At 38.0% G+C, this 144,179-nt stretch overlaps 5 protein-coding genes, 1 long non-coding RNA gene and 3 pseudogenes across 20 annotated transcripts; 6 read left to right on the top strand and 3 right to left on the bottom strand.

The window, feature by feature from the left end:
* The window catches only part of LOC104592002 (5-amino-6-(5-phospho-D-ribitylamino)uracil phosphatase, chloroplastic pseudogene), a 471-nt pseudogene extending 390 nt beyond the window's left edge, over positions 1-81 (top strand).
* Positions 82-9,583: 9,502 nt separating this feature from the next.
* Positions 9,584-12,668, top strand: LOC104591777 (ACT domain-containing protein ACR4-like). The gene is made up of 7 exons (XM_010250794.3): positions 9,584-9,864; positions 10,071-10,116; positions 10,250-10,364; positions 10,463-10,530; positions 11,299-11,904; positions 12,091-12,195; positions 12,310-12,668. The coding sequence occupies exons 1-7, from the start codon at positions 9,791-9,793 to the stop codon at positions 12,655-12,657; spliced, it is 1,362 nt and encodes a 453-aa protein (XP_010249096.1). The 5' UTR covers positions 9,584-9,790; the 3' UTR covers positions 12,658-12,668.
* A 5,127-nt stretch (positions 12,669-17,795) lies between these two features.
* LOC104591778 (ACT domain-containing protein ACR6-like) lies at positions 17,796-20,813 on the top strand. Its single transcript, XM_010250795.3, has 7 exons — positions 17,796-18,007; positions 18,548-18,593; positions 18,734-18,848; positions 18,952-19,019; positions 19,222-19,836; positions 20,090-20,194; positions 20,292-20,813. The coding sequence occupies exons 1-7, from the start codon at positions 17,961-17,963 to the stop codon at positions 20,625-20,627; spliced, it is 1,332 nt and encodes a 443-aa protein (XP_010249097.1). The 5' UTR covers positions 17,796-17,960; the 3' UTR covers positions 20,628-20,813.
* A 2,954-nt stretch (positions 20,814-23,767) lies between these two features.
* Positions 23,768-25,397, top strand: LOC104592003 (1-aminocyclopropane-1-carboxylate synthase pseudogene; annotated as a pseudogene).
* Positions 25,398-26,751: 1,354 nt separating this feature from the next.
* On the top strand, positions 26,752-30,245 carry LOC104591779 (pentatricopeptide repeat-containing protein At4g21065 pseudogene; annotated as a pseudogene). The gene is made up of 2 exons (XR_016085283.1): positions 26,752-28,902; positions 29,920-30,245. The product of XR_016085283.1 is annotated as a pentatricopeptide repeat-containing protein At4g21065 pseudogene (transcript).
* A 986-nt stretch (positions 30,246-31,231) lies between these two features.
* LOC104591780 (uncharacterized) lies at positions 31,232-59,207 on the bottom strand. Of its 3 annotated transcripts, XM_088904022.1 has the most exons (12): positions 58,638-59,198; positions 56,836-56,943; positions 56,650-56,715; positions 56,372-56,466; positions 54,373-55,242; positions 54,156-54,255; positions 53,901-54,071; positions 52,968-53,777; positions 50,577-52,874; positions 50,419-50,491; positions 32,300-32,451; positions 31,232-31,852 (listed from the first exon to the last, which is right to left on the bottom strand). In XM_088904022.1, the coding sequence occupies exons 3-12, from the start codon at positions 56,705-56,707 to the stop codon at positions 31,518-31,520; spliced, it is 4,962 nt and encodes a 1,653-aa protein (XP_088760148.1). In that variant the 5' UTR covers positions 56,708-56,715; positions 56,836-56,943; positions 58,638-59,198; the 3' UTR covers positions 31,232-31,517. The 3 variants fall into 3 exon arrangements, with proteins under 3 accessions (XP_088760148.1, XP_010249099.1, XP_010249103.1); XM_010250797.3 differs by lacking the exon at positions 56,836-56,943; XM_010250801.3 differs by lacking the exons at positions 32,300-32,451; positions 56,836-56,943 and having other exon boundaries at positions 31,710-31,852; positions 58,638-59,207.
* An 8,580-nt stretch (positions 59,208-67,787) lies between these two features.
* On the bottom strand, positions 67,788-73,416 carry LOC104591781 (large ribosomal subunit protein eL8y-like). The gene is made up of 7 exons (XM_010250802.3): positions 73,253-73,416; positions 72,754-72,804; positions 72,461-72,662; positions 68,578-68,747; positions 68,355-68,483; positions 68,177-68,269; positions 67,788-68,088 (listed from the first exon to the last, which is right to left on the bottom strand). Exons 1-7 carry the CDS (start codon positions 73,253-73,255, stop codon positions 67,957-67,959), a joined length of 780 nt encoding a protein of 259 aa, XP_010249104.1. The 5' UTR covers positions 73,256-73,416; the 3' UTR covers positions 67,788-67,956.
* A 5,248-nt stretch (positions 73,417-78,664) lies between these two features.
* LOC104591782 (uncharacterized) lies at positions 78,665-129,654 on the bottom strand. 11 transcript variants are annotated; one of them, XR_016085499.1, is made up of 12 exons: positions 129,521-129,654; positions 129,174-129,394; positions 128,785-128,981; positions 128,332-128,490; positions 114,985-115,134; positions 100,487-100,630; positions 97,407-97,563; positions 96,238-96,410; positions 84,119-84,174; positions 83,862-83,925; positions 81,626-81,728; positions 78,665-79,410 (listed from the first exon to the last, which is right to left on the bottom strand). XR_016085499.1 is itself a non-coding variant. In XM_088903115.1 (11 exons), exons 1-11 carry the CDS (start codon positions 129,535-129,537, stop codon positions 79,321-79,323), a joined length of 1,458 nt encoding a protein of 485 aa, XP_088759241.1. In that variant the 5' UTR covers positions 129,538-129,652; the 3' UTR covers positions 78,665-79,320. The 11 variants fall into 11 exon arrangements, 7 of the variants coding, with proteins under 7 accessions (XP_088759241.1, XP_088759240.1, XP_088759243.1 ...); XR_016085500.1 differs by having other exon boundaries at positions 81,635-81,728; XR_016085502.1 differs by lacking the exon at positions 83,862-83,925 and adding an exon at positions 83,314-83,435 and having other exon boundaries at positions 129,521-129,653.
* A 1,155-nt stretch (positions 129,655-130,809) lies between these two features.
* LOC148791975 (uncharacterized) lies at positions 130,810-137,469 on the top strand. 2 transcript variants are annotated; one of them, XR_016085340.1, is made up of 3 exons: positions 130,819-131,064; positions 131,150-131,198; positions 131,285-137,469. It is a non-coding gene; the product is annotated as an uncharacterized LOC148791975 (long non-coding RNA). The 2 variants fall into 2 exon arrangements; XR_016085339.1 differs by having other exon boundaries at positions 130,810-131,064; positions 131,150-137,469.
* Positions 137,470-144,179: the final 6,710 nt, after the last annotated feature.

The following is a 144,179-nucleotide window of genomic DNA, read 5'->3' as shown; positions in this document are numbered from 1 at the left end:
GAAGAAGAAGAGGCTGAGATGAAGGAAGAAGGTGATGATCCTTATCCTTCTACATCAGTGGCAATTGATGATTTATGGTAAATCTTGCAAATGTGTACAGTTAGGTCTTCGTGCTTCATCTATTTCTTTATGATGATCACAACTTGGGCCTTAAGTCTCTCTCAGCTATGTATATTGGCTTTATAGTGGATAAAGTTAGGAAAAAAGAAAAATAAAGAAAAATGGAAAGTGGGTGGTCTGCATTGGACTACCCTTACTATTGTTATGCATGTAACATATGTGCAATGTGTTTGTTTCAACTCAAACTCTAAATGTGTTATTACCATATGTTCTGTACTAGATGAAATTTATATTATAATATTGCTCATAACTTGGATATTTGCTTGGCTAGGAGGGCAAACGATGATGTGTTTCCCCAAGGACTGAACAGATGAAATTGTTCATAGTGGAAATATCTTCATTTGATTTTTCATTATTTCTCTCTAAATGTTTGTCTGGTTGTTGCAAAACAGGCATTCTTCCTCTTCATGCCACTATTGAGTTTGCAAACCTTACAAACCAATCATAATGTTTCATGTTAGTCAAAAATTAAAATCCAAAGATTGATCCTAATTAGAATGAAAATGATAATTTTTGGTAGTGATCTTTTCATTTAAGTGTTAGCATTTCCATATTTCTTCATTCAAAGTGAACTCAATATTCATAAAGACATTATAGAATTGATACTAAAATTAATTACTTGGCATAAAAAGGTGGTTTGACTAACTAATCATAGTTGAGAAGAATTACTTAGTCAAACGGAGATGTAGAATCATTTACCTGTGAAAGCATAACTTTGGCATCATAGATGCTGATATGAGAATCTACTACGTTGTGAGTTTCATCTAGAATTTCATTCCTTTTGCCAAGGTAGAGAAATTGCTTTTATAGTAGTTTGAAACATCATGTATAAGTTGGAAGCTTTCTTGCTTCTCAACTTAACAACCTTATTCCGAACCTGATTTGCTACACAAGAACACCAACAACAACTACGAATTCTTCCTAGACATAATAGTTTAATGTCTTGCAATAAAGAGGATATCATTAACAAGAGGGGAACGATGAAGACCAAAAAGAAAAGGTTTTAAAATGATATAAGATATTTACATCTAGGCTGTGAAGTTTGTTTTTATGTGCATCCAAAAGACTTTAAGAATTTACATAATTTGTAAAAAATGGTAGTTATTTTGATGTATACATCAAAATGCTATAAGATATTTACATGAATATACAAAAACAAAACCAAAATAGTCTAACCTCGCGCCCCTCTGCGACCTTTTTCAGAAATGGAAGAATTACCTGGAAGTCATTCCAGTGGGTGCACGAAGGGGTTCGATGGCCACCAAACCCTCTCCTTCCAACTCCCACTCACCCACCGACCCGACGGTAGGAAACGGTGGTTCTACAAAAGCACTGCTCCCCACCGTTGGCCTTCCCCGTTGGCCCAGGGAGTCTCTGCCTCTTCTGGGAACGTCCAGGAAACCTCTTCCCACCCCGTTGAGGTGGTTCTGCCGCCCGTCTACCCCCACACCCCCTCTAGGACCGCTTCTCGGAAATGAAAAAATCACCCAAAGGCCACTCCGGTGGGTGCGAAGGGGTTCGATGGCCACCAAACCCACTCCCTACTACTACCACTCACCCACCGAGCATCCTGACACCTTCCGGTCGCCCATCGGCCCGACGGCCCAGGCCAACGGTGGGAAACGGTGGTTTTGCAAAAGCACTGTTTTCCACTACCGGCCTTCCTTGTGAAGGGATGGGAGATCCATCATATGGATAGCTGAACCCTATAGGAAGGTTGGGCGAAATTTCAAAAATTTCCAAATTTAGAAAACTGCATTTTCAAGGTCCGTTCTTGAATCCAAAACCAAACCATATCTGAAATCAAAAGAGAGTGAGGGATATATCTGATAAGAAGTAACAGTAACTCCCAAAACAGGTGTTTACGCCCAAAGAGAATACCAAAACCCGCTTCCACTAAAGATAACATAGTGTGTAGTGAAGAAGGATCAGTAGGATGGTTCTTCAGCAAGAACCTGAATTCTTCAGCAAAAATGGAGCAAGGGCTGGTGAGCACGACTTCAAATTACTTCTTCTACCAAGAAACAATATCGAGAGTCTTTCTTGATCAAATCCACAAGTGGAGATCGAACTGGGTAGGGGCGGCAAGAACTGGGGAAGAATTCTGCAATTTGTTGTTGTGAAAATTTGAGGAATTCACCCCCTATTTATAGCCTTATTGGATCATCCTCCTAATCTAATTAGGAGAGAGTTTCCTAATCCAAATCTTATATTTGGATCTGGACTCTTAAATGGATAAGACTTATCTTATCCTTTAGTTAATCCTAATCAATTTAAAATTGAATTTGCCCCCTTTTAATTAACTAACTTAAGCCCAGTTCGAATTGGGCCTTAGGCCCATTAAGCTTATGTGCTCACTTACTCTTTAATCTGCTGTCAATTTGACTCTCTTTGTATGGCGTGGGACCCTAACATTGATCTACACATCAGCTACATGGGTTCAGCTCTGTCTCTGTTACAAGGCTTAGCCAAATTCACTATAAGAGACAGTGAACCCTTGAGTCCATCACCATGGTCTCTTAATGGGCCCAACATTTACACTAAATGGTTCTTGGATCCAACTACCTTATGAAAACCCAAGAACTGTGGGCATATGCAAGATTAGCCCATCAGATATTACCCTCAATGGTCTTACACTTAACCTCTCAGCCCTTAATGATCAAACACTGCCCAACAAGAGAGGACATCTCCCTCGGCTACAAGGTACAGTGTTGCACTCTCTCCTCACATGGATCCTAGGAATTAGAACCTTTTGCAAACAATTTGAAACCATAATATATAAGTACATCTTTATATAAATATATTTTGCAAAACCAAATTTGAAACATATTTGAAATCCACTACCAGCAGTTTAGGTTTCCATCAGAGAGAGTGCATTCCCTGATCATTTACTTTGTCAGACAAAGGGGTTGATCCTGTCACTATGATCACCCACTCAGGTGAATTCTCGGACTGTCCCAACATACCCAAGTTTTAACCCTCTCTAAGGATCTCACTGATTGGCATATCAAAGACAGTTCAATCCAACACCTAGTGCAGTACCATAATCGAGTCTAGGGGTCAGGTGTAACATTCCAGTTTTGCCCATCTATCTCTAAGGTTTAGGGCAATACTGAAATTTGGTCCAGTTTAGGATTTCAAGAAAACCCACACTGCATGTATCCAACAGTTGTGAAGATTCTAAACTAACACGAGTCTCATTAGTGTCCAGTTTAAGGGTATTACACAGAAACACACAAAATCACATGAATCAATTATGCACTTTATTCATGACATAATGTACATCAATCTGATTGGAGCTAAGGGCATACATTGTGTAACACCCCGTTGGCCAAGGGCGTCTCCTCCTCCTCTGGAGATGTCTAGGAGACCTCTCCCCACCCCGTGGAGGTGGTTCCGCCGCCTGTTAAACCTCGTGCCCTCCCCTCTGGAACCGCTTCTCGAAAATGGCAGAATCACCCAAAGGCCGCTCTAGCGGGTGTGGAGGGCTTCAATGGCCACCAAACGCACTCCCTCCAATTGCCACTCACCCACCAAGCATCTTGGCACCTTCCGGTCGCCCATCGGCCTGACAGCATGGGCCGACGATGGGAAACGGTGGTTTTACAAAAGCATTGTTTCCCACCATTGGCCTTACCCGTTGACCCAGGGCATCTCCACCTCCTTTGGGAACGTCCAGGAGACCTCTCCCCACCCCGTGGAGGTGGTTCCGCCGCCCATCTACCCCCATGCCCCCCCTCTAGGACCGCTTCTCGGAAATGGCAGAATCACCCAGAGGCCGCTACGGCAAGTGCAGAAGGGTTCGTTGGCCACCAAACCCACTCCCTCCAATTTCCACTCACCCATCGAGCATCCTAACACCTTCCGGTCGCCCATTAGCTCGACGACCCAGGTCGATGATGGGAAATGGTGGTTCTACAAAAGCATAATTTCCCACTATCGACCTTCCCCGTTGACCCAAGGCATCTTCGCCTCCTCTGGGAACTTCTAGGAGACCTCTCTCCACCTTGTGGAGGTGGTTCCGCCACCCGTCTACCCCCACGCCCCCCCTCTGGGACCGCTTTAGAGCCTAGGATTCTCTGCCTCCTACCGGAAGGTATCTTCGATGAATTTACAAATATTTCTTAGTCAACAAAAAAATATCTTCTAAGCAATTTATGTTTATATACTTATATTTAAAAGTTCAACATAACTACAATAAGACACCAAAATAGTTCACCAACATGAAAACGAGAGGGGGGAGTCTTTTAACATAATCGTAAAAACACTAAACCTATGTATTCACCAATAATGATAAACTATTTCCATAAGACCAGTGTAAATAGAATAATAACAAAAAGAAGAAAAATAAGTCGCCTAACTGTAGCCATCCCCTCAGTAGCTAACTCATGGACTGATTTCATGGACTCAATCTGCCTTATGCAAACATCGACTTCTCTTTCCACATTTCCAAGGCGTTCCAGAACATCACCATGACTATTTCCCGATGTAACCTCATCCAACCAACCTTGAGGAATCGCCCACTCAAAAAATTTGCAACATCCAATAGAATCGCTTTCAGTCGTTTGGCTATCCAGCACCTGCTCTTGCAAGTGCAACACATGTCACTAGCAATATACATGCCTTATATCAATGCTAACAAATAATATCGTCCCACTAAAAATATTACCTCATATTTTAATTAATAGCTATAAAACAACTTCTGTGGGTTATTCCAAGTTATTGAAATTCGAAGGATGCATCTCCGTTTGCAATAGCAATACTTAGTATCATACTACAAACTACTCAGAGATTGATTCACGACACTTCGTTGGCTATTCATACCTACAAATGTTCAGTAACCCACGGTAACTGCATCCATATCTTAATTAACATTAAACACGTGAGAAAAAGATTCAAAGAAAAGAGCAGAAGTCATATTTTAGGAAGAAGAATTCTTCACTAAACAATTAAGAGAAAATTAATAACAAGAAAACTGCCTTAGCCTTCCCCTAGTTACTCTTTATATAGGCATACACCCTTATGTCTCCTATTCCTAATATGAAAAATACTCCATAATAGAATCCTACTAAAGCTCCTTAAAAAAAGAAAATCATAATCTAAGAAAACACTCCAAAATAGAATCCTACTAAATTCCTTCACAAGGAAAGTCCTAGTTGAATATAAATTCGAAATAATGTTATCTTGTTAAAAATGAACTAAGATGGAAACTCTTTGATGGTGCCAACTTGGTAAAAACGTACTAAGATAGAATTCCTGTGATGGTGTTATATCGGTAATATTTACTAAGATGGGCCAGTGGCATCATTTTTGCTTCTTATGTGTCTTGGAATGGTCCCAACTTGCATAGAACTTATCGGCCTTCTCCTGTCCTGCATTAGTATCATACTGCAAACTACTCGGAGATTGATTCCCGACACTTTGTTGGCTATTCATACCTACAAATGTTCAATAACCCACGGTAACGACATCCATATCTTAATCAACATTAAACACTTCATTTTCATTAGCACTGAACTAAGCAACATTCAAATATTCATTTACAGAGGTCCTTATGGCAATCAACCAAGGAAAAAAAATGTAACAAAGTAAATTGCCTGTGGTCGAGCAGTGTCAACAAATGCACGGGTGGCCAACGGAATGCTAAACCATCAGAATGAATTGGAAACACAGGTGGTGTACCAGAAACACAGGGGAACCACCTCCACGACGGTTGAATGGAGGGGCTTGAGAAACATTCCAACAGACGCTAAAACCATCTTCGAGCGTCCTTTCAACGGTCAACGCAGGGTGCCTCCAACGGATGGTGAATAGTAAACCGACGCTCCAGCTTCCTCCGAATGGTGAACGTTGAGTGCTGTCCGTGGCCGATGGTGAGAGATGAAGCTCTGGCGATGAAACAACTCTAAGAAATTAGCTCTAGTAATCCAGTGATTAACGGCTCTGAAAAAATGGAGAAGATGTTGTAGTTTCGAAATGTTGTAGGTTCGAAAAGGGGAAGAAGACGATTAACATTTAACGTTTCGTAGAGGGGTATAATGAGTATAACACTAAAGTTATGCTGACATAGAAGGGAGGAGCCGAAACAAATTTCGAATTTGTTGGGCGGGGGTGGCATGGGTTTCAATTTCCATACATCCTCAATTGAATTTCCTGGGATTTTTATAATTCAATCCACCCCTTGAGTGTAGCTAAGATTTCTAAAAATGGATTGAATCATGTCCGTGGATTGATGCAAAATTCATGAAAATGATACGATTTATAGAGGGGCTACTAATAGATTAGGAGGGGGTTGTAATTCAGATTTTTGAAGTGTATTGCAGTCCACTTATCCCTTCCCATTTATGAGGGGGAGCTCACTGAAGATTCCCCAGTATGTTAAACCATCCCATCAGATATACATCAAGTGGTTAGAGTATAGACAGCTTAGCACATTGAAAGCAAAGCAAACCCTATTCTTGAAATACGAGTGGAATATTGTGAAGCAGTTGGGTTCTGTAAGTAGTTTCTTGCGGGTACATTACAAGCTAAGCTGCGGGGTATAGGTATAGCAGTTTCTGGTTTTACCGTACGTACGTACGTACGCATCCACGGGCAAGTTTGAAAGATCATTCGCCCCCCGTTCAATTCTTTGGCTATGACTTTGCCACATCAACCATTCTTGGCATACCCCAAAACCCTTATTTTGTCAAAAACCGGTGATTTAATCAGCAAATTGTTAATTTGGGCGATCAAACCATTTGAACCTTTCAATAATTTTGATCGTTTTTTATTTTATATTTATTAAAATGGGCCATTCATTCGATTCAAACAATCAAATTGTTTGACCCAAAAACCAGACCCTGACAGATTAATTGTCCGCTTTGATTTTAAAAACCTTGATCTAATACAAAATTACAATTACAAATAGTGCATGCATTGTGCCTCACCACTTCTCTTGAATTTAATTAATCACCATTTTTTTTGAAAGGTAAAAATTAATATATTAAGCAAAAGATACAAAAACATAGTTCTGAGAAATCAGATACATCAGAAGGATAAGTATCTAGCAAAAAATATTCCTATATGGTAGTTTTGCTTCTACATGCAATCTGATAGGCTGTAGGATTATATTTTCTGCTAATGTGAATACAAGCGACTGATTGAAATTCTTGAAGTAGGTTGATAGTTCGCTGAAGAAGATGCAACAGTGACCAATGAAGAGATGTCTTTCTTTGTAAAGCTTGAATAAATGCCTGAGAATGTGAGTAAACCAAAATGTTCCGTTTACTGAACCGTTGTGCTTGGATGAGGCCTTGATATATAGTAAAAAGTTCCGTAGCTTCAACTGAATTTAAAGATTTTCGACCTCCTGATATTTGAATACAGTCCAAATGCCGATTGAGGAGGATGGTACCAAAGCAAAATTCATTAGAAGAAATCTTCCCCGCATCTGTAAAAAGGATTCCATCTATATATGGTTGCACAGACAGAGTTAAGGTGGGAGATGATTCGACATGGGTTCTTAAAGAGTGGGTAAAAGTGGAATACTATATAATATCAGTTTTGTGTAAAATCCAATGATTAGAAATAGTAATATGTTTAAATGATTTTTCATTTCATGCAAACCAGATGTAATATAGTGCAATTGCATACCAACTAAGAGTTTTTAGAAAAGTAGTTTTTTTAGGGAAAATAGTAAGTAGATGCATAATACAATTAAGCCAGTTGGTACAATGAGCAGTAGAAAAATTAATATTCCTGGGTGAAGCAAAAAAAATGGATCACATGCATATGCCCATGCAAGTGTATCTCTCATCCACCATTACACTTTTATTTTTTTCTTTAGGCTGTGTTTGATTGCAGTGCAATTTTATTTGCATTAATACAAATGCATGGGAATGCAAATTCCCATTTAATTTTGTTTTGGGTTTTACTTTATTCTGCTACATGTCTTAATCTACTTCATTTATAATGCAATCAAACAAAATAAGCTAAAATTTAAAACTAAAATAGGTCAAAATTTATACTCAAATCATTTTCACTACTACAATTTTACATCAGTGCAAATTTATTTGCATTGCAAGCAAACACAGCCTTAGGCTCGGTTTGAAAGGAATACAAATACAAATATATAGAGTGCAAAAAACCTTATATTTTGTATGTATTTACACCGTACATAATTGCATTTATACTCTTTCCGAATTGAGTGTTAATATTTCATTTACTTTATTGTTATATATATATACTTTATAAGTTAATTTGTAGAATATAATGATTTATTTAATTGACAGTGAATAAGCGCATCATGGGATGGATGTGGAATTGTGGATCATCTTCCGCTCATTTATATCAAGACAAGGATGGGTTTGGAGCTGACATTATTTAACACTTTGAAACATTTCTCCTGTCAGGAAATATTCGTGACCACAAAGTGCAAATTAAAGCCAAGCAACAGTATAATCCCAAGTGCAGTAGCAGTTTCAAGTTTCAACTGACATGTCTCTTCCCTTCAAGAATCGAGTTAAGTGGTTAATGGAATCACATCCTCATGGATCCCTAACTCACCCTTTCACAATTCTATCAAGAAGACAAGAACCTATAGCCTATAGGTGATTGAGTAAAAAAATGAGACCCCTGAAACGATGACCAGCAATACAAACTACTTATGAGGTGGGCTATTATTCAATCATGGAAAGTAGGGTTAATGTGAAAGCGGAGGATAGCTAGGGAGGCAATTCTCCTTCACAATTAAGAAGGAATCAAAGTAGGAGATAGCACAGGTTCATGAATTATGATTTGATTTGGGTCACTTGGGGAGGTCAAAGAAAGACAAGTAGATCCATTGAGCAAGTAAAAGTTAATTTTACAGTCCATTTGGTTCATGGGAATAGGGGTTTTGAATAAGAATCAGAATCCCATTTTGGTTCCATGGCATTCTTCCCTTTTTGAGGGAATCTCCTCTATTGAGAATGAGAATCCATTTTATCTAATTCCAATTGCAGTTCCCATCTGAATCAAATTGGTAAGAAGAATAGACCATTCTGATTCCGATTTTGTTAGATTTTGATTTCCATTCTAATTGCAAACCAAGCAGACCCTTACTAAATTTGAAACTAATTAATAAAAATAATAAGTCACACCCTAAAAATGATAAGACACAACCTCCCCTCTTTAATTACCAACTCAACAGCCCATTTAACGTTGTGGAACTGATTAATAAATAGAAGCGAAAGCAGAATGGGAACTTGGGAAGGTGAGGAAGTGCAGGTACCAACCAGGGAGGTGAAGCCACTCACAACCCAATCAAAATCACAGCCTCATATGACCCATAAACCCTAAAAATAATAAGACACACCAACATATTGTTCTTCATTGAAATAAGAGTGTTTAATGTGGTCTGTGATGGGACCCACACTCACAAGTCCGGAAAGTTCTATTCTCTCTCTCTCTCACAATTTCTTATGTCCCTCCAAAACTCTTCGTCCCATTCAAGAGGCACGCACGGTTATACACTTACACCGTTACACTACACCAACATCAATATTACAGCAGTACACCACCACTCATTGTGAGAAAGCACAAGACACAGAAAGAAACAGAGAGCAAAACAGAACACGAGAAACACGAAAACTAAAACTCTGTCATTCCACTGCTCTCCTTTGGTTTTCGATCTCGTCTTCTGTTTCCAATGGATCATTGTTCTTCCTCTGTCGACGTTGACGATGAATTTGAGAAGCTTGTCATTCGAATGAATCCTCCGAGGTACTCATTCTGCTCTTTCAATTGGGTGTCGATTTTTTGTTATAATTGTTTCCCTTGTTTTCTGATTTTGCTGCTTCTTTTTTTCGGTTTCTTATGGGAGTACATCTGTTCTCTTCTTGAGGTGAGGAAGTCAAAGGTTGAATGGGTCTAATAATAATTAATAATTGAGTATTTTTCTTCTCTTGTGGTTGATGTGGAATTTGCAGGGTTACTGTAGATAATATTTCAAGCAGTAAAGCAACTTTGATCAAGGTATGAGGAGATCTATTACTTAGATGTTCTAGTGATATGTTTTCTGGATTAGATTTTTTATTTTTCCTTTGCGGCCTGCAATTAAAGAGGAGTCTCTTTTCTCACGTTTTCCTTTATTCTTATCTCCTTGTAGGTTGATAGCGCTAATAAGCATGGGAGTCTGTTAGAGGTCGTTCAGGTTCTGACTGATTTGAATCTTACCATTAGCAGGGCATACATATCTTCAGATGGTGAATGGTTTATGGACGGTAAGCTTTTGATTTTTCTTTTCTCCATTTTTTTTCTGTTAATTGGGCGTTCTTGTTTTTCTGTTACCTAATTATACTGTGTGGGCTGTTTGTTATAGTATTCCATGTTATAGACCAAAATGGGAATAAGCTATCGGATGAGAAAGTCATCGACCGCATTCAACAGGTAATTAATAATCTGTAAAATCAGTCTGCGTATTCGTTTGGTGTGATTAGATAAGGAAGCTCCCAACCAAAGATAGCACAATGAGAGTTCGGAATATCAATGTAATAGTAGAAGTGATTAATCGACTAGTATCGTTTTCTCATTTAGGAGTCTAGTGAAAAAGAAGCAGTTTTCACAATGTGGATTCCCCTGATTCTGAGCCTGCATAGGGGCCAAGAATCGCCCCAACCATAGTTAAGTCCTTACCATACTAGGCCGGTGCCCCAATTGGAAATTCTTCTTGTTATTGCTTGAGAGTTTCATATAGGTTGGGTGAGTTGGTGTCTGCGATATTCATTCCAAGTTGAAGTCAATGGGTTATAGATCTTCACTCTGCATACTTGAGGTCTTAAACCATCCTTTCCTGACCATCTACCATGCCTACCACCATTTGTTTGTAATAAAAACAACACCAGAATCGGCACTTTCTTCTTTGGCCAAGAAACTACTTTACTGAACCCAGAAAAGAAGAAAGGTCGCAAATACTGGGTTCCACTCATGCTCAATTTTTTTTCAAACCTTCTTACTCAAAACGATTAAATCCTCCCACAATTTAATTTGAAAAAAAAAAAAAAGGCGTGTATCGTACAAAGGGGAAAATGGTTAATTACAAGACAGACAAACAAATAATAAGCTTCTGTTGTCACTTGAATTGTTGGTAATAGAATGCTTTAACAACAATTTGTGTGAGTTAACGTGTTATGATGATTTATTTGACAAATATGTCAGTCACTGGGACCAAGTAGAGTACAAAACCTCCGGTCCTTGAGAAGGTCAGTGGGTGTTCAGGCTGCTGCTGAACACACAACCGTTGAATTGACTGGAAGAGATCGTCCTGGGTTGCTTTCAGAGATCTTTGCTGTTCTTATGGACCTCAAATGCAATGTGGTAGCTGCTGAAATCTGGACCCACAATTCAAGGATGGCATCAGTTGTGTACATCAACGATGAAGCCACCGGATCATCAATTGACGATGGGGACCGGCTCGCCAGGATCAAACAACTCCTCCTTTATGTGCTTAAAGGGGATAGAGATATGCGCACTGCCAACACTGCTGTTTCTGTTGGTGCCACCCATACCCAAAGGAGGCTGCATCAAATGATGTATGCTGATCGTGATTATGACAAGGATTATTATGTGGATGGTGTGCCCACAACTGATCGCAGCAAACCATGTGTGATGGTTGAGAATTGTGTAGACAAGGGTTATACCGTAGTGAATTTGAGGTGTCAGGACAGGCCCAAACTTCTCTTTGATACCGTCTGCACATTAACAGACATGCAGTATGTGGTCTTCCATGCCACTGTCAATACAGAAGGACCCGAAGCTTGTCAGGTTTCCTATATAATTCATTCCCTTACTACTCCAGTTCAGTTTGTTAATTAATTTTCTTCTGTGAGAATGCAGTGAGGTATAATACTGTATTATGATCAAGATAGATAAATGAACGAGTGATCCAACTCTGAATGCTTTGTGTTCTTTTTGGCTGAGTTTAACTATATATTGTTCATTTGCCAATAGGAGTATTATATCAGACATAAAGATGGGTGTCCCATTAGTTCCGAAGCAGAGAGACAACGGTTGATCCATTGCTTGGTAGCTGCTATTCAGAGGCGAAGTACAGAGGTATTGATACTGGTGAATGGAGAAGAAATTTTTTTTCTTTAGCCCCATTGAAATATTGATGCTGATGTTCTGTTTTTTTTCTTTTTTTTTTTTTTTTTTTTTTTTGCAATCCAGGGAATAAGACTTGAACTGTGTAGTGAAGACCGCGTGGGGCTTCTATCTGATGTAACCCGCATATTCAGAGAGAATGGGCTTGTAGTCACTCGGGCCGAAGTAACAACCTGTGGGTCCCAGGCTGTGAATGTGTTCTATGTGATGGATTCATCAGGGAATCCTGTAAAGAGTGAAACAATTGAGGCTGTACGGAGTGAGATTGGGCAGACGATTCTCCATGTGAAAGAAGAGATGTACACTAATAAAACTCCTGCACAGGAGAACGGGAGGTTTTCTCTTGGTAATCTGTTCCGATCAAGATCGGAGAAGATTCTATACAACTTGGGATTGATAAGATCATGCTCATAATCATAAGAAAAGCATCTTTAATTAGTTAGGTCAATTAGGTTTAGGTGGCTGCTTTACGATGTAAATATATGAGTAGCTGGGTCTGGCCGGTGTGCTATCACCTAGTCTAGCACTAGCAGTTGCAGGTTTTCTAATTAACCATTAAATATTTTTATACAAATATTACAAAAATAAAACTATTTAAATTGAAGTCCAAACTCAAACCTCCCCCCTCCAGCCCCAGGCTCCAACTCCTTGTTGATGTTGGCTAAGGCCTAAGTTGTTGTCCAATCAGCTTCAGCTTGGAATATCGTAGATGTTCTATTCAGTCAAATGTTCATTCTGTTCTGGTTTTTCTCCATTTGCCTTTTAATTTCCTTGAGGCATGGTTCTAACTTTTTTTTTGGTTGCATGGGGCTACACAACAGGGGTAGCCGTCCCCCATACTCATAACCCACACAACCCTGGTATTTGATCCCAAGCCTCTGCGACAAAGAACCAGAAACCTTACCAATTAAGCTGGTTGGCACTGATTATATATCAAGAATGATGACGACTGGATGAGCTCTCCACTGAAAGCAAACATCACGTAAACATCCTGAGAGCACGGAATAACCCAGCTGTACATTTAATTTTAATATGGGTCTCTCTCAATTCGATCGATCCTAACCTGAAGTCATTCTAACCTTAATCACCTCAATCCATTCCACAAATGATGCTCCTATTCTCAGCTAATTTGACTTATATACTTACATTACAAATGTTCTGTTGCTACTATATTAACAATGGATCAGGTTTAGTGCAGGTTAGCCTCAACCTTAATCCAACCTAAAACCAGATAAAAATTGACTTGACCCTAACATAACAGGAGCGAGTCAAGGTGGATTTACAAGTTTACACACTTGATCAAACAAGCTTGGGAATTCAATATAGGCAATTTGAGTAATAAAATGATGAAATATTTATGGGTATTTGGGGCATTTCAAGTGCTAACTTTATGTAACTCAGACTCAGAATTAGGGTGAGAGGGAGGAATCCATTCTTCAATCCCCAATGGAAGCTAGAGTTGTATTCCCAGATGGATGAGAAGTGATAAAGTGGATTTCGCACTGACATTATTAAACCATGTAAAGGTTGTCTTCTCAGTAATTTTGACGTTAATTAATGGGACTTGGGAAGTACTAACGAATACTGGTCAGGGAAGTATAGTCTATATAGAGAGAAGAGAACACAACTTGGACTTTAAATCAACAGCCATACCCGTGCAGTAATATTCAAAAATAACTCTAAAAAGACAACAATCGGGGTAATATTCCGACATGATAGTCGAGACTCGAGAGTAAATTGATGATACCGGAAAGATGTGATTGACATTTGAATGGTGTTTGCGTCTTTTCAAATGCCACACAACAGTTGGTTAAAGGATTGATTAACGGCATGTACTGGATTAACACATTTTGAAAGTATGGGTACTAAATTATCATGTTTTAAAGTTTGATGACCAAAATGACACTAAACCTAAAATATTGGATACTAATTGAAATTTTTTCCTAAAAAAAAATAACTTCTGGCCAAGCTAGTTCAGATGCATTATAACCTAGCCTTAAAATTTATGAAAATAATATGGGCCCAGGCCCAAACCAGGCCGGACTGAAATAATCACCCCTAAAAGTGACAGACAACATCCTCAATTAATAACATTGCTGCCCAAACCAGGGGGAATTCTCTCACTACAAAGAAGAAAAAATATACATGTCTTGTCATGAATCATGATGAAGGAAATGGGATGATAATGGGTTTATCCAATAGAATGATGCTTCTATTCACCTTAAAGAGTTATGTGGAATTGTAGATGAAGACCACGGTGAGTAATAACTTGATGGTGGAACTGGACCATCGAGTGAGTTGGTCTCTACCCTTGTAGGAAAAGTTGGACGAGTGTTAATGATGAATGTTCCTTTATTTTTATTTTGTTCATAGCACATGCTCTCTTTTAACTTTGGTACAATTCTTGGAATGACAGGTCAAAGCGAAGATAATTACTATTAAAAACATCATCATTATCAGGATTCATATACATGAGAGTTTGGTAAAATATTTAGTGCACTTTGCTAACTTTGAAGTAATCTTTCTCCTTTATTCGGGCTTGAGACCAGTGATGTAAGACACGTTCACATCGAGGGAGTTTTACTCTTAAAGACATCTAGTCTCAAATGATTTGATGAGGGTTTCATTAATATAAACCCCAATGTATTGCGTTAATCTCCGGATCATCATTAAGGCTTAATCCCAATCATATAGGGTTGGCCACATGAATCACGTTTGGCTATTTCATTCTATTTAATGCTATATACATTGGTAAATTATTATAACTTAAATGATTTTTTTACTACTTATACCCATCTTATTTTTGGTCTACCTCTAGCCTTTGCCCTTCTAGTCCCTTTAACTTGTAAAAAGAAAGAAAAAAATCACTCCTTATGGATGCTGTTTGCTGATCTTATATACACATGAATAGACCATCTTGGTCTTTTTCTCATTTCATCGCCCATTGAAGCTATTCCTAAGTTCCTTCAAATGAATTCATTTCTAATCATATTTTTTCTAGTTTTCCACTCATTCATTTCAGTATATTTATTTCTACCACACTCATTTTTTTTGTCAAATTGTTTCTTAACTACCTAACACACACACACACATATATAGCTGGTTTAATAACTATTTTATAAAATTTTCCATGCGGTACTCACCTATCACAAAACTCCTAATTCTCCCTTCTATTTTGCTTATCTTGCTCTAATTATATGGCAGACATCCTCCCTGTTATGAATCATTTAATCAAGGTACTGGAAATGTTGCATTGAGTTATATATTGGTTTCTAATTTTAAATATACCTTGTTTTATGAAGGCACCAAGTGTTACCTAATTAACACTCTTATCATTATTAAATTCACGTATCATATATTCTATTTTAATCCTACTTATTTTAAAACTTCTTGCTTCTAAGGCATTTGTCTATAAGCCAAATTGTGCATTTAATCTTTCAGTAGTTTCATCAATTAAAACATGATCATCAACAAACAACATGCACCATAGGACTTGGTGAAGACCCATTACAACTATAAAATTTGATGTCTCTCCCACAAGTATCTAACATTAGTCATTACACCCTCATACATACATACATACATATACATATATATAGCATTAATTAGGTCTATATACCTATTTAAAATCCCTTTCTTTTCCAATATCCCACCGTACTATCTTTAATTGATACCCTTTTTTATTTGAACTTATTGAATCTCTTATACATTGCTTCATCTATAATTAAGACGAACGTTATGCTTATAAGATGTTATAAACGGGATTGCTCCAACTATGGAAATTTAGGAATTGATTCATCTTTGGATCAAAATTCAATATATAAGTCATTAAGAATTTAATTATAAACTTTGAGCCAACAATAATGATAGAAACACCCCATGAAGGGATTCGCTGTGATTCCCACTCTATGGAAATTGCTCTAAAATCCAAAGGGACTCTGTGTTGCATCAAATTAAAGAATTCCCTACTGTAGTAGGTATATGCAGAAGTTTCATAGCCAACGCACTAGCTTTACAAAATTACACAAGTGTAATGTTGAAGCTGAATACATCCAATAAAAAGAAGAAGAAGAAATGAGAAAGAACAAAGAAGGAGCTGGTTTTGGTTTTTTTTTTGTTTTTTTTTCACTCTTGCATGCACATACGAAGGCAACCATTGTTGTTGTGTACTGCACAACTCTCCAGAGTGTGGATAAAACATCTTTCTGTTTTGGACAACTTCGATTGTTGCACTTTCCAGGAAAAGAATTTGGACGTCATGACATTGCTTTTATGAGCAGGGTACAGGGTAGGGACGAAATTACCAAGCAGATGAAAGAGGTTTGGATTATTTGGGTTTTTGTCTTTGTTCTACAGTGTCCCACGTTTTTTATTTTTCTATCTTTATTGCAGTTATCAAAGATGCATCCAACTGAAAAAATAAAATGAAAAGAGAGAATAAAACAAAATAAACACGTCGGCTCTAGTCAATATTTGAAACCCTAGCTAATAATCCCACGTTTAGCCTTTAAGACTTGAGATTCTCCTATTTCTATTTCTATTAATTCAATATAGTTATAAAGTTACTACATTATTATTCATTAAAGTTTTGGAAATTAAATAAAGTGATCTAACAAAATTCGATGGCCTAATTAAGTATTCATCATTATGAGTTAATATTTTATTATCATCACCTCTACCAGGTAGGATTTTGGATGGCCTATATATTATGAAAAATCTTTTAGGAATTCAAACAAGACCAACCGGACTGTGCCACATACTTCCTTGTAACAATTTCCTTTTTTTTTTTTTTGCATATTAAGAATGCGCGCATGGTTTAATTTCAGAATGGTTGTAAGAATGAACAGTTAATGGAGAAAATTATTTTTTGAAAAACATATAACCAAATACCAAAAACAATTTCGGAATGTATATGTTATTTCGTTTTAGCTACTTGTATTTTCTTTTTTTTTTTGATTCTTTTTTGGTAAACATGAATTGGTTGCTCAATGTTCATCGGCTAAAAAAGTAGTAACTATAAATAAATGATGGCCTTGGTCAGTGTGGTCACCAGTATTATGGTGTTTAGGTTCTCCGTTCTACTTTATAGATTTGTAATAATAACCTTGTTCTGTATTTTCATGCAAACAGTTATGGCTCTTAATAGAGATCTGTATCAACGATTATATATATATATATATATATATATATATATATATATATATATATATATATATATATATGTTTATGGCACACGCATTTGCATTTACACGTGTGTATTTTTAGTATTTATTATAAATTATATTTTGCAAATTTAATTAATGTGGGGCTGGGCTGGAAACCAAAAGGGAATGACAAATGTCCTCCAACCGAATCCTACGCCAAAGGTGGCCTTTCTACCTCACTTCCCAATTCTCTTCGTGCCATTTGAATTCTTCAATTGTCGCGCTACGTGACGACTTTGTTGAGAGAGAGAGATTGAGTCGTTGACACACTAAACATTTTCACCTCCAGCTTTTATTTTTAAATCTGATCTTCTTTGTTATTTATATACTCTCTCTCTCTCTCTCTCTCTCTCTCTCGTCTTATCTCATCTTATAATTTATAACAGCTATTCTGTTCTTACTTCCTCAGTGTTAGGACTTGGGAGACATCCTCAAATTCTCTCTGGGGAACAATATTTCTTATTTTGGGGCTTTAATTATATTGGGTTGCCTGCTAATCTGAGAAATTAAGAAATGGATGATGAGTATGCCAAGTTTATCAGGCGGATGAACCCCCCAAGGTATTGGCCCTCTTACTTCCTTTTTCAACTCGAATTTCTCCTCTTTTTTTCAGTCTGGGTTTTCACGGTATCGGTGTGGATTTTGGTTTAATTTTTAAGTAGCTACAGGAGATATGGTTGCAACTTATGCAGAAACTAGTGCAAAGGATCTGTCTCTTTGTAAAACCAGCCATTTGGTCTTTAGCCCTTCTGATAGTTTTCTGTAACCTACTTACAAGGTGGAAGTAAGCCAATTTTTGTTTTTTGCTTTTCTGTTGAAAATTATGTTTGATATGAAGCATGATTTCCTGCAGAACTCTGCACACGATTGACAACTAAATCTTTTCCCCTGTTTCTTTTCTAAAGACTCACATTTTCCTATTTAATTTTGCAATCCTAGAACCACCCTCTGACACGTAAAGAAACTACCATATTTCAAGAATTAGAAGGGATCCACTCTGTTCTTATTTTTTCTTTGGATGCGTACTTTACTGTTTTTTGAATTTTTGTAGTGGGCGTAGGGACGATTTCCTTGGCTAATTTCCCTGTTTTTGTACGCAGAGTTGTGATTGACAATGATGCATGTGAGCATGCTACTGTAATTAAGGTTAGCTTGTAATCTCTCCACTTTATTCCCCCTCAATGTGCATTACAGACATGCTGAATTTTGTGGTGGTTTTATTTTACCTTGCCTCCGTGAAGCAATTATCTTTAGAAATTATTGCTTACTTCTGTTTTCATATTTAGGTTGACAGTGTGAACAAGCATGGAGTTCTCCTGGATGTTGTCCAAGCTCTTACAGATCTCAACCTCATTATAACAAAAGCGTATATGTCTTCTGACGGGGGATGGTTCATGGATGGTATTTTTACTCCTCTGTCTATCCAAATCATATTTGACAGAACTCGGTGCTTCTTCTTTTTATCCCACATCTTCTCTTCTCACTTAGAAATTTGATGTTTCAGTGTTCAACGTGACTGATTATGGTGGCAACAAAATCAGAGATGAACGAATCCTCAACTACATACAGAAGGTAAGTACTTGTTTACAGCAGCTGATCTTCGTCTTTGCCTCCAGATACCACCTTTAGGTTTGCATGCACGTTTGAATCTTTCTCTGCTCCCTCTAATTAAAAACATTTGGAAATGAGAATGAAATTTTTGTAGTATTTCTGAGAATGAACTGAAATCGTTAACTCCCTAACGCATTTATATATGTTATTGCTCATGTTGCAGACTCTTGAAACTGATGCCTGCTTCTTACCTTCATTGAGAGACTCTGTTGGAGTGATGCCCTCGTCTAAAGAGCATACCTCAATTGAACTAATGGGTACTGAAAGACCTGGTTTACTGTCCGAACTATGTGCAGTGCTCACAGATCTCAGATGTAACGTTGTGAATGCTGAGATCTGGACGCACAATGAAAGAGCAGCAGCTGTGGTTCATGTGACTGATGAGTCGACAGGGTCTCCAATTGAAGAAGATTCTGAGCGACTATCCAAAATCAAGCAACTTTTGTGCTATTTACTCAAAGGAAACAATGGCCTGAGAACAGCAAAAATGGCACTTTCACCCCCCGGATTGATTCACACAGAGAGAAGGTTACACCAGATGATGTTTGCTGACAGAGACTATGAAAGGGTTGAAGGAAAAGGGATGACCAGAGCCAAGGATTGGAGTTCAAGACCTGATGTTACTGTATTGGACTGTATTGAGAAGGACTACACTGTGATTACTATGAGGTCTAAAGACAGGCCAAAGCTCTTGTTTGACACCATATGCACTCTAACAGACATGCAATATGTGGTGTTTCATGGAACGGTGAACACAGCAAGGATGGAAGCTTATCAGGTATATATGATCAAGTTCAGTAGTAAATGTATTCATACATGACTAAGGTCACTAAACTCATGCGAGAACTAGGAAAATATATCCAACTAATGACAGTGTTTTTTGGTTGAAAAGCATTCCATTACTGAGGGAAAAAAGCTAATGACAAATTTTTAGGCTTAATTTGCTGAACTTGCTTAGTTTCCCAACCTTTGACATAAGCATTTGAGCTTATGCTATCATATAAAGGTATTTATTTCATGTTTGGTTGTAGGAATACTATATCCGACATGTTGATGGGTTCCCTATAAGGTCAGAAGCTGAGCAACAACGTCTGAGACAGTGTCTTGAAGCAGCGATTGAGAGGCGCAGTTCAGAGGTTTGACATATATCACTAATGGACAAAAGAAACCTGAAAAAGTTAAGACACCCTTACACAATCTCTTAAAATCTATTTTACTGGTATTGCATTGCAGGGAGTGGAGCTAGAACTGTGCACAGAAGACAGAGTTGGACTTCTGTCAGATATTACCAGGATATTCAGGGAGAATAGTTTGTACATCAAAAGAGCAAAGATCTCAACAAAGGGTGGAAAAGCAAAAGATACATTCTATGTTACAGATGCATCTGGTGACCCAGTTGATCCCAAGGCCATCGACTCCATCTGCAGACAGATTGGACAAACCATACTGCAGGTGAAGCAGAGCTGGAGGAGCTTCTCCCCCAAACCTCCCAAGGAGACAAGAACTGCAGGCTTCCTTCTCGGGAACTTGTTTAAAACTAATTTCAGATTAATTAGGTCGTGCTCCTAACATCTTTGTACATTAATTATTGTATCAACTATATATCAAGAAGAGCCTATGTAGAAATACCAAAAGGAGGCCGCCATACACTGTTAAAAATACTGCAGTCTGGTATTTTCTCTCTTTTTCTTTTTGTAAATAATTTTTGTACAAATTATTACATTTATTTTGAATGATGTTATATGAGCAAAGTCCAAACCAAAGTGGAGTGAGAATTGCTTTTGTATACCGACTTGTTTTAGGGATTCACGATTTAATCTGTCGGACTATTGGAGAGTAGCAACATAGTGATGTTATTAAGTCAATTTTTAAGAGATTAAACAAAACTTAGAAAAGAAACCACCTAGCTAGGGCATTGCATGTCCAAGTCCCACGAGGCACGGGCCATGGATCTTTTTAGTTCGCGAGCCAGTCAGCTACTCAGCTATTTGATTTCGTTCTCTGTGTGGAGATGGCTGTTGTTTACGCTTAATATCGGTTTCCCCTTTAATTAAGTCATTTTTTATCCAACTGGACTTCTTTCAGCCATTCATCCTAGGTTGGCTGAAGTCCAGGATGGGTTTATCATGGATAATTCTCAACTTTGAAACTTGACAGATTTAGACATGGAAATTAATTAACAATTAATCAAATGCCTGCCATGCCAAGCCTTTTGCAAATTATTCACACACAATTTCTTACCTCGTTACATCGACTGTGGATTTGTTGTTGGGCACCGTTAACTTTTAGGTTATTTATCGGGGGTAAATGCAATAGTTATTTGGATAAGTTTTTATTGGGAAACATTTACTTGGATAAGTGCATTTATCCATGTTTTTTTTATTTCTTAGATAAATTAATAAGGTAATGACCATTTTAGTCATAAAAATCTATTATTAAAATGACTATTTTTGTCATATTCAAGTGTTAGCAACTTTCATTTTAGGTGGAAAAGTTTTACCTTATAATTGATACTTAAGAAAATAAACTTTTCTTAATCCCCACATAAATCTGAAAAATGAATATGAGATTCTTGATCAATGAGAACCACCCCTTTCAAAATCCAAAAAAGAAGGCTACTTTGGTTCTACACAAAACAAGCTTGACACCATTTCTGGTTCTGCCCCCTAAACATATCATATCTTTCTTCCACTCTTCCACTTGCTAGGCACTAGTAGGCCTGTCCCCCGCCTCTTCCCAACCAATAATCAATCAATCACCAACATCTATCTATATTTCTTCCAACCGCTAGTGGCATTGTTAACTCATGTTAATGTCTTCAATCACCCGCAAATCATGTTTCATCCAAAAGATATTTGCCAATGTAGGACTGAGCTTGATTGATTTTTAAAGGCTATATCTTCTTCTTTATACCAAGTTAGAACATAGCTTTGTTTTAAAAACCAGAACGGATAAGGAACCATTTTGGTTACCAGTTTTCAGGTAAAATGGTTTGATCATCTGGTTCAAATAGATGGCCTGTTTTGATTAAAAAATAATTAAAATAAGCAATGGCCAAAAATGTTATTCGTGTTGATAATTAAACTGTCTGGGTCAGCGGATCATTGACCAAATCAACGGTTTTTTGCCTAAAAACAGTTTTAGGATGAAACAAAACCATTTGCCTGATCGATTTCTGGGTCAACCAATCCGATTTTCAAAACCATGGAACAAAGGGGCATTACGGGAAATAAATAAGATGTTCCATCTGCCTTTTTACATTTACAAATTTGTGTGACATTTCTTCTGGGTTTCAATTAGGCTCAGTTTAGAAAGAGTATACAAACTAAGCCTTATGAACCATAATATGCTGCCAAGGCTCTTCTTATTTTATTGCTACTAAAATCAGCTAGATGACAAGATAGAATAAGTGCTGTAAGTAAGAATTATGTGTAAATAGCATCCAGCCACATGTTGGGAATATCTTCCTTCCATACATGTAAATATATTAAATTTGTGAGGAGACGTTTCTATGTATTCACACGACACACATATAGACGTGATCAAATAAGACCGATTACCAATAGAAGCTAATTTCAAAATAGGCTCCTAATCCCCTGAAATCAATTCTCGCTCTTGATTTAGGAATTAGGATAGATCGACTTCTTTTCTTATTCTCCTTTTTCATCGTTTTTCTTATTCTTTGTTTCCATATATGTATTATTCTAATAAATTATATTAGTTGTAGTCTGGTAGAAGAGAGGTATAGTGTTCTCGTGGGCAAGAGATCTGAACTCGTGTTTATGACGCTGAATTGTTAAAATTTGAACACCCGCCGAGGTTTAAGTTCCTATTTTGTTTGTGTTCGACCTTCTGCACTCCCTTTTTTTTCTCTCTCTGCCCCCTCCGCTCTCCCCTGTTCCATCAACCACCGGCGACGGATCCATCGACGGTACAGGTCGTCTCCTGTATCTGGCAACATAGACAGAATTGTTGTCGCTGGAGGACTTGCAATTGGTGCCGGGCTTGGTGAGTTTTACCGATGATAATGGAACGGCCAATGGTACGCCGGAGTGGATGAGACAATCCCGCTAGAGTCGGTGGCAGAGCTGCTAGTGGTAGAGAATCCGGCGCTAGAGCCAAGTTACCCGGCGGAGTTGGCAATACCCTTATGGCGAGATTCTCAGCCTCTGAAGAGGCTTTTCAGTGAGCCATTGTTGAAAGAAAAATAGGCATAGCCAGGGAGTAATGGTCCCCTCTGAGCTAAGCAAAATGACATAGAAATTCGGAAGTTCATCCATTGTAAAGCAAGGAACCCATATTTAAATTTCAGCGCAAAAGGAAAGAGAGATGCCACCATGAAGGAGGTGGAGTTGGATTGATTGAGAAGTGTGGATTCAGTGGAGTTGCAAAGTTTGAATTAATGCTCTTCTATTGTGGAAAATGTAGATGTTGTGGTGGCGTTCATATTTGAAAACTGTCAACAGAAGGGTAGAAGGTTAAACATCTTAGCTTCAGCTGCAACTAAAACATCTAATAAATGGCCCTAATTTAACTTACCTTGGCTCTCTATTCACTAACGATTATCTGTGTGCATTGTTAGTTGAATACTTACCAATTTATCTCCTGCGTGAACTGTTGATTTCCTCCACTCTGCAATTTCATTTACAGCAATGGTCTTGGCATGGGAGGATTAGAAGACTGGTGTGAACAGAAAATAAAGTATGGGCATGGAGAAAGCCTCCATGGGCTGTTCTTGGTTTTTTAGTTTTGGAATCAGAAAAGCAGATAGATGGGGAGGGGCTCGGTGAGTTTGTCTGCAGTGGGTTTGTCTCAGTTTAGGAAAAAGGTCCATTGGATTTTGGATTTGGATGCGTGAAGCTGTTCATGTTTTCATTGCAATAAGCTTTCACCATAAAGGAGGAATTATTTTCTTTTACAGTGAATTTTCTTTATTAAAAACAAAAGAGAAAGGAAGAAGAACAAAGAGTTAGTTAGGCTTCAGTCCAGGCACCCTCAGTCAGGGCACCCTCTTTAGTTTGTCATAGTCCTTCATTAATTTTGTCATACACTTGTGCTGCAGTTTTGATTGAGATTTGAGATGGAGAACAGGAGTTCAACTTGTTCCAGTCATTTGCAACAGCTCTAACAACTTCAATATCACTAGAGGTGCACTGGAAGAGGCGTACAAGAAAGTCCAAGAGGCCAACATCAAAGTAAAGGGCTTGATCGTCACAAATCCATCAAACCCACTAGGGACAATCTTAGATCAAGACACATCATCTACCAAAAGAACATCCACCTAGTTTCCAATGAGATATACGCAGGAACTGTCTTCAGCCATCCTACCAATTTCATAAGCATCTCTGAGATAAGAGGAAGACACCTAGTGCAATCGTGATCTCATTCACATCGTCTATAGTCTCTCTAACGACATGGGACTACCAAGCTTCAAGGTCGGCATAGTGTACTCATATAATGATGTCGTGGTGAATAGCGGTCGCAAGATGTCCAGCTTTGGACTCGTCTCCACGCAGGCGCAACACCTAATCGCATCCATCTTGTCAGATAACGAGTTTGTTGAGAGCTTCATCCAGGAGAGTGCAATAAGGCTAGCGACGAGACATAAGATCTTCATGACGAAGCTTGCCCAAGTGGGAATTGATTGTTTGAAGAGCAACACCAGTCTGTTCTGTTGGATGGACTTGAGGGGTCTCCTCAAAGAACCAACTGTCGAAGCAGAGATGGAGCTGTGGTTCATCTTTCCATTGCACGGAACCTGGTTGGTTCAGAGTATGCTTTGCAAATATGGACAGTGAAACTATGGAAGTGGTTCTACGAAGAATTCAGAACTTCATGCTTCATCCCAAGGAAGCTAACGTGCCTGTAAAGAACAAGAGTTGGTAAAATATAACCTCCGATTAAGCTTATCATCTAGGAGATTTGAAGAGGTAGTCATGTCACCACACTTGATATCGCCTCACTCATCTCTTGTTAGTGCCAGGGCTTGACTAGCTTAGGTTGATCCCGTCGTCGGTGATGGTTATTTTTTGCTGGTAGTGATGGTTGTTAAGTCGCCACCGAGTGGATGGGGGAGAGAAAGAGGGAGAAGAGAGATGTCTCGTCTACGACACTCAAGGGAGAGGAGAGGAGAAGAGCAAAACAAGACACTCGTTTTGCTTAACTAACGACGTAAAGCATCCTCGCATGCTTCAGCCATTTACATGATTTGGAGGACGTTTACATGATTTGGCGCGTCCTCTAAATGCGCAAACGGTGCCCTAACTGAGGGTGCCTGAACTGAAGTCGAACTCAAGAGAAAAGCAAAGGAAATGAATAACAGAGGATGTAAAAATAATGGTTGAGACTTGAGAAGAAGAAATTATTATTCAGTTGTTAATGGTTGATTAATCAAAGTCTAAATTCACGACTCAGCACCCATTGTCTTTTTATTAGATTATTTTAGTAGATATGCAGTTATTGAAGAGGAAGTATAGGTCCAACGTGAGGAGCCAGAAATTTTTTGTGAGGGAAGCCAAAACCTAAACTGGAACGGTGGAGGGGGGAATAAGTATGGATGGGCCCATAGGGGGGCAACCATTGGGGTGGAGAGTTTGGGAGGAGGGAATTTTACATGGAAAGCTCTATTCCAAGTGGAGAATTCTAGACCCATGGCTCCTTTGGGTCCCCTAGCTTCGCCCCTAAGCGTGAGAGATGTGTACCATCACTGGTAGACGGTGAAACATGGGAGAGCACAGGAGGCGAGGGGCATGGTTTTTAAAACCGAATCGGACCGAGCGGTTGGACTAGAAAAACCAGAAACTGATCAGTTCTGTTTTCCCTAAAAATCGGATTTCCCCCAAAAACTGTTGATTTTGGTCAACAAACCGCTGAACAGGGTGGTTAACCGTTCAAACGTTTAACCTTTTTTTTAATTTTTTTTTCTGTTAGAACAGGCCAAGCGTTCGGTTCGAACGATCGAACCGTTCAACCTGGTAATCGGACCTCTGACCGGTTCGGTCACCGAGTTAGTTTTAAAAACCATGGCGGGGAGAGAGCTAGAGAAAGAAAGGAAGTATAGATAAAATAAGATTGGACCTAGGCAGGTGTTCAAATTTTAATAATTAAGAAATTATTTACATCGTCAGAAATGCCGTTAAAATTTAATTGGACTAGGTTTTGTTACATTATGTGGCATGGTGGAATATTATTGGGGGATGCAAAAGTTTTTCTACATCCTAGATGTCGATGATGTGAACTCAATTTTTGGGGTGTGATGTAGCACGATCTGGTTGCTCCCTACTGGAAGGTAATTCAGACGTCAGACTATTACGTGGTCGGGTCGAACTACAAGACAAGAATGCTTAGAGGTTTTGGGGTACTTTATCCGGTGTGGGCACTCCGATGCTTAAGTTAGCGTAGGAGATTTGTGAAGAGTTGATACCTTGAGAATTCTAGTAAGAGAGAGCTAAATCGTGCGTACCTTATGAGGCTAGAGGCAATGCCTTTATATAAACGAGCTATCGTAGGCCCTATGTAACGTGTCAAGGTCACCGGCTTGTCTAACCCGAAATCTGTTCCGCACCCGAAGATGAATTTCGTATAAGCTGATATGGCTTATCCAAGTCTGTCCAATTTGAGTGGATAACGTGATCTCAAAGAGATCGGAGACAACTGATTCACTTTATATGGAGGCTACATGGCACCTAAGTAGGTGGTGAATGTGGCGAGCTGCTCGGACCCCGGTGCTAGCCAAGTGACACGAGGTGTTCGAGGTAACTTGGACTGATGAGGTGTACGAGGATGCTGAGATTTCACGAAGTCGATGGGTCGCACTCTGTGGGGGCGCATATGTGAATTGTGCAATCCGACGGTCCGACCAACGATTGGAAGAAACGCACTTTATTAGATAGCTGAGTAGCTGACAGGCCTTTGCTTCGTCGTCCAGCCGAACTAGGATAATTCATTCTGAGGAAAGACGAAGAGACGGGGAAGGTAGAGTATTTACGCAGGAAATGAACGGCTTTGCTCTTAATTGCAAAATCCAAATCCCCGATTACGTTAAACCGTCGGAAACTCTGCATATTAGGTCACATCATCGACCTGAATTGAGATGCCTTCCGCTGCTCAACAAATGCACCCACTTGATCCAATTGAAGCAAGTCCACGCCCAAATCATCAAACTCCCACATGATGACACTGATAATCTACTTGCCAGGCTTGTTGAGTCACTGGTGGCTTCAGGTGAAATGAGTTACGCTTACCAAGTATTCAAGAAGATGAGGAGACCAACTACCTTCGTATTCAACACAATGGTGAGAGGCTATGCACTCATTGGCGCTCTTAAACAAGGAATCGAGCTTTATATAAAAATGCTACATTGGGGACTTCAACCCGACGAGTTTACTTATACATTTCTTCTGAAAACTTGCACGTCTCTCAGTCAAGGAAAAGGAGTGCACTCTCTCGTACTCAAAAGGCAAGGTTCTGGGTCGGAGTCGGACATATACTCTCAGACCGCTTTGGTCAGTTTCTATGCTAACCACGGTGATCTTGAATCTGCGCGTTCTTTGTTCGACAGAATGCCCGAGAAAAATGTGGTCTCGTGGACTGCAATGATCACGGGCTATGTGAAGCTGAAGAGGTATAATGAGGGACTTGCTCTGTTTCACCAGATGCAAATTTCCGGAGTTGACATTAATGAATTGACTTTGGTTAATGTACTCTGTGCTTGCGCCCATCTCGGAGCTCTCGAGATGGGGAAATGGGTTCATGCCTATATCAATAGGCGCCAAATTTTCTTGAATCCTACTCTTGCTACTGCCCTTATAGACATGTACGTGAAATGTGGGTACATCCAAACATCTTCCCAAATTTTTGAAGAGCTGCTACACAGTCAGAGGGGTGTCTGCGCGTGGAATGCTATCATTGGGGGACTTGCCATGCATGGTTATGCAGAGGAAGCACTTGATAGATTTGAACAAATGCAAATGTGTGGAACAAGACCCGACGAAATCACATTTATTGCAGTTCTATCTGCTTGCTCGCATTCTGGACTGGTAGACAAGGGCAAGGAGCTTTTCCACTCGATGAGAAAGGATTGTGGGATTGAACCTAGCATTAAACATTATGGGTGTTTGGCAGATCTCCTGGGAAGGGCTGGCCACCTGGACGAAGCATACCAGATGGTGAAAAACATGCCATTGGAGCCGAATGGAGTTGTGTGGGGGACGTTGCTCAAAGCCTGCGCGGTCCATGCTAACGTTGAATTGGCGGAGACTGCAATGGAGCGGCTAGTTGAATTAGAACCACTTAACGACGGGAACTATGTTGTCATGTCAAACATCTATGCTGCCAGGGGGCGGTGGGGTGATGTAGCGAGGCTGAGGAGGTTCATGAAAGACAGAGGGATTCTAAAGATCCCAGGTTGTAGTACCATTGAAATCGATAATGTTATACATGAATTCATGGTTGGGGATAGCAGACACCCTCGGTCAAAGGATATTTACTCCATGCTGGATGATGTTGCGATGAGATTGAAGGCAGAGGGATATGTTCCGAAGACTAACCAGGTGTTGATTGATGCCAGTGAAGAAGGAAAACGACAAGCTTTGTGTCATCACAGTGAGAAGTTGGCAATTGCCTTTGGGCTTATTAGCACAAGTCCCAGGACTCCCATAAGGGTGATGAAAAACCTTCGAGCATGTGGAGATTGCCATCTAGCAACAAAATTGATATCAAAGATATATAGCAGGGAGATCATTGTTAGGGATAGGAACCGGTTCCACCATTTTAAAGATGGCACCTGTTCTTGCAACGATTATTGGTGAACAACCAAAAAGATCCAACAAGCTTGAAGATATAGGTCTACGTTTTTTTCCTTTTTTATTCAATTTAAGAAGATTCATTTTTTCTCTTTAATTAGGAAAAATTGAGAGAATATGTTTTTTAATGTCCTTTGGTTTTAAAGAAATGTAGAGAAAAGTTTTTTTTTTTATTATATCTTTATAAAATAATCAAATTTTATTGCCAGTTGTACCAAAACACTTGTGCCATGACGCTTTTTACCAAATAGTTTTAAGCAAAAAAATTCGCCGGATGTCTCTCTGCACCTTGTGGGGTATAATGGAACATAACTATGAAAGAAATAAACCCAAAGTTTTATTTCCCACTTATTCAATCCAACACCATATTTCCCTTTGAGACATAACAGTATAACTTCAACCCAAAACATCAGGCCTTTGTGAAGTGGATCAGGCCTTTGTTTTTTTTTTCCTGCTGCTCTTAATCGTGCCTCCAAAATTGTATCTTGATACATCAAACTGAAAATAGAATATTATGCACCAATAGTCAGAGCACGAAGTTACCCCTCTATCTCTCGTTATCTTTCGTATCTTTGCAGAGGATCTAGGAGTGTACGTCATTCACAACTTTGAGGCTCCAGTTGGAAAAGATGAAATGATGCTTTTTTCCGCTAATTTGAAGTTGACATGTAACGAAGTAGCCCTCACCACTTGGGCATAGGCATGCTCTGGATGACGTGGCTCCTCTAAATGGCCTCACGACTTAAAAAGATTCACCTCACTACACGAATTTACATCAGCCGCTCTCACAAGGGAGCGCTCCACAACACATCTCAACCCTGTATTGGGAATATCTCCCAATGATGTTTCATCACTTTTTGTAGACACCGAATCTATTACTCATGCATGGCATCTCACACCGATCTTATACATTCCATCGTACATTAAAAACATTTTCCCTATTTATGTGTTATTATTTACTGAAGATGTTTCCAATGCATTATGGGATGTACATGTAAAATTATTGTAAGTCACCCTGTGTGAGAAACAGATCCTAATTCCTTTTTTACTATCAACAGGAAATGTTTCCACACAAGGCTGGAATGTGCTGTGGGGCGCCCCTCGTGAGGGGCTGATGTGAACTCTCACCACACACTCAAAATGTTTGTCAACCAAAATTCTTCAATTATAAATTGCAGAATGTATGGATCCAGTGTCCGGTAAACCTACATCTACAGGTTACAGGTCAGAGACTCACAGGTCTTCCTCCTTCTTGAATCTTGTGTACTGGCTCTCCTCCTCCTCCTTTTCTCTTTTTTCTTATTTTTTTGTCTCAAACTATGAACTAAGTGAGGCGGCAGATTTATGGGAGGTCAGAGACTCAGAGGTGCTAGCCTGCTACTTTCTTTTAGTTTCACTTTCAAATAGTAAGTGCAGTGATAACTGATGAGATGCTTGGATACATATTGCCATGTTGTCATAAACTCATAATATATATTGAATCTAGATCCGTTTTGTCATCTTCCATGAACAGATTTTGTCACAACCATCAATGAAGTTTTATCATAACAGCCATGGAAATGACTCTAAAACTTTCGAAATTTCAAGATTTGTCTAGTTCATCTATATTTAGTAAGTGCAGCAATAGATTTGTCTAAAACTTTTGAAATTTCAAAATTGAAGAAAAAAGTAAAATTCCTAAACAAGAGTTACTAGTTAACTTAGAGCCTTAGACTTGATGAAAAAATTTTTTCATCAAGACTTAATCTTGATGAAAAAATTTAAACAATCAACAATTAATTGTAAAACTTCAATATTTATTTTTTTTCATAATTTTTAAGTTTTTAATTTGCGCCTCCTTAGCACCCAACTGCCTCACCTCTCCCTTTAACATTTTAAAACCTTGGTTTTAGCAAGGATTGTCGTTTGATGTTCATGGCAAGGTGGTGGTGTATTAGGTTCGTCTCAGACTAGTGATGCCATTTTATGTCCATCACAAGTCTTAGGCGATGCCTGTTGCTCACTTCAAGTTTTGGACGGGGATAACATTTTATATCCCTGTGGTTTTCCTTTGATATCTCCATTATAGTCCAGATGATGATAAACTACATATACATAGGAATACATATGTACTTATTTGTTATTTTTATATTTATTTATTTGTACAATATCACACATGAATATCAAAACAAAACATTCTTTTTTTTTCTTTAATTTCTGTTTTACCTCATATAAACCTTCATATTCAACATTGACATACCAAATATTTGAGAGTTAAGACTCAAACCTTGATATTCAACTTGGCATACCAAATACTTGAGATTGGTTAACACTTTATGATGCCGGTTGATGGTTAACAAGTGTTTCCAGTAGACGAGCATAGACAAGTAGTTAATATTAAATATGACGAATGACGATTAATAATCTTTCATTCGTAAACTTCATTTTTTTAATTTTTAAATATTCTTACTTAAAACGCCTGTACAACAAAGTCTCACGCTCAAATTACAATACACTCCAAGGGGCTACCTTGATTGTCAAAAGTGAATCAGGTTATTGCCCACTGTCCCCATTGAGGGGGAAAAATTAAAACAAATGAAAGAATTTTCACCAGCAAAAATTCACATAACTTGTGAACCTGTACAATTTTATGAGAAGAAATACAAAATAATTGGGTTTAATCTTCGAGGCGTTGAATCTCACCCATCATGATGCGGTTGCTGGACACCTTGAAACCAAGGAGTGCAGGATCAATCTGCCTCCCTTTTTTCCCTTTCTTTTTGCCGCTTCTACTCCCTTGTGCGGAATCGGATGATTCTGTGGCTCCGGCCAAGGGATCAGAATCTGGTAGCACAGGTTTCTTGACAGTGCTCTTAAGCATATCTATGAATGAAGTCTCTGACACATCTGTATCACTGCAAGAAGCGGTCCGCCGGAAACGAATATCTTTCTTGCCAGATGTCAGACTATCGGAGGCCTGGGTTGCCGAATTCCCTCCAACTTTTCTACCCTCTGAAATTTTTACATAATGTGCAATCAGTCAAGTGAATAAAACGTAAGCAATATTTATAAACTGAGATCGGCTTCAGTCAGTGCAAGACCCGGGTGTTCGAACAGCCTTTACAGCGGGAACATCTCCGTACTTCTGTATTTTATTATAAAATACAGTAATGGCTCCACCGCTGGACGAAGGCTGTTTAAACAATGGAAGACTCTTGGGCAACATTCAACACCATAAGAACACTCCGGATCTGCTACCCACACCCGTACCCAACACCACCGCCGTGTATTGGGAACATCTCATAAGGGGGACATTTCCAATGCGCAGCTGCAATTACTCGTAGGTAAGGATGTGAGAACTACTCGTGGGTAGCAGATCCGAGCCCCCATAAGGAACCCAGTGCAACCGTATAATAACCGTCCCCGAAGGTACGTGGAGGAAAGGCTTGTTGAGCTTACCATCCGAGGGTGTCACATTCATCGGAGTTTTTCCTTTAACAGTTGCAATGGAAGCCAGTTCAGACAAAGCATCATGTGATGACAGAACCCGAGAGACAGGTGGACGTTTAGGCGTGGAGTTATCTAGCCCTTTGGACAAGATACAGGATACTCTGAAAAAAATATATATAATCCATAAACGATGCTGGATGTCAAAAGTATTTTTCAGTGCTCAATTATTACACGGAATTTCTTTCCATATAAGCAGAAATAACATCATAATAACTCCAATATCTCAGAAAAGCTCAAGATGAAGCATGGCGACCAATGATTAGAGGTAGAATCCAGTACTCGTCACGCTACAAATTAATTAAGATTCTGGGGCCGTCTGCTTAATTTCTACTCAATCTACTTCCATCTAATGTAGATTCATATGTTTACACACAATTTTACCTATAAGTCTCAACTGATTTCTACAAAAAAAAAGCCCCGCCCCAAACCCAAAGTATTAACCTGACCAGCTGGTTGAAGTGGATTGAACTAGAAGTAGCCCCAAATAAACGATGAAAACCAGCTAGTTCAGGCTTTGAGATTGAATTGCTCACCCAAAAAACTGGAAACAGGCCTTACCAAGGTTTGAAGCATGCGTTAGAGGTCAATGCGATGTGCAAAGACGAGCCATGAGAACACATTATCTTGATGTTTCCACATATAAAATATTACATATTAATACAATATCAAGTGCTAACCAATTTTTATGAAAACCAGACCAGCCCCAAATTATTTTGCCTAACCAACCGGACCCAAATAGTCACAGAAAACCCAGCAGGTTCAGGTGATTGTTAGATCAGCCAACCCACCACCAATTTTGAATCCCCTTCGATCACCACATTGATTATATTCAAATCATTAGCAATTTGAAATCCTCGTAAAGCTGCAAGCATTTCTGCCTTGAGAAAATGCCCAAACCCCACGGCCAGAAAACAAAGCTATCAGTTTACCTTCCATGTCTCACAAAACCCCTCCTATACCAGCAGAGTTCCTGGATTATCCGTGTTACTCCCATCAAAATTCAACTTCACATCAGGTGGAGGTAGCCAAGCAACACTTGTTCTTTCCTTTCTTTAAGAACTTGCAACTACTTCCCAGTTCCTCCATATATCATCAGGGGAAAACTGATCAAACAAGTGTGTAACAGCAATGGAAGAAATATGTTCAGGTGGTTAACACAAGACATTGAAGTTAAAAGTGGTATGGATCAAAAGAAGTGCCAACTCCATAGCTGATGGGCTAACAAAGCAAGGCATGAGAAGATCGCAGTGAGGGTTCTGGGAGAGGAAAAGTAACAAATGCACCGTTTTGGGCTTGCCGACTACTGGGTTTGGGTTGTTCTGTTTGTCCATCAACAAGCTTAAGCCACAGAAACAGAGGGTTTAATCAACACAAACATTGATTAAACCCTAACAAACATTAACTTTTTCAGCAATGGATAGAGGCTTTGTGGAGAAAGCAAAATGGAGGTCAGCTTTGAGGGTAGAGGCCAAAGATTTTCTCTTTGAAGAAATACGGATCAAAGGAAGAATGGGACTGAAAATAAGAGAACAGAAGAGGGCTACAGTTCTTGTGGAAGACTCAGACATGATTGTCTGGGTAAAGAAATATGTCTTTGATGCAGCAACTAAAGGGAAACAGACAAAATGGAAAGAAAAGTCCTCAGAGTCAGGTAGGAGGTATGTGATGGAGAACAAGGGGAATGCAAAGGGTGCATTCATATCTCTCACTGAATATTTTTCTAAAGGAAGGAAGCAGATGGTTTGCTTCCCTCAAGGGAAGAATGGCAAAGGATGGATAAAGATAGCTGGGATACTAACAAAATTCCTAAATAGAAGGGAATTGGAAAAAAAAGAACTATCGGAAATTGATGAAAGGGAACTAAGACCAGAAACTAGAAGACAGATCATGTATAAGGAAGAGGTACCAGAAAAGAAATTAACCATGGCAAACAGTAGGAGGGATCCTTCCTGGATAGCAGATGGAACAGCAGGAAAATGGGAAAGAACACTAGTGGTTGAAGCTGGAGGATTGGTGACAGATTGGTGGAAAGTTGCAGAACTACTGAAGCTCAAACTGGAGCTAAGAAGCACCTTCATCTTAACTCCGTTTGATTCTACTAAGGCAGTATTGGACCCTCTCGAAAATCAGGTATATGTTAGAGCATGTTGTATCCAAGATGTTCTGGGGACCTTTTCAGTCTATAAATGGTCTTTTTCTTCAAATTCGAAAGTGTTCTTAATGGAAGATAATGTTACTGTCCGAGTGGTTGGGCTGCCATTCCATCTCTGGAATCAAGAAACTGCAAACTTAATTGCTTTGTTGTGTGGAGCTCGCCTTGATGGTGTCTTCTGGGGAGATCTGCGAAGTGCAGCCATTCTACTGGGTGGAGTAAAACCAGAAGATATACCGAGGAAGGTGACTGTAATTGTGGATGAACTGTTCTTACCAGTTTGGTTAGTGTCCTCCATTGAAGGCAGGAGGAAGATGAAAAGGTGGAGGAAATGGAGTTACGTGGCAGCTTGAAGTTGGTTGGAAAAAAGAGACAAGGAAGTTTCACTGAAATGGAAACTCTACCTTTAGGCAGTCCAAAAGATTTGGGTCAGGAGACTATTAGGAGACATGTGACACAAGGTAAAGGTTTGACAACCAATAGAACCTTTGCTCAGGTAGCTGCTTGTGGTGCCAAACAAAATATATTGAATGATTCAAATGAAGGAAGGGCAGAGGTATGGGAGCCTCAGGAATATGCACGGGAGTCCAACCAGCAGGCCCATCTCTAAATTGTAATTATGGGCCCAGTAGGCCCGAAAAGTTAAGTGGGCTATGCTCAAAAGACCCAAGAGTGAGGGGGGCACGTGACAAGGGTGGCTCCTCAGGTAGACAATAAAATCCGTATACCATCGTCTTCCTCATGCCCTTTCTCTCGTTCGAACAGTTCAGCGAAGGTCTCCAGCTCATTACAGTGGAGACCCTCGAAGAAGATGCTGCATAAGGAACAGGAACACCGTAACCCCAGGAGTGTGAAGAGCAGTTAGGTTTTCGACTCTAATTCGGAAAGATTGACAGACGATGAAGAACTTTCTGATTCCGATTCAGATTTGGAAGAAACCATTAGCTTGGGAAGTATCGACCTCCAAAAGCCAAGAGATATACTAGAAGAGGGTAGCCTAAACACTGAACTGTTATTCCTAGAGGAGGAGACGGATTCGCAAGATTGTGGTAATATCAAAACGCAAAGAAGAGTGAGCCTTAGCAACAGAGAATAGATCTTTCCCAAACTGGGTATGCTATACAAAAGACAGGTGGAGTTGGGAACACTGAAAGAGGTAAGGCAGAGTGCACCCCGGCCAATAAACAAGTCCATTCCATATGTGCAGCCTAGTCAGGACATCAGGCCAGAGAGACAAGAATCAAACTTGGAGCCTTACCTAAGGATTCACACAAAGGGAAAGAGAAGTGAAGTTTCTATGACTGTAGAGGGTGAGGAAGTATTAGTTGTACCTAGTCCGCTTCCACTGCTGAGTCCGGAAAAGGGGAAGGGCCTAGTCCTGACTCCAAGAATTGATACCCAACAGCCGGTCCACATGCAACCATCTATGCTAATTCCAGGTAAGCCTGTCCATTTGGTTTTAGATACTAACTTGGGTTCTCTGCCTGTAACAGATGTCTTGGAATCCCAACCAGACCAACCAACTGGTAACAGGGAAGTGGCGATTGATAATGATGGAGTCCGATCAGAGAAGGGAGTTGGGTTGTTAGAAAGGAAACAAGAGGAGTTAGAATGGATTTGGGAGCAGATTTGTGCCCTGTTAGAGGAATATAGACAGAAGGAGGAAATGATAGAGGTGGCTCCAAAAAACCCTGAATCAGAGGCAAGAACCAATAGATTGGGGCAGGAATTAGGAAATAAAGGGCAGAATAGGAAGTCAGTGGGAAATAAGGGTAGGAAAAAGAAGAAAAAGTCTGAAGTAGAGAGACTAATAATGGACATTGAAGGGACTATCGAGTTCAGTGGCAAAGGGGAAAGAAAGAAGGGTTCTAAATGAAGGAACACTATATTGGAGGGCTAAATTCTTGAGAGGTAATGAAGATAATAAGCTGGAATGTAAGGGGTTTGGGTAGTGCCAGAAAAAGGAGATCGATTAAGGAGCTACTTAGGAGAGAAAGACCTGATGTTGTGATGTTGCAGGAGACAAAATTAGCTGAACTAGATAGAAGGTGGGTCAGGGAGATCTGGAAAATAAGAGGGGTAAGATGGTGCTCAACTCCGTCGTGGGGAGCCTCGGGGGAAATAGTAACTTTGTGGAGGGAGGACTTCGGAGAACCAGTAGAGGAGCTAATAGGAAACTTAACTGTATCCCTAAAATTCAGAATGGTGGAAGATGGAATTATTTGGGTGCTAACAAATGTGTATGGTCCAAATAATCACAGAGAGAGGAATGAGTTATGGTAGGAGCTTCATGGAATTCAAGGTTTGTGGGAAGGTCCTTAGTGTATGGGGGGTGATTTTAATGCAATAAGATTCACAAATGAGTCAAATAATCCTAGGCAAGCCATTACAACTAGTATGAGGAAGTTCAATGACTTCATAAATTCCTGTGAGTTACAGGAGCTTCCTTTACTACAGGCTACCTACACTTGGTCCAACTTCCAAGAAAACCCAACATGCTCAAAGCTTGATAGATTCCTATTTAATGAGGGTTGGGAGAGCCACTGGAGAGGTTTGGTGGCTAAGGCCCTACCTAGGATAACCTCTAATCACTACCCTATAGAAGTAGGACAAGAACCTCTTAGTAATGAACCTAGACCATTCAAGTTTGAAAATATGTGGCTGACACACCCAGACTTCTTGCCTAAGGTTAAGAAATGGTGGAGTGAAGAGATGAGAGAAGTGAAATGGGATGGGGTTAGATTCCACAAAAAAATTAAAAAGGTTGAGAGGCAAAATAAAGGAATGGAATAAGGTTCAATTTGGAAGAGTGGAGGAGGTAAAAGCTAGATTATTGGTTCAGATTGAGGAGTTAGATGCAAAAGAATCCCAAGGGATGATGGATGAGCAAGACAGAGAAATGAGGAGGAAACTGAAAAGGGAGTTAGAGGAGACTTTGTTAAGGGAGGAAATCTCTTGAATACAAAAATCCATACATAAGTGGATCAAGGAAGGGGATGGGAATACCAAATTCTTTCATGCTTTGCTTATGAGAGAAGGAGGAAAAATTTGATACTAAAGCTTGAGGTTGATGGTGTGGATATAACCTCTCAAGAGGAGGTTGCCAGTAGGATTGTGGATCACTTCAAATCCATCTTTCAAAGACCCTTAGAGAATCGGTTAATAGTAGGGAAGGAGAATTGGCCAACTTTGAACCAAACAGATAAGGGATGACTGGAAAGAATGATTGAGGAAGAGAAAATTAAACAAGCTGTTTTTTCTAATGGATAGGGCTAAGGCACCGGGTCCTGACAGATTTACAATGGCATTTTATCAGAACTGTTGGGACATAGTCAAAGAAGACTTAAGTGGAGTATTTAGAGAATTTGAGGATAAACATTTTGTGAGTCCTGGAATCAATGCCACCTTTATAGCCTTAATTCCCAAAAAAAATGATGCCAGACACCCCAAAGATTTTCGGCCAATTAGCCTAGTGACAAGCATCTATAAGATTCTGGCAAAAGTGCTATCTAGGAGGATCAAAGTAGTTCTCCCCTCTCTCGTTAGCCAAGCACAAGGAGCCTTTATACAGGATAGACAAATTACATATCAGATCCTTGTTGCAAACGAGAGTGTGGAAGAGATAAGGAGATCGGGCAGGAAAGGATTGGTTTGCAAACTGGACTTGGAGAAAGCCTATGACTTAGTGGATTGGAATTTCCTACTAGAGATGTCAAGAAGACGTGGATTTGGGGATAAATGGTGTAATTGGATAAGAGGATGCTTAAACTCTTGTCATTATTCAGTGTTGGTGAATGGGGTGGTTAAGGACTTTTTTCCAGCCAATAGAGGCTTAAGACAAGAGGATCCACTCTCCCCTTTCCTCTTTACACTTGTTGCTGATGTCTTTAGTAAGATGATCTCCAAAGCAGATGAGGAGGGCCAAATAAAGGGATGGAGAATAGGGAGCAGAGGCATTCCAGTAACTCACCTTCAGTTTGCTGATGATATTGTTATTTTCTGTGAAGGGAATGAGTTGAGCAAAGTGGAGAACCTTAAGATTTTAATAAGTACTTTTGAGAGGGTCTCCAACTTGAAGGTAAATTTTGATAAAAGTTGTGTGGCTGGAGTAAACTTGGAGAATAGGGAGATTGAATCCATTGCAGAATGCTTAGGTTGCAATATTTCTTCTTGGCCTTTGACATACTTAGGGCTACCCTTAGGAGCCAACCCTAAAGAAAGTAGTTTATGGGCCCCTATTGTGGAGAAATTTGATAAGTGCTTGGCAGCTTGGAAAAAGAATTACATTTCAATAGGGGGTAGGCTGACTTTAATTAAGGGTACACTTGCCAACCTTCCAACCTACTTCCTTTCAGTGTTCAGGATTCCTCCAAGGGAGGCTAAGAAACTGGAGACGAGAATGAGGGACTTTCTATGGGAACCAGGAGAGGTGAAAAAGGATCACTTGATCAGATGGGAGATAGTTAACAAACCAAAGGAAGAAGGGGGTTTAGGGATAGGGAACATAGTGCTAAAGAATGTAGCCCTTCTAGGGAAGTGGCTATGGAGATGGCCCCGAGAGAGAGAGAGAGAGAGAGAGATTATGGCATGAGGTGGTGGCAAGCATTCATGGTTGTGCTAGAAATGGTTGGGATTCCGGGATATCTCGCCGAGCTACCCTTACTACACCTTGGAAGGCTATACATGGTATTCTCCCTCGCTTCCTCAGATTCATCAGGTATGATGCTTGTTCTGGTAATGCTATTCTGTTCTGGGAGGATATTTGGGTGGGTACTCAACCCCTCAAAGATTGTTTCCCCTCGCTCTATTCCATTTCCCTTCACAAACATGAGCCAATTGCAACTTTTCTCCCGAGCCCGTTAAACCCCTTATCTTTAAACAGGGACTTTGGGTTTCGTAGAGGGTTAAGGGATGGTGAGTCGAGTTGTATTATTGAGCTAATTCATTTACTAGAATCCGTTTGCTTGGACCCCACTTCTTCTGATCAAAGGGTTTGGACTCCTCTTCCAAAAGGTACTTTTACTTGCTCTTCTTTTTCTAAAATCCCTTAGAAGTCTGGGCGCGACCTATTCCCCCAAAAATTGATGTATTCTGCTGGGAAGTCTTCTATGAGAAAATCAATACTTTGGAAAACTTGCAGAAAAAGAGACCATCGCTTTGTCTTTCCCCAAATTGGTGTTCCTTGTGTAAGGCCGAGAATGAGGATTGTTTCCATTTGCTTATCTCATGTTCCTTTGCTACAACTATATGGAGGTGGAGCCTCTGTTTATTTGGAGGTAGGTGGTCTATACCTTCTGATTTAAGCTTGTTATTCAACCCATCTGTCTTTGTTTGGCACACTAGAAGAGGTAAGGTCATGTGGAAATGTGCCAGGGCAGCCACTCTGATGGAGGTGGAGCCTTTGTTTATTTGGAGGTAGGTGGTCTATACCTTCTGATTTAAGCTTGTTATTCAACCCATCTGTCTTTGTTTGGCACACTAGAAGAGGTAAGGTCATGTGGAAATGTGTTAAGGCAGCCACTCTGTGGACTCTTTGGGAGGAAAGGAATGCAAGAATTTTCTTAGAGAAGGAAAGAGGGTTAGATGAAATGAAGGATTGTATCCTAACAAGAGCAATCCATTGGCTGAAAACTGTGGATATCTTTGATGACTTATGGAGGAATTGGCTAGTGATAGCTAACACTTCAACAAAGAAGGATAGAATTCTGTCAGAATGGATTCCGCCTTTGGAAGGTGTCATCAAGCTGAACTTTGATGGAAGCAACCAAGGCAACCCCGGGCCTTCAGGTATAGGGGGTATCCTAAGAAATAAGGACAGCAACATAATTTCCCTATTCTCAGGACCGGTGGGAATGGGGGATTCCACGATGGCAGAAATCCTTGCTGCAGTACAAGGAATTCAGATCGCCAACCAGCTTGGGGTGGAGCATCTCCTAGTCGAAGGGGACTCTCAGGTGGTAACAAGGTGGCTCCTAAACTTGATACCACCATTTGGGGCTACAAAGATCTCATCAAAAAAGTAAAGTGGTTAACCAGCAATATGAGAGTTGAGGTAAAATGGGTTAGTAGGTCTGCTAATTCTTTGGATAATGCTTTAGCCAAACGGGGGGTTTCTAGGGAAGATCTTTTTTGTGCTTCTATGTAAGTTGTTATTAATTTGGAAATCTGTACTTAACTAGCCCGGAGAGGTTGCAACTCGTGCCTTTCCTTGGGGACTTTGTACTTACTTGCACATGTTATCTGTAGATATATATTTAATAAAATATCATATACCACTATATAAAAGACATTATACCATATATAACTTCCAGGCTGGCCCATCAGCCCACATTATGTATAAATTTGGTATATAGAGACCACCACCTTTGGTCCACGTTATTGTCTATGGATAAAATACTCATGTTTGTGAGTATTTAGAGTCCAGACGAAATCTACTCTTGGCAAGAGTATGCTAATACACATTTTAACACCATAATCTATACAAGTATGGGAAACGATCTGCTAATCAGGTTTAGGAGAACTATTGACCCTATAGAAATGGAAAAATTTTCAACAATTGTTTGATGCCCCCTCCTATCCTTCTTGAAAAGAGCTCAAAATTTTTTATGGATATGTATTCTTGCATGGTAGGGAGACCGATTCAAAATATAGCAATGAGAAGGCATGGCAGCCTATCCTATGAAAATGTCCCTATGAGGGTACTATAAAGCAGTGTTTAGAAAATCGAACAAAACCAGCTGGTTGGACCAGTTGAATCGTGATCGGCCCCTAGATGGTTCAGTCATACCCCCAAAACTGCATTGGACAAAAAAGCAACCAAAACTGGTGACTTGGATGGTTGAACTGGAAAACCGGTGACCTGGTCCCAGTTTTTTTATATTTTGTTGCACATAAATGCAAACTTCTAAAGGCCATAACTTTCTACTCAGATGTCTGATTGGGTGATCTTTTTTATTTTGGATAACTTTTTGAGATCTATGTATGTTTCCAAGGTGCCAAATGCGTCTTGCCCCACAATTTTTGCTAACAAACATGTTTTTTCTTTTCTTTTTACTTCAAATATTAATTTTGCAATAAAAAAAATTGAAACCATAATAAAAATATATGTTATAGAAGAATATAACAATATATTTTGAATCTATGAATATAATTAATATTATTATATACATAATTATTTATCATATAAATGGCATAATATATAATATTATATATACAATACACACACACACACACACATATATATATATATATTACATCATCACGGTTCAATCCCAATTGAACCTCTAACCTATAAACCTCTCCCTTTTTCGGGTCAATGCCTAGTTTGGTTCTCTGAACATTGCTATAAAGATTAATTTTGATGCCTTGTGTGGATAGAATGGCTTTTGTTCAATTGCTTGCATAGTTAGGAACCATATTGGCAGGGTCTTGGATGTAGAGGTGTAAATCGAGTTGTGTCGCCTGTGGCTCGGCACGAACTTGGACTGGCCCGGCACGACGGTCTACGGGCAATGACAAGCCCGGCACGACCATGCAGACCATGCTAGGCCTAGGATTTTAGGTCCACGGGCCGGCACGGCACGACACGACCGAGCGGGCTGTGCCTCCCGCGGCCCATGGGCCAGCACGACCCACACACACACAAACACGCACACACACACACACACACACACACATATATATATATTTATATATTTTATATTTAGTTATATAATATTATATAAATTATAATTATATAATAATATATAGTACATAATATATGAATAAAATAAATATTTTTAATGTTATTATATTAATTTATTTAATTATTGCATATATAAGCAATTTTATACACAAAATTCATATAAAATTAAAATTTTAAGTTTTTTGTCAATTTTTTTAAATAAATAGCTTTGGCCCGATGCACAACCCAACTTGGCCCAAGGTTTGGCCCACGAGCCAGCCCAACACGGCACAACACGACCCCGCACAGGCCCAGGTTGTGGGTCGTGCCGGGCCTACCCCCGAATATTTCACTCGAGAGGGCGGCATGACCCGTGATTGCCCACGGGCCAGCACGACACGGCCCGTAAAAAGTGCGGGCTGCCCATGGGTCGTGCCAGGCTGCCCACTTTACACCTCTACTTGGATGTGAGAGCATATTCTATTAGTTTTGCGACCATTAATCTTGCTAAAGCTTGGGATGCTTAGGAAGCTCATATTGTTGAGACTTAGACAGGATCCCCTTAAAGCAAAAACTCTGCATACGCTCTAAAAGAATGGGCATCCAATAGGGCTATTTACGAGTCGGATTGGGTCAGTTTATTGGCATTTTTCCAACCGACCCAACCGGGTCAATTTACCTAGAAATGAAACCAAAATCGACCCTGTACTAAGTGAAACCGGCCTAGTCGGTTTGAGTCGGTTTGGGTCGGTTTTGTGAATGATTCTCTCGGTGTAGACCTGGCAAAAAGTTGACCCAACCCGCGAACCTGACCCAACCCAACCCGAAAAAGTAGGGTTAGGGTCTCATATTTAGCAACCCGAGTGTGAAAATGACCTGACCCAACCCGAAAAAAACTGGGTTGGGTCATGGGTCAACCCGCTGACCCGATTGTCAAGTCTAATTGGGATTATTTATGCATTGTTAGAAGTTTCCACTCTCTAATTTTTTCTATTTAGTCTTTACTTTTTATTGTTTACTCTTTAAATTGTTAACTGTTCAAGTTTTTATTTTATATTTGGAATTTTAAGGTTAATTCTTTTAATTTTGACATTTTTCATGTAATTTTTCTTTATTTTTTTAAATTTCAATTATTTCTTGGGATGACCCGAATTGACCTGTGGGTCAACTCTAACCTGAACATTTAGGGTTAGGGTCTAGCATTTGACAACCCGACCTGAAATTCAACCCAACCCGAAATCAACCCAAGATACCTTGATCGAACCCGATTGCCAAGTCTATCTCAGTGTGAACAACAAAGGATTCAACTCTAAGAAGCGAAGGCTGGATGCCTGGAAATTAAAAATGATTTGATGGATTAAAGCTGAAATTTTATATATAATATGTATATTTCCGAAATAAAGCTGATATATATATGAAATATATATTAAAACCGACACATATAATTATATATATAATATCTGAAATATATTATATATATAATATATATCTAAGTCGGTTTGGGTCGGTTCGGTTTCGGTCTTCACACATGAAAACCGAAACCGAACCGAACAATCGTTTTATGTTTCTTGTAACCCAAAACTGACCGGTGCTGAAGAAAAACCGACCGACTCGGGTTGGTCGGTTTGGGTCTTGTTATGAACAACCCTAGCATCCAACCAGGTTGTATACTATATGGTTTTCAAAGCCAGACTAGAAACGAGACCAATTTGACCACCAATTCCCAAGTCAAACGATCTGATCGTATGGTCCAAACCCAGGTCAGATGGTTTTGGGGTCTAAAACCAGACCTAGAGATTCGAGTCCAAAGATTTGATCCAATGGATCACCCTAAACAACACAATCCCTTGTCTCCTCCTTGCTTCTTTCCTTCTCAGAGAAAATTCTCACATTCCTCCATTCTGAGAGGCCAACTAGAGATGTAGTAGTCTAGGACATTTGCCCGCAAATACAGCTCTTATCAAGATTAATTTTAAAATTGGAGACAACTTCAAATCTCCTCACCAAATCATTTAGATTCCTCACCAAAAGTTGATTTCTTCAACTCCTCCCGTAAAGAAGATTATAATATCATCTGCAAACTATAGGTGAGTAATCAATATCATATCCCTTCCAATCTTCCATCCACTAATTCCATTCTCCCTTCGGCCATATAAATCATTCAACTAAAAACATCCGCTATAAAGGTGAATAGGAAGTGTGATAGGGGGTCTCCCTACCTCAAACCTCTACAAGCTGGAAAGAAATCTCTCACAATCCCATTGACCAGGATCAAGTAATGATAAGACTTAACACATCCAAAGATCCAATGATACCATCTCTCCCCAAATCCACAAAGTTTCATTACCTCAATTAAGAACATCCAATCCACCAAATCACAAGCTTTCTCGATGCCCAACTTATATACAAAGCCTTTTTTCTTGACCTTTTCATTTCTTCCACGCATTCATTTGCAATGAGGATTTGCTCAGTTATTTGTCTCCCCTTTACAAAAGCCCCTTGGTGTTCATTGATTAAGGTTGGGAGAACTGTTTTTAGCTTCAAGGAGAGAACCTTCGCAATAATCTTATACAAGCTAGTCACTAGGTTTTTTTTTGGGGAAAAAGGTAACGTAAAATTTATTGAATCAAAAGCAGCACATACAAGCTGAGATCAGTCCCAGAAAAGCATATTGAACAACTCAGCAATTACATACTCCACCAAGAACTAGAATGAAAAGCAACAGACAAATTACAATTTCTAAACTCCTCAGAAACTGACACCCAAGAGATTAACTTGCACACAGCTTTCTAGATTAAATCTTCTGGTCTTAGGCCTTATTACAGAAAATCCTACTATTCCTCTCGGACCAGATGGACCATAAGACAGCACTAGGAATAGTCTTCCACACACACTATCTTCCTTTTCTTGTTAAGCCCTTTGATGTTCTAGCAACCCAAAAGCTCCTTTACCAATCTTGGCATAGTCCATCAAGCTAGTCACTAGGTTGATAGATCTAAAACCCTTTGGATGGCTAACATCAGTCTTTTATGAGACAAGAGCTAGAAAGGTTGCATTTACCCATATATCGATGAAACACTCTTCTGCAAATTCATTAAACACCTCAACTAGATCATTTCTCACAATCTCCCAACAATCTAGATAGAAGGCCATAGTGAAGTCATCTTGCTCAGGGGCTTTAGCTCTATTCATTGAGAACACTGGCTTTATTATTTCCTCTTCTTCAAAATTCCATTCCAACCACAGTTGTCAAGGTGACACCCAGGCGACAAGGCGCCCTTGGAGGCTCACCTCGCCTAGTCGCCAAGAAGTTTTGTATATTGTCATATAAAATACTTTTATAATGTTACTTTTTTAGATTAAAATTATAAAGTAGACATTAATAAACAAAAATATTCATTTTTTGTGTTTATAAACTAATTTCTTTTTATTATTTGCTTATTTTTTAGGGTTTAATCAACACAAGCATTGCTAACTGCTGTATTGAACCCTCAAAGACTTGACTTAAACATGAAGTTTATAATTTTCTAAGAAAATTATGGATAGTTATTAAGGAAAGATGGTTATGGAACCTAGGGAACTACCCTAGGATATGTGGTTTTTACTTAAAAAAAATCCATCACCTAGGCGGGTGCCTAGGCAACTAGGCGACAAGGCGCCCCCTGTCGCCTAGCCTTGCCTTGGCGCCTTGAAAACTATGGTTCCAACCAACAAGCTTCTTTAGAATCCTAGATCCTAGCAATCTCACTTTGATTGGTTTTCTCCCGTCCTATCTCCAATTTAGCAACATAAATTCCTCTTTCTCCCATTTGCCAAGGCACGAAAGTATTTTGTATTGTCATCCCCTTCTTTTAACCACTTGCACCTAGACTTGTCTCCAATTGATATCTTCCCTTGGTAAGGTTTCTTTCAATTCTCTCTTTAACTTGCAACTCAAAGTTCTTTCTTTAGCAACAATAGTCCCATGTGCTTCCTTGTCATCTAATTCCTCTATTCTGGACACAAGATTTAGCTTTTACTCCTCTAGCGTTCAAAAGTGAGCCCTTTTCCACTCCTTGATTTATCCTCTCAATCTCTTTAACTTCTTGTGAAACCTTACGCCTTTCCAATTCACCCCTCCTAAATTTTCTTTCCACCAAGACTCTACTTTCCTCACAAAGTCCGGGGGTGTGAGCCACATATTTTCAAATCTAAAAGGGGTGGGGCCACTTAAAAAGGTTTCAGGACCTAGATTGATAGGGAAATAGTCTAAGGTGACTAAGCAAAGCTCCGGATACTAGATTCTCCCCATAGTTTCTCCATTCTTCATTAAACAGAAACCTTTCTAGTTTTAAACAATGGGGAGCTTCTTGAAAATTATACCAAGTGAATCTAGCTTGCATGTGAGGGAGTTCCTTCAGGTCACAAGAATCTATAAAGTCAGAACTTCCTCATACTAGTAGTCACCTATTGATTTGGATTACTAAATTCATCTGAGAACCTTATCACATTGAAATCCCCTCCCACACACTATGGTCCATCCCATAAACCCCTAACATCAAATTGTTCCTCCCACATTTCATTCCTTTCATGGTATCTATTTCGACCATAAACATTGGTAAGAACTCAACTAAAACCATCCCTCATGTTCTTAAATAAGGAAAATCTAGCAATCAATTCCTCTACAACCTCCACCACCTGGTCCTTCCACATGGTCACAATTCCCCCCAACGCCCCACAAGAGGGACTAAACGACCACCGAATTCCTCTTGAACCCTAAATGCTTCTGATCCAAAATCTATCCACCTCTAAAATTTTTGTTTCTTGTATCAAGACAATATCTGGATTTTCCCTTCTACGTAGACCTTTGATGATACTTCTTTTCCTCGCACTCCCCAAACCTCTAACATTCCAATTGATTAATTTCATAAGTTTGCTTTAATAAAAAGCCCATGTTCTCATCCGCATCTTCCATCTCTCTTTAATCCACTTTAATCTTTGTCTCCAAAAGATTTCTTCCCTCCTAACTAAGAGCTCTATTCTTGAGGAAAGTTTCAAAATTTTGACACTAAGAAGCTGGGATGAGCCAACTCTAACAGAAGAAAAGAGGAATTGGCTTGAAAGAGACTTTCAGGAGCAAGAGATAAGGGAAGCAGTATTTGATATGGATGGAGATACAGCCCCCGGGACAGATGGTTTTCCTTCTTTCAGATCTATTGGGATATAGTAAAAGATGATCTCTTGAAGGTATTTAAGGAGTTTCACTATTCAGTTGTTATAAACAAAAGCAATAACTCGACTTTTATTTGTCTCATCCCAAAGAAAGGACATGTCTTGGTAGTAAAGGATTTTAGGCCAATAAGTTTAATAGAAGGTGCGTACAAAATCTTGGCAAAGGTGTTGGCAAAAGGGACCAGAAAAGTCCTAGGAGATCTGGCCTCACCGAATCAGTTTGCCTTTGTGAAAGGTAGACAAATTGTGGACGGCATCTTAATAGCAAACAAAAGTGTCAAAGAGAGAAGGAAGACTGGTAGGCCGGCCTACTTGCCAAACTAGATCTTGAAAAGGCATATAACAAAGTTGATTGGGATTGCCTCATTCAATTTCTGAAACCGAGAGGTTTTGGTGTTAAATGGTTGCAGTGGATGAAAGGATGCATTAGCTCAACCTGGTTTTCAATCCTCTTGAATGGAGAGTCCAAAGGCTACTTCAAGGCAAGCAGAGGTCAAGATAGAGATGTCCTCTCTCCCCTTTTCTTTTTACTGTGTGATGGATGTTTTCAGTTAGCTCGTAGATAAGGCAAAAAATCTAAATTTAATAGAAGGTTTTGAAGTAGGAAGGTGCCCTCAACATGTCCCACCTCCAATTCACAGACGATATTTTTCTCTTCCTGGAAGCTAATCTGGAGAACATAATCAATGTGCAAAGGGTCCTGAACTGCTATGAACTAGTCACTGGACTGAGGGTTAACTACACAAAGAGTGGTATGGTGACAATCAATTCAATTGAAGTTCTTTTGGAATGTTTCAAGGAAATTCTGAACTGTTGAGTGGAAAACCTTCCCCTTACTTATTTAGGGTTGCATTCAGGTGGGAACCCAAAAGGTCCAAGTTTCTGGGAGCCGGTGTAGGGAAAATGTGAAAAGAAGCTAGACACTTGGAAACGTTGTTACATATCTAAAGGGGGGAGACTTACACTCATTAAGAATTCCCTTGCAAATCTGCCCATCTATTTCTTCTCAGTGTTCTAGATTCCTGCCAAAATCAGAGCATCGATTGAGAAACTTCAAAGAGACTTCCTTTGGGAAGGTGGAGGGAAGAAAAGAAGTCATCTAGTGAGATGGGCTCAGACCTATAAATCTAAAGCGGCTAGCTAGAGGGCTGGAAATTGGTCACCTGAAAGAGAAAAACACTTCTCTACTTGGAAAACGGTTGTGGAGATTCCCTACAGAGACAAACCCTCTTTGGGCAGCTATCATCACAAGTACGGGTTGGACACCAACGGTTGGGACTGTAACCTTCATTCAAACCAAGTAGCTTCATGAAGCCCTTGGAAAGGTATCACCTCAACTTATAACTACTTCTTTCCTTTCACAAGGTTTAAAATGGGCAACGGTCCACCCTGTAGGCAAGTTCTCTTCCAAATCTTTATTCAAGGTTCTGGTTGCAGAGGAGCAAGATTGTCACTTACCTTTCAAGGTCTGGTGCAACTACATCCCCTCTAGAGTGTGTTTCTTTGTTTGGGAGGCCTACCTGCATAAGATAAACACTTGGGAGCTGTTGCAAAAGAAGAATTTTGGCAGACTTTTCACCTCCCCTAATGTCTGCATTCCTTGCCTGAGAGAAGGGGAATCAATTGATCATCTTTTCACCCACTACCAGGAAACCAGGGACATTTGGAGCCATTTTCTACAGCTAGCTGGGTACAGTAGGGTTGCTCCAAATCACCTCCAGGACTTGCTCCATCAGTAGCAAGGCAAAGGATTGAGTAAAAGAGGTCAGGTGTATTGGCAAATAGTACTGCATGTTGTACTTTGGTGAGTTTGGGAAGAAAGGAACAACCGCCTGTTTGAGAATAAGGCTAATTCAAAGACTGATCTGATCTCTCACATTGCCTATCTTTGTAATCAGTGAGCTTCCAGCTCAGATAAGTTCAAAGGAGTCTCTATAGATGACCTTAACAGGGATGTTGGTTTTTTCCTTTTCCCCTCCCCCCACCCCACTTCCCCCCCCCCCCATCCACAGGGGCCCATTACTCAGGAGGGAAGAAACTTGGACTCTTAAGTTTTGATGGAAGTGCTTCAGGTAACCCCTATTGGAGGAGTATTAAGGGATGAAAATGAGAATATTTGCTTGGTGTACAGCAGACTGATAGGTATAGCTGACTCTACAAAAGAAGTGATGGCTGCACTTACAGAAATCTGATTAATCACCAGACTAGGCATTCAGAATCCATCCATAGAGGGAGACTCAGCTAAAATTATAAAGTGGTTAGGAAGACAGGAGGCTGGGCCGTAGAGACAGTCATTTTCTGACAGAGGCAAGGGATCTACTGGCAGCTTCAAACGCAAACCTGTGCTGGATTGCAAGGGAACTCAATGCTCTTGCAGATGGGTTAGCAAAATTAGGTGCTCTTTTAGAAGCTCTGTACTGTGATATGATCCCTCCTGTGTAATTTTCAGGGGTCAGATCCCTGTTGTTTGTTTTCTTTGTACACCCACTTGTGTAGCCCTCTCTTTTCTTAATGAAATCAGCTAACTTTTCTCCAAAAAAAAAGAAGCCCCTGTTTTCTGCAAATTCCTCGAGGTTGAGTTTTCCTTCTTTCACCCATGCCACTAAATTCTAAATAGCCCTCGATAATAATAGCAAAGGCTGGATAATAATAAAACTTAGAATATTATGATATGATCACATAAACATAAGCTAATAAATGCACTGCCCCATGCATATAAATAGAAGACTAATAAATGCACCTCCCCATGCACCCACAACCACCCTACCCCACCTCGGACCCAACAACACACACAGACATATAAATAGAAGACTAATAAATGCAACTCCCACAGCATGTTCGTATGCATACAGACATGTTAACAAATCAATATTTCTATTTTCATGGACTGGGAAAATTCCACACACACAACACACAAACAAATCAATATGTCTAATTTCACGGACTAAATTCTTAATCCACATGCTTATTAGGTGCATTCAGGTCAGGTCAGTATCAGAGGTCAGAATCAGAATATGGCTACAAAATGCATATAACCATTACCTGTCCTTGGTCATGTCTTCACCAGCAGTGTTATCTAGTCCCACCTCATAGTTGTACGGCCCCACATTTCCACCTGCAAAGCGCCATAAGCCCACAATTATTCACATGACTTAAAATGCAATACAACCAAAGGAAATAACAATGCTACTTAAAATTACCAGAGCTGCCAAGCAAAGGATGCCTGATGGATTCATTAACTGGGAGCTCCCCACGATCTATGAATGCCCCTGTTGTTTGTTCAGCTATGGTTTCCTGAACCTCCACAGGCTTATTAGTTGCAACCTTACTTTTTGGAACACGCTTCTTACCCTTCTTCCCCTCCTTTGACTCTAAGATATCCCTATCTGTAGCTGATTTATTGGAGTCAGTAAAAAAGGACTGACCAGCCTCATTCTTTCCCAAAAAAAGCTGTTCTTCTTCAACCAATGCACCAGAATTAGACCTAAGGAGCAACCTCTCGTTGCTTTCCAAACTGCTAGATGATTCTTCCATACCCAGCTTTACCAACCGATCCTGCATCATATTGCCTGAATTAGAACAATGTGAGCCTTCTGCAAAAGAATTGCTTAGACCCACTTGTTTCTCTGTCAGGTGATTGAATGGAATATCTGAATAATTTGATCTAGAAAACAACCAAGGGGGTTCTCTTCTTTCATATGATGATGTAGGGGCACTATCACCCACTTCTAATGACTGGCCAGACTGAAAGCCCAACTTCTGATGAAGTAAATCCATCAATGCCCTCTTTGAAACTTCCTCACTTCCATCAGCTGATACCCATGAATTAGAATCATCAGGTGCCAGGTTAACTTCCAGTTCCCTCTTCTGCCGCTCTGCTCCAAGATGCACTTGTTGAACCCTAGCTTCTACCCAACTATTTGCAACCTGCTCATCACTTTCAGACCAGTGGCTTTCCATTGTATCCAAATGTGAAGAACGAAACTGGTTAGGAACTTGTGACTGATGAGACAGCACTCCTGAAGAAAACGACCCAACTTGAGCAGTTGAGTGCATTTGATTGTGCTGCTCATGAATATCAGGACCTTGAGCATGAACCAATGCATTTACAACATCCAAGTTCATCCCAGGAGTACCACCAGGCAAAGGCATTGACTGATCAAATGGCAATGAGCTGGGCTCATAAAGCCCTCTCTGCAATCTCTCTTGTACTGCAAGGTTCCGCTCTACATGCCCTACTTGTTCCCCATAGGAGGAAGGCCTCTGTTGTCGCTGGTAAAAATCGAAGGTACCAAATCCTGCAGGCTGGGATTGATGTGGATTAGTGCCACTCCGGACCAACTGACCAGTTTCATCAACTGACCAGACTCCACCAATACGTCTATCATCCTCCAGTCCTCGCTGCTGCCTTGATGCCATAGAGAATTGCCTTGCCTGAAGCTGCTCTTGTTGAAGAAGCTGCTGTTCCAAAGTAAGCATCTGCCCATGCTTCGCTCGTGATAGGATCTCCAGCAGATCATTGTGATGTTCCCTCTGTAGGCTCTGACCAAATTTTGCTTGGATAAGCTGCTCTAAAGATGGATCAGGATGTCTAGGAGGAAGAGATTGTTGCTGCAATTCATGTAGAAGGTGTTGCCTGAAAAGAACCTGATCAAGCATGCCATTAGCTCTAACTGGATCAAGATGTGACTGCACAAAGCCAGGATCCTGCATCTGGTGATGCAGCAACTGTTCAAGTAGCAACTGCCGAACTTGTGACTGCTGCTGCTGCAACTGCATTTGCTGCTGATGATGAAGTTGCTGCTGTTGCAACTGATGCTGCTGTTGGAGCTGAAACTGCCTGTGGTGTTGTAGCTGAAATTTCAGAAGATCTAAATCAGTCAGAGGTTGACTCATTGATTGCTGATGGTGTACAGGATTCCGGCTCTGAGAAAGAGCAGAACCCGGCAATTGCTCTAGAACTGACCCATTCAAACGCAAATGGTGATGAGGAGACAATAGATTTTGCTGCCGTAGCTGTTGATTTTGCAACTGCAGTGTCATTAAATGTCCGGCTGGATCATAGTGGTTGGGTTCTTTTTCCATTTGCACCAAGTGACGAGCCTCAAATGCATCTTGATGTAAATTGGAGTTAAGTGTATTCCTTCTATAACCATCAGACCATGTCTCTCCAACAAGAGGCCTATCAGCCATTGCACCAAATGAGTTCTGGTTGTGACTAGAAAAATCTGTTTCTCTTCCAACAATGGGGTTCACAGGTTGGCCCTGATCACCAATGCCTGAAGACATGTTTGATGATTGGGTACGCCTCAAATGAGCATCTTCAAGTTCAGACCAAAGCAGGCCAAAGGGATGCAACCTGTTGCCCATAGATTCTACCGATTCATTTGCAAGGTAAGGGTGGCTGGTGGGATTTGTTAATGGATCATTAAGGGTACCAGAATGTCTCAGAATTGGATTTCCACTGCTACTACCAGGTCTTCCGGAAAAGACAACTTCTACAGGAAACAGAAGAAAAAACCATGAGAAACATGAAACCAAAGGATATATAAAAGAACAATAAGAGCCACATAACTAACTAGATAACTAACCCTCATCTTGAGCAACAAAGTCATGAAAACTTTGACCCTCGGAATAATGGGACTCCATTGCATCTTCACGTTTAGATACTCTTGACTGAGTATGGTGACCAGGAAGCTTCTCAAATTCAGATGAAGCCCAGCCTTGGTTATCCATGAGAACTGAACCAGTAAAATCAGCAGCTAATGGCAAAGTAGCCACAATGCTGCCTCCAGTGACATCAGATGGATCTGGCTTGGTAATGGGAGCACTGGAAACTAACCCATCAGTAGATTTTAGGTGTGGCATTATTTCCCCAAGCTCTTGAAAAGGTGTTCCCTCTGGGGCATCTGACAGACAAACAGGTAAGTCAGTCCCAAAAAACCCCTGTTCAAACCATGAGATGATGTCAACACCAAGAAACGGTCCCTGGATCTCGCCTTGGGGATCACGGTAGTACAAACTTAATTCCTCAGGTGGTATACCCCTTTCTAAAAGATTTGCTTCACCATTGCTCTTTACATGCTGCTCGTTGCCACTTGATGCCTGCTGGAGAGATGACAAATCAAATAAAGAACTTGCATCATCAGGAAGCTTGGTACTGATATCAAAAGAAGCAGATGACTGAATGTCATCAAACTTCAGGTGCTTCAACACAGCAGAGTCTTCTGATTGCCAGTTTTCACCATTTTTCAACACAGCCTCATGGCAACCACCTCCAACCTCTTCAATCCTGCAGCAACTGTTACTCTTTGAAACTAATGAAAATGAATCATCAGATTCTATTCCAGCTGTTGTTCCCAATATATCGTGTCCACCGTTTTTAAGATAAATGTCTCTCCCTGCATGTACAAAGTACAAACATTTCTTTCAGATATTATGAATAGGACAACGAAGCTAGACACTGTCAACTATACAAAATCTATCAGGAGTGGGTTGAAGACCAAAAATAAAATTTAACTCACCATCCAATATATTCATCTGTGACTGTGAGGCACAATTATCAAATGCTCCAGTCTCATTACTTTGATAAGCATCATCAATCACAGCTTTTGAAAAAAAATCATTAGTCTCAGCATTGCTGATAGAAGGAAGTATTTCCTGTTTGCTGTCAGTTGATGACACAATTCCAGTGCCTGAACAAAGAAAAATTTATGAAGATTGAGGTAAATATGACCAACTAACAAGACAAAATCTTAGGTAATTTCAACCTGGATTACCTGTGACATTCTCATTTGATCTAACGATCTTCTCCTTAGAAGAATTATATAATACTCCACTGCCAGTAAGTTTCCCCTTCCATATATCACTAAGGACAGCCTGCTAGCACCAGGTGAGTCAACCAGGGAGAATAAAAGAATGAAGTCAACAATAAAGAATAACAGAACAGAATAAAACATCACTCCAGTAAATTCATGGCATAGATACAAAATATACCTCCTCTTCTGCATCAGGTGCAACAAAAGCCAATGGCTCAATAGAGTTCACTTGTGTTAATGGGGGTACTTCTTCCAGCTCATAGGGTATGGTGTCAAAAGATGAAACAAGTTTTTGCTTACGGTATATGTCAAGAAGTTTTCTTCTGGGATAGCAAAATGTATCAGCAAACAAGCCAGATTTTCCCTGTACATTTTCATTCTTATCTACAGGAGCACCAATAGGACCTGAAGAGGGAGGCCTGCTAATTGACAGACTTCCAATAACATTTGCCCTCCCTCTTCCAGGAGCAAATCCCACATTAGAACATTCCACTCGTCCTCGATCCAACCCAAATCCTGGTGCAGCACGATATACAGCTGATGCACCTGAATGAACTTCTAGCCGATGGCGTGGCCTCCATTTATCATGAGAATCAGTTTCACGCTCAGAAGATGCACGATTGTTACTTACAAATGACTGTTTGTCAGCATGACTATCTTCCTTCTCACCATCAATTCTTTTTTCACTGCGAGATTCTTTCTCCTTGTCTTCTGGACCCCATCTTGATGACCATTTGCTGTCTCGTCGTGTTTCATGCCCAGAATTACGACTATTTACATCATGCCACCGATCCAAGGCTGACAAGGCTCTGTTCTCTGCAGATTCTCTTGCTGAAACAGTGTCAACACGTCGATCTTCTTTCCTACGGTCTCTTCTACCAAGTAAGCCAGTTTCTCTCTCCTCTTCACGCCAACGACGACTACTCTCAATATCAGGAGTAGTCCTCCTCCAATCCTTCTTGTCCTGAGGTCCATCCAAACGCCAACCCTCTTTTTGAACAGGAACTATGGAGCTTCCAAAAGGCATAGAATTAGCTGCCCGGGAATCCTGTCACATAAAGGAACAAAAAAAATTAGTGACATAAACTGTCTAATAAATAGGCCTAACAAGCTCCAACATTGGAATCAGACCCGCATACATCAAAATCCAGAAATAAAAGAATCTAGTTAGCTTGTGGACAATAGATGGATGCAAAGAGACTTGGTAATTTCAACAATTTATCAGAGCTAGATCCTTGGTGCTTTTTTTTATTAATCTAGATCCTTGGTTATTAGAGAGCATATAATGATCCAATAGGTCTATCAGCAAATGAATCACCCAGTTTATTGGACAGGGGATGCAGAATGGAAGATAAACGCCTCGGGGTTCACTGGTTCTATTTTAGCTTTTCTGTTATCATCTTTTTGGAGTTTTTTCCAATATTGTGCCCCTGATCTACAATGTATTATTTTCACTATTCTGACAATATATTAATAGATTTCTTTTTTTAAAAGCATGCATTAATAGATCTCCCAATTACTGTCACACATGCCCCCAGAAAAATGAAAAGAATAGAGGAGTGCAGTTGGCTTCTTCCAACTGCCAATTCTCAGATTCCTATAGCATTCATCAGATGGTATTTTCATTCTGACAGATCCAAAATAACATATTAATCATTTGATATAATTTAGCAAATTTGGCTGACTTTTGAGATGTGAAGCTCAATCATGGATCTTTATTTTGGAAGCAAAGTAACACAAAAGGGGGAAGGAGAATAAAACTAACCATATTCTTTATGGATCTCAGAAAAAGAAAACCAAATTGAGTGGAAAGGCATGACAAAGAACAGGCAAGCAAAAATAATAGAAAAAAGAGGATGGACTGCTTTGTCCATTGACTGGACAGATCACCAGTTAAACCATCTGGGTCAACAGGTCAACCCATGGCGTCGTGACGAGAAAATTTTCAGAAGAAATAAAACATTATAAAAACCCAGCAACCCAGTAAACAGATTGAGTGGGTCAATAATTCAACCATCCAGGTCGATGAGTCGTTGACCAAAGCAAAGATTTTTTATAAAATAGTGAGATATAGGTTGATCCAAACAAAAACTGTGAGCAGCTTTCTCACTTTATCTTCCCAAGCAAATACAAAATAATATATTTTTGTACATGAATACAAGTAAAGAAATTTGTACCCCTGATGGGCCGGAAGGTCCTGTCTTAGTCTCACTTGTTTTGACATAAAGCCATTGCGGAGACAAAGGTATACTGCTCTCTGACATTACCTGATCTGCAATATTTACCAAATAAACAACCACTGTAAGCATTAAACATTTCCATAAGAACAAAACCCGCAAAGAGAATAAGTTAGGTAAGACATGCCAGAACAGGAATAAGTATGCTGATGGAAGATGGTCATGTTTCATTTAAAAAGGGGGAAACTGTTTAAGATGTGACAGAAAAAAGATACAACCTTTGGATTCATCAAGAAACCCCATTAGCACCTTGTCTTCGTCATTTCCTCCAGACATATCATCATCTAACATGGCATAAAATATATGAGAACGGGAAAAACCTCCAAGTTAGTTAAGTTCAATTAAAGTACAGAAGTTAGCATTGAAAAATGCCACAAACCAGAGGAGGGGTGCAAATTGGGTACCCCGTTTGGAAATTTTCTACAGCATCAGGCAGCATTGAGCCTGGGCCCTTCCAAAATTTAACAAATGCTCAATCCAGGACCACCCAAGTTGCACCCCAAAATCGGAAACTGATCATAAAGATGGCAGAGAAATAAAAATCACAGAAATGCACATTGCTTATAGAGAGAGTGAACATGGAGGGAAAAATGATCCTGAGATTGTACAGCTTCAGTTACATAAGAAAATTGACAGAACAATTTCAAGTCTATTCAAACACTACTGGCACTGGCAACCTGTTTACCATTTCCTGCTAAGGACCAAAGTCATGCAACAAAACTTACATGCAAAATCCTAGGTGAAAGCAGAACTCGCAACAAAGTACTAGTAATAGAAAATGTGTTACACCATACATAATGAATTCAATGAGAACAGCAAATTTTTGCATCTACTTACTAACTATTTTCCTTATTCAAACAGAAAGTTTCCAACTTACCAAAAGTGAATGCCTTCAACTCCAGAAAGATCAGTTAACTAAAGACAGAGGGATCCAACATCAAAATTTAAATAAAAAAAAAAAAAATCCAGAGTTTGAAATCCATCAAACTTCAGACTTAGGGGCTATTTGATAACATCTGAAGTGGCTGAGGTGAATCACTAATTGTTTTTTTTTATGGGAAATAAGTGATTAAGGAGATTGTGAGCTCCTTAATTATTTTATCGCTTAATTATTTTATCGTTTAATTATTTTACCCACTATAAGATAATGCAAAAAGTCATTCAGGTCAACCACTTCAGTCATTATCAACATTCTCTCACTATAAATATGGAGAAAACTAATAAATTTAAATAAGAAATGGATTCTGAATGCCAACTCACTGACCAATTTCCTTATTATACAAAAAGAATGTCTTCAACTAAATATCAAAATGATGATGATGATAATAATAATAATAATAATAACGCCCAATCAAAACAAAGACAGAAGCCTCTCCATACAAAAGGAATTCCTGAGTTCGAAAGCAATCAAAAACCAGGCTCAGTATATAGTATGATGAAAATTTTCCCCAGGTTATCAGTATTGGATTGTAAAATCTAGCAACTAGACAAACTTTTTAACAACATCTAAGTCAGCTAAGCCTAAGTCCAATGTTGTCAATAGGCGGTGCCCATCAGATAATCATATTGAATGATAAATTATGTGTACTAAAAAGCCAAAACCAATTTACAAGCAAAAAAAAAAAGTGACGGAAAGCATAAATAGAAAAGTAAACCATAAACGTGACGAACCAACGAAGTTCCTTATCTGAAGGAATGACAGGGGGGACCTAGATGTTGTAACACTTTTCATCCTAAACCAACTGACATTCGACAAGAACTTAAATTTATTATTGGCGTTTAGGTATCTATAATAAAGTCACACTGAAAAGTTCTGATCCGATGTAATGTAACATCAGAAACGAAACACGAGGATCATATATCGTATTATAGCCGAAACCCTAGAACTCGATCCGTGTAGTCAACAAACAAAACAAAGCCAAAACTAGCAGCACACGACCTGATATCCTCCAATAAAACCCTATATTATGATCGATAATATGACAGATTCACAGCACAAGAAATCGAGACCACAGAAACAAATGGTAATAACAAGAGAACAAAGCAATCGCCTAAAAAGAAATCCACGGGCTCCAATACATCAGATCGAACAACAATTACTTAACAGTAACTTCGCAACAACTAAATTCATCAAATTGACGAATCATCGTAACCAAAAAATAATAATAATGGATGTCAAGCATCAGCGTTCAAGAACCCTAAGTACCTTTGGAGGTCCACGGCTCATCGGAAGTTTTCAATGAGAGAAGATCCTCTGATAGGTCAGCCTTGCCTTCAGCCATCGTTATACGAAACGTCGGATATCACAAACAGAAATTAGAGATAGAGAAAGAAGTCCAATTAAGGCTCCACGAAACCACTAGATAAAAAGGAAGGACGAATAAACAGGAACCGACGGCAAAAGAGACTTCAGCAGGTGTTCCGCATGGCGCTGAGAGAACTCGGTAAGATCAAAGACGAAGGTTTAAGGTTTTCAGGTTCTAGGGTTTCGAAACTTTGGTTACAGCGGAATTACAGAGAGAGAGAGAGAGAGAGAGAGAAAGAGAGAGAGATTTTGTTGAAAGCGAGCGAGGGAGAATAGAAGAGCTGAAGAGGGAAGGGTTTGGGTGGTCCGAACAGCGAAACGAAGTGTGTTTGGTTTTTCCCTGGGAGCTTAAAAATTAAATAGATAACATCAAACTTAATTCAATCATCCAATGGTAAACCAGTAAGGTAAGGATACGTTTTTCGTCATTCCTGTGTGGCCCAATGAATTATGAAGCCCAAAAACAAATAGAATACATGTTTTTCAGTTTTGCATTCCTGGGTTAAATATTTTGGCTTAAAACAAAGAAACGGAGTTTTATGTCTTCTGAGATGGCCTCCGGACTCCGGAGTCCGGTCTGGGAATGGGATACGGGCTAATAGAAGGTTCTGGGTCCTTAATGTGCCACGTGTCTCATGATTAAAGAATCTGGCCCACTTAAAACAGATCAGCACAATCAGATTCAATTATCTGTCTTCGCTTCTTTTTTTTTTTTTTGATACACTAATTCTCTGCCTTCGCTTTGTGAGTTGGGACTTGGGAGAAGCAATCAATCGCCACCATCCAATTGAAATGCCTTTTTTGAGTAAAAGGCTTAAACCTTACTAAGACCTCCTCTCTCTTTTCTAAATGACCAAGACCTCCTCATTGATATGACATCATTAGATATATGCCTGCCTCCCTTCTGTTAGCAATCTGTTAATATCCCGTTATATAAACTAATAAAATTTATCAAAAATTTTCAAGAAACCCAATATTGTCCCTTTTTTGACAACTGCAAGACATAATCCCTATAAACAATTTAGGAGGTTGAAGACATAATCCCATGAATCTCTTCTACCAAACTACAATACGGAATCCATGGTGTGATTTTCACAAACAACAACACTTACATCCAACAATCTTAGTAGCATTGTTCGCACAAACAAGAAAACTGCAGATAGGTTGAAGAACAGTTCATGATGGAAATTCTTTGAACTGCATGATGGAATCTTGTAGCAAGACACAAGAGTGTCGACGCTAACCAAAGAACTGCAAAATCAGTCTACGATCATAAGGGTTGTTGAGTCTTTCACGTACCCTATGTTCCTTTGACTTTTTTTTCCTCGATGTTATAGTGCGGTTTTCATAGGATTCAGAAGTAGTTGTTACAAATATACTAGCTAGCTAGGATTTTCTATTTAGCGAAAGAATTTCTAGGAATTTTCTTCTAGGTGGATGTGTAGTTATTGTAAAATCTAGAGATAGTTCAATCACATGGTATATGGTTCTCAATCTGCAAGTTCCTTGAATTGCCATGATTGATTCATTTAACATAAACGATGCGTTTATGAGTGTTAGCCATTCTCCATATCTTCTCTTACGATCCCTATACGATATACTCTATTGGAATAAGAAACCTCGTCATGATTTTTAGCTTAAAAAAAAAAAAGAAAAAAGTGGTTATTCTGATACTCTGCTCCTATGTTTAGCTTGATAACTAGATGGAACATCTAAGACTTTGGTTTGCTACCATTTCAAAATTAAAATCATTGGCTGAAAACGTGAGATTTATTACTACTTCATTACAAGTGTGGGGAACAAAATACATTCAACATGTTTTTGGATGATTCTATCCAATTATCCAAAAAACCTCACTCTTCATGAACCCAAAAAAAAAAAAACTGTAATCATGCTTCCTATTTCTGCCTTTTGGTCCTCCAAAACATCGATGCCCTTTAATCTGCCCCAAATTTAATGTTCATTTCATGTTGAGGTCCCTTTAATCAATGTCTTCCAACAGGATGTAACACTGATCATGAGAACTATAGTTTATGGTTTTCTTTGAAAATTTGAAGCATAGCGAGGGATAAAAATGCCTTTTCATCAATTATGTTGAATATGGTCACATCGATGGGAGGTTTAATCCTATCAAAAAATTAGAGGGTAGGTGTTAGAATTTATGAGAAACCTCAGGGGAGGAGGAGGAGGAGGAGGAGGTAAGAGAAGTAAAGCATTGATTGCAAGGTTACGATGACCGCATACTAATGTTAATTTTTTATTTGTTTTGTGGTCTTGATTGCATTCAGCTACGCACAGACCGCGCCTTGCACCAACCTTGTACCCCTTTCAGCTATGCATTGAGAACGTCTAGGAAGATGTTTCTATTGTAGAGCTCCGATGTGCACATGATGTTTGTAGCCGTCTTGCTCTGCTGGTTACTATGAATTAATATCGGTTTGGATAATAAAAAACAAAGAAATGAGAGAAAAAAAAATGTTAATGCAAATCATTGGCCTATTTACATTGACCTTTTTTTGCTAAAATATTGCACTAATGGGGTTAGTGAAAATTTTGATTTTCTTAATAAATTATAAAGACCCTCGCTCATACCATATGGGGTTAATCATAGGGCTGAAAGTCAGGCTGGATTAGGTCAGCTTGGCCTCAACCCTAGCTTAACCCCAAGTTCTAAACACCCAACCCTAACCCTAACCCAATTCAACTCAGCCCGAAATCAACTTTGTGTTGTGTTAGGCTCGGGTTGGGCCCAACCTAATCTTCTTCCCATCCCTTCAATTTTCATAGAACTTCGCGATCTCAAGTCTTAATTCAATTTCACTACATATATTAATCCTATCTTGTATTAGTATTTGCTTGTTGATGTTTTTATTAGTTCTTTTATTGCAAAATTCAGAAAAAAATAAGTGATTGAAATTACTATAGTTTTATTATGAGTTATTGTTTGTGATAGATCTTTTATGGGCGGCAAACAGTATAGAGGAAATGAATAATAACATATTCGAAAAACATAAAATATGTTATTAAGGTTTTAGCCTTTTCAATTATGATTAAGTGAAGTGATTATTTTAAGAGAATGATTTGGTAATAATGTGTTGGCAGCTATACAACAATCATGCATTTAAACAAATTATTGTATGAACAATATATTATATTTATATATGACATGTACTGTAGAGTTAGGTTCAAGTTGGGTCAGGTTGCCTAAGGGGTCAACCCTACCCCAACCCGAAGCAAAGTCGGGTTCATGAATTTCAACCCTAAACCCAATTCAAGCATCAACCTGGGTTATTGGGTTAAAGCCAACCTGGCCGAAGTTGCAACCACCTTGACAATTACCCCCGAACTTTCATTTGTAAAAAAAGACCATAACTTTCACTTTGTGACAAGTACCCCTTTGTTATAGCTATATTATCTTAAAAAAAATAGTTTTTCATTCAATTGTTTAAAAAAAATTAAATTTCCAAACTACCCTTTTCTTATTTATTTGAAAGATTTATGATTGAGTTAGTTTTCTGAAAATAATATTGAAGTCCTTTTGGTTGCTCCAATAGACCGTGCAGATTTTTGGTTGGATTCAATATTCAAATGGAATGGCAGAGGTTTATTTGTTAAAGATGTAAAATTAAGTAGGGTTATACATGGACCAAATTTAGATTGGATTCAATTGCATTCACATCTAATTACAAAACCCCTAGGCCTGCATCTCCATCAATTTATTATGTCAGATTTCAAAACGAATTTGGATTTAATCCCAACCATCTTATTGCGTTTAAAATGCCCACAAAATAAAAAATAAAAATAAAAAGCTAATTATTTACATAATATTAAAGTTGTCAATTATAAACTTTATATAACTTTTCATAATATCTATATATACCCAAGGGTAAAAGACTTAAACATAATGGGAGTTTTTTTATTAAGACTAAAACATACATTGTGTTTTCTCATAGGGCTTAAACACACCTTCCAATGTCATGATAGGTGAAATTAATTAAAAGGACAATTATGCCCTTTGAAGAAACATGTTTTTCTTTTGCACCTTCTCAAAACACATTTGTCACAAGTTTACGGTTGCATAAATAATGAGAATATCATTATTCATGTAAAATCTGGTATTTTTTTTCAAAATTTATCTCATATTGTTTGATTATGGTACAAATCAAGTAAAATAAAGCATAAAGTATAATATAATAAAACCCAGGTGATATTAAACCAGAATTTGTATTATTTTTATTTGCATTACAATATATTCATACTAGTGCACATAAAAGGGATGTTCTACAACATGAATTCTTTTTATGATAATAATAATGCATCCAAAATTTTTTATATACTTTATGTATTTTTTTTATTTTCGTTTTTATTTTTTTCTTTCTATTATTAATCGGATGCATATGCAAAATCCGAAAGTGATTATATAAACACCTCTTTCAAATATGTGATAATCGTATCGAGTTGTAAAGTTTAAAATATGATTGACATACCTACCTACTTGGCTATATTATTATTATTTTTGTAATGTTTTATCTTTTTGGTGTATCTTTTTTTTTGGGTTCATTTATCAAAAAACTATAAGATTTAAACAAAGATAATTAAAAGAGGTGAAAATTAACAATTCAATTGTAAATTTAAACCTCGTAATTAAATATATATTAAATTAAAAAAATTAGTACTTTAGTCAAAAGAAAGTTCCACAATCTCATTCATATTTTTAATAGTAGTGTAGATATAGAATTATAGACACGTTCAATTTTTTTTCTATAATTTTTTGTATTATTTTGTGTAAAAATAATTTTGATATGTCACACTTACTTTTTGTTTAATATTATATATATATATATATATGATATTATACATGCACCCGAATGTTTTTTTTTGTTTGCAAAATTTATGTGTTTTTTCATTTTTGTATTTTTATTATTTATTTGCGACATTAAAGGTTAATACATTTGACCCAAAAGTGGAACTATTGTTCTTGCCAAACAATTAATTGTTTCATTTTTTGTCAGTCCTAAATTATGTATTTCATTTTTCATTATCAATAGAAATAATTATTATTTATTACACTTATTTTTTTAATTTGATTAATAAAAAATATCACAAGTGTGTCTATTTTTTTCTTCATTTTTGTAAATTTTTATATATATTTCCGTTTTAAAAATTTTATTGTCTAACTATAATTTAATAGGTTGATCATTTTGATTTAGATGGTTAAATTGCTTAGCCACCACTTGGATAAAGAATGATTTTGTTTTTTAGTCAAATTTAAAATATATGGATTTATATTGTTACAAATGTTGACATAGATCTAATTAGTAGCATTTATCAGTTAAAAATAACTGAAGTATAGTATTTAATAATACAAATTGGGAGTTAATACTTTTAAGTATAAGACTTAATGAGAAGGGATTAAATTAGGTGAAGTAATAATTGGAATTATATTTTCAACATTTATAGTTAGAGATTGACTAAATACACAAATATGGGCGTTTTGGTAGTCATAAAAGTTCGCATTAAAACTGTAATAAAATGACTTTTATACCACCTCTCTCAAAAAAAAAAAAAAGTGGGTAATTTTAGTCCAAAAAACTTTCACTTTACACCCGCACTTTTATATATAATATAGATATAGATATAGATGTTGTATGCAGCTTTAGTGTCTAGTTCTCCATTTTGTGGCTACTGGCTTCTATTCTATCATGTTTGTTTTGTTTGATGGCCTCCTTGCTTGTCTCACTGAAAATAAAAGCTATAAATATTGTGATAAACAAGGAATAGATAGTGAAAGTGGAGGAAATAAAAGGAGAATGAGAGAATTAATGGTGGTGTGGTGAATCAATTATTTGTGTTGGATCATTCACCCAATCAATCACTTGATATAGTATGTATTATAAAAAATCATTTATACTTCCATCCAATTACAATAAATTTGGTTTTTTATTGAAAATAATTAAAATATCCGACCACTCAACATACTCAATGAATATACAATGGGGGGGGGGGATTCTAGGCACCTTCACTACAGGGCTAATGTTAGTAATGCACTAATATGATTATTAGTGATAGTGTTAATAATGTAATAATAAATTTACCTAAAAATTAATGTAATAATAAATGGTTGTTCGACAATGTTGGTTTTATTTTTGAGAATAAAAACAACTTCTACATTAGCTTAATACCTGCCTCCCCCACCACAAGTAGGGGTGGCAACGAGCCGATCTTTTTACAAGCTGCTTGAGCTTGGTTCGGCTTGATTTCAATCGAGCTCGAGCCTACTAGAGCTCGGCTCACAAGACGACTTGAATATATATATATATATAATAAAATTATAGAAATAATATATAATAAAACTATTATAATTCTTAATTTTTTAAATATCAAATAAATTTTTTTTTATATATAATTTTTTATTTTTATAAATTTTTTTTCTCAAAATCGAGCTCGAGTCGAGCTGAGCTCGAGCTTATGAATTTTTTACAAGGTTCTGGTTCGAACCGAGCTCTAGCTCGAGCTCAAGGTTCTGGTTCGAACCGAGTCTTGTAGAACAGTCTCGAGCTAAGCTTGAGCCTTGTACTATTCAGCTTGGCTCGGATCAAATCCACCCCTAACCCCAAGCAAGGCCTTTGCCATAAGACTTCGGCTGGACATCAAGTTCTTTCACGGTGACAATCAAATCTCCAACCATTTTGGGTTAAATTCAGGTTTGAAAACGTTTAGAAAAAAAAAGAAGAAATTAAAATGGAAATGCATCTAATTGTTTTGTACAAAAAGCAACTTGAATTCATCAATGACAGTCAATGAACATAATTCCATTTTCCTCATTTTTTTTATTGGAAAATAAACACAATTCTTAATAACACAGAATACTGATAAAAAATCTTAATAAGATAAAAAAACATCTAAAATATTCCAGTCAAATGCCATTTTAAAATTCAAATGTCCAAATTATGACGTCCGAAACGATGAAGGTTTAACTGAACACGTTAGTTGTTCAGAGGACTATGAAACCAATGATAAGATTCCACACCAGTATTTAAATACATAAGGGCCATGAAATTTCGCCATAACTTCCACAGTTAAAGCGTTCGGCTAATCCAAATTCATCTAAAACATGGAAACATGGGGCGGAAAAAAACTTACGGTATCATTTCATCAATTATATTGCCATATCCTTGATATAAAAGGTAGGCAAATGAAACTTTGATTATATGTGACAATCATTGAGAGTATGTACGGTTGTTATGGTACGACAAGCTACTCCAGATCTCATATCGACAAACTGCTCCCCACAATGGCCACAACCATACCCACAATACACTACCGCATTGTATTGGGACAAGTGAGATATTTGGATGTAGGAAGGGCAGGTCGCCAGGTCTTAGAATCCCATGTGAACTTCGGTAAATACGAGTTGATTAAGTATTAATTTTAGGTTGATTGGGTATTAATTTTTAGGTACCCTACCACTTTCCATGGGGGTGCAAGGTTAGATAGGGCTCAGGTTAACCGTAATACAACCTGACTTTTCAAATTGTTTTGGAGACAGTTTGAGAGAACTTCAGCATTAATTGAACTGCTCCCACGAAACTATAAAAAATATCTTCATTGAAAAGCCAATTTCTCAACTCATGTAACCCTATTTGGGCTTTCATGTTTGTTACAAAACATGGATTCACAGCATTCCATATGAGACCTACAATGCTAGAAGATAATGCACGAAAGCCCTCCCAGACGGGCAATAATGCAAAAACTATACAACATTTGACTGTCAAATGGCAGAAGTGCAGTGACCCAATCAACCCATCAAATCAAATTCCATGCTAGTTCGGAGAATTGAATGATGACATTTATACAAATTTTAATTCGTAATCTTTAATTCTTTAAACTAAATTTATGAACTTCAAATTTAATATTTTATTTTCATTTTCCAACATTTCACAAGGGCTAAGTACATCCTGACATGTCATAATTCAGATGAACTATTGAACTGTCTATATCTTAATGTAATTGCAGAGTTTTTGATAATAATATATTTGCAGGATTCATGAATTAATATGCAAAAAGTGCATTACTAAAATGGATTAGCTGAGTGCCCGTTTGGGAGGCCTTTCCCAGGCTCCACACAAAAAGACATGAAATTGTATATTGTGAAAATCACGGAAAGTAAAAAAAAATATTAAGTGAAAAAAAAATAAAAATGGCTTCTCCAAAAGTGACTTTCCAATGGAAACCCTTCGTGTAGTCGTAGCCCCATTAAGGAAAAAAATTGGCTTCAGTCAAGACGCCCACAAACGCAAAGATACAGCTTTGTTTTCCCAAGGCCATGTTTGAAAATGCATATGTTAAAATCAACTGTTTATTGAATAAATACCTAAAAAGAAGTGCTTATTCCAATAAACACTTATTGTAGTCTTTTTCTCCAATAAACACTTAAATAAACATTTTATTACTGTAACTATTTTGTCCATTTTCTTTCAAATTTTCAAAATACACCCTTATTAAAGTATTTTTATTAAACTACTTTTATGAAAACACTTCCACGAGAGCACTTGAAAATAATTTTATGAAAAGTACATTTACATGCATTTACATAAAAGCACTTCTAAAAAAGTATTTTTATAAAAATACTTTCATAAAATCATTTTTACAAATGTACTTTCATAAAACATTTTTATTAAACTACTTTTACAAAAACACTTTTATAAAATTCAATTAGGGATAATTTTATAAGTGGTATTTTAAAATTCAACTAGAGATAATTTTGAAAGAAAAAAAATTAAGGGCTTATTATATAAGCACTTAAAAAAATTGGCAATTTGGGCTTAAAAAATAAGCCCTTATTTTTAAAATTAACAATTATTTAGGGCAATGTCTCAAACACCGATAAGTGCTTAACAGTGTGATCTCAAATAAGCACTTATTTTTAAGTACTCCCGAACATTCTAAGTAATAGAAGATTAGAATCCCCCATCAATGCCAGGGAAAGAGACATATGACGTACTAATAAGGTTCAGAATGCCAAAGGGACACCTTGAAAACCCTTTCGACTGTCCGCAATAATCGGATAGTTTATCGCAAAGCAGGGGGAACAATAAGAGAAAAAAGTCCAAGCGATATGAGGTATGAACAGTGTCATAAAATTGCGTATCTGAAATACCAATGAAAATCTAAAACGAGTAGCAAAATCCCCATCTAACTTCATATATAATACCCGGTCCTAGGTCATTCTTTGGGCAGCTTCCTTGGCAAGAAGCTTCTCCTTTGCCTTTGTTCTGGCCTGGGATTTGGAACCCATGATACCACCTCCCCACTTCTTCCGATATTCATCATACTTGTCGTTGAAGTTGGCCTGAAAAGCAATTAAAGTCACCAAATGAAAAAAAAAAAACTATTTTCAGGATTTGGACAGAGCATCAAATATTGGGAACGGTACACACCTTGATAGCCTCTAAAATTTTGCTGAACTCCAACTTATCTTCGTTCTTGACTGTCGTTAAGCACAGTGCTGCTGCAGTTTTCTTGTGGACAATCTACCAGAAAAATTTGTATAAATATTAAGTCCTTAAGTTTGCTAAGATTAGAAAACATCCAATATGATAAAAAAAATACAATTACCGCTCCCAGGCGTGATTTTCCCTTCACAATGCAGTAGGGAATCTCCATTTTCCTGCACAAGGCTGGAAGCCAGACAACTAGCTCTATTGGATCCACATCATGTGCAATTACAACCAATTGTGCCTTGTTCTGTAAAAAAGAATGAATCAGGATTTGCATTAAAAATTAGACTATTACTCAAATGTGAAAACAGTACTAAGATGCATAACACACTCAAACAGACCTGCTCAATAAGGTAGGTGACGTGGTTGAGTCCATACTTCACAACAATGGGCTTCTTAACCTCAACAGTCATTCCTTCAGCTTCAGCCTGAGCCCTCTTAAGAAGGCGCTCCTTTTTTGCAGCTTTATCCTCGGGCCTGTACTTCAGAAGCATCTTGAAGAGACTTGTTGCTGCATGTGTGTTAAAGAAAGGTAATTTCAGTGAGCTTCTGGTTATCAACATACCAAAACACCATTTAGAACAGAAAAAACAAATTAAAGAAAAAGAAAACACGAAAATAATATCTACTGTGTGCCAATATGGATATGACCCATAAAGGGTCCAAATAATCCTGCATCCATCATCTATCCATGGGGGGAACCCTAGTGGCTGGAAGAAGGAGCATCGAGTGGAATTAATTGTTGGAGCATCAGATCTGAAAAGCTCCAAATTTCCGAGGAATATCTGACAACACATAAAGCATTTTAATAGATTAATTATTTTCTTTCTGAGTTAGCAAAACTTGTAACGCTGAGAGGTATGGGGCTCACTTGGAATTGGGATATTCAACATAGCCAATCTCAGTAGAGATTTAGATTGGTCATGTAGCCCCTTGATAAGAAAGTCATAAATATCATATATTGGTAGACACTTGCAGGCACAAGTGAATACAAATTGATAGACTAAATATAGATAGCATCTAACGTGAACCTAGTTAAGGTTGTAAATGCTTTATATCTTGTTTATCAGCAAGAGTGTGGATGTCATAAGTTATAACAATCACCGCCTATGTTTTACATAAATACCCAAAAACTACAATCATATATATATATATATATATATATATATATACACTTTTCTACCACATAGGTACTTAACAGTGTCCACAACTTGTTGCTAGAAGCATATGATGATCAAATCAAGTTTGACTTAAAAAGTAAATTAAACCACATATAATGGCCCTCTAGATATCTTAAATAATCTTATAAGGGTAATAAAACAGTCGCCCTTTGAAAAAATTAAAAGAAACAAAAGAATGACAACAATGAGAGCAGTGATTTAAAAGGCGTGCCTAGGCGCACAGGCGAGGTGCATTTTAGGGTAGGCGCCTCACCCAGGGCCTAGGCACACGCCTGGTGCGCCTTAGCCCAGGCGTGCACCTTTTGAAAATTTGCTGCTTTTTTTTTTTTTTTTTTGAGTCTGGCCGCTGGGTTGGGGGCTCCGCCACCCCCATGCCACGCCCCTCGAGCCAGCCCAAACAAGGCCATGTTAGGGTCTTAAATTCTTAGTTTTCACACAAAAATAATAATTTTATAGTTTTAATTTCTTTTAAGAAGATATTTTATTAGGATGAATGAATGGACAACATTACCGAACAGGGAATTCTTGAAGCTCCGGTTCGCTCACCGAAGCTTCGAGAATCCCCTATTTGGTAATGTTGTTCATTCATTCATCCTAATAAAATATCTTCTTAAAAGCAATTAAAACTATAAACCCTAACATGGCCTTGTTTGGGCTTGCCTCGAGGGGTGTGGCACAAAGGCGGCTCGTAGAATTAGGAATGTAATATGTCACATTAGCTACTTGATGCAATTGAGAAAAAAAAGAGATTGTGGGCTTTATATGCTTGATTTCATTTTTAAATTCTCATTTGAATATGCTTTACATATTATATTCATGTATTTTAAAACTTAAGTTTATATTTTTATTAATATTATGTTTTATAAATTTTTTGATTTTTTTTTTAAATTTTGCGCCTTGCCTCAAAAAGGCACACACCTCGCCTTGCGCCTTGTGCCTCAGGCGCAAAATGGCCCTTGCGCCTTTTTTGCACCTTGCGCTTTTAAAACACTGAATGAGAGTTGTATCAATTGAATTGATATTTATTGCATTAATCTCATAAATTATAAGATTCATCAATCAAACTATAAGGTGTTTACAATAAAAGGATTCAGACATAAGATTGAAACTAAACCCCTTAAGATTAATAATTTTGAATTGTGAATTTTATCGTAAATAACTACAATGTCAGTGGAAACCCATAGCAGTGCTGTTATGCCTGCCCCGGACTTAAAGTTCTGTTTTGGTCACTGAATCATGGGTCATACAGTCTGATCTATCCTGTTTGACTGCTCAAATAAAATCATGAATTAAAAAAAAAAGAAAAATAATAAATGGTTATAGACTATTTTCAATGTTATTTTCCATAAAAATAAACTTAAAGCAATACATCTAGTAGATTATAACACCTACTAACAGAAGTGTTGGGTAGACTTTGACAAAGTCAAGAACACTAAGAGTTGAGCAATATATCTAGTAGATTATAACACCTACTAACAGAAGTGTTGGGTAGACTTTGACAAAGTAGATTATAACACCTACTAACAGAAGTGTTGGGTAAACTTAAAGCAATATATCTAGTAGATTATAACACCTACTAACAGAAGTGTTGGGTAAACTTAAAGCAATATATCTAGTAGATTATAACACCTACTAACAGAAGTGTTGGGTAGACTTTGACAAAGTCAAGAATACTAAGAGTTGAGCATCAGAAGAACTATTTTGGCCATTAATTTCTGGTTTGACCTCTCCAACTTGAGTCTGACAACAGTGACCTCTAATATCCTACTTTCCACATGGGTTGGATTTTGTGCATGCTCATTCCATTTTTAAGCCCCTGTTTTACCTTTCTTTTAATCATACAAAGCAAGGGGACAGACATAAAAAATAAAATGTTTGTAATACCAGTACAGTCAGGAAAAAAACATAAGTTCACTAGCTTTTCTTACTTTTTTTAACCACTTCTTTAGGCTCTAATCTATAAATCTGGAGCAGCCAACACACAAGAAATGGAACAAGAACACCAGCACATAGCTTTTACAGCAAGCTATATCCACATCAGTTTCTTGCACGCTTATAAGTGGGTTCTCATTACATCCAAAACAATGAATCAGATCTGGAACCTCTTAATCCCTAGATTTAAGCATCCAGGGCAATGTGCAGTTGGGGTAGTAAATACATGTCAATCTTCTACTGCTTGGCCAACAAGGTCATTGCTTAAAAGTTCAATTGCTGTCACACTATAAAATAGTAACTTGCTCCACCACTTCATTTCAAGAACAAATGATCAAACAATCTTATACCTTACAAGGTCACTATCAAAATATGGAAAAAAATCAGATCTGATACACTTCAGAAAAACCATATTATCATGTTTGGCAATTTTCCCTGTGGATATATGTTTTACATCATAAGGCATTTGCACGGCCAACAAAAATCAAATACAAGCTCCCATAAATGGATCTCAACTAGCAGATTAAAGAATGCTACTAGTAGACTCACACTCTCTAAGTGGACTCCAACCATGAAACTGACCGAGGAAAATCTAAGAAAAACAAATCTAAGGCCCTGAATGTGTTGAATGCTAGTTATGCTAACTAAAATTACTTTTTGACCTTATCCTATCTTATGATGCCAGATGGCATATGGGGATACAACTCTTCATTTCCTAAAATCTCAGATACAGATTCGGGTAGAGGAATCCTATTGATCATGCTTATATAATTCTCCTATATCTGGTTTTTGGAGCTACATTTTTTTGATAATTATTTTTGGAGCTACATGTCATTTCTCTAGATTCATGTCTCGCCAATTTTAATTAAGTTTCTAACATGAGCCAATTTTTTATGGTGTACTTTGTTAAAAGCACCATTTCACAAATTTAAAAGTGTTTATTTTATAGAGAATTGAAGTACATGAAGAACTGTACGCGGTAAGTATCTTCTCCCACACTGGTACGGGCATGTACCGTTAAGCAGGTACCATAAATCCCATCTACTTCAGCCTCAACCATAAAAAACTACTAGATACAAGTGCCTGAACATAATATTCTTCAGAATCTTACCAAGGTTCTTATCAAGTGTCTTTGTGAACTGGTTCAATGCAGGTGGAACTTTCAACCTCTGCTTAAGAATCCGCCTCTGCCTTTGGATGCGAACAACCTTTGGCCATTTCACAAACCTATGCAAATCTTTCTTTGGAGGCAATGCCCCTCCGATACCAAACTGCTTCGGACGCTTCTCAAACAATGGGTTCACAACCTTCTCCTGAAGCCCAAATGACAAATAATACTCAATAAAATGAGTGGATAAGCCAATTAAATACAATTTTCCACCCCAAAAGTAAACAACAAATTACCGGTTTCTTTTTTGCAGGTGCCGCGGGTGCTTTCACACCTCTTTTCGGGGCCTGAAAATTAATAAGCGAAAAAAGATATCATTCACTCGTACAGGAAAAGCTCATGGTTCATTATAAATCAAGCAAAGTTGTGTATCCCCAACATTCAAGTAAAGTTGTATCCACAAATTTCTTACAAATCAAATAGAGATATCAAGGAAAATCAACAAAGCCAACCACTGGCACTACATTTGCAGACAACATTTGGACCCAAATTGGTAAAAAGGATAAATCGCCATGCTCAATAAAATAATATTACATGCTTTGTTGTAAGAAAAACGAATCTCGCGAAAGCAACCTGAAGAACACATAACAAGCCCTAAAGCAACAAATCCTAACTCCTTGATGTCGTCGCTTATGATCCAAAAGACCAGACATATCTAATTCTACCGATGTATCTGCTGAGCATTGAAGAGGTAGTGACGGACATGGAGGGAGAAAATTAGGGTTTTTGATTTACCATTTGTGCAGAGAAACTCTTCCCTTGCGCCGCTGTGTGTGTTTGATATCTGATGAGCGAGAAGCAGAAACCCTAAAACCAGACCCCGCCAAAAGTGACGAAGCGGCAGTGGAGAAACTTATATAGCGCGAAGAAAATGAAGGCATTGAGCCATTGAGATAGCCAAAGGTGTGATTTGGGTCGAACCATTTTAGGTGAGTCGATCTGAACTTTAGGTTGGTTAATCGTCTGGGTTGCAACTTGGCAGCCTCAACCCGAACCCGAGCTTTTGCACTGGATCGGCCTGGGACTAAAGTAAAAACATGGGCCTGCCCTAAGCTCAGGTTGGATTTGGGTTGCAGTCTTGGCTATTGTGAGTTTTATTCGAACCTAACCCGGCCCAACCTGAATCTATTCCAACAAACGGTATCTTATATTATTTATATAAAAAGTTAAAAACAACCTTTTCTAATTATATATAAATAGTTAAATGCATATATATGGTTTTATTATAATATACATGTATATTTCTTAATGAAACTAGTAAGGAGCACGTGATTGTAAGATTGAATTGTGTTAAATTATTAATTAATTTCACTTAATATAAGTTTTTAAAAGACTTTATTAGTTAAAAGACAAAAAATAAAAGTTAATTGAATAAAAGGCTTAATATAAATAATAACATGAATACATGATCATTCGAGGGAAAATCTATGATGTTGAAAATACATGATTAAAATGCTTACTGTAAATAATAACATGATTGTTTGAGGGAAAAATTTATGATGTCAAAAAGACATGATTTCGAAAACCCCCTACAAATTTTGATGAAAATTATGCTTGTTGATTGGCTATAAGTTCCTATGGTATCATGTTATTTTAGTATCATAGTTCAATCTAAAAAACACCCCTTTCTATGTATGCTTTAGGCTCTTAGTAACTACGATTATCACATTGACGATAGATGAATTAACTAAACATATTCATGAAGAAGTTCTATGGATGACATTATTTTAATTGATAAAACTAATGAATGATTAAATGCAAATTTAAATTTATGGACAAATGCCTTGAAAACAATATGTTTTAAAATAAGTAGGACTAAAACATAAACATAGTATATGACATGTAAATTTAATAATAATAGAAATGTAAATCAAGATACACTTAGGATTGGAGGTGAAGAGATAATTCAATGCAACCATTTTTCGTACCTTGGTTCAATAATTTATATCAAGGGAGAGATTGAGGAATATGTCGCTCAAAGAATTAAAACAATATAATCCAAATGGAGGGGTGCATCTAAACTTTTATGCGATGACAAATACCACTTAGATTAAAAATAAAAATCTATAAATTACTTGTAAGGCCAACTATATTGTATGGAGCAAAGTGTTGGACAGCCAAGAAACAACGTGTTCATAAATGCAATGAATGGAGGGGTGCATCTAAACTTTTATGGGATGGCAAATACCACTTAGATTAAAACAAAAAATCTATAAACTACTTGTAAGGCCAACTATATTATATGGAGCAAAGTGTTGGACAGCCAAAAAACAACGTGCTCATAAATGCAAATGTTAAAATGGATGAGTGAGAAAACCAGAAAGGATAGGATTGAGAATAAAGTTGTTTATAAAAAGCTAAAGTATGTCAAATAGGTGATAGAATGAAAGATAATAGACTAATACAGTTTAAGCACATACATAGAAGGCCACCAATTGTGTCAATTAGAAGCGATTTATTACATGTTAAAAGGCCTAGAAGAGTTCAAAATAGACTAAAAAGTACATGGGTAAAAATAGTCAAAAATGATTTAAACACTACTAATTTAACAATGGATATAACTTTAAATATAACAGATTGAAACAGGATTCATGTAACTAACTCCATAAAGTTTGGACAAGGCATGGGTGATGGTGAAAAAACTTCATCTTAAAATAAAAATAATAAACATAGTAATCCATACATACTATATTATGCAGTCGTCCATGTCAAACTCCTCATATTCTTCCCAATTCTTTTAGAATTTTGTAATTTTCTTGAATTTTTAAAATAAAACAATTAAATACAGATTATTTACACTCGCCCAAACCAACTCAGTTAAGAAAATAAATGAAACATGAGCACCATTTTGACAGCATCACATGGGTCTCTTCTAGTGTTTTCAATACTAAAACATTAGGATTTTATTTTCATTTCACGAGAAAAAGAAATTATAACATTTCATATATGAGGAGAGAGAGAGAGGTCACGTGGGAAAGAGATAGGATTGGGATCAGGTACACAAATCGACATGCCCAAAACCCTCTCATGTGCCACTCACCACTGTCCAAGCATCAACAAATGACAATTGACAACCAAACAGGAAAACATTTGAAAACACTTATTGCCCATAAAACTGCCAAGTGAAAAATTTCATATTATTTGCGGTTTACAAGCTCACCCAACAGTATTGCAGGTACTTTCAAATTGCATCTCCATTCATATTGACGGCTCGTTTGATCCAATAACAGATGCCGCATGATACTCATTCATCATCCAGCACCCCAAGAGAAATCAGATTACATGAATGCTATGGTTGTTCAGTAGATTGTGAAATTAATGATAATGCCTTACACCAATAATAAAACTTATAAAACGTACAATGAAAAGTTAAATGGTTGTAGACTTGTAGGTCCCATTTATTAGCGGCGTCATTGGTTTCACAGCCCGCTGATCAGTTATTGCATTCAGCTAATCTTTTTTGCTATGGGTGCAAATCCGGTTGGTTGGGCTGGGTTTATAGTCAATCCAGGCTTGATCCTAAAATTTGGGCTTAAGACCCTACTCTAAGGTCAAGCCCAATTTTCCTAACTCAAGCCCAACCTACATTGTAATTTATGCATACAGATTGGGCTTGGGCATGGGCCGGGCTCGGGTTGGTCAATGAACCCTCTCTCTCTCTCTCTCTCATATATGTATACATATATTTATGTATGTGTATATATATATATATATATATATATATATATATATATATATATATATGTGTGTGTGTGTGTGTGTGTTTATGCATATATGTATACATATATTTATGTATGTATATATATATATATATATATATATATATATATATATGTGTGTGTGTGTGTGTGTGTGTGTGTTTATGCATATATGTATACATATATTTATGTATATATATATATATATATATATATATATATATATATATATATATATATATATATATATATATGCAAAATAGGCAGTGAGGTGTAATTGTCTGTGTCTCTATATTTGATAGGCACTCGAAGAGTCTCACTCACTCTCTCTCTCTCTCTCTTTCTTCTCAGAGAGAGTCTCCATCTAGGGGTTGTTCTCGAGTTTTTCTATTCTGTCCATTTCAGTTGTTCATTTTCTTCCCACTATATCCCTTTCTTCTCAGTTTTCTTCTTTCATTCTCCCTTTTTCTCACTCCTCTCTCTTCTTCTTGATTAACTTGATCCAATCATCCACTCTCTTTTGTTTATTCTCCTTTTTCTTTTCCCTGATTTTGTTTTTTGTTCTTTTTTGTAGGGATTTTAGTACAAGTGGCAGAGTATTGGGCGGTGGCCTTAATCGCTACTTTGATTCATCGCTGGTGATTGTTTCCTTATTTTCCTTCACTAGCACTTACAGTTTCGGGTGGATCCAATTACGACAATCTCAGTTCGAGTGGTTAAAGTTCCAGTTGATTCCACTTCTAGCAATAACGGTTTCAGTAATCTCAGTTCCGAGTGATTAAAGTTCCTGTTGATTCCACTTTTGGTGATAACAGTTTTGGCGGTTACTTTTTCTAGGTGGTGAAACTTCTAGTTGGTTCCAATTTTGGTGATAACAATTATGGCGGTTATGATTCTAGACTTTTAAAATTCTAGTTAGTTCCAACTTGTTAAAGTTCTGACAGTTATGGTTTTGGATGGTTAAAGTTATGACGAATCGCTACTGCATTTATCCCTCTCTTTTGGTGGTTGGAAATGCATTTATTTATCTCTTCAGTTGGTGATTCTGCCTTATCTTTTGTTTGTTGCAGAAATTTCTTCATTTTCTCCTTTATCCACTGTAAATATTTTGTTTTTTTTAGAAACTTGTATTCTTGTTTGGTACTGTTACCACTTCTCTGTTTTGATACAATGTTTCTGTACTTTCTTACTTGGTACTATTACCACTACTGTTTATTCATACAAGTTTCATAGTTGAATGAAATATGATATTTTGTATATGTGTGTGTGTATGCAAAAATAACATTTATATACATATAAATATAGTTGGATTGGGCTCGGGGTGGGTTTGGACTACCTAAGGGTTAGGCCCAAACCCTTCACAAAAATAAAAAAATCCGATTTCTTGGGCCTGAACCCAGCCCTAGAACCAAAAATCCAAGCCCAGCCCGTATAAAATTTTGGGCTGGGCCGGTTTGGGCTTGAATTGAACCCGCCCAAGTTGCACCCCTACTTTCTGCATCCCAGGAATGAACACACACATGCAGATGGTAGAACCTACTGGGCCATGATGCAGAGCTACGAGCCTTACTCGGTGGTCTTGAAGCAGCCTCAGCACTTACTAAAGACAGTATAATAATGTATACTGACAGTCCCTAGTTAACCTTTTTGCTAGTAATGCTAGGCCAACATCTTGGATGGAGCAGATACACTGGAGATCCACTCGCAATCTACTTTCTACGTATCAATCCTAGTTTGGTTATAAATATATAGTCTATCAAGTTGGCCCACCTGTTTGCTTATTTCGCATGTAAGGGCAAGTTACTAACTTACTAATACATGTAATTCGACTATCCAAGCTCATGTACATATTCATAATCATCAATGATGCTGAGGTTGTTTTATTTTGAAAAAAAAACCTCAAACCCCATTATTGCCATTGGATAAAGGCTCTTTACTAATCAATGTTTGTAGGATCTTATCTTTTAGCATATCTGGTAATCTGAACTTAGCTACAGTCAATTCTAGAGATACAAAATTCACAAAACATAAGAATTGTCACCTCCGTAACCCATTCCTAGAAGACTAGAACTAGAGTGTCGAAATGAAAGGAAGCTGAAGAAACAAAAGAAAAAAAGAATTGCAAGCTCTCGCAGTTTCACACCAAACTGTTAACCTGTAATCAAAACCCTCTAAATTGCAGATGGAAGACGTGCAATTGTTCATTTAGGTCCAATTCAGGATTCCCAGATTCACACAATAAAGAGTTCATGCTTATACATGGTATGGAATCATTGAGATGTAAACTTTTCCTTGGCACCATTTGCACATTTTCTTTGTGGCTAATAAATAAATTACAAAAGCAACTGAACAGACCAATCAATTCCTAGGATATGAGAAAAGACCATAGCCATATGAACTAGTTACAACACCAGTGTACCAAACATGCTGTATATGTATAACAGGTGAGTGGAATAAATCAAGCTTACGCAGAACATGTTTATTATTTCAAAAATTTCAGACATCCAGCAGGCGTACAATTCAGATGATGTCTGCTTTGTTAGTTTAATAAAAAAGTGTCTCATCCAAGGTGAAGGATTATGCATGTACAACATTTCTCTTTAGATATACAAGTATTATATGCCATGGTATGGGCTAACACATCGTCTACTTAAAAAAAAAGAAAGGCCAACACATCGTAATTTCGTTTGGATATGTATAAATATAGACTTCAAAAGATGTTGCCACCTGCTTAACATGAGCACAGAAAGCTTGAGCAAAGGAAATGGACAACAACTTTTTTCAGAGTACTTTGCTCAAATACATAACTTACACGGACAACCCCCACAAAAATCTGGATTAGTCAACTGACTCTCTTGGATAAAAGATAATAAGAGACGGGATTTCCTGAAAGGTAGAACTGTAACACTTCGAGAGCACGGCATCCAGCAGTACATCGGGAAGGTCTCCCCATGAATTTAATATACATGTATGGGAGATATTCCCCATGTGCGGCTGGATGCCATGATCTCAGAGATTAGCGCAGTTTTTGCTTTCAGGAGATCCGGGCTTGGATAATAATAGATTTCAAGAAACAAATTCTGTGAAGATTTGCTTAGAAGAATGTTATAGGACATTCATTCTGTCTGGAATTCTAATGCCTGCCCTTTTCAGAAGTGCACCAGAAGCTTGCTTTGCCATGGAAATAATTTTTTCCTGATCATTTCGCAACAAAGTATAGCCAAGTTCAGAACCACAGTAATTTTAGTGCCATCAAAACTTAAAATAAGGAGAGGCATAAAGTTAAAAGAGACTGAACATATGCACTACATTTTAAACACTGATAATTTTATTTCAATTCATATTCAACAATGAGAAAAAGAAAAACCAGAGTTCTTGGAAATGGTTTATATTTTCAAAACTGCAAATGGATCATAAAAAGGAGAGGTATAAACTGTCATCGATGCCACACTGGTGAAAAGAAATTCCCTAACAACAAAATCATGATTTTAATTCTTTTGCCTCAACCTTACAGGTTGCATACTCAATTTCAGATCCATCACACACAAAAAGAAAAGGGAGAGGGGAGGGAGACACCAGTCATTTCATTCCCACAACATGATGACTCGATTGGCACAACCAAGATGCTAATCCACTGATTCTCCTGGAAGAAGCTGAAATGCACATGTGTTTCTACATATCCAGGATGTTATATATTATTAATGATTTAGGGCCATTTGGTAAAAGCTTAAGTGGCTGAATTGAATTGTTTACTGCTTTGTCTTTTAGAGATTAGGTCAAGGAGGTTGTGAGCTTGATGGCTGAAGCTACAGTTAGGTAGATTACTGTACTCTCTGATAATACTAACGTACTCTATAAGTTGAGCCTTACCAGGATTTTAGGAGACTTTGCTAATAGGATAGTAACGTACTCTCAAATCTCAGATGCTACTCTGATGTTACTGAAACTCTAGAACAGAAAAAAAGGGAATGGATGATATGGTTGTTGTTTTTTTTTTCCTGATTTGAAGTACTAGTGCAATTGTAATCCAGAAATTAAGTTGCATTCCATTGTTCTGATGCTGCAATAAGCTATGAATTCTCTCCAATCTCACATGGTTATTTTTAAATTAATATTATTTTTCTCAACTTCTTGAGGAATTTGTAACTACAAAAAGTGATTTAAAATGATCTTATCGAGATATTGAAGTTTATAAAGGCCTCAAGCTTAGATGTCATGCATGACATAGTGAACCTTGAATAGATAACTGATCAACCAAAGTAAGCATTCAGTTTAAGATGGCTATGTCAGAAATTATTTTGTAACCAAGGTTAAGTTTCTTCAGAGCATAGAGAAAATTCCTGGAACCATACCTATTTCTCCCAAGGGAAAATGAAGACTTCTGGATTAAAAAATTTCCAAGTTTCTCTAAATTTCCATAATATTTAAAAATTTCAAATAAACATTGAATCTCCAATTTGTAATACTCCAAATTTAAGAAAAATATCTGAGAAATTTTATGCCTTTTCTCCAAAATCAATTTGAAACAATATTGAGGTGTAGAAAATATAGCTAGCTACACTTTTGCAGGAAATAAGAAAAATTGGATTTGTTGATTCTAGGCATATATGCCATATAATCAACAACTCCATTTGGATTTTCAGAAAATAAGATTAATTTTACTTAAACAAATAATTTAAGAATAGTTGTTAAAATCTTTCTAATTTTAAGAATTAATTGATAAAACTAGAGAGGGATTAAATGCAAAATTAGGTTTATAGACAGCTACCCTAGAAACAAGAGGTTTTAAAAAAAGTAGGATGGGGAAAGGTGCAGGTATAGTTCTTTACAATAGGAGAATACCACCTAGGCTAAAAGGAAAATTTTATAAAATGGATACACGACCAGCAATATTGTATGGTGTAGAGAAAATCATCTATAGTGCCAGTAAGAAGAAGTGATCTGTTGCAAGCTGAAATGCCTATTACAGCTAGGGACAGGCTAAACATGGCATGGATTGAAGCAGTAAATAATGTTTTGAGTGCCCAATATTGAGCAATGGATATAACACTGAACAGAGTGGATGGCAGAGCAGGATTCATGTAACCAAAGAATTTTCAGGTCTCAACAAACTTCTTTAAAGTAGATGATGGCAAAGAATCATTTGGAAAAAGGATTTTGTACATAAATACTATGGTATATGGTTTTAAAAAACAGTAACCTAAGTATCTTTTGTGTGAAGGGCCCTCTCCATCTGTTAATACAACATCACTTTCCCCTTTTGTTTTAAAAAAAAAAAGAACTTTCTGAGGGAATGAAGAAAAACAGAATTCAAAATCACAAAACCAGATAACACAAAGAAGCATTCTTATAGTATCAACATTCACTTGCAGACTGATTTACCAGATCAAAATAAGCTACTATGTGATACCTCATTTACATTTAAGATCTTCTGATCCTTCATGATCCACTGGCCATTGCACATGACAGAATCAATATTTTCAGTACGCATGCAATAAACAAGGCTGGAAATGCTGCAGATAAAAATGATCAACAGAAATTTAGTATTTCCAAAGAAACTAGGTACAATAACAAAATAGGATGAATTATGTCCTATTCTCCAGATTACCATTTTAAGTTTAATGGAACCAACTTGAGTGGTCTCAGTCCTGGATACTTGTGGGTGGTAGAGGGAAACCAAGATACCCCACCAGAAAAATAGAAGAAACTCAGGAATGAAAGTCCAGAGAAGTTTTTAAAAACTGACCCAGAGGCTGAACCATTTTTTCCTCCAGGTCGCAGGTCAGCAGGTCAGCAGGTCAACCATCTGGGTCAAATGGGTCATACATACATATGTATTCATGTTCTAAGAATTCATCATCCCAAGACAGCTGAATAGGTATTGAGATATTTGAAATCTTTAACAAGAAGAGGTCTTTTGTAGGGCACTTCAAGGTGGAATCCTATACCGATGCTAAATTGGGCAGGTTCTCAAGATAATCAAAGATCTGCTTCTAGTTATTGCACATTGGTTGGTGGGAATCTTGTGACCTGGAGTAAGAAACAAAATGTTGTAGCTCAAACAAGTGCTTAAGTAGAATTTAGAACTATGCAGTGATTTAAGGCACACAGGTGAGGCACATTTCAAGGTTTGTGCCTCACCTAGGCCCAGGGCAGCCTCTTTGAAAAGGCACGCACCTGGTGTGCCTTGTGTCTCGGCTCAGGCATGCACGTTTGTTAAATTTTGTGATTTTTGAAGCTCCAAGAGCCTTCTTTCTGCTAATGTTGTTCATTTATTCTTCTTAATACAAGACATTTTTTAAAAGATAATTAAAATTATAAAACCATTTTTTGTAGGGATTAAGAATTTAAGACCCTAACATGAACTTGTTTGGGCTTGCCTCAAGAGGCTTGGTAGTTGGTACAAAGGCAACTTGTAGATTTAAGAATGAAAGATGTTCAGCATCATGTTAGCACTTTGAAATAATGCAATTGAAAATTTGATATGCTTGAATATGTTTTATATGTTATGTTTGATATATATATATTTTTTTACATTTTCGTTCTGAATATGTTTTATATATTATGTTTATGTACTTTAGTTTGAGCTAGTAGGCTTTTTAAAATATTTAATTTAAAATTAAAATTTCCATTTTTTAAATTAATTCTATTTATAATATTTTCTTAATTTATTATTGAATTCTTTACACATTTTGCTTTTATCTGCATTTTTTAGGTGCACACCTTTCGCCTTGAGCGCAAAATACCCTTTGCGCTTTTAAAACACTGGAGCTATGGCTCATGGACTTGCGGTATCTCAGAGTTATGGTTGAAATTCTTGTTAGCTGAGCTTGAAGTGACCGTTGATGGCCGTATAAGACTCTTGTTACAAGGCAGCCATCAATACTGCTTATAATCCTGGTCAACATGATTTAACCAAACATATTAAGGTTGATGGACATTTCATTAGAGAAAAAGTATTCCCAAGAGGTTTGCATGCCTTTTGTATGAGCAAATGATAAACTTGGAAACCTTTTGGTCGAATGAGTAACCAAGGCTAAGCTACAAAATATGTTTAGCAAGTTGAGTGTAGAAAGAGTTATTTTTGTCTCTTCTTACATTGTAATAAGTAATAGTTGAGTGGGTGCAGGCCCATGTCTTTTTCTATTTTCCTATTCATTTGGTTCTCTCTTCCTTCTCTTCTTTACTCCCTGCTTTGAAACTTCTTTTTCTTCTTCAACCTAACACCAATGCACACACTGGCACATCCTTTTATTACTCCGTATGGAGCATGTTGAATTCCAATTCAAGATGATACAGAAGCCAAATTGAAAATGAGCATGGTAGCCCAAAAAACAAGTAGCAACATGGCCTCCTGCCTACCACCAGATCTATGAAAAAAGAGAGTGCTTTAACCATCACCAAGCTAAGCAGCAAGAGAGGGGAGAGGGGTAAAGCAGGTAAATAATACTCATGATACCGATGGCCAATTGAAGTTTGATGAAAAAATCAGCTTCCCAATGTTTTGACATGTAAAATAATCTTAAATACAGTAAGAAGGGCGTAAAACATTATTTTGAACAGCAAGCAAATTTACTTTTTCATGCATATAGTCACTGCTTATTAAGCATGCCAGAAATGATGTAGAATCAAAAACTAATTCATACCAGAATTCTCTTATCATCTAAAGCTGCGAAAATGATCTCAAACCAAAACTGATAAGTCATGATCCTATAAGGAATAAATGTAATGGAATTTCTCAATCACATGTTATTACCAAAAAACCATTAAAAAGCACATAATCAAACCCCAAGAACAGGGAGCACCGTAGTTACAGATAGAAACATCAATTCACCCAATTAAGGAGTGGCAAACACTATTAATAAATTACAAGTTGCATATCTTTTCCCTTATCCATACATACCAGTCATGCAGAGGAATCATAGACCAAGAGAAAGGATTGATGATGGTCATGTCAGCCTGTTATAAAGCAGCAGCATCAGTATCAACTATTATACAACAGTGGGGAGTGAACTCAATGTTTTAAAAGCAAGAGGCACAAGAAAGGCACAGGGGCCTTCTAACGTCTAAGGTGAAAGGTGAGGTGTGTACTCAGCTGAAGCAAGGCACAAATTTTTGAAAAATAAATAAATAAATAAATAGCATTAATACAATATATATATAAGCATGACTGTTAGAACTAGCCGAATAAGGGTAGATTAGTCATTTTATTTAAGTTATGTGCTTATGTGGCAGTTCTAATAGAGACTTCCTGTCCCATACTTAACTGGGGGCAATTTAGTCATTGTACAATTAGTTAGAGACTAATCTACATTATGGTCGACTGACAGGGTTTAGCTATCAGATTCGACTGTTCTTCTTTCTTCTTTCTTCTTCTTCTTCTTCTTCTTCTTCTTTCTCCCTTACTCTCTACTGGTTCGAACTGCTTAAACACAGCTGTTAAAACATGGTATCAGAGCCATAAACGAAGGAGAAGAAGGATGCGACTTCAAGGTTTCCATCCTGCAACTTAAAGTTCTTTCTCCTTTTTTCTTCTTCTCTGGGCTGCGAATCTGAGGTACACAATCTGAATAGCTGCAGCATCTGTTATTATTTTTTTAGGACTGCCACAATCCCTATTACAAGTATTGGGAAGGTGAGGCAGCCCTAGGATATCGGCCTAATACTGCTGTCACCATGTGTGACAGCCCTAGTCGTGTGGTGGTGTTTGTGGTGTTTACCCTCTACTGAACAATTTCAAGAGGTTTTGTGTGTGGTTGCTTGAGTTGTTGCATTGCTGCCATGGTGACTACTATTTCTGGGTTGTTAGTAGTGGTGTGAACAGAAAAAAAAAACTGTGCTGGAAGAAGTGGCCGAATACCTCAGCCTAGTAGCTTTCATCAATGTTCTAATCTGGATGGTAGCCGAATCTGGTTAAAACATTCAGTTCTTAACCTGAGTGTTAGTCTACATCAAGTTGTTGATTGTGACTAGTTGTGAGATTGTTATCAATGTGCTGTAGTGTTGCCTTGACAGCAGTATTTGGTTGGTGACTGAGAGTTCAGCATTAGAGATAGCAGTCAGGGACATAATGGCAGCAACGGGAGATGGTTCTAGTGATCAGAAACTGGGTGTGATGATCCCCTCCGACTATCTGGGTGTGCAGATGACTTCCATTAAACTTAATGCTGAGAATTATGTGCCATGGGCCAAATCAGTGGAAGTTTTCCTCAAGGCAAAAAGAAAAGTGAAACACGTGAAGGAAGATAAACCATCGATTGACTCTCTAGGGTTTAATGACTGGGAACAACCACAGGAAGATGCCCAAATCATGACATGGTTATGGAACAACAAGGAATCCAAAATAGGTGCCAACTTTATGTTCTTAGATACAACTAAGGATATATGGGAACATGCCAAGAAGCTTTATTCTGAGTAGGATAATACTACAAGGGTATATCAGCTCTATTAGGAGTATTTCGATCTACAACAAGGGAATAAAACCCTAGAAGAGTACTATGCCAGTATGAAGAACCTCAGAAATGAACTCAATGTCTATCATCCCCTCACTCTAGATGTTAAGGTTCAGCAACAATAGAGGGAGCAATTAGATGCCACTAGGTTCTTACTAGGGTTGAAATCAGAGTATGAACCAGTTAGGGCCCAAATATTGGGAGGCTCTACTCTTCCTGCACTTGAGGAAGTTTTTGCATGGCTTCCAAGATTTCTTTGGGATCTACAGAGAATCCCACACCGTCTGAAAGATCGGCATTTGTGATAGCCAGAGGAGGCGGACATGGTACTCGAGGAGGTCGTGGTGGTTCCATATTTGGCCGTGGTGGTGGTTGTGACTCAGGGGGAGGCCGTGGTAAAGGAAAAGGTAAATCTAGTAGGAAGTGTACCCACTGTGGTAGGGACGGACATTTAGTGAATTTTTGTTATGATCTCCATGGCCCACCTTCTAGATGGGCTAATCTTGCCGTAGCTAGTGGGGTTGATGTCAGTGATAACCAACAGACAGATCTAACACCTTCCACATCTACATCTTTTTCCGGGAAGGAGATGATGAGTGTACCGCACGATGAGTATGAGAGGTTCCTCCAAGCTACTTCACAACATACTACAGCCACCCTTCTCACACTCATGTATAGCTTGTTTGGCATCCAAACCTTCTTCCTGGATTATTGACTCTAGAGCCTTTGATCACATGACCGGGACTCCAGGTGTGTTCTCTTCCATCTCTGAAACTTCCACATCTCAAACTATTACCCTTGCCAACGGTTCCTCTTCTCCCATTTGTGGTGTTGGTAATGTTGATACAACTTCTCTTTCTTTATCATTTGTTCTATATGTGCTTAAATTTCCATTCAATCTTATGTCAGTCAGTAAATTAACTAAGACCCTTAATTGCTCTATTACATTTTTCCCTTCCTTTCGTGTTTTTCAGGATCTCAAGACGGGGAAGAAGATTGGTGGGGGGCATGAAGCCAGTGGATTGTATTACCTTGACGGTGGTGGATCGTCAGTTGCACTTTAGACTTCACTCACTCCTCTACAATGGCATTGTCGGCTGGGACATCCATCTCTCAAGGCACTCAAGATACTAGTTCCGTCTTTGAGTCAGTTGTCGTCTTTATAGTGTGAGTTGTGTCAGTATGGGAAACACCGTCGGGTTCCTTTCAGTCCTAGAGTTGATAGTCATATGTTGAGTCCTTTTGATTTGGTTCATTAAGATGTTTGGGGTCCGATTAAAATAGCCTTATAATGGTTACAAGTATTTTGTCACTTTTATTGATGATTGTTCAAGGATGACATGGATTTATTTAATGAAAGAAAAGAGTGAATTATTTTCCATTTTTCAAAAATTCCATGTTGAAATACGTAGACAATTTGGTGTTCCAATCAAAGTTCTTCGTCCAGATAACGGTTGTGAATACTTTCTTACTTCCCTTCAATAGTATTTAGAACAACATGACATCATTCATCAAACTTCATGTGCATCCACTCCTCAACAAAATGGGGTGGCTGAACGAAAGAACCGTTATCTCCTTGAAACTGCTCGGTCTATTCTTCATCATATGAGTGCTCCTAAACGATTTTGGAGTGATATTGTGCTTACTGCTTGTTTCCTTATTAATCGGATGCCCTCCTTCATCCTTCATGGTCGGTCTCCCTTTTCTATTTTGTTCCCCACCTTGTCTCTCTTTCCATTAACACCCCGGGTCTTTGGCTATGTGTGTTTTGTTCACAATCTGAGTCTTAGGATAAACAAGCTGGATGCACGCTCTATTAAGTGTGCCTTTCTTGGCTACTCTCGGACCCAGAAAGGGTATAAGTATTACAATTCCATTACTCGGAAGTTCTATGTCTGTCCTGATGTCACCTTTTTTGATTTTGTCCCCTTCTTCTTAGGACCTGAAGTATCGATATCTCCACCTTTGCTTCCTCTTCCTCTTCCAGTCCGTGATCCTGTTCCAGTTGAGGCTAACCCTTCACCTCCTCCAATGTAGATTCCTACTAAACGACCACCGATTCAGCACGTGTACACTCATCGACAGACATCGGCTCCTCCTCTAGCTTCTACCTTGTCTGCGGATCCTGTTGTTGCTCCCGTCCCATAACCTTCAGGACTTGATCTTCTCATTGCTTTACAGAAAGGTAAACTTAGTTGTACCCTCCATCCCATTTCCAATTTTGTTTCAGCTTCTTGCCTTTCCGTTTCACATCGCCAATTTGTTTCACTGTTGTCATCTATTTCTATACCTAAGAATGTCCAAGAGGCTCTTACCTCACCTGGGTAGCGACATGCAATGGAGGAGGAACTCTCTACCCTTCAGCATACTCAAATGTGGGAGCTCACTACTCTTCCACTCGGTAAGCATGTTGTGGGTTATAAATGGGTGTATACTATTAAATACTTGCTGGATGGTAGTGTGGAGCGTCTGAAGGCCAGACTTGTTGCTAAAAGTTATTCACAATTGTATGGGGTGGACTATATGGAGACTTTCTCTCCAGTGGCTAAGATTGGCTCCGTCGGTGTCTTAATTTCCTTGGTAGTTATGTATGATTGGCCCTTGTTTCAACTTGATATTAAAAATGCCTTCCTTCATGGTGACCTTATGGAGGAGGTATATATGGAGCAACCACCTGGGTTTGTTGCTCAGGGGGAAGATGGTAAGGTGTGCAGACTGAAAAAGGCAATTTATGGGTTGAAACAATCGCCTCATGCTTAGTTTGGGAAGTTTAGTGAAGTGGTGAAGAATTTTGGGATGAAACAATGTCAGGTTGACCACTCAGTGTTCAACTATGATTCAAAAGCAAAAAAGATTTTATTAGTGGTCTATGTGGATGATATTGTCATAATTGGCAGTGACAAATTAGGGATTGATAAACTAAAGGTCTTTATACAAAACCATTTTCAATCAAAAGACCTCGGGAACAGGGTGTAAACCTGTGCCAAAGAAAATATGTTCTTGATCTGCTGGATGAAATAGGACTGTTAGGTGCAAAACCTGCTGAAACTCCCATGGAACCAAATGCTAAGTTGAGTAGTGATATAGGGGAAATATTTGATGATCCTAGAAGATACAAACGGTTAGTGGGGAAGTTGAACTATTTGACTATCACAAGACCAAACATCTCCTTTGTAGTGCCAATTTATGCAGAACCCTCAGATACCTCATTGGGATGCAGTTCTTAGAAATTTAAGGTACTTAAAGGGAGTTCCAGGCCGTGGGTTATTGTACAAACCAGATGGAAGACTTGAGGTAATTGGGTATACAGATGCAGATTGGGCAGGCTCAGTGTCGGATAGAAGATCTACTACAAGCTACTGCACATTTCTTGGAGGAAATCTTGCGACATGGAAGAGTAAGAAGCAAACCGCTGTGGCAAGGAGTAGTGCTGAAGCCGAATACAGAGCCATGGCACACATTACATGTGAATTAGTATGGCTGAGGAATCTCCTACAAGAAATCGGATTCTCCATGGACAGTCCTATGAAATTGTACTGTGACAATCAAGCTGCACTCCACATCTCATCTAACCCCGTTTTTCATGAGAGAACAAAGCACATAGAGATTGATTGACACTTTGTGAGGGAGAAGGTCCTTACTGGAGAGATAAGCACAAAACATGTGGGCTCAGGTGATCAATGGGCAGATTTGTTTACAAAAGGCTTAAGCTCAGGGAGAGTGAACTATATATGTAACAAGCTGGGATTATATGACATATTCTCTAGCTTGAGGGGGAGTATTAGAGCTAGCCAAATAAGGGTAGATTAGTCATTTTATTTAGTTAAGCTATGTGCTTATGTGGCAGTTCTAATAGACACTTCCTGTCCCATACTTAAGTGGGGGCAATTTAGTTATTGTACACTTAATTAGAGACTAATCTACATTATAGTCGAATGATAGGGTTTAGCTATCAGATTCGATTGTTCTTCTTCTTCTTTCTCCCTTACTCTCTACTGGTTCGAACTGCTTAAACACAAACAAAAAAATGTCTGTTTGGACTTCTCTAAATCTAATGCTAGAATTTGGACTCCCAATTCACAAGGGTGTTTTTCTAGTGCATATTTTTTTTTTCTCTCAGTTGTGTTTTGTTCATAACCCTCAGCCATTCTTTTGTAAGGAAATTTGGTCTAAACCCATTCCCCCCTAAGGTTAGAGCCCTTTGTTGGGAAGTCTCCCTTGGGAAATTAAACACTTCGGATAACCCACAAAAGAAAAGACCATACCTTTGTATCTCCCCAAACTGGTGTTTCCTTTGCAAAGCAAATGGAGAAAGCTGTTACCACCTTCTAATTTCCTGCCCTTTTGTTGTGAAACTTTGGGAAAGGATCTTTGGTCTTTTTGGGTGCAAGTGGAGGAGGCCTTTGCAAATCGGGGGGCTTTTTGACCCTACAACTTTCAGGTGGCCTAAGAAAAGAGGGAGAATCTTATGGAGGTGTGTTAGGGCTGCTTTAGTTTGGACAGTTTGGGAAGAAAGAAATAACAGAATTTTTATGTTAAAGAAAGGGATGAAGATTCTATGTGGGAATGGGCTGGCAGACCTACTAGCTAAGCAAGGGGTGAATAGGGGTCAATTATTCTGGGCTACACTGTAATTTATACTGTTTTTGAGGCTGCATCTCTCACCTCTTGGGAAGACTAAATGCTGTTTTCCAGTTGTAAACCCTTCTTAAAAATTTTTTGATGAAATGCTTTATTATTCATAAAAAAAAGACAAGAAATATGTCTGTTATTACACAATGGGTGGGGAGATCAGCAATTCGGCTGATGGCTTAGCTAAGAAAGGGGCAAATAGGGGGAAGTCTTGTTTTGGGCCCAGCTGTAATGCTTGTCTTTTCCTTTCAAGTTTCTTTGTAATCAGTTGAGAGAGGCTGCAGCTCGTGCCTCTCCACGTCCATGGGCTGTTGTATGAGTTCTCTATTATCTTTTGAAGTACTAAAATTATTTTTATTCATAAAAAAAAGACCAACAAAACAAATTCAAAGTGAAAATGAGAGCACATAAATGTAGATCATACCAAAGTACTTCAAGCACTCAAACAATTCAAGCATGTGAAACTCTTTACATGTTTGTCTATCTCCTAGTATCTAGTGTGACGTTAGACATCTAGCATTCCTAATCCTAGGCAGTTGAAGCCTTCACATCGATATCTCTTCAAGGTCCCTTGAGGCAAATCCAAACAAGCCCATGCAGGGGGATTGGAGGCGATTTTTATGATTTTGGTCACAGTGTATTCTATTTTAGGGTTAAGGATCAGAGGTAACTTTTATTTTTCTTGATTCTTTAGTGGAAACTTTTGTTATTTGAGATCCTATCCACTACAACTAAGGCTTCAGGTATTCAAAAGGTTTTTGTTGTTTCTTTTGAAAGTTGATAGACCATTGCTAGTGCATAAACACCAATTGTTGAAATAATTGATTTTATGTTTGTTAGGGTCTATTCGGCTGATTAAAGCCTTTTTATTTTAACCTATTATTGTACCATCACTTAGTAGGGGCACAAGGGTCATTTCCCTTCTTATTTTTTTTGCCCTATATATTATAATGAAGCTGGCGCCACCAGCACTGTTGCATTGCCTCGACACTTCTTTCTTCCTTCTCTTCTCTTCTCTCCTCTTCTCTTCTCTTCTCTTTTGCTGTAACCTTCAATCAGATTTACTGTCAAGATGGTATCAGAGCGTGGCCATTGAATCTGGGCGATCAAGTGTCTTCTCCAAGCTACCGAATCTGGGCGGAACAGAGAAGTACATCTGGGTTGATCGAATCAGACCTGCAACTGGTACCACCCCATTTTTTTTCCTTTTCTTCTCTTCCCTTGGTCGTGTACCAAGAGGAAAACGAATGGACCTGAACCACTGAATGTCGGCACACCCTTGTGAGGTTTTTCCTCTGTTTTGGATCGTGTGATCCTGTACCTGTGAAAGGTTGCTGTAGGTCACGTATGACCTGTTTTCTCTACTTGTTGGCTTGATGCCTTGTGTGTAGGGATCTCCCCTTGTGATTATTGCTGTAGACCTGCTAAGAAAACTAGTAGGCTGGGACTGCTACTCCGTACAGGTCTGAAACTCAGATCTGACATCTTGTTTTTTTCTGGAAATTGGTGTTGGTCTTGTGCTCAGATTGTGGAGCTTTTTTGTTCTGATATAAGGAGGGATCCTAAGTTGAAGTTTTTTTGATAAAAAAATTCTGTGTTGACCATGTCTTCTGAGAATTTTGCTACTTCAAGGATTTCTGGAAATCAAAATGGGGTAAGTGGGGAATGGATATGAATTTCCCCATGGCTGTTATTCCCTTTGATGGTCTGAATTACCTTGAATGGTCTAGGGGAATAAAACTCTACATCACTGCTAGGGGAAAAATAGGATACATCAATGGGAAAGTGAAGGAACCGAAGAGCGTAAGTGCTGAATATGATAGATGGAACCAAGAAAATAGTATGGTGATGTCTTGGCTCTTGGTTTCCATGCTGCCACAGGTGAGAAAAAACTTTTATGTGGGCTGAAACTGCTTGTGAAATATAGGAACAAGCAAAGTCAACCTATTCAGAGCAGAGACACTATGCCAAGATATACCAACTGTAAGCTGAGTCGTCCACTTGCAAGTAGGGGGAAAGGAGTCTCTCGGTGTACTATTCAGATCTGACATCGATATGGAAAGAACTTGATCACTATCAAAATGTTAACTGGAAATGTGACGAGGATGCAAAGGCATACAAATCACTTGTATCTCAGCAATGGGTATTTGCCTTCCTCTTGGGGCTGAATCATTCATATGAGTCCATCAGGGTGCAGACCTTGGGAAGTAAAGACTTGCCATCAGTTCAGGAGGTTTATGCCTTGGTTTAGTCAGAAGAAAGTAGAAGAAATGTGATGAATTCTACAGAGGGGGAGCCAGTTGCTCTAGCTGTCCGAGGAAGTTCAAATACTAATGTCGGAGGTGGTTCGAAGAAGGGTGACTCTTAGAAAAGAACAGATGATAAGAGTAAGCTTTGGTGCACTCACTGCCATAAGGCAAGACACACCAAAGATACCTGCTGGGATCTCAATGGAAAACCTAAATGAGCACAAAATTTGGGCCAGAAGTCAACAACTGATCAGGGCAAGAAACCAAGTCAGCAGAATCAGAAAAGGTATAACTCAGCTAATATGGCATCTCAAGAGACTGGTCCCATGGTAACTCAGGAAAGGCATCCCAGTTCTGACCCTAAGGAAGAGATCCATCAACTCCTTCCATGACCATTTGGAGTTATATGGTAGGACTTTTCGCCAGATGGATACTGGTCCTACTCCTTCTACCTCTTTTGCATCTGCTTCAGGTAACACTGCCACTGCCTTCCATGTGTCATCTCATACCTCTGATTCCCCTTGGGTAATTGACTCCAGAGCCTCAAACCACATGACCGGTAAGTCAAATTTATTTCAGGCATACAATCTTCTCTCTGAGAGAGATAAGGTGAGACTAGCTGATGGTTCTTTCTCCACTGACACGTTTGTGAAAAGTTGTTCTACATTGTTTGCTCAACTGACACGTTTGACACTGAACATGACTTAAATAAAACCGGAAACAAAGACTTTACTATTTCAAAAGAAACATGACCTAAACGACTATGCCACAAAAAAATTGACTCTTATTTGACAGACTATGTGACTCTGAGGATGACACCGAGAGACCAACTTTGTTGTCGAGAATGTAGAGACCATCCACTAGGCTCCCTCTACCAATCGTCCTCCCAGAAGTTAGGTCCTGAAAAACACATGAGCCAAGAAAAAAGGTTACACTACAGTTTAAAGAGATTGTGATTGAGCTATCCATCTGTCGCAAAGCCCTACCATAAGACTCTAGGTGTTCTCTGAAGGAATTCATTATATCTTCCTTGGGGTCAGAATTATTAAGGTGGTCCCGGGTAGTATCGGCAACCTGAGTATCTTGGGTTGCCACATGTGCTGCATTCTGTGTTGTGTTCATCTTCTTCTGACCTTGACCTTTACCCTGTTCTTGGTTCTTCACTGCCCACTTGGGTTTCCCATGGATGTCCCAACATGTGTCCCGTGTATGCCGTGAACGCCGACAGTGGGTACAAAACAACTTGTCTTTATCATCAGTCTTCTTGGTGTCACTTTTCTTCCCCGTAAAGTTATTATTCATTGCAGCCAAAGGAACTTGTTGCTCCCCCTCAGCTGTAACCATCACACTCTGCCTACTTTCTTCCGATTGAACAAGCGAGTATACCTTGTGAACCGACGGCAACTTTGTGCTTCCTAGGATCTAAACCCTCAAAGGTTCATAGGCAGGGTTTAGTCTCAACAAGAAGGCAAACACACGTTGCTGAGAGACTAGCTTCCTGTAGGCCTTAGCATCATCATCATGTTTCCACTCTATAACCTGATAATGGTCCAATTCTTTCCATATGGAACTAAGGGCTGAATAATATGAAGACAAACTACGATTTCCCTGTTTACAGGTTGAAGATTCAGCCTGTAACTGGTAAACCTTGGCATAATGCCTTTGCTCAGAATAGGTAGTTTTGGCCTGTTCCCAGATCTCACTAGCGGTTTCTGCCCACATAAAGTTCTTCTTCACATCAGGTTCCATGGCTGCAAGGAGCCAAAACATCACCATATTGTTTTCTTGGTCCCACCTATCATGTTCAGTTGTCTCACCCTTCCATTTATGTAACCAGCTTTTCCCCTTGCCGTTACATAGAGTTTTACACTTTTAGCCCACTCTAGGTAGTTCAGACCATTTAAAGGGGTAATTGGCATGGGAAACATCATGTTTTCACCTCCCATACCAGTTGTGCTGCGGGTCGGTGTAACCCCCGATGAAGTTGATTCATAATTTGCCATAGAACATTGCTGAAAACAGTCCAAATCCCATACAACTACACAACAGCCACAAGCAAAATACCAATCCTCAAGAAAACAAGAAACTGCTGAAATCAACTCTGTGATGGTTCAGTCATTAAACCAGCCCGGTAATCAGTCCAACACAGCCAAGGCAGACGTTACTATCAGTCCGACTACAGCCCATACAGTCTAACAATCCAGCATCCAAACGAATGTATAGAAAGGAATAAGGCCTTCACACCATTGGCCAAAAAAAGACAAAAACAAGAACACACCTGTCCAGCACCTGTACGAAGGTGCCAACCAGAAATCGACTTCACAGCATCGAACAGAGAAGAAAGGGAGTCTCTATCAGCATCGCCCTTCTTCGACTAGGGTTTCCTTGATATTACGACCAAGGAAGAACCTACAGGAGGTCTTGCCAGTAATCTGCTAGGGTTTCTCTGTCTTCTACGTCCAAGAATTTAAAGAAGGGAAAGAAAGGCAAAGCAGGTTCAAAACAGGAGGGACCGAAATTCTTTTACAGCCCAAAAACTTGCTCTGATACCATGTAATCATTCATGGAGAGTGGGAGACGAGAGAGAGAGAAAGAGAAGGAAAGGGATATACGATTGAGAGAAAAAGAAAACTGTCTCTGGCTGCCGCTAGTTCACTATTTATATTAACTTAATAAAAAAGAATAGAAATTACACGTATGCCCCTGGCAGCACACCCTAGAAACAAACTAATAAGAAAAAAGAAAAAATAACTAACTGACAGTATCTTAAGAGGACAACCTACTAACAGCAACTATAAAGTAACAATTAAATAAGCCTTACAACATAAACCATTACAAAGGTACAAAACACATGAAAATGTATTAAAAAAAACCTGCCCTTATAAAAGGCTCTCTGGGTGGCCTTACACCCCACTCCAGGGATGTCTTTTGAAAGGGGCTGCACCTGCATTGAAGCGAGGCACATGGGCAAAATGTACCTTGCCTTTTCACCTAGGCATGCCTTTTAAAAAATAGAGTAAATTATTTATAGATATCTAACATGGATTATTAGCTATACCAGTCTTACAGTTTTTAGTTAGGATATTTACATATATGCTGTATTGGAGCCTTATCCAGAATAATCAATCAGAGAGGTATACAAGTGACCTTTTAGTAAATTTCAGTTGTAAGTTGTAAACTTCAATAAGAAACAGTAAAACAGCAAGAAATAGGGTTTAGAAGCAGTAGGAAGAAGAGAGAAGAGAAGAAAGAGAGAGAGAATAAAGAAATTAGTTGGGAGGCCAAAAAAAATGCAGCTGCCCCTAACAGTTTATTTTAAACTTATTTCTAATTACAATATTTTGACCAAAACACCCATGCCACCCTAAGGAGGTGTTGTCCTAATAAAAACAACAACTAATAAAGTGACTAATCATTGCTTAAGACACACAAGGCCCATTGGGCCCAACACATAAACATATCTGCCATACAAATAAGCCCATATGAAAATAAAACTGCAGTTAACTTTCTTACAATGCACTACTTATCAAAAAACAAATCTTACAATTGCCAACAGGATAAAAAAATGCGAGTAGAAAAATTATGGGGGAAAAGAGGTTTGATTATACAACCATTGCATAAGAATGTGGTGATAAAAAAAAATTGCATAAGAATGATTTAAAGAAAACAGTAATATTCACTGCTCAAACCTTTTTTCCTATTTCAAGTGATCCTATTTCATTGTCCCATAATACTGATTTTGCACCATTTATTGTCACCATTTTCAGAACCACCTCTGCAGGCATTGCAGTGGGGTTGGTTGTTCCTTTTGAATAAACCTCACGTCCTTTGCTAATTAGTGAAGCTAGATACATTTCATCAACTGCAAGAAGACAACACAGTAACATATATTAGAAGGAATATATTGAAGCACCTGAAGGCCACATTGGCATAATAGAAAAAGGAATACAAAAACAAGATCGGAAACTAATACAAACTATATAATTAAATTACATAAAAGAAGATAGAGATCCATTTATCCTTCTACTTGTATCACGAGAGAGTCGGAGGAAACTATTTGGTCCATCAATTCTGTTTGCTAATATTTAACTTAACCCTTTTAAGTACAAAAGTATAAAAATACCCTATGTAACCCTGATAAAATATCATTACACTCCTGCTCTTGGTGATTGATTTGCTGATTTCTTGAAATGCTCTCTCTCAAATGAAACGCCTATCAAGTATCAACCTTCATGTTTACTTCTGTCATGCTGGAATCGATCATGAATAATATCTATAGCTGTTTGGTTGTCAAGCAGCTTCATAACATCAACACCCAATTCACAAGGTAGAGCTTTCAATCATGGTAGCTTGAATAGATGAAGTCTCATTATTTTGTATTCAGTTTCTGCACTAGACCAAGCACCAAGGGATTGTTTCTTGTTTTCTCCAAATAACAAGACCTCCACCTACAGGAGTACAGTATCCTGCCTAATATGCATCGATGTTAACCTCTATATTAAGTTGACCATTATTTCAAAACAATAGTCCTTTAATATTAGCACCCTGTCAACTGCTTCTACTGTGAAATTTTAGAAGGATGCATGACTTGGTAGATAAAACCAACTACATAAGCAACACCAAGCCTAGTCAAGGAGAAGTGACCAACTTTCCATCTTGATCATTCAATCTTTGGTTAGGATCAATTGGAGTCAGGATGCATGTTTAATGGCTCTTACAAAGGTTTTGCATCATCTACCCACCTGCTGCAACCCTTACTCAAGATGTCAGTCTAAAATTCAGTAATATAGAACAATTCTTCTATGAATTCGTCTGTGGAGAAAATACACAATCAGCAAGACAAAATCTCAGGACAAACCAATGCTCATCCTATTATTAGATGGTGCTCCATCAGTGCCCAACGAGACACAAATGCCAGCATCAAGCATCTCTTTTACAGGTGCAAATCCCAGCATTTTCATTGCAGCAGCAGGACAATGAGAGACTTTGACCCCAGCCTTTGAAAGGAAACCGATCTGCCAACAAAATCAAAGCCTGCAATTATCAGAATTGGAAGAGATAACAAGAAGTTAGAAACAAAGATCAAAGAAATTCTCAGAAATAAGAAGCAAGAGATGAAACCCAAAAAAATAAATAAAAATCATTAATCAAATGAGTTTGAAACGAATATGCAGTGAATCTTGAACAAGGTATTCTCATAGGCAAAATAGAACAAAAAGCAACTAATTCTATTTGCTTTCCTGACATACACGGTGCAGTGCTTGACTCCTGGGACAGCCATACAGGTTTTGTCAAAATGCCTAGGCAGGAATTTTTCAATTGACTGATATTGTTAAAATGCCTATGTGGGCTACACAATTTTCCTGCCAAAGCACATATGCATTTCTTCAACCATCCAAGCTATAGCCAAACTATGATGCCCAGATATGGATACCAACATGGACACGGATACAATTCACCATTCCCAAAGATACAGAGAACATATATGGCTATCCCAATTTATATGCACATATCATGCTTTTATATTTCGTTTTAATACCAAATGTAATTTCTTATATTTGTATCTTGTCAAATTTACTTAATTTCTAACATATACAAATGTTTATAGTATGATTTGATAAAACATAATATCTACATAATGCTATAGAATAAAATTTTGAAGGTCTTGATGAGTTAATGCTGTAGAATAAAATCTAGAAGATTTCATGCAGTGAAGGTTCAAATTTTTGATATGATATGGCCTGTATGAGGTGTATTGAATTGTATCTTTTGCTCAAAGATACTCCTATTTTAAGGTATTTTTAAAAACTCTTTCTCTTAATAATTAAATAACACAAAATGGCCCCCTGTGAAAATATAAGAAGAAAATAAAATTAAAAAAATAAGGTTTTTAATTTAGTAACCTGAAACATCTGACACACATGTTCGTGCATATCGGGTGTCTCCGACACACATGTTCATGCAGTACATGCTGCCATATCAAATTATCAATTACATGTCTCTGACACAAGTACACTTGGCAGGTACAGGTATATGGGTATCATATGTAACCTGTATTCATATGTAGGTTTTATATAATATATGGGGATGTGCAGCCCAGAAGTCTTCCGTCAGGAAATTTGGCTTGGGGCCCAAAAAGAACCCAAAAGTTCCTCTCTCCAACCTATGTTTAAAAGTAAAGTTTCAGGTGAAATAACTTTGTCATGTGTTCTTTGGTTGCAGATGAGTTTCCCCAATAAGAGATGGTAAACCTATTCAACCCCAATTTCCTGAGGCTCAAGGAAAAGAGAAAGAAAATCATGTGAAGGACAGTAAGAACTGCATTGGTTTGGATGGTTTGGGAAGAAAGGAACAAAAGAATCTTCAATGAGAAAAGCAGGAATTTTTGGAAGCTATCTTAGTGAGAGATGCACACTGGGTAAAAACATTGGAAATGTTCAGAGTCCTTTCAGTTAATGACATTATTAGAGTCTGGTATGAAGTGGTACAAACAGCTAGACGCACTGAAGAGATGAGAATAGATTGGAAGCCCCCAGCTGTAAATAAACTAAAACTGAATTTTGATGGTAGCTCTATGGGCAACCTGGGAAGAGCAGGCATTGGGGGAGTGATTAGAAACCATCCAGGCTTGGTGGTTTTATATTCAGGTCCAGTTGGCTTAGGAGATTCAGTTAAGGTAGAAATTTTGGCACTTCTGCAAGGCTTGAGGATAGCACAGCAGCTTGGTTTCAGAGATTTGGACGTGGAGGGTGACTCACAACAAGTAATTCATTGGGCAAAGCAACTCAGAGCAGCACCTTGGAAATATAGACATGCATTCAGGGAAATTGACATTATTGCAAAACAATTAAATTCACAGTTCAGTTGGGTGAGAAGAACTGCCAATGGGGTAGTAGATGTACTAGCTAAGCGGGGAGTTGACAGGCCAAATCTTTTCTGGGCAAACTAGCAAAATTGCTACTGAAGAGGGTTGGAATTTTCCAACAGTTGTATTAAGCTCTAACCTTTATCTTTAATGAAATCCTTTTGCTGATAAAAAAACTTTGCCATGTGTCCAAGTTAAGCACTTAAAATAAAAAACAAGGGAATTCTGGACTACCAATATTTTTCTGGCAAGACTTTGACACAAGGTGAACAATAGGTGGAAATGGACTACAGGAGCAGAAAACATAGCCAATATAAATGATCCCAATCTGATGAACGGTCTGAATTGGCTATAGGATCATCGAAGTACTGAAATAGATAATGAGATTCCCTGATTAATCCAATTACAAAATCTTTATATATTATTAATTGGGTCAAGTAGGGAAACTTGGTAAATGACCCCACTTATTTCTTCCAAAGCGGAAGAATCATGTAGCTGATCCTAACTGTTCATTGGACAGTGTATCCTCTGTATCAGCCATGTTTTTGCTCCCTAGTTGACATTAGCCATGTAACCCACTTATAATTAAAGTTTTCCAAGAGATATATGAACCATTTAAAGTTTTAATGTTTTAACTTAGAAAATGCTATCAAAGAAGAGCTTGCTTTAGCCATGAAGGAAGAGGTTTTTCCCTGAAATTTTCCTCATGTGCTTGGGTAGGCACATAGATTTGGTCATGTCTTCGTCAGAAACAAATCAACACAAACTTCTATTGATATCAGGAAGGAAGATGCAAAATGTAGAACATGCTAGGCTGGGGAGAGCTAGCAGCTTCCATCGAGCAGAGATCTCCCAATTAAAATACACACCATATCCCCTGTGCAGGACACAAATACATAGAATCCCTATTAACCCCTTCCCTGGCCAATGATTCCACAAATGGATAAATTGGTAGATTTATACATGAACATAATTGCTACCCATGTTTGTTTATTCCTCTTTTTATTGAATTGATGAAGAATTTCCAAATTCATCTACAATAAAAGACATAATAAGATTCAGAAAAGAATTACCTCACTTTTATTTACCCAAACAGAATGAGCTGCAAGCAAGTTGCTTTGTAACAGCTCTATTTTCTCCAAGTATGTAACTGTTCCATGATCAACTCCCTGGGTATCCATCACTAGTTGATTCTCATATGGTATCTCTGCAACATGCTAGATAAGACCAAAAATAGCATAAAATGAGACCCAAAATAGTAATGCAAATAAAAAGTCTTCTGCCAAAAAATATTGATGTAAAGGAAAAATAAGCATTCACCAAATATACCATTAAATTGAATCAACCTAAAACTATATAGAAACAAAAGCCATGAATCCTCAACCTAAAAATCTCACCAACTTAAAACCTATTTATAGGGGTGCAAATGAATTGGATCATGATCCGATCCAATCCGGTCCTATTTGGTCGAATTCGGATCACCCCTATCCGATCCGAGAAGATCCGATCCGATGTGTTATATATTTATAAATATAAATATATATAATACATATATATGTTATTTATTTATAAATATATTATTTATATTGTATTTTTATAAATTTGTTATATTATTTAATTTTTATAAAAAACATGTATATATATGATGAAAATACTTTAAAAAATACTTGTTTTTTTCTTTATTTAAATTGGTATGTTTTATTTTTTTCTTTTAATAATTTATTATTTCTTAAAGAAAACAAGTCGGATCAAATCAGATCCGAAGATCTGATAGGATTTGAATTCAGATCAAGTCCTATCAGATCCAATCGGATCAGATCCGACATGAACAATGTCGGATCGGATTCGAATATACCTTGATTCGAATCCGATCCGGTCCGTTTGCATCCCTATCTATTTAAAAGAGGAGGGAGAGGATTTAGAAATGAACAAGGGCATTGACTTCAAGTAGCAATTTGGAATAACAAATTAAACAAATCCATCAATTTAAATCAGGTTGATGATTTCAAACCTATGCCCACCCCAACCATAGTGAGCAGGGTTAACCATTTGGGACTATGTTACGGTCCTAAATAGTTAATGTGCTTGGCTTGACATGTTCCATCAGTCTTAAAGCTTTCAGCATATTGGTCAAGCACATAACATTTGGTGTCAGAGCCTACCACACGTCTCAAGTTTGAAACATGGAGAGGGCAACCTAGAATAGAGTGAAAGTTGTCATGGAAAGGGCTACTTGGAGTAGAGTGAGAGCTGCCTAGAGTGAAGCAAACAAGACATCAGTTGCGAAAGCATGGTGGTATGTTATGGTCCTAAATAGTTAAAGTGCTTGGCTTGACGTGTTCTATCAGTCTTAAGGCTTTTGGCATATTGGTCAAGCACATAACAGACTATTACCCAATGATGATCCAAATCATCTGAATCTTGGGAAGGATACACTAGATATGGACCTAACATTTCACTTTTTGCTTTTCTTTGCACAAAGTGGCTACTTCTCGAACCTCTACTTTCACTCTTGGCAGCCCAAGATTTTACCATTGCAACAACCAAATACCCTAGGCTGCATAGTTGTCCTTTGTAACGTAAGGAATGTCACCCTAAAGCAGAAAGTTTCCAGAAACTTGTCCAAAATAGGCTTTCAAAAAAATTGGCAACTTGGAAGAAAAAACTACATTTCTTTAAGGAAGAATCACCTTGATCAAATCTACCCTTACCAACTTCTTCAATCACTACCTCTCAGTTTTCAAAATTCATATGACAATGGAAAAAAGGATTGAAAAGATGATGAGAGATTTTCTTTAGGAACCCAAGGATTCTAAAAAGGCTCACCTAATCTGTTAGGGTTGCTGTCTAAGACAAAGTTCCTACGAGGGGAACCAACCTCCAAAAGAAGAATGCTAGAACCCAACCTAAGACCAGCACAGACAAGCCAAGTCCAAGTGGGAATTATGATTCCAGGACCATCATCAGGAAAGTGTATGTAAGGAAGCTGAAGCATTTGAAGTTAAAGTCAATCTAATCAATCAGAGCTACTAGAATCTTCTAGAACTTGAGTTTGTTTTTAGATCTTTTGGAGCTAGTTAGCTCCTTAGCTAGGAGATGTCCCTAGTAAGGCAAGAAAGTAATAACCAATCTAAACCAAGCCCTTGAGGATGTTCCTAGTAAGGAAAACAAGTAATAATCAATCTCTCTCTCCATTTAGCTCTTTATATAAGCTCGGGGATGTCCCTAGTAAGGCAAGCAAGTAATAACTAATCTAAGCCAAGTCCTCAAGGATGTCCCTAGATCGGATGGAGGTTCACCTGCACAAGGCGATCAGCAATCTATAAGAATTGAAGGAAATCTGCCCATTGTGCTGGTGCAAATGGAAAGGCAAATTCCGCCAGAGGATGTAAAGCTGATCAGGAAGGTTTGGTCGTGGGAAAGGCAGATAGACAAAATGGAACAGTGATTAGAAGACTAACCAAGTTGGAATTTCTGATATACACTGGAGGTGACCCCAAGCCTTGGATCTTCAAAGTAGACAAGCATTTTGAATATCACGAAACCCCTAGTCATCAAAGAGTCTCCATAGCATCGTTTCATCTAGGAGAGGTGATCTTGTGCTACCAATGGTACCACAGATCTCATCCCCAAGATACTTGGATTGAGTTTACAAACACCCTTCACATAAGATTTTGCCCTACTGGTTATTAAGATTATGATGAGACTCTATCAAAACTTGAGCAACTCAATTCAGCTAGGATGACTAGATTGAATTCGAGAAACTTGCCATGCAAGTCCATGGCTGGCCGGAGAAGGATCTTTTGGGGTGTTTCATTGGATGTCTTAAAGAAAAAATAAAGGTTAAAGTTAAGGACATGCAGCCTACGTCAGTTATGGCAGCAGTAGGTCTGGCCTGCCTATAGGAGGAACGGTTAAATAGAATCAAGAAAGGCAAGAAAGGTTAATAGGGCCTACAGCCTAGTCCTCAAGACCTCACCTTTATGAATGAACCTCAACAACAATTCCAACCAGCCCATACTACACGGACCCAACCCCACGGTTCCCTTCAAAAAACTCACTTGGGCTGAAAAGCAAGCCCGTAGGGAGCGTAGGCTCTGCTATAATTGTGAAGAAAAATGCAGGCCTGGACACAAATGCAAGGCCATCAGGTCTATATCTTATAGACAAAGGAACCAGACCTGGTTGGAAAGGAAGTAGTGGAGGAAACCAGCCTTGTAACTGATGAAACTGAAGATTTCTTGGCCCTTAGAACCCCAAAAATTTCATTGCAAGCCTTGCCAGGCCTGTCATCTCCATAGACCATGAGGGAGGGTCAAAAGGGTTTTGTTTGGAAAAAAGGTCTTAGTACTCATTGACAGTGAGACCACCCTGGATTTCATATCTTCCAACCTAGCTCAGTCGTTGGGCTTCACTGATCATAGATCCTTGTGAAGGGGTATGTAAGGATGTATTGTTTCAAGTGCAAGGTGTAGAGAACACTGGTGTGGGCCCCACGGCTGTGGTCCCCACTGTGTTTGTATGACAGCACATGTAATCTTTGTTAGTTATATCAGTGTTAGTTGGTAGTTATTTCAGACAGCTTGTTATTTCAGCTTATTATTGCTTTATTTGCCATGTAAGCATTAAGGGCAATTCTGCCTTTTTCTACAATTAGTGAACATAACATATAAATATTAAGAGTGGGGCGGCAGATTTAATCTATCTGTCCCTCTCCTTTCTAAACCCTTGTGTACTTCTGCTTCTCCTCCTTTTCTCCTTTTCTTCTTCTTCTTCTTTTCTCCATCCGAAACCTTTTTGGATTCAAGACTGACTGTAGTCTTGATCGACTACTCAAGGCAATGCTTATAAGACTGATCTTTTTACCTTAGAATTCAGTGGGGTGACGTGATCTTAGGGGTGCAATGGTTAAGACAATTGGGATCAGTCCAATATGACAATGAAATACCAGAAAAATGGAAAAGTTTGCCAATTGAAAGGGACTGAGGCTAAGGGCTTATAGGCTATTATCAAATGTAATCAGCAGGATCACCAATCCCCCTTCATGTGATTGGGCCTTGAACAGTTGAACCCAAGCCCAACCCTTTCTTAGCCAAGCTTTAGTGATAGTCTGCCACAGATGCAACCTGACTTACAATAACCATTGGATTGGTTTGGTGATGTGTTACGAGATCCAGCTGGCATGCCACTTCAGTGTTTCTTGGACCACCACATTCCCACCACCCTAGGGGCCCTACCAACAAATGTCTGCCCTTACAGATACCCACATTTCCAAAAGCAAGAAATAGAAAAGATTGTGAAGGAATTACTGAGTAAGAAGTAAATACAACTGAGCTCCACCCCTTACTCCTCTCTGGTGCTACTAGTGAAGAAAAAAGATGGAAGCTAGAGGTCTCCTTCCACTAAGGGTCTTTTCTCTCGTGCCTCCATTTCTGGTTCATTCAGATTCTGAGGGGGTAAACTTCCAGATGAAAGAGATTTGGTGTAAACCTACCCTCGTAAAGCTCAAGGTTTGTGTTGGGAAGTGTTCCTTTGAAAGATCAACACTTGTGATAGGCTACAGAAAAAAAAGGCCTAATATGTGCCTCTCTCCTTATGTTCTGTATTCTTTGCAAGGCTAGTGGTGAGACCCTCCCTCGTTTATTAATCTCATGTGCATATGTGACTTGTATTTGGGACTTTTCTGATCTCTCTTTAGTTGCAGATGGGTCCCCCCACAAGATGTGGTAAGCCTATTCAACTCTGACTTCTTAAGGCAACAAGGGGGAGGGGGGGGATTAGTGTGGACTATCTGGGAAGTAAGAAAGCAAAGGATCTTTAACGAAAAAGGTAGAGCCAAAGAAGAGTTGATTGAGGCTATAACAGTTAGAACTGTACATTGGGTAAGAACTTTGGAACTCTTTTGAGAATTTTCAACTAATGATATCATAAGAGCATGGGCTGAAGTGGCACAAACAGATAGATACAAGGAAAGTTTGAGAATGGGTTGGTAACCTCTGGCTGAAGCTTAATTTTGATGGTAGCTTAATGGGAAATCCAAGATGGGCATGTATAGGTGGAGCATTTAGAAACCACAAGGTGTGGTGGAGGGCAATGAATTAGTTGTATTAATTTCGGAATATGCTGAGACAAAGCTGGAATTACTAGGCGCCCTTTATAACAGAGAGTAGAGACTATTGCCATGTAACCTGAAATAAAAGATGGTCATCTTGCGTTTCTTGTTTCAGTAGATCCAACAATGGATATATGGGCTTGGTTACTGTCATTTGGGCCATCTCATTTACTTTGGAAACGGTGCTAGCTGCCCAATTCGTAGAGTTGGGCTTGTATTCTAAGGAATAATCATAACCCAATAATTTGAAGATCCACCGTTGTTGCTTTGGTATTTGTATCTTTTGTTCCAAGAGGTGCTTGAGACTCCTCTGGTCTGTTCATATGATGAACGGGTGACCCAGCAAGTAGGGCCACCATTTTTGGATTGCTAGAACCATGACTGTTGATTCTTTTTCGTAGGTTGGCTTGGATTAGGTCGGACCCAAAAGAGCTTTGCTAAAATAAGCTATGGACTTATCTTCTTGCATGAGAAGAGCTCCAAGCCCTCAACTGGAAGCATCTGTTTCCACAACGGTTGCCTTATTGAAATCAGGGACAGCCAATGTGGAAAGAGAAGAGTAGACACCATGTGCTTCAGGGCTTCGAAAGCCTTGTGGGCTTGTTCAGACCAAGAGAAGGAATTTCTGCACAACAACTAGGTTAAGGGGGATGCTAAGAGAAGGAATCCTTGATAAAACGACAGTAATACCCCGTTAGGCCCAAGAAGCCCCTAAGCTGCTTAATGGTGTTGGGCTGAGGCCAATTTTGCATAGCTTGAAATTTTTTTGGGTCGACCATGACCCACCCTGCTGAGACAATATGCCCATGGTAATGTACTTGGTTTTGGCCGAAGGAGCATTTGGATGCCTTGGCATAGAGTTGGTGGAACTGTAGTAGCTATAAGGTAGTGGATAGATGGTCAAGGTGGCTGTCCCAATCATGACTATAAACCAATATGTCATCAAAGAAAACCAGGATGAATTGCGCTAGATAGGGTCTGAATATCTCATTCATAATAGCTTGCAAAAGTTGATGGTGCATAGGTCAGGCCAAAGGGCATGACCAAAAACTTGTAGCGACTGCCATGAGTGTGGAAGGCGGTCTTTGGTACATTATGTGGGTGCACCCTTATCCAAGGATCGAAATATTGCAACGTATTGGCTGATGTGTATTGTACCAGCGACCCTTTGATACGCCCCTATACTTAGTGTTTCGGGGTGCCATCTATTTCATGGGGTAGACGGGCCTTAAACCGACCCCTCGAAGGCTCGAACCAGTTTGAAAGAAAAAAAAAATATATATATATATATAGGCAGCCTTTGATACAGGCTGATACACCAGATGGGGTGTATCGGCCTGTATTGATATTTTGAACCTTGCCCTTATCTATTGATACCCTAAATGGAGATCCATCTTAGAGAAGACCACAGCAGCTTGTAGCTCATCTAAAAGTGTAATAGGAAATCTATCTTTGATTGTTGTGTGACTTTTTTCTGATCAGCAAAGAAAGAAACATTTATTAATTAAATTAGAGAATTAGTACAACTGATGGGAACTCCATCATCCTAAGAAACTCCAGATTACAACTTTGTCTAGAATAGGGTGGGTTTGTCAACTCCCTGTTTTGCTAACACATCTGCCATTCCATTTGTTGTTCTCCTCATCCAATTGATTGAATAAATAAGCCTCCTTGCAAGCTTGTCTATAGAGCCTAGGTGCGGAATTGATTTGCTTGGTCCATGAAATGACTAATTGTGAATCCCCCTCAACTTCCAAATCTCTAACACCTAGGTGCTTCACCAATCTCAAGCCTTGTAATAGGGCCCTAGTAATTCCAGCTTTGTCTCAGCATATTCCGAAATTAATACAACTCATTGCCCTCCAGAAGCGGGCCACTTCAATATCTTCAAAGCCTACAAACATATATCTTCTCATTGCTTTTGAGAAGGAATTAAGAAGGCTACCAAGCAGTTTGTATCCTCATGTCAACTGTGCCAGTAGCAGAAATATGAAGCACAGGTACCCAAATGTTTACTAGAGCAATTAAAGATCCCAAAGCAAGTCTGGGAGGAAGTCTAGATGGACTTCATATCTAGGCTCCCAGTCTCTAAAAGAAATCTGTAAAAATGATGGTTATCAATAGGCTTTCAAAGTATTTACATTCAATTCCCTTTCCACACCCTTATAGTGCCACCATGGTTGCTGAGGCCTTCATACGGGAAGTTACCAGATTATATGGAACTCCACGGACCATAGTTTTAGACAGAGATCCCACTTTTCTCAGCAGGTTTTGGACAGAGTATTTTAAGGTCCAAAACACAAAGTTGCATCACTCCACCAGTTACCACCCCCAGTCTGATGGCCAAACTAAGGTGGCAAACCACAACTTAGAGATCTACATTCAATGTTTCTATGGAGAACAACCTAAACTTTGGGTGCAATAGCTGCCATTGGCAGATTTCCAGTTCAACACTTCATTCAACATCTCTACGGGTATGGCCCCTTTCCAAACTTTGAATGGAAGATTTCCTCCCTCAATCATGCCATATGTGAAGGGACCAGCTTTTGTAGCAGCAGTCAAATCCTATCTTACAAAACGAGATGAAATCTTGGAGTCCCTTAAGAGAAACTTGCTCAAAGCACAACAACAAATGAAGTAACAGTATCACAAGAGACATAGATCTCTAGAATCCAATTGTGGAGACTTGGTGTACCTTAAATTGCACCCTTACAGGAAGGCTTCTTTAGCAAAGTGCATCTAACACAAGCATTCTCCTCGATTTCATGGCCCCTTCAAGATCATTGAAAAGGTCAATCCAATAGTTTATCGACTCAACCTCCCTAACTCTGCAGGACTACATCCTGCACTCCGCAATTCTCTACTGAAGAAGTATTTGGGGCCTCAAAAATTTGCAGCTCTGCTTCACCCAATTTGAAAGAAGACAGGACCTTCATCCTGAAAATATACTTGACTATAGAAGGGTGAAGATTGGAAGGAAGATTCACAAAGAGGCCCCAATAGTTCGGGCAAGACATCCTAAAGAAGATGCTCCCTGGGAGTCCTGCTTGATCCTAGCATAGTAATTTCCTCAATTGGCCCTCGAGGACGAGGCCCCTCTTGAAATGTTAGAGCCCAGCCCAAGACCAGCACAACTAAGCCAAGTCCAGGGGGAATTATGATTCCAGGCCCATAATCAGGAAGGTGTATGTAAACAAGCTTAACCATTTGAAGCCCAAGTCCATCTAATCAATTGAAACTACTAGAATCTTCTAGAACTTTAGGTTGTTATGAGATCTTTTGGAGTCATTTCCCTTGTATTAGCTCCTTATATAAATCTCGAGGATGCCCCAAAAAAGGCAGACAAGTAATAAACAATCTCTGCCTCTCTCTCCCCCTCCCCACCCTCCCTCCCTCCCTCTCTCCCTTCATTCTATTCCTAGGAGTATCGAGTCACCTGGAAGTGGCTCCTATTATAGGCAGTAACCTATCAAGAAAGAGATGAGAATTGGAATGGAGAAAAGGAGAGAGAATTTGGATTCAATTATTCTTACAAATTTTGGCTTCCACTTAGCCTTTTACATAATTGTCAAGGTGTTGCCTAGGCAACTAAGCACCCACCTAGGCGACAAAAATGACAAGGTGGGCGCCTTATATAATATCATTTATATTGTTGTATCTTATTAATGTGTTAATTACACTCTATTATATACTATGTGTTTCATTTATACTTAGTCTTAACATTTTACTATTAAAATTTAAAAGATCAAAGGGTTTTGAGGAGAGAGAAAAAGAAAGAAAGAAGAGAAAGAAAAAGAGGAAAAAAGAAAAGAAAGAAACAATAGAAGCATAGATATTCATCAAAAATAATGGAAGTATAGAATTCTTTTTTTCTATTCTCTCTTTCCCCCAATTAAATAAAACAGAAATTCCATCCTTGATTTTATATTTTACTTTCCATCTTGAATATTTATCATATTGATATGAAATTGCACCATTAAATACTTAATATAGTAGTATTGTTTTTGGAAATAATGAAACTAATATATTTAAAAGATTTTTATCTTTTCAGATATGATGATTTGCCACATTTTTTAGGGAAATTTATGTTTTAATAAAGAGAATTGCTATTTTTTCAATTAATATACATGTTAAGTGGTATATAAAACTAGGGAACTAGCTAAAATTAGTTCTTTATATTATAAAATTATTATTATTATTATTATCGCCTAGGCAACTAGGTGCCCCAGTGTCGCCCAGAATCACCTAGATGCCTTGAAAACTATAGCTTTTTATAGTGCTGCATCTAAGTTATCTCCTCTGCTCGCCAATTGAGCCATAACAACACACTGTTGGCGTGGCTTTCTCTAGTACATCCGCGTGATGGGAAAACCATTGCTCATGAGGGGTACTCAGTATTGGAGTTAGGCCCATGCTTAATGGGTTCTATGGGAGGTCTAATAGGTCCCCCCCCCCCTTCAAATCAACCTTGTCCTCAAGGTCTATATGAGGAAACTGCTACTTTAAGGTGTCAAATGGCTCCCATGTAGCATCATCAGGTGTGTCTAGATCACCAAGGCCTTAGGTATCACATGTCACCCGCCCACCCCTTCTTGACCCATCATAAATTGATGATCTTTAGTGTTTCAATTGCCAATGTGTCGTCATTAGAGAACTGGGGTAAAGTTGGGCTGTTAATAACTCCATCCTTGAGGCGTTTCTTGAGGCAAGGAGACAAGAAAAACTGGGTGGAGCTTGGAAGTAGTGAGCAACTCCAACTTGTAAGCCATTAAGCTTATCTTCTCTATAATTTTGAATGGACTGAAATATATGGGAGCCAATTTATTCCATGCTCTATTGGCTAGGGAAGTCTGCAAGTATGGTTGGAGTTTGAGAAAAACAGAATCCCCAACTTGATACTCTGGTTGTCTGTGCTTGGCATCATAAGTTTTCATCATGAGTTGTTAGGCCCGTAGTAGATTAGCCTTAAGTTCTTGGAGAACCATATCCCGCTGCAACAGTTTATCTTCTAATGTAGCCACAATTGAACCCTTTTCATAATGAATAATGGGTGGTGGATTCCTAGTTCCCTACCATACAAAGCATTGAAGGGTGTCATGCCTCCATGTTATAACATTGATTCTGACCGAGATGTGGTAGGTTGTATTGTACCACCATTCAGCCCAATGAATCCATTTCATACATTGTTTGGGTCAGCTGCCCAAGAAACAATGGAGGTTAAGTCTCCAAACAACGGTTGACCACCTCGATTTGGTTGTCCGTTTAGGGGGTGATAATTGGTTGGCTTCTTCAGATGAACTCCTATCAACCTAAAGTATTCTTCTCAAAAGCGGCTTATGAACACTGAGTCTTTATCTGATATAATGGACCTTGGGGTTCCATACAGCCGGGCAACCTCTTCAATAAAGAATTGAGCCACCAAAACGGCATTGTAGGGGTGAGACAAATCCAGGAAGTGGTTGTACTTGGTAAGTCAGTCGACTACAACCATAATGGTCGATTTCCCCACCTAGACTGGAAGGCCAGAAACAAAGTCCATTGATATATCTTTTCACACCTGAGTTGGTATGGGTGGAGGCTGCAAGAGACCAGTGGGGGAGTGGGCTTCATACTTATATTGTTGGAAGATATTACATGCTGCAATGTAGGCCTGGACCCTCTTCCTCGTACCCCTCCAATAAAAAGAGATACCAATCATTGGTATGTTTGAAGGATTCCTCAATGTCCCCCAAGTGGGGAAAAGTGAAAGTTCAAACAACTCCTGTATATGATCTAAACTACTAGGGATCACCATGCCACCCTGATAGAAGAGAGTAGAACCCAAAACAGTAAAACCAAGCACTCGAGTGGGATCTTAGGTCCATTTCGTTTTGATGGCCTGGAGTTCTCAGCTTTGATCTGCTTGCTTCTAATGCTGTCCATAAGGGGAAACATGGGCCTACTCTCTAGTTGTCACTTGTCAGGATAAGCCAACAGTGGCTCAATTTATTGAACTAGCTTGATACTCTACATGGTAGTAAAACCCAAGCAATTTTGGTATCCACTTTTACTGATCTAGAGTTAACACTGGCTGCTCCATGTGGAACTTGAAACTCTTGTGGTCTATACGGATTGTGAACCAATGTTGCAGTGCAAGGACCACAACCATCAATTCCTTCTAATATACAGACTTGGAGGTGGTCTTTGTCGATAAGGCCTTGATGAAATAAGTAATGGACTTTCCTTCTTGCATCAACACTGCTCCCACCCCACTATTTGAAGTGTCACACTCAACTAAAAACTCCCTAGTGGTCACGGCCTATAAGCTTGTTGGGCTTCCATGGACCATTCAAGCGAGTCCTTCGAGCCTTTGTCAAAGGAGCTGCTATCAAACCATAGTTCTTGATGAACCTACAACAGTAACCAGTGAGCCCAAGGTCAACAGAAATTTGATGATACAGTAGTAACCAGTGACCCTTGCCAAAAGCTTGTTGGGCCAAGTCACTTAATCATGCAAGCAAATCTTCTCTTGGTCAACAGAAACTCCCCACATTTTGCACAATATTACCCAAGTAGTGAACTCAGGTCTGACCACATGAGCATTTGGATTTCTTCGCATACAGCTGATGGCTTTTGAGCTGTTCTAAAGTAATCTGCAAATGAGACAAATGTTTCTCCCAAGTCCCAACTAGGGATATACACCAGGATGTCATAAAAAAATGGTTCTGTTAAAGTGCTTCGCTTGACATGTTTCATCAATCTTAAGGTTTTTGGTGTATTGGTAAAACACATAACAAATGGTATCAAAGCCTACCACCATGTCTCAAGCTCAAATCACGAAGAGAGCTACATAGAGCAGAGTGAAAACTGTCAAGGAAAGGGCTACTTGAAGTGGAGTGAAAGTTGTCATAGAAAGGGCTACTTGTCGCCAAAGAGAAGAATCATTTTCCTTACTAATCGAAGGGGAACTCACAAGTAGCTATAAATTGGCTGAAATGAGAAAAGGTAGGAGCATGGCAGCCTATGCACATAGATTGGAGAAGCAAGATAGCTAGCAACCTTGCGGTGATGTGTTAGAGCAGCCATTCTGTGGAGCATATGGGAGGAAAAAATGCTAGAATCTTCAAAAGAGAGGATGCTTCCCAAGGAAGTGATGAGAGAAAATATCTCTATTAAAGTGGCTCCTAGGGTGAAGACATTGGATGCTTTTGCTGATTTTTTGACCCTTAATATATTTAGGAATGGGCAAAATCCTGCAAACTCCTCAACTACTAGATGATCTGTGATTGTGGAAAGGAGGCCACCGAGCCTCACAAGGGAGCTGGATGCAAAAGTGTATTGGTCTAGGAGGTCATCAAATGCTTTAGCTGACTACCTAGCAAAACAGGGGGTGAATCAGGAGTTTTTGTTTTGTGCAGTGTTGTAAGATTTTTGTTATTCAGGGGTCACCTTTTACTTTGGAAGGTGACAGTTGTTTCTTTTGGTTTTATCTAATGAAAGTTACTGTTTCCTATCAAAAAAAAAATACAAAAAATAAAGTTAAATTTTGATGGCTGAAGTCTTGGTAATCTAGGAGAGTTTAGGATTGGGGAAGGATTTCAGAGATAGAGGACACATTTTGGCCCTCTATTCTGGCCCTATAGGTCATGGGGACTCAACTAGGGCAGAAGTGATGGCACAACAACAGAGATTAAGGCTAGCAAAGAGACACAACCTCAAGAATCTTTTAGAGGAAGGGATTCATATGTAGTGGTGGGATGGCGGTTAAGTGCATTATAGACATGTTCAAGGGGGACCATATGTATTGGAATGGGGACCAATTTCCCAAGGGGGAAACTAGTAACATCAAAATGAAAGAATAATAAGGGAAAACAAGGGTAGGGGCTTCTGTCTGGGCACATATCGGGGTGATAAACTTATTAATGTATTACATAGAATTCTTATTCTATTTTTTTTTTTTGTTAAGTAAAAAGATCATTAAATTTCATTGAAAACAATAATGATAGGCACTGTTACAAGCATCCCAAAAGGAGGCGCAAGATGCAGCCTCCCTATTAATTCAAAGCTAGCACTGTAATTACAATTGCACCCAATACAACCGGTCCCTAATTACCCCTTGCTTTGCTAACACATTAGCCAATGCCTTTGCCTCCCTTCCCACCCATTGTATACTTAGATTCATCTGTTGTGTTAACCACTGGAACTTCTTCATTTCCTTTCTATAACACCAAATCACTGAGTCTGGATTTCTTAGCCAACCTACCACCACCTTGGAGTCCCCTTCAATCACCAAGTTCTCCAAATTCATGTCTTTTGCAATCTGAATACCTTGTATAACTGCAGACAGTTTGACCTTTAAAGAGTCTCCAACCCCCACCGGTCTTGAGTAAAGTGCTAGTATAAACCCTTCCTTATCTCTTATGACTCCTCCAATTCCCGAAGGACCTGGGTTGCCCTGACTACTCCCATCAAAGTTTAATTTCAAAAAACCTTCAAGAGGAGGTGTCCATACCGACCTTGTTTTAATCTTTTGCACTGAGCTAGATGCCACTGAAACCCAGTTCCTCCAAATATCATCAAAGGAAAACTGTTTAAATAAATCCAAAGTTAATAGCCAATGTATAATTCATCAAAAAAATAGCCAATGTATAACGCTGGTCATTATACAGTCCAAAATCTGTTGTTTACTCCTCTCCTTTTCTTGAAAGATTCTTGCATTTCTTCTTCCCATAAGGTTCAAATCACTGGTGCACTAGTCTCCACATTATTCTTCCTCTCCTTTTTGGCCAAGCAAAGGTAGAAGGGTCAAAAAATGACTTAATCTCCATTGGCATATTCCACCTGCACCCAAACAAAGAGAAAAACCAATCCCAAATATCTGCAACAAAGGAACAGGAAATTAGTAAATGGTAACAAGATTCATCATCAGATTTGCAAAGAGTACACCAATTCGAGGAAATGCACAAAAAAGGCCTTTTCTTTTGCAAATAGTCCGAAGTGTTAACCTTCCCATAAACCACCTCCTAACAAAAAGCCTTAAATTCAGGAGGAGTGAGCTGAAACCAAACTTCCTTAGAAGGAAAAGAAAGAGGGGTAGGGGACTGGCAAAGAGCAAGAAAAAAAGAGGTACAGGAAAATTAACCTTTAGAACTTGGACACCAAACTCTTCTATCCAAATTAGAAGGCTCTAAGCAAATTTTATCAAGAAGAAATAAAAGCTCTGACAAGCAAGTGACCTCTTCATCCCTCAATCCCTCAGAATTAAAGAAAGGAATAATTCCTTTAAAGGCCGGTCACCATCCTTGGCAGCTACCTTTACAAGGATTCCAAAATTTTATTTCATTATCAATAAAATAGAACCAGTAACTAATAAAAAAAAACAATCCAATACAATTCCAACATTTGAAACCCTCCTTTATAAATTCAATGGACATGAAGGACTATGATAATTATGTAATAATTAAAACTTGCAATGCATACCATGTGAATGCCTGTATTTAGTTCTTTTGCTGCATCTCTTGTTTCAAGAAGCAAGCGATCTGTTGCATTCATGATTTGCCTTATTCCAAACCATATTCTGATACGCCCATCTGCAGTTTCATGATGCTTCCTGTAAAGTTCTTTCTGAGACTGCCTTTGAATTGTTACATGAGTGTTAGTTATAAAACGGACAGGCAAAAATAATTATTTCAAAAGAAAATGTACAAGAAATCAACTGAAGGGACATTCTACGTGAAACAACATCAAAACAGAGGAAATAAATGTGTTTTCCATTTAGGCACTGGCATTGCTGTGAACAAGAAATCAACAATTATTTTTCATATGCAAAAGAAAATGTGAAGGATAGCTCCCTTCCAAATTTGCAAAACCCATGGTCCTCTCTACTTTCATAGAATATCACCCCTAAGATGTCCTACTACATAAAGTCACCATTGAAACAACATACGAACACAAACTAAGAACACGACCATTACCACCAACTTATATTATTGTAGAAAAAGAGAAGGGTAGGAGGCAAGGATCATTTTTCCACATAGGGTTTATTTATTTTTTAAATTAAGAAAATGTAAAAGACTGCAATAGAATCCCTCTTAACTCAATATTCAATAGCCTATGATTAGAAACCCCCCCCCCCCACAAAGACAGCCTTGCCTTTCTCTTTTCTCTAAATAAGGATGCAACTTTTTTTTTTTGAGAAAAGGTAAGGTAATTTTATTGAGATAAGCCTGAATCCCGTTTGATGCTGAAACCCAAGAGATCAGTTTTCCAAATGAAATGGATATAAGATCCTCCGGGTCTTCGGAGATGTTATGAAAAAGCCTTTTGTTCCTTTCTGCCCAAACGGTACTGATTACAGCAGCTGGAATGGACACCCACACAGCAGCAGCAAGCTTTGACAGCCCCCGTAACACCCAGCCTCATAACATTTCCTTCACTGAGACAAGCATAACCCAAGCAAGAACCAGTGCAGAGAGATTATGGTTCCAAATCCTAGCAGAAATACGGCAGTGAAGAAACAGATGACTGTTATCCTCCACATCTTGACCACACATCACACAACTCTGATCCTGGAGTTGTATCCCTCTCTTAGATAGATGAGCTTTGGTTAAACACCTGTCTAAAGCTGCAGTCCACACCAGGGAATTGATTTTCAAGGGGGAGGTCCGGTTCCAGATAATGGAAGCAGGCATGTCTTCCAAATTACTTTCCGACAGGTTAAGAACAAAAGACTTGACTGAGAATTGGCCATCTGTGCTCCAAGTCCAATGCCAACTGTCTTCTTTGAACAAGTCCAGAGGCTGGAGGGAGATCAGCTCAAGAAGCTCAGCTAAGTTTGCAATTTCCCAACCCTGAAAGTTCCTTCTAAATGAAGGACACCAAACAACAGTTACCAAATACCTCAAAACAGTCTGCTACCACTGCATCTTGGAGGTCAGCTAGTTGAAATAACTGTGGGAATAAATCTGATAGAGGGGTATTTCCACACCAAGGATCTTTCCAGAAAGCCAGCCTATCACCCTTCCCCAGTTTAGGACTTAATCCTCTGCTGAAATTTGGTAGAGTATCCATTATTTTCCTTCATAGGGAGAAACCTAAGGAGGGGAGAGAAGATATGGTAATCCAGTCCCATCTGTCTGTGTTGTATTTATCTGCAAGTATAGTCCACCAATTGTTTCTTTCCATTCCAAATCTCCAGATCCACTTCCCTAGAAGAGCCTTGTTGAAAATCCTCATCCGCCTGATACCCAAACCTCCTTTTTCTTTCAGAGAGCACACCTGATCCCAGTTCACCAAGTGAATTTTCTTCTTACCTTTCTCCCACCCCTTCCATAGGAAATCCCTATGCAACTTTAACAGCATAGTTTTCAGGGGCCAGCCTTGTCGCTAGGCTTTGCCTAGGCAATGGGATTTTTTTGAACAAAAACGATGAATCTTACAGTAATTTCCTAGGTTTCATAGCAATCAGCAACCATCTTTCACTATTAATTATTTATAATCTTCATAAAAAAATGTATAAACTTCATTTGAAACATAGAAAATCAACATATTCATGAAAAAATAGAAAAACAAAAAGAAATTTAAGAAAATAGAGCAGTTGAACCTCTACTTTTGTCCTTAGAAAAGAAGAAAAGAAAATAATGGATGACAAAGGAAGAAGAAGATCTGTTCTTTTTTTTATATAATAAAAAAAAAGATTTCATTAAAAGAAAAAATATTATAGACTGGCCAGGTGTTAAGGCAACATCTAGAAACATCATAAGGCAAAAAAAAAAAAAAAAAAAAAAAACAAAATAGAACAAATCATCAAAATAAAATAACTATAATCCCAACACTTCCCCAAGCCTGTACCCAACATCTTTTTTTTTTAATCAATAACTGCAAATTTCATTAAAATTAAAGATAAATTACATAAAAACAAAGAACAGAGGAGAGGTAAACTCTCTTAACTCTCCTAAAAAATTCCGACTCTTCTTCTTCTTTTTGGCTCTCATGTTTTGGTCACCCTACTGTCTTCTTCTTTATGCCAAGTTGATGAAGCTCCCAATCAAGATTTGCAACTAAAGACAAAAGAACCTGAATAGAGTTCATTTTTGCAACCGGAGCAAAAGTCTCGGCATAATCAACTCCATGCACCTGTGTGAACTGTGAAGCCCTTTGCAACTAGTCGAGCCTTGTACCTTTCCACAGACCCATCTGCCTTATGTTTTATAGAGAACAACCATTTGCACCCTATAGGCTCCTTTCCCTTAAGAAGATCTACCAGCTCCCATGTATCATTCTTGTGAAGAGCATTGATCTCTTCTTTCATTGCATCTGTCCACTCAAGAACAGGTAAAGCCTCCGCAACACTCTTGGGAACGGGAACACTATCAATGGCAAATAGAAAAGCATGAAAAAAAGATGAGACATTCTCATAGGACAAGAAGTGAGACATGGGGTGGTGTGTGGTGCATGATCTGACACCCTTCCTTTTTGCAATAGGGAGGTTCAGATCACAACGTGAAGTGTCAATACCAATAGGTTTAGGAACATCAACTGGAACAATAGTACCTAGGTGAGGTGAAGAATCCAACCCTTAAGATTCTGATGACATTGGTGGCATAGTTTCCAGTGGCTCTGTGGCAATTGAACTTTATTGGCCTTGATTTTTGTAGTGCAATCTCCAAAAGACACGAAATGGAGGAAGATCAAGAATAGAAGGCAACAAAACTTGAGTCTGACTTTGTTTCTCCTCAACTCTACTCTCCCCCTGAGGAGAAACAAGAAAACAAAAGACACAAAATGGAGGATCAGGAATAGAAGGCAACAAAACTTGAGTCTGACTTTGTTTCTCCTCAACTATACTCTCCCCTTGAGGAGAAACCAGAAAACAAAAGACACGAAATGGAGGATCAGGAATAGAAGGCAACAAAACTTGAGTCTGACTTTGTTTCTCCTCAACTCTACTCTCCCCCTGAGGAGAAACAAGAAAACAAAAGACACGAAATGGAGGATCAGGAATAGAAGGCAACAAAACTTGAGTCTGACTTTGTTTCTCCTCAACTCTACTCTCCCCCTGAGGAGAAACAAGAAAATAGGGGACATCTTCAAAGAAAGAGATATCCATAGAGACAAAACAAGAAAACAGGGTCAAAACAACGATAGCCTTTCTGAGCAAGGGGATAACCAAGAAAAATACACACAATAGCTTTGGGATCAAGCTTACCAAGAGTAGGAGAGAGATCATGAACAAAACACTTACATCCAAAGACACACATAGGGATAGGAAAAAGTGGATCTTTAGGGAAGAGGAGCTGATGAGGTGACCTATATTCCAATACCCGAGATGGTGTTCTATTGATGACATAGGCAGTAGTTAGAACAACATCCACCCAAAATCTTTCTGGGACATTTATTTGTAGCATTAATCCTCAAGCAACTTCAAGGAGAAGTCGATTTTTTCTCTCTGCAACCCCATTTTGCTGAGAGGTTCTGGCACATGAGCTCCTGTGTTGAGAGCCGCAGGATGCAAAGAAATCTATGAGGTCTCTATGGAAATATTCCTTGGCATTATCTGATTGAAAGATTTGGATTTCATATTGAAATTGGGTGTAAACCATACGCTGAAAGTCTTTCGCAATTTTAGGAACTTCCCCTCGTAAATGCATAGGATAAACCCAAGTGTAGCGGGAGAAGTCATCAACAAAGGAAATAAAATATTTGTAACCATTCTCAGTTGGAATATTAACAGGTCCCCACACATCTGAATACACAATGTAAAAAGGAAATTTTGATATTTTATTACGTAAAGGGAATGAAGTTCTACAATGTTTACTCAGTTGGCACACTTGACACTAAAAATCACTAACAAACAAAGACTTGAACAAATCTGGAAACAAAAACTTGAAAGACTCAAAAGACACATGGCCCAAACGGTGGTGCCACAAAATAACCTGACTCTTACTTGACGGACTCAAAAACTCTGAAACTGTAAGACCGACTTTGTTCTCCAACACATAAAGACCATCCACCATGTTCCCTCTATCAATCGTCCTCTCGATAGCCAAATCCTGAAAAACACAAGAATGTGGAAGAAATGTTACTAAGCAATTCACAAGGCATGAAAAATACTACTAATGGATAACAAATTAATGGGTAACTTTGGAACATGTAAAACATTAGATAAGGAGAGGCCAAAAGGCAAAGATATAGATCCTTGACTAGCAATGGATGAGAATGATCCATATGCTAACCTCACTTTATCTCTGCCAGAGAGAAGAGAATATGTTTGGAAACAAGGTTGACTTACCAATCATGTGGTTGGATGCATCAAAATCAATAATCCATGGGGATTTCGAGTTATCAGTAGACACATGGAAAGCTAAGGCAGAATTACCTAAAAAGAAGGCAAAAGAAGTAGAAGGTGTGGGTCCAGAATCAGCATTCTGAAGAGCCCTACCATATTGCTCTAAGTGGCCACAGAAGGAATTGATAATATCTTCCTTTGGGTTAGAACAAGGGAGACAATCTTGAGAAGTACTCTGATGTTCATGAGATGCTAAGTTAGTCGAAGTAAGCTTCTTCTGGTATGGCTTCTTGCTTGGTTCTTGTGCTGATTTCTTACCCGATTCCTATGCCCATTTTGGTTTCCCATTCAATTCCCAACAGGTTTCACGGGTGTGCCTAGATTTTTAGCAATGAGTACACCACAGTTTGTCTTTATCATCTGTCTTTTTCTGATTTTCCCCTTTTCTTGGTGCCCCAGTGTTACCCCTCACAGTAAGAGCAATAGTCTCCCCCTTAGGAGGAGTCATGGTAGACTTCCTACTCTCTTCAGACCAAACAAGTGCATAAACCTCTTGGACAGACAGAAGATCCTTGATGCTCAAAATCTGAACACGAATAGGTTCATACACGAGATTCAAACCCAGAAGGAAAGCAAACACCCTTTGCTGTGAAACTAACTTTTTATATGCTTTACCATCCTTTTCACTTTCCCAATCAATGTTTTGATAATAGTCTAGTTCTTTCCAAACTGAAGTGAGAGCATAATAACAGGTCAATAAGCTCCTTTCTCCCTGCTTACATGTCGAAGATTCTGCTTGTAGCTGGTAAATTCTAGCATAATGTCTCTACTCTGAACAAGTTGCTTGTGCTTGGTCCCATATTTCTTTTGCTGTCTCAGCCCACATAAAATTCTGTTTGATGGATGGTAACATGGATGTCAAAAGCCAGGACATAATCACGCAATTCTCTTGGTCCCACTTATCGTATTTGGCAGTACCAGCCCTAGGTTCCTTTATTTTGCTAATATATCTTGCCTTACCCCTGGCTGTGATATACAGCCGCATCTCCTTAGACCATGCCAGGTAATTCCTACCATCCAATGGGGTAATAGTCATTGGGAAATTCATGGAGTCATGACCACTACTCATTCCACCTTGATTCATGGTGGTTCCTGAAGTTGCAGAATCTTCAGTATTCATGATTTCAGTCGATACACACCCACAAAGAGAAATTCACAGCACTCACTCTAAGTGATTAACAATCAAAACACAATTTCAGTTCATGTAGAAACACACTTTGACAGGCCAAATAGGTCTCCGAGGCTAATATTAAGCCACAACCATCAGTATTCTGCTGCTATGCTGGTCACCTGAACACTCTCACAGGTGTAACAGATCCCCCCAAGGCTAATATTAGCCACAAACATCAGTGAACTACTGTTGTACCAGTCAGCCAAATCAGGTCACTCATGACCTACAAAATTTATCACAAGAAACTTGGTTTCTCGATCATCCGACCCACAAAAATGGGGTTAAGCCCACCTTATATCATTGGGTTGGGGCAAAACTTAACCTGTTCTTGGTATTTACACGAAGAACCTAAAAAAGGATTCAAAAAAGGTCTCCCTGTTGAGTCTGAGAGAATTCTGGGTTTACCAGTCCAAGACAAAGAAAGAAAAAACAACAAAAAGAACAGCCAACCTCTTAGGAAGAATCAACCAATCATCAACAATTTCTGGAATCACTTAAGTTTATTTTCAGCCCAGAACAGATGAGAGAAAAAAACAGACGAACAGTTTTCAGGTCCAGAACGAGTTTGTTTCCTTCATTCTCAGTCCAGAAAGAACAGAGCAATCCTTCAACAGATGCAGAGAGGAGATTTGCAGAGAACCGACCCGCTCTGATACCATGTTTTCAGCAAGGAAGGAGAAGTAGAAGAAGAAGAAGAAAAGAGGCAAAAAGCATGAGAGCCAAAAAGTCTCTGCTGGCGGCGCCAGCTTTTGATTAAATAGTAGGGTGACCAAAACATAATAAAAAGGGAAAAGACAAGAATGCCCCTCTGCAGCAATATAGTACAGATTACATCATCTCCAACACCGTGACATTCCAAAATAACAGTTTCATTTTCTGGTTCAATCTCCCCCACCTCTCCCATCTTTATTCTTTGATCATCTCCCTTCACTCCTGCTTCTTTCAGAATGCTCAATTGCCTTTCTAACCATTAACCACACTCTCCCCACCCAGGAAAAATAAGCCAAGTGATTTACCCACCACCGCTTGTATCTCCACTAATTGTTCAATACCCACCCTTCCCTTGTCAATATTTTCCTTTACAGAAACTTCCTCTCCCTCAAGCCCCTCCGATGCCTCTCTTCCCCCAATTCCTCCTTTTCCTCCATTTTCCCCCTTTCAACCCCAAACCCTTCACATCCCTGTGCTAAAACTCTTCTCCTTCTAGACTGTCAAATCTGTTCAAATTGGTTTTAATTTAGATTTATTCCAATCCTAGCCTAGTCTATTGACATCTGTATTGTTATACTCTATCAATGGACCGGATATTGGTTCAATCTGACCCAATCCAATATAAACCCATTATGGACAGACAAAGTCCAATCCAGTCCAATAAATACTTTGGACAATTAAGTTTGGACTGGTCCAATTCAATATGTCTTATTGGTCCGTGCAATTCATCCAAATTAATTTTGATATGAGCGGGTTCAACCCAAAACTGATCCATTGAAACCCCTATGTCCAATCCTGGCTCCCCTATCCTCCCCTTCCTTATTAGACACTTCCAGCACATGTGGAGTCAAAGTAGCACAACTCACAGTATTCAAACAAGCAATTATCTCAAGAGCTTCCGAACCAGGTGAACAACTCTCCACATTCTCCTCTGTTGCTACAAAATCCCCCTGATTTACTTTATCCCAATCCCCATCTGCAACTTTTTCATCACTCGAATCAAGCCTTCAAACATCTATGTGAAACTTCAAACGCTGGTTCTCTCTCGACGAGCTTCTCTGGTTCAACGTAATTTCTCCTGGTCTCTGGCTTTTCTTACAAGTCTGTAAAGACACTTCTACTATCTCTGTATTGCCTTCCAACCGGGGACCTCTCCACAGAGAGACATCCCCATAATCCTTGGCTTCTTCTCCTATTATTACAATCTTCCCACTGTCCTCCAATCCTGTCACGACCCAGATCCCAATATTTACTTTATCAACACCAATATGTATTGATTGGACAAAATTTTGAGTTCTTCTATGCTTATTAGTTAGGTTTTGAAGTCTTCAAGGGTTCAAGACAGTATATGCTGATAAAAAAAGGGTTCGAGACAGTATACATCTTGATTGAACCCTAACAAACAAGAAAAATAATAAAAAGCAAGTATTTTAACTCAAACTGAATGATTTTAATCATGTCTATTTTATTATTATTGTTAGAGCATTAAAAAAACTATTCAGGGACCTCATCTAACAGCTTAAGCTTTTAGGATGAACAGTTCTTTGAGATGGTACTAGAGCCTATTTGACCAAGTAGTCTAGTGCTCGATCCTCATTGCCCCTATTATAATTAATTAATTTTTCAAAACAAGGTACAGGTGGGTCTATGCTTGTCCATGCTTCAAGGCAAATGGGCTTTCGCATGAGGGGGTGTGTTAGAGAATTAAAAATCCTATTCATGGATCTCACCTAACAACTTAAGCTTTTAGGTTAAACGGTTCTTTGAGAATTATAACTTCAGAAAGTTAAGAATATAGAAGTATCCAAGAACGCTATATAAAAATATCTTGGCAATTAAGTGAGGCACCCTCCATGAGTGCCTTATCATGTAGGCACCACTCCACATGTTAAGCTACCTTGGTATCCTAATTGTCATAGTTAGGTTGCTAGTAGGTTGTTCTTGTATCATTTGGTGTAGCAATAGCAGACATGCCTTCATTGGTTTATTTGGTTTTTCATTGATTAGTAGTAGCATGTTTGTGCTTTATTGGATGGTCACAGAAAGATGTTATGACTATGTGAACTCATGAAAATCAAATCACACAATCATGCACTCACCGGGTGAATTTGGTTTATCCTTCGATTTATAGCATATTTGCGTTCTTTTAGAGGCCACAAGAAAGTGTTATGATTATGTGAACTCATCAGTCCACATGTTAGGTTACCTTCGTATATCTTGATATTCCTAGTAAGGTAGTGGATCCTAGAAGTAGTCTTTATTTTATCATATGATAACAGGTAGTTCATGTATTACTTGGTGTGGAAAAAACAAGCATTCACTAACTGGGTAATTTCGTATTTCATTTGATTGATAGAATGTCTATGTTTTATCGGAGGGTTGCAAAAAAGTATCCTTATGTTGACGAGGAATGATCACTTAAGAGGAGCTTTTGAAGGATTTCCTTTTCTGGTGTTTTAATTGTTTTTTTTATTTTTTAAGTTGTTTCATGTAGTTGTTTGATCTGTGGTTGTCTGTTTTGTCGGGCAGGTGTGTGATTGTTGGTGTGTGGTGCCGACTTGGCACCATTGGAGGCTGTATCAAGTTTTTCTTTTCTCTAATATAATTTTCTTTTTTACCTATTCAAAAAAAAAAAAAAAGTATTGTGTCCATGTGGACTAATCAAAACCAAATCAGCTAGGCATGCACTCACAAGGTGATTTGATTTTAAATTTGATTATTAGCTTGCTCATGACTTATTGGAGGGTCACAAGAAAGTTTTGTGACCATGTGAACTCATCAAAATCAAAATCACCCAAGCATGAACTCACTAGGTGATTTGGTTTTTCTTTTAATTGATACCATGTTAAATGTTTTATTGGAGAGTCACCAGAAAGTATTGTGACCATGTGAAAACATCACAACACATGTTAGGCTACCTTGGTATTTCTTGATTGTCATAGTAAGATAGTAGACCTTAGAGGTAGTCTCTATTTTTTCATATGTTAGTGGGTTATTTTTGTACCATTTAGGGTAGGAAAAAGGCATAAACTCATTAAGTGATTTGATTTTTCAACTGATTATGAGTATCTCTATGCTTTATTGTAGGGTTGCAAGAAAGTGTTGTGACCATGTGGATTCATCAAAATCAAATCACCCAGGCATGCACTGATTCAGTGAATTGGTTTTTCATTTGATTGATAGTATGCTTGTGCATCATTGGAGGGTTGCATAAAAGTGTTGTGGTCACATGAACTCATCATTCAACAAGTTAGGATACCCTAGTATTTCTAAATTGTCATAGAAAGGTAGTAGACCCTACAGGCAATTTCTATTTTTTCCAATGTTCAAAGAACCAGACCCGGCATAGAACCAGAGAAGGGAGGGTTCATGGGTCAGAGGTTCAACCAGGGTCGAACCGTGATGACGTGGCACGTGGCATATATATGTTACAGGTCATATAAATACTATATATAATATAGTTTACAACTTTTAATATACTTAAATATGGTGTATGGATAGCAAGTTCCTTATTTTGTAAAGAAAATAACTAGGGTTCTAGTCTCTTAATTTACATTTTCTTTAAAATACATGCATAATAAAGTCATGTGTGCAATAAAGAGTCATTAATTAACACAAGTTAAGAGGTGGACTAATGGTAATTAAGCAATATATGAAAATCATGGGTTCAAATCTTGTTAAACACATTTTAAAATTTCAATTGGAAAAAAGACCTGGGTGGTTTCATGAAACTGGGAACGGTACACCGGTTTTCTGGTTAAACCAACCCATCAGCTAGTTTTTTAGCAAAATCAATTATTGGGGTAAGACCAAACCAGCCAAGGTCTCGGGTCACAGTTCAGCCGGTACGGTACGGTTTTCTAAACACTAGTGTTTTCATACATTAGTGGGTTGTTAATGTGTCAATTGGGCAATGTTTTAAAAGCACAAGGTGCCAAAGAAAAAAAACACAAGGGGCACTTTGTGCCCAAGGTGAAAGGCACGAGGTGAGGCGTGTGCCTTTTCGAAGCAAGGCGCAAAAAAAAAACAAAAAAAAAGTAAATGCCAAAAAAATTAAAAGAAAATAAACATAATATGAATAAAAAATAAACTTAAATTTTAAAATAAATGTTTTAAAAAACCTATTATCTAATATTAAAATACACAAACATAGCATGTAAAGTGTATTCAAATTAAAATTTAAAAATAAAATCAAATATATAAAACATTTTCAAGCATGTAAAACCCACAATCTCTTTTTTTTATTCAATTGCATTACTTCCAATAGCTAATGTGGTGTAAAACATCTTGCATTCCTGATTCTACGAGCCACCTTCGTACCAAGCCCCTTCAAGCAAGCCCAAAGAAATCCAAGTTGGGGTTTAAAATTCTTAATCCTCGCACACACAAAAAAAAAAGATTTTATAATTTTAATTGCCTTTTATGCGAGTGAACCAGAGCTCTAAGAACCCCCTATTTGCTAATGTTGTTCATTCATTAATCATAATAAAATATCTTCTTAAAAGACAATTAAAATTATAGAAATTGTTTTATGTGTGAGGATTAAGAAATTAAGACCCTAACATGGATTTCTTTGGGCTTGCCTCGAGGAGCTTGGCCAAGGATCCAGGGGCGAAGCCCTAGCCCAACTACTAGGATAAAAAACAAAAAGCACAAAAAAATTAAAAAAAAAAAGCACATGCTTGGGCTGAAGCAAGGTTCAAATTTTTTATACGTATCGGGGCGTAGCGTATCGTATCGTTGACTTCACGATATGCCTATTTATAGGTGTTTCAGGAACCGACCTCTTTTTAATGAAAAATGTGGTTAAAAACATGCCTAAAAACCAAATTTTGAAAAAACAACCATAAAAGCGGGTTATTTTAAGTACCGATACGCCTCTGCCGATACACAAGGGTGTATTGATATTTTGAACCTTGGGCTGAAGAGCAAGGTGCACCAAGCACTCGCCTTTTGAAAGTGTTGTTTTTGGGGCCTAGGTGAGGTGCATACCTTAAAATGCGCATACTTGAGCGCCTAGGTGTGGCTTTTAGATCATTGCATTTAGGTAGCAACAATAAGAAGCACTCATTGGATAATTTGGTTTTTCGTTTGATTAATAGCATGTCTATGTTTTATTAGAGGGTCACAAGTAATTGTTGTAATCATGTGAGCACATCAAAACCAAATCACCCAAGCAAACACTCACTGGGTGATTTGGTTGATAGCATGTCATATTTTATTAGAGGGTCAAAAGAATGTGTTGCGCCCATGCGAACTCATTGCTCTACATGCTAAGGTATCTTTGTATTTCTTGATTGCCAAAGTAAGAGAGTGGACCCTAGAGTCATAATATCCAAGGCATTGAGGTGAGGCTAGACAACAACGGAGGGCCTTATCGCCTAGCCACTTAGGCTTTTTTTTTTAATAAAAACCATGAATCTTAGGACCATTCCCTAGGTTCTATAACAAGTAGTAACCATGTTTCACTATTAATTGTTTATAATCTTCGTAAAAAGTGTATAAGCTTCATTTGAAACATAAAAATCAACATATTCATGAAAAAAATGGAAGAAAGAAAAAATTAGAAAATAGAGGGGCTGAGCCTCTATTGTTGTCATAGGAAAATAAGAAAAGAAAAGAAAGGGTGAAAGAAGAAGAAGATGATGATGATGATGATGATAAGTTGATAACAATGATTGAACCCTAACAAATGAGATAAATTAAAAAAAAAAAAAAGGAACTTGTATTTTAACTTAAACTAAATAATTTAGTTTAATAATGTCTATTTTATTAATGACAATGAAGTTAAGTATATAAAAGTATCCAAGAGCACTGTGTAAAAAATGTCTTAGTGATTAAGCAAGGCACGTGAGTGCCTTATTGCTTAGGTGTCACCTTGCCAACTATGTATGTTGAGCAGGTTGGGCTAGATTTAGGGCCAACCCAGGCACAAATCTAATACATGGGCTTTGGGTCTAGATCTGGCCCAACCCAGGGTCAAAGCCCAAACTAAATCTAACAAACTACAACTGAGATATTGCTTGTTTGGGGTTGGAGGTTCAATTAGCCTAGATGAGTTGGCTGGTATGAAATTAGGCAGTTTCCATGATGACCGAATACCTCAAAAACGTTAACCAATCAAAAACTCGTGTTAATTTAAAAAAATAACAGATGATTAGTTACCAATTGGATGATACCAGTTGGCTGGTTATTATTTTTTTAGGTACGATACCTTTTTTGGCATCATAGTCAGACTCATGAAACTAAAGTCTTTTTTCAATAGTTTCTTACCAGGTTTCTCATAAAACTTTAACTTTAACTTAAAAGAATACCAGTTAAATCGTTAGCAATTGAATAGTACAGGTTGATTGATTATTAGTCATTTAGGCATGATACCTTTCTGGTATCATAGTCAGACTCATGAAACTAAAGTCTTTTTTCAAAAGTTTCTTACCAGGTTTCCCCATTGCAAGGGTTTTCTTGCTAGTATCATCACAATTCACAAGAGAGAAATATTGGATACGTAGTAGTAAATTATAAATTATATGTCCGTAGCATTGTGGTAAAAGAAATAAAGGTACCATCTAGACAACCAACGGGACAGTGCATATCTGACCTGAATACAGTAATCAGTACTATGAACACCCCAGTGATCTGGTAAGCCCTGGCCAGAATCCATGGTTGATTGTGTTAAACATGCACGTAGACCCAACAACTCCACTGCCCTTGCCATTCCAGAGACATGCTGCCCACCTGCTTCAGCAAAGCATGTTACCTGATTCAAGAAGCCAAAAAGAACATAAAATAAATTACACGCCTACCATACATCACAATTAAACTACCTTATAAGTTATAACTTATAACTACTTGGGATCAAATTAAATTTTTAACGGGAGTGCAAAGTGCTTGCGCTGAAAAGAAAAGTAAGATGATGATTAGCACTTTACTGACATTAGATAGAAATTCACTGCCTACAAAAGTAAGAAAAACGACGGGGCACCAAAGCAATAGGAGGAAAAAACAGACAGATGAAACCATTTTATTTTAGTTGATCGTCGACAACACTTACACCAGATCGTATGAGTTCAATTCCACAGAGTAAAGTCGAGATATACGAATCCTCCTCCGTCATGTTTGATTCATAAGGCCAGATACGTTCATGTAACCAAGTCAATAAATCAACATCATCAGCTATCCCTCTCGCAAGCTGTTGAGAGGTGTGAACGTGTGTATTCACAAACCCTGTTAATATTCGAGTGACTATGCCTAAGTATAACAAAAAGAAACTCAAGGGTTTCAACAACCGGAGATTAAACTTTAAAACTACTGGGATCAAACAAATGTTAACGGTGAAGTAATACACGGTTTTCAGTAGTGTCAAAATGGAAATCTGGGGCTTCAACAACCGGAGATTAAGTTTTGAAACTACTGGCATCAAAATCAAACGTCGAAAGAGACCTGGAAGTAATATACGGCCGTTAAGGTCGACAAGCTCCCCTGCAATGGCAGAGAATTCGTGAAAAATCTCGGCAGATTGACCAATGGCTTTGATTCTGTCTGCTTCCACAACGAGTCCACCATTTCGGAAAACCCGCTTCTGGGGATCCATCGTTATTATTACCGCGTTATGGAACAAGATGACTGAACCAGTATTCGCCTCCATCGCTCGTTGTAATCGCCTGAAATGTAGGATTATAGATACAGGAATTAGGAAATCAGGGTGAAGCAATTTAGAAGAAAAGAAATCATCTATATAACTGGGGTTCGACTATGATATGGAAAGCATTTGATAAAAAATTTTCGACCAATCAACCGGTATCATAACCAATCAGATCAACTGGTATCATAAACATCATAGCATAGTAGCCAATCCAATCAGGGGTTATTTATCAAAATTCATGGGTGGTTTTGATTGATCAAAATTCATAGATTCTGCATGATAGATTTTCCATATAATTGTATATTAGATTTATAGTGATTGGAAGTTATAATTTAGTAATTTGATCAATAAAAAGTCAATAAAAAAGAAAATAAATCTATTAAGAAAATAAATGAGAAAAACAATAAATTTGAGATATTATATTTAGAATAGTTATAAAAAATAAAGTATCATTTGTTATTTATCTAAGGCTATGTTTGGGAGTGCTCAAGTTAAAAGTAAGTGTTTATTGAATAAGTGTTTGAAAATAAGTGCTTATTTGAATAAGTACTTATTTGTATTTGGCACTCAACTTTTTCAAGTACTTATTTTTTTAAATTAGCACTTATTTTATATTGGGCGTCACTTTAAATAAGCATTTGTGACTATTTTGTCCTTTATTTTCTTTTAAATTTTTAAAATATACCCTTTGAAAGCACTTTTATTAAATTATTTTTATAAAAAACACTTTTATGAAAGTACTTTTATAAAAATAATCTTGGAAAAGTGATTTTATAAAGTGCTTATATATATATATAATCACTTTTATAAAAGTTCATAAAAATGCTTTCATAAAATTACTTTTATAAAATTCAACTAGGGATAATTTTATAAGTGGTATTTTAAAATTCAACTAGGGATAATCATGGAGGAAAAAAAATTGAATAAGTGCTTATTGTATGAGCACTTAAAAAAGCTGGAAATTGAGGCTTAAAACTAAGTCCTTATTTTTAAAATAAGCACTTATTTCGGGCTTATTTCCCAAATACCAATAAGTGCTTAGTGGCCCAAATAAAGCACTTCTTTTGAATAAAAACTTATTTTTAAGCACTCCCAAACATGGCCTAAGAAAAACTAAAAACTTGATTATCCTTTTTCACATTTAATTATCCTAAAACAACTAAGAGAAACTAATAAAACTTGATTTCATCTATTAGTTTTTCATTTATACTCTTTCTATTCATTTGGCCCGTAATTATTGAAATGTCTCTTCCATTATTCTATATATTTTGAATTATAAAAATGTATATAATAATATTTTCTATTAAAACATTAATACAATCGTTGATTATTGAGGCTTACACCTTTTTATGTCTCACTCATTGAGGCTTGAAGCTTATGTCTTAGGCCTCGTTTGATAACTCTTTTTAGAGGTCTGAACTCTAAAATATTTACTTTTAAGATGGTCAGTCTCGTTTGTATTGCATCTGAACGGGCAATCTGAAATGCTTTTTCAGATTTGAAAGCCATAGACATTGGCCTGGCTCTTAACATCCTCACACGCGTTTAAGAAGTGGCCAAAAGACGAAACTACTTCAACATTTTTTTTTTAAAAGACATGTTATGCCCCATTTTAAACCCAACCCTAAAACATTTATATTCTTCTCCGTCGAGGAAGATGAACAGTACACCTTCGAAGCTCTTTTCCAGGTATGTCTCAAATCCACATTCTCTGCTCATTTTGCTATTTCATGGTTGCAAATGCAAGGTCTCATCATTTTCTCCATTTTTTTAGTGTTTCAGTCGCCTATTGGGCCCTATCCAGCATTGAAGCAGCAGTGAAGGTGAGTTTTCTTCTTCTTTTTCTTCTTTGTTGTTGTTGTTTTTATTCCTTTGTTTCTCATTTTGGTTTTATTCTTCGTCCCATTAGGTAGTGCGAAGATTGTTGAGACATCATTCCTCTGTTTCTCATTTCAGAGGAATGAGAGCTATCAAGCTCTCATCATTCCTCTCTTTCTCGTTTCAGATATAACCAAACCAAGCTCAAGTCTAGAAAAAAAACAATGTGCATATTTAAGAATCCGTAGCACAAAGATTGTTGAGATTTAGAAGCGGAGAAAGATATTACCCAGAAAGGCTGTAATTTGAGTAAGGATGAGATGAGAATCCATGAAAAACACTCAAAAGTTCGAATAATAGCTGCAAAGGGCAGCAGAGAATCAGAGAACCATAAGGCCCATCCAGCAAGCACCACTCCTACCATTCCTTTCCAATGTGAACTTTGTTCCTTTTTTTCTTACCTTTCCCTCTAAACGGTGTAAAAGTGCAGAGGACTTTTCTTAAAGATCATCATTGAATATTGCTATATTCAAATCGATATCAATGAGCTTTTCTTCTTTTTCCACTCCAAACCAAGACTATTGTGTAATACAATTCATCAAAGTAATTTTTATTAAAATTTAATCATTTCATTTATTTTAGTAGTGATTAATTAATTATTAATTATTTTTAGTAATTATTATCAATTATTATGTATTTAATTATTTTTTTATTCGTGTTAGTTCAATATTATTAATTATTAATTAGTAACCATTAACTTTTATTGATTGTTTTAATTTTTATTAAAATTTAATCATTTTATTATTTTTTAATAGTGATTAATTATTTTTATTAATTTAATTATGTTATTTATTATTTATTAATTATTTTTAGTAATTATTATCAATTATTATGTATTTAATTATTTTTTTATTCGTGTTAGTTCAATATTATTAATTATTAATTAGCAACCATTAAATTTTATTGATTATTTTAATTTTTATTAAAATTTAATCATTTTATTATTTTTTAATAGTGATTAATTATTATTTTGAATTTAATTATGTTATTTATTATTTATTAATTATTTTTAGTAATTATTATAAATTATTATGTATTTACTTTTTTTATTCGTGTTAGTTCAATATTATTAATTATTAATTAGTAACCACTAATTTTTATTGATTATTTTATTTTTTATTATTTTTTAATAGTGATTAATTATTTTTATTAATTTATTTATGTTAATTATTAATTATTTTTCGTAATTATTATTTATTTTATTAATTTTTTGTATGATTTCAATATTATTTTGAATTTGATAAATTATTTTAAATGAAATAGTACAAATTGAATTCAAATTTACCAAATAGTTTATTCTAGGGGTAAAATAGTAAAATCAATACATTTCATATGTTAAAGGTTTGATCCAACATAAACAAGCTTAAGTATTCAGAGCCTCTAAAAAGTAGAAAAGCATCAATGTCTCTTTTCAGATTTCAGACACTTTTAATATCTTTTCAACTTTTCAGATTTCAAATTTCAGATTTATCAAACGCCACCTTAGTGTGGCAAAGGCTTGAGCCTCCTAAGCCTTGAGGCAAAATCTATCGCTTCAAGGCATAAGCCTCATGTCTCAAGGCTTAAGCTTTTTAAAGCAATGTTAAGGGTACTATGATTTTCATGTAGCTTGTCGTAGAAGGAAACGCTCTCTTTCGGGTGAGTGTGATGATGGTAGTTGTGACTCTACCGTGGTGGTCTTACTTCCACCCATTATTTTAAAAAGGCTTAAACCTTGAGGCGAGGTGCATAGATTTTGCCTCAAGTTTTGAGCCTTACATTAAAATGAGGCATGAGGTGCAAAAAGGTGTAGTCTGAAGTATCAATGATTATTTAGCAATTTAATGCAAACAAAAACATTTACAGTTGGGAGGGATAGTGTTTTAGTAACTCATTTACAGTTTGCATATGGCATTCTTATTTTTTGTGATGGAGAAAGTAGGGAGGGAGTGGAAAATCTGAGGATGGTTGTGAAACTCTTTGAGAGGATGTCGAATTTGAGGATTAATTGGTCAAAGAGGCAAAGAGCTTACTGGTTGGAGTCAACATTGAAGAGGATGAAGTGAGATTTCTAGCAAATTCCCTAGGCTGTGAAAAAGGTGTATGGCTAATGAAATACTTGGGTTTACCCTTTGGAGATAATCCTATATCTGCTAGTTTTTGGTCTCCGGTGGTGGAAAGAATAAAAAAATGCTTGTGAAAAAAAAATTATATCTCATTGGGGGGGGGGAGGGGGGAGAATAACCCTAATTGAATCCACTTTAACAAACCTCCCAATATACTACTTGTCAGTGTTTAGGATGCCACAAGGGATAGTGAGGAAAATTGAAAAAAATCATGAGGGATTTTCTATGGGAGCCAGGGGAAAAAACGAATGATCATTTAATTAGATGGGAAAAGGTGAGGAAATTGAAAGGGCAAGGGGTTTGGGAATAAGTAATGTTAGAATGAAGAATCAGGCTTAGCTGAGGAAATGGCTCTAGAGGTTTCCAAATGAAAATGAGAAATTATGGCACAAAGTGGTTGCAAGCATTCATGGCATGTCGAGCAACGGATGGGATGCTGGATGTCTCTCTAGGGCTAACTTGGCTGCTCCCTGGAAGGCCATCCATGATGTTCTCCCTACATTCTTAAATTTTGTCAGGTATGATTGGTCTTCTGGTAGTATAATTAGATTCTGGGAGGATTTGTGGACTGAGGATACTCCTCTAGGGGAGAAATTTCCTTCTCTTTGTGATCTGTCTAAGCTCAAGGGTAAGCCTATTTTCGAGTTCCTAAACCATCATTCTCACCTTTCAGGATTGAATTGGAACCTTAGTTTAAATAGGAATCTTAGAGAATCTGAACTTCTTGCAATATCCGAATTGTTAGGATTGCTGAATTCAGTCTTCTTGGGGGAAGGTGGGTCAGATTCTAGAACTTGGGGTCCTAATTCTGATGGATCTTTTTCTTGTAAATCCTTTATACATTCGATGGTTGCTACACAATCTTCTCTTCATTTTCTAGTCAAAGAAATTTGGTGTCCTCCTATTCCCCTTAAAATCAATGCTTTTTGTTGAGAAGTTTTTCATGGTTGTATTAATACCTTTAATGTATTTCAAAGGAAAAGACCAAATTGGTGCTTGTCCCCTAATTGGTGTGTCTTGTGTAAGTTGAGTGATGAGATTGCTTTCCACCTTCTTTTATCATGCCCATTTGCCAATTTTATTTGGAATTTGTTTTCTTCCCTTTTTGGGTGAAGGTGGTCCTCTCTTGACAGGGTGAAAGGTTTATTCAACCCTAATGGTACTAATGGTTAGACAAGGAGGGGAAGGATTCTTTGGAGGTGCACTAGAGCAATAATACTTTTGACCACTTGGGAGGAAAGAATTGATAGAATATTTGAAAATAAATAAAAATGCAAAGAAGCTTTAGTTGAAACAATAACATTGAGGGTGGCACATTGGGTAAAAAGTTTAAAGTTGTTTTCAGATTTTAAAGTTGAAGACTTTTTTAGGGTTTGGGGACTTATTGCTACTTCATCTTCTATGAGACAACAGGTTTGTAAGACCTGGTCCCCTCCAACAGATGGTTAGAAGAAGTTGAACTTTGATGGAGTTGTGTGGGTAAGCCAGGCCCTTCAGGTGTTGGGGGGGGGGGCATTAGAGATGAAAATGGTTCCATTATTGCTGTGTTCTCCAGCCGTGTGGAGGAGGGTGATGTGGCTAGGGCAGAGCTTCTAGTTGCAGTATATGGGGTTGAAAAGGCCAATGAGTTGGGGATTAATAGACTGATCATCGAGAGAGACTCAAAAACTGTGATAAAATGGTTGCAGAAAGGGGAAGGAGCGACATGGCAGCTGAAGAATGATTTCAGAAGATTCAAATGGATGTCAAGAAATATGTTAATTCAGGTGGATTGGGTTAGGAGATCGGCCAATAGTTAGGCTGATAGCTTAGCAAAGCAAGGGGTTCAAAGAACATATATGTTTTGGGCACATTTGTAATTCTGTCTTGGGTTAGCTTCTATGTTGATTTCTTTTGCAACTTCTTGTTGTATCCTAAAACATTTTAATTAATGGAAAATTTTCAGAGTTATTGATAAAAAAAATAGTTCAAAATTTATACAAGCAGCACTTCAATAAATATGGGTCAAATAAATAAAAAGGGTAAAAATGAAAAACCAATAAGGGAAATCAAGTTCTGTTAGTTTCTCTTGATGTTTTAGGGGAGTTTAATGCAAAAAGAACCAATCAAGTTATTAGTTTCTCTTTGATATATCAAGGGAGATTTTTCCTAATCATTCTAAATACAACATCCCAAATTTGTTATTTTTCTCATTCATTTTCTTAATGGACTTTTTTTATTGATTTTTTTCATATATCAAATTAACTCAGTCGTTTTCTTCCTTCTAAACCATTAAATGACTATAAATTTAATATCCAATTATACGAATGACTCTTTATATATTTCTTTTTCTTCTAAATTGGTTACTCAAATTATTTGAGAAATTTGCATTTTGAAATATGAAATGTAAAATTTTTATAGTTGTTAGTTGATTAATTATTTCATTTAATGCTTAAATATTGATATTTATTGCTTATAAACTTTTGCTTTATGAATATTTATACCTCCTATCATTCTAGCTTTATACATTAAATGCTATTTTTATATTAATAATCTTTAATTAATATTATTCTTAAGTTTTGAACCTTACGGCTTGCAACACCTTGCACCTTTAGCCTTTAAAATATTGTCATTCTCTCAAGCATCTTGTCTCTCTCAAATGTTCCCACCTTTCTTAAACATCCATCTTTCAAACATCTTGCTTATCTCTTTTTAATGCATCCAGTAGTGGCGGAGAATGTGAACTTGGTTGGAATGTCACCACAATGTAGTGGCGGAAAACGTGAACTTGGTTGGCTAACTTTTCCGTTTTATCTCACTTTTCATTGTGTTTCTCTTGCTTTTTAATGCATCCAGTTATTTGTTCGCCTTGTAGGTAATCTTGGATTGTTTCACTAATCTAAGCCCACTTACATTGTTTCACATTCCTCTCCTCAAATAGCAAGAATAAACACCTTCCTAGATATGTCTTCACAGCCTATTTGAGACGAGTTTGATGCAAATAATAGGCAACCCAGCATCTGGGTCCAATATTCTCAGGCAGGTTGGTAAAGTTACAAAACTGGACAATCTCACCAATACAAAGAAGAAGTGTAGCTTCGCTCGAGCTTGTGTTCGCATGGATATTAGAAAATCAATTTGTCTCACAATCCCAATTACTTAAAATGGCACTACTCGGTATTATGATTTATACTATGAAAATACCAGTGTGTGTTCAGTCTGGGGTAGGATTGGTCATAGGAAAATTGACTGTAACGATAGCAAGAACCCAAATGTGAATCAAAATCAAAAGTGGCAAATTGTGAGTCATAGGAAGTCGGGATGCAAGAGGGGTACTACCAAATATCACAGACTTGAGTCCATTGGAGCTAGCTGACTTCCAATTAAAAACACAAGTCAGAAATGGAAATCTGTTGCAACTGAAAGGAAAAAGTGGGGCACCCCAAATAGGATAAATTTTAAAAAGGGAATGTTGCTATGGGAGGAATTACTATCAATCCAAACATTAAAGAAACTAAGATTTGGAAGGCTAAAGAGAAATTTGGTACTACTTCTAGCGCAAGAAGAACCTTGTTCACTGAAGACACCTACGAGACACTCAAACAACAAAAGAAGATACCTGGAATGATGAGGAGGGAGAGATCAATGAAGATGATGACTTGCTGGGAGAAGAAGGAAAGAAGAAATAGGTGGAGAGGATTTTAATATGATTTCAAACAACCTCGAACTGGAATGGGTTAAACAACAACTGAGAGAGCAAGACGGGGAAGATGGCAAGATGAACCTGAGGTCCACTCTGGTGGAATCTCTTGGACCAAACAGGACGGTGATCTACAATTTGACACTACAGCAAGGGCTACCAAGGAATTAAAAAAAAAACATGAAGATTCTTGAATGGAACATTAGGGGGGCTAGGAGGCCCAATTTTTTAAGACATCCTCTCCATCTTAAAAATTGTTATGATCTTGATATTTGTTTTGTAGTTGAAATGAGAGTCAATGCTAGTAGGGGGGGAACTTGCACAAAAATTAAATTTTGACTTTCACTTTTTGGTAAATTCTATTGGTTTCTCTGGAGGTGTTTGGCTATTTTTGAATAGAAATAAAGTGAATAATAATATCTTATTTAGTAATGAATGTCTAATTCATACTTTAATTACTGATGTGGCTAAAAACAAAGTTTGGCTGGGTACGTTCATTTACACCCCCCCCCCCCCCCCCAATATAATAAACGCCAATGTTTTTGGAACCTTCTTGATAACATTGCAACAAGCACCATTGGTATGAACTAGCTTATAATATGAGATTTTAATGCAATTTTAAGTTCTAAAGACAAATATGGGGGAGTTGCTAAAAGAATAAATATTGACAAACATCTTAATCGATTTATTTCTAGGAGTGACTTAATTGAGCTCCGTTCTAAGGGTGGCCACTTCACTTGGCGTAACAATGGAAGGAGATTGGTTCATGAGAGACTAGACCGTCCTCTTGTGAATAGTGATTGGAGAAGGGAATTTCCCAATGCGGAACTAACAAACCCCGCCCTTTATTGAATCTGATCACACCCCCATCATTTTGAGGGTCCAGTAGTAGGCATGTTAGGTAAGCACAATGAATGAACACGTAATAGCTATGTGATACATGTCCCAGCTAATGTGTTTTTCATCCAAACATTTTCTTCTTCATCAGACAGATATTATCCATTATTTTATTATCTTTGTCAAAATAATTAAAAATAAAAAACAATGAAAAAGGAAAACGTAAATGAATCCCAACTCCCAACACTTTTATGTTTTCATTTTTCATTGTTTTTATTTTTAATTATTTTGACAAAGATAATAAAATAATGGATAATTTCTATCTAACAGAACAAAAACGTTTGGATGAAAGGCACATTAACTGGAACATGTGTCACACAGCTATTATGTGCTCGCTCATTGTATTTACCTAACGTGGCTACTACATCTAGACCCTCATTTTGAATACTAATCCCAAGATCTTGAGAGGTTTAAGGCCTTTTCGCCTTAAAGCTATATGGCTTACAAATCCAAATCTGGAAAACGTGGTGAGAGAGGCTTGGAACATCGAATACTCAAGTTCTAGGGGATTTCAATTAACAAGAAGATGCGAAAATTTTAAGGGCTTAGCAAAAGTGTGGAATAAGCGTCATTTTAGAAACATCCATGAAGAATTAAAAGAGATAATGACAAAGTTGCAAAAGACACAACACTCTATTCAGCACAACCCCAATAACAGACATTGGGTCAACAAGGAGAAAAGCCTCCTTAATAGAATGAACATTCTACAAAAAAAGGCAAGAAATCTACTGGGTTCAAAAGTCAAGAATTAATTGATTAAGATTGGGGGACTAGAACACGAGATTTTTTCACACTGCTACAATCATTAGACGAAACAAAAATAGAATTAACAAGCTTAAGATGGCGGATGCGTCCTATACCACTAGACATGAGGACATTCAACATATTTTAACAACTAGCTTGAAGGACAGATTGACATCGAATGGGACCAGTGACAAATAATTTCCTGGAGGCAATAGAATCTATTATTAAATACGAGGATAATAGAAATCTCTGTAAGCCAGTCTCTAACCGTGAGATCAAGGAAGCCCTGTATCACATTCCAAACCTAAAGGCCCCGGGCCCATATGGCATTCAAGCATTTTTTTTTTCAAATAATTTTGGCCAATTGTGGACAAGAGTGATAAAATTGATTAAAGCATTTTTTTTCATAATGGGAAGTTGAATAGAGAGATTAATCAAACTCTCATGGTCCTTATCCCAGAAACTGTGAATCCTGAGTTTCCTGAACATTATCGATCAATTAGTCTTTGCAATGTAACATATAAAATCATAGCTCAGATTCTAGTTAATAGGTTCATACCCATATTAGAAAAATTAATTTCATATTTTTTAGAGTGCATTTGTCCATAAAAGACAAATAACAGATAATATTTTAATAACACATGAAATTTTCAATTCTATGAAAAGGAAAAAAGGAGCAAAAGCTTGGATGAGCTGCAAATTAGACATGAAAAAAGCATATGACCGTTTGGAGTGGAAATTTATAAAAGAATGCCACAAGAAATTGGGATTTAGTCACATGTGAATTAACTGGATTATGCAATGCATCACTACCCCCTAAGACTCAAAGCAAGTAGAGGAATAAGGCAAGGTGACCCCCTCTCACCATACATCTTTATCATTTGTGCATATTCTATTACAAGCAAAATCATAAAGGCTTATGAAAGTATAGAATCGAATTTAGGGGTTAAGTTAACCTCAGGATGCCCGAAGATTTCTATTCTACAATTTGAAAATGACTACATGATCTTTGGTAGGGCGTCTATTAATGGATGCATTGAGATCAAATCAATCATTGATCAATATGAGATGGCATCAGGCCAGAAGGTTAACTTTAATAAATTGAAAGTTTTTTTTCTCAAAAAAAAATTTGCCCAATAGACTCCAAAAATTTGTTGCCCGAAATCTTGGAATCCCTAAGGCTACGAAATCTGAAAAAATATATAGGGGCCCCTGTAATTAGTACTCAAGAGTGAAAAGAGTAGTCTTGGTTTAGTTATCCAAAAGCTTAAAGACAAATTAAGTGGTTGGAAGGCCAATACTCTTTCTAGAGTGGGAAAAGTAGTTCTAATTAAGTCAGTGACTAGTGCCATCCCTTTCTTTCAGATGGCTTGCTTTCCCCTTTTGATTCAAACATTTAAGGAAATCGATAAAACTCAAAGAGACTTTTTTTGGAGTGAAAGTTTGAACAAGAAAGAATTTGCATGGACAAAGTGGAAGAACTTATGCAAGCCAACTAGTCTTGGAGAACTTGGCTTGCAAAGTAAGGCCAGGGGTTTTTTAACCCAAATATGCTGAGTTGGGAGTATTCTAGAATCCCAACAAATATCATTCCCAAAATAAAAAATGTCCTTGAAGGATCTTTTATTCCAAAGACCAATATGAATGATGAACTGAAATGGGGTCCGAGTTGCAATGGGGAATTTACTATTAATTCGATGACCTAGCTTCAAGCTGATATTGATAGCGATAATGAACAAGTTTTGACTATGAAATCTCTTGTTATAAAATTGAAAATTCAGCCAAGAGTGAAGTTATTCTTTTGGTTCTCAAGTATGGGAAAAATACCCACAAGGTTAAGACTTGCGAGTGTAGACATAAACATAGACCCCAATTGCCCCTTTTGCAACTCACAGTTGGAATTAATTGGCCATTTATTTGTGAATTGCACTTTCTCAAATCAAATCTGGACCCTTCTAAATCCCCCAAATGGGGCCTAAATCTAATGAAAGGTTTATAGACTGGTGCGTTAGAATATCCAAAGACCGGGGAGCAATAGAATCAAGATGAAAATTGACATATATTATTTCGAACATTTGGAAGCAAAGAAATAATGTGGTCCTTAATTCTCAAACCCCCTCTCTAGCAAATGTATTAGAAAACGCTACTCGTGACCTTAGATACTTCGAGGATGCATCTTTACTCTCCATCTCAGAGATTTTTTTGGAGCTATTCTTTCATTTAACTTCCATTCCATTGGCTTCAACAACGTTATAGTGGCGGAGGCTTGGGCAGCATGGGAGGCTCTTCAAGGCGTGCTGGAGTTACCGTTTGAAGATTTCACTATCGAAGGAGACTCTACCCTCACCATCGCATGCATCAATTCAAAGTGCAAGCATCCATGGTCCTCGTCTAGCATCATTAAAGACATTCAAGCATTATGTAGAAGCAGTCGGAAGAGGTTTAGGTTCACTCACGTCCATAGAGAGCCAAACTTTCTGACAGATTTTTTTGGCAAACTTAGCTCACAATTGCTCTCCGGATTCCACTTCTACTCAAGACAAGAGAGAAGTCGAGAAAATTAGATGGAAAGATCTTTGGGGTCGCACTACCCCCTGTCTCTGTTAGTGCCCCTCTTTTTTGTACCAAAAAAAGTATTCTTGTTTGTTAATGGTAATTAGTGAAAATATCAATATTTTTTATTATTATTTACAACAATTTTTAATTAATATTGATTAAATATTATTAATAGTTTTTTAATATTATATATACCAAAATATTTAGTATTATCATTGCCAATTACCTTTATTGATATATAATAATTATCAAGGGGGTGCTGATTAATATCAAGAAGGCAATCTATCACTTTCTTTGAGTCTCCTTCAATCCAAATGTTATGTTGTTAAATCCATGTCGCGTTGCTATCTTTCGAGTTTCAACCGCTTCCAAGCATTCAGGTACATTGATGGACCCATGGAGGTGACACCTAAAAAGCCAGCTTTTGTGATCAACATTCGATCTATGTAATCTCTTGATATATAGCTAAACGAGCATGTCCCATTAGATTTAATGTGTTGGATTTTAATCTCATTAGAGATTAAATCCAATGAGGTTTGATTGATCTATTACATGAAAAACACACTTACACACATGTCTTGGAAATTAGTTTTTTCTCTTACTAAAACTAGTTTTGAACTTGTTCCACATTGGAAAATTACAAAACTTGTTTTAAGTTTTTAAATAGGAGCTTATTTACACTCTTTAGAAATAAAGAAGAGAGTATGGAGGCTTGCTACTTTGCAATGTGGGTGCACACATGTGTGCGGTGCAATGAAGCACTTTAAAGGTGCACTTTGGTGTGAGGCTAACCGTTGATGTTTCAATGGTCACGATTTGATCAAATGTGATTAACAGTCACAATGTTTGAAATTGTAATTGTTCATGAGCATTTTTTGAACCAGCACATTCCTCTGCTCCATGACTCTTATAAGGTTTCTTTGAAGAATCTTCAACTTTGCTGGTAGCAAACTCTTGCCCAAGGATCTATTGTATCATAGGAACGGATTTGCCTATAACCCAACAATAAACTTAGTGGGAGAAAATAATGTTCGAAAGATAATGTCTTCAAACACGCATCAGAGCTTCTCCTCTAAGTTTCAATGACCCCAATTTCCCAACATAATGGATGCATCAAGATTTATTTTTTGAGGTTTATTCTCTGGAAGGGTTCCCCTTGACCCAACACTTGTGATAGGGCTCACCTCGTTGAATTGCCATGTGGATGTCAACATACTTTGGATTCGTCCAAGGTCCTTGGCCACATCAACAATGCATGTCACCACACATTGGAGGATGGTTGCACCAACTAACAAAAACCCTAGAGAGAAGCAGAGTAAACGATTCTCACACCGAGAAGAACCTGTGTCGAGGAACACGAAATCATTTGAAGATCTTGACAACAAGTCTCCTCACCTGAGTGAAAGACGTAACAGTGTGTACACTACGACACTTAGCTATTTAAAGGCACTCTCATCGAGGTATGGTTATTCTTCTTCCTCTTCTACTCTATACACTCTAGCCCCCTTTGCTCGTCCTCTCGCTCTTCAGCTCTACTTGACCTAGACCAACTCACCCTCATCCACCATTGTCTTAAATGTCGGAGTGCTTTCCCTAGGGAACCTCCTTAGGGCCTCTGACTTCGTTTATTTTTTTTAAAAGTCTTGCTCGTGCACCACCTCGTCCTTCCAGCTTGACTTATCTAGGTTGGTAGGACTTTATCTGTTGTTCATCCACCTTAGTTCGGACCAAGGTTCAAAGTATTGACACGTATCGATCGATATGTATCATTTCGGGAGCTCCCTGATACGCCCCTACAGAGGGTGTGTCAGGGTTCTGACTAGTTCAGGGGGTGGAGGAGACTTAAACCGCCCCCCTGAACCGGTTTTGAAAAAAAAAAGTATCGATATCGCTCGATACGCCCCTACCGACGTATCGGGCATATCGATATTTTGAACCTTGGTTCGGACTACAACAACTTGTTTCTTTCAATTCAAATATCTAGGTTGGTAGAATTCTCATCACCAAAGATTTGGAATTTATGGTGATATAGTATGTAGCACCTTAATGTCTAATTATACAAGTTTGCCAAGATCTTCTTGGTTGTTTTGGTACACCTTACTGCATTTATTTTTAGAGATATCATTTTCTCCTAGTAATAAGGTAATGAAGCCATTGTTTATGGATTTTCCTTTCCCCCCATATTACACCACCATTGAAAGATATACTTTTATTCATCCATTGAAACTTTAATTATTTTCTCTACTATCTTTTAATTTTGCTTGGAAAATTAACAATTTTTTAGAATGTGATCCATATCCTCCATTTCCCCCTTGTCAATATCTATTTCTCCTTCATCGATCATGCAATCCTCTCCTGGCCAAAGCATGGGCCTGCTTGTTACATTTTCTATTAACATACGAAAGAGAAACATCTAAACCAGCAGCAACATCAAAGATGTCGTTTGACGGGGGCTAAAATTCGAAATCTTCTGGTTCACACTTTTAATTAAGTTGTGACAGTCAGACTAGATGACCACCTTGCCAAAGCCACAACGCTTTACTAGCAAAAGGCCTTGTCTGATAGCTACGGCTTCTGCTTGAATTGCTGATGAAGAGGACACAAGTCCAAACCAAAGATCCATACCAATCATACCAAAAAAGCTCCATAAAAATTTGATTTTTGGGGAATCATACAATTCTTATTCTTCTCCATTTGGAGTTTTCACTGTTCAAATTGACATTTTGATATACTAGTATGTGTGTATGCATGCCACTTTTTTTTTTATCATGATGATATTAAATATGTTTCTTAATTTTCTACAATATATATATATATATATATATTTATGTTTGTATATCTATAAAAATTATTCTTATTTGTTATATTTATTTTTTTAATATGATAAATGTATGATATTAGAGAGGTGCCCAAATATTTTATACATTTTTTTACACTTCTATGTG

The sequence above is a fragment of the Nelumbo nucifera genome, chromosome 4 (genome assembly GCF_055504915.1).
Source record: "Nelumbo nucifera cultivar China Antique chromosome 4, China Antique-T2T, whole genome shotgun sequence".
NCBI lineage: Eukaryota > Viridiplantae > Streptophyta > Magnoliopsida > Proteales > Nelumbonaceae > Nelumbo > Nelumbo nucifera.
Note: the sequence above shows the minus strand (reverse complement) of the source record. Positions and strands in the feature narration are given on the sequence as shown.

What these genes read in the sequence shown, in the direction of transcription:
- LOC104591777 (XM_010250794.3), top strand. Translation starts at nt 9,791, where the DNA reads ATGGATCATTGTTCTTCCTCTGTCGACGTTGACGATGAATTTGAGAAG. An exon ending in GTAAAGCAACTTTGATCAAG is followed by an intron (nt 10,117 to 10,249) that starts GTATGAGGAGAT and finishes ATCTCCTTGTAG; the next exon opens with GTTGATAGCGCTAATAAGCA. An exon ending in AAGGACCCGAAGCTTGTCAG is followed by an intron (nt 11,905 to 12,090) that starts GTTTCCTATATA and finishes ATTTGCCAATAG; the next exon opens with GAGTATTATATCAGACATAA.
- LOC104591778 (XM_010250795.3), top strand. Translation starts at nt 17,961, where the DNA reads ATGGATGATGAGTATGCCAAGTTTATCAGGCGGATGAACCCCCCAAG. An exon ending in AGGCGGATGAACCCCCCAAG is followed by an intron (nt 18,008 to 18,547) that starts GTATTGGCCCTC and finishes TTTTGTACGCAG; the next exon opens with AGTTGTGATTGACAATGATG. An exon ending in CGGGGGATGGTTCATGGATG is followed by an intron (nt 18,849 to 18,951) that starts GTATTTTTACTC and finishes TTGATGTTTCAG; the next exon opens with TGTTCAACGTGACTGATTAT.
- LOC104591780 (XM_010250797.3), bottom strand. Translation starts at nt 58,713, where the DNA reads ATGGCTGAAGGCAAGGCTGACCTATCAGAGGATCTTCTCTCATTGAAA. An exon ending in GAAGACATGACCAAGGACAG is followed by an intron (nt 32,452 to 50,418) that starts GTAATGGTTATA and finishes TATTTTTTTCAG; the next exon opens with AGTATCCTGTATCTTGTCCA. An exon ending in GAATGTGACACCCTCGGATG is followed by an intron (nt 31,853 to 32,299) that starts GTAAGCTCAACA and finishes TAAAAATTTCAG; the next exon opens with AGGGTAGAAAAGTTGGAGGG.
- LOC104591781 (XM_010250802.3), bottom strand. An exon ending in TCACCTACCTTATTGAGCAG is followed by an intron (nt 68,484 to 68,577) that starts GTCTGTTTGAGT and finishes TCTTTTTTACAG; the next exon opens with AACAAGGCACAATTGGTTGT. An exon ending in GAAAATCACGCCTGGGAGCG is followed by an intron (nt 68,270 to 68,354) that starts GTAATTGTATTT and finishes TTTTTCTGGTAG; the next exon opens with ATTGTCCACAAGAAAACTGC.
- LOC104591782 (XM_088903114.1), bottom strand. An exon ending in GTACTGATTACTGTATTCAG is followed by an intron (nt 115,135 to 128,331) that starts GTCAGATATGCA and finishes ATTCAAAGGCAG; the next exon opens with TCTCAGAAAGAACTTTACAG. An exon ending in ATGATTCCTCTGCATGACTG is followed by an intron (nt 81,729 to 84,118) that starts GTATGTATGGAT and finishes TTTTATCTGCAG; the next exon opens with CATTTCCAGCCTTGTTTATT.